A 144179-nucleotide genomic window follows, 5' to 3' on the forward strand; every position below is an offset into this window, starting at 1 on the left:
GACTAGCGGCGGCGCTTGTCATTCACAACGGTGGTGCTTGTCAGACTCAACTACGGCGATTGACATTCTCAACAGCGCCGTGCACGCAAAATTAACTAAATTTGGGGGTGCTGGGGGGATCTTTGCAGCCCGCCGGCACATATGCTAAAGACGGCCTTGCTATGACCGTTGGGTGGCGTCTTGTAAGCCTCCTTCTGGCAACTCTTGCAGCCAAGCTGGTGCCAAACGTATTGCTCTGCTTTCCTTTGAACCACTTCAGTGAGGCCAAGAGGGAGGTCTTGTTGTCTGGGCATCCCAGGACCTCCATACACACAATCGAGGCTTGTCCTCTGGAGAGGTCACTTCAGTGCCGCTAATGCAGCAGAAACAATGTGGGAGGCAGTAGTCATGAGTTACTGGTCTCTGCAGCCACAGCAGGTGCTGTGATTCTCCAGTGGTTTGATTTCACCCCTGGAGACACGCTTCATTGTCTCCCAAGACAGATGCCAACAAGAGTGGTATGATGCTTCTGAATTGAAATTTACAGAGTGGCTGGCGGCGGGAGGTATTTGACTGGTCAGCTAGCTAGTATCTTGTGAAATCATATTTCCGAGGTCCTGGTGTGGCATCCATTTTTCAGTCATATCTCCCTGTAAAAAGGGAAACCCTGTGTTTTGTGTTGCCTCTTCTACATTTTACAAATGTCAGAAACGCTGTTTCCAGGGCCACATTCCCCTTTAGGGAACCTCCCAGGGACTAGGTAGGGATCAGAGGCGGAGGGGAGGGGAGCAGCAAACACGACTCTTACCTTTGTACAGTAGGCTCCATTCCAGCTTTGCGAAAGCCAGAGGTTTCAATCTACTTAAGCAGGAAGAATGATCAAAGTTCAAAGGAATATTCCAACCAGGCAAATGCACTCGAGGGTGTGGAGAGTACAGCTGGTGAGGAGTATGACCTGGAAGGAGACTGGTGGGCCACACTTAACTTGTGGACTGGAATAAGACCCTATATTAGTTGTATTCACAGTAGACCTATTGAACCAATAGATTTAGCTATTTTGATCCATTTATTTCAGTGGGTCTGCTCTGAGTAGGAAGCATTTGAATATCGTTTCGGTGATTTAAAACATCGGCATTCAAAAGTACGATACTAAAAAAAATTAAGCAAAGGAAAAGGCTGAACTACTAGTTTCACATTTGAAAAAGGTGGCCTTTATGTGTTGGGAGATCCCCTCCTCCTTCCACTAAATGGTGTTTCAAAGAAATGGATCAAACACATTATTCAGACTGCAGCCATTGTTTATAGTCTAATGCAAGTCAGAGATGTCACGTAAAGCCCTGCACTTCGTGATTGAGATGAGTTGTGTTTGCTTACAATCTGGTTTTAAATGGAGCTGTGCCAACAGGGATTAGTGTTTATGTAAAACAAGAAACCACTTGTGTGTGTGTGTGTGTGTGAAATAATCCCACAGTCCACCAGTTCTAACATTAGCGACAAAAGTTATGTAACTCGTCTCAGAGTCAGGAAGAAATCTGGTGCTAGGATTTTTTGACATCACAGCTGTTGAAGATGCCTCATGTCACTTGTTTTGCTCAGCATACTTGCATCCTATTTAAAATGGTCACATAGGTGTTTAGAAATATGCCAGCTTGTCATATCAAGACTGTGCACTAGGGTGACGACTATTTTACAACCTCATTTCCCTGGGTCTGCTGGCTGAGTTTTGAGGTCCCCCCCAAAAAGGGGCTTTTACCTTGTGCAGGTGTGGCATTTGCATACCCTATGTTGCTAAGAACACTTCCCATTGTGGAATGTGGTTGTGTGTCCAAATCTGATACAAAATATATATAGAATTGTTAATACAATTTTATGAAATGGTAAAACGGCATAAAAAAAATTAAAACGGTTTGTGCGTAACCTTTTTAAATATTTCAATGGAATATACCTCATTTTAGTCATTAATAGGCAAAAGTTCATCCATTTGTGCTACAGGAAATAATTTTTGAGGGGGGGGGGAAATGAAAAAGCCATCACCCTACTGTGCACAGAAGGACATCATTATGTTCAGGCACTAGATAAGGCAGATAGTTCCCAAAATTCACAAATATCCCTTTGTAAATGTTTTAATCTAGGGACCGAAATCCGATTCCCCCAAAAAAGAACTGGAAATACCTTTTTTTTAAAAATAAAACAGACATGATGAAATTATGCTAACTTGACAATAATTGGTTAAAATAATAAGAACGGGAACTAATAGAGTTCTCTGGGAAGGGAATAGGGCTCTCCTAACAACTCTCAGCACACTTAACAAATGACCTACTGTATCCCAGGATTCTTTGGGGAAATTCATAGTGCTTCACCTGGAGAACTATAATGCCGAGCTCCACCAGCACTTACAGTACCTAACCTGGAATAACAGTGCACCCTTCAGTGCATCAACAGCACCACTCCAAGCCGTGGTTTGACAAGGACTGTGTTAATGCCCAAAAAGTTCTTGCTGCCACTTGCAAGGCTTCGGTATCCAAGACTAAACCAACAGCTGCAATGGAACTCCTCCAGCAGAAGAAAAGAGAAGCCACGAAGAAGACCTGGACATGATCTATCCAAGTAACCAGATCCAATGATTCAGCCACCTTCTGGCATATGGTTGCTACCTGAGCTTCAGATTGAGGAGGCTTTCATAGATGACCTTAAGATACTGGGAGAAACATACAGGAGGAAACTCTATGCTAAGTACCATGGTCCAAATCTGTGGCAGCCCTTTGTAGTTCAAAATCAACACCTTAAATCGGGACACGTATGTAGCAGCGAAGATGAAAATGTTACTTTATTGGACGGTAGTTGATCTCCTGAAGATTGTTGGCAAACAAAAAGCAAGGCCTTTTTGTTGCTTTTCCTGTTCAGAACAGAGAAAGGCATGATTCCAAGTATCTGATAAAGTAGCTTTTCTCTAATCCATTCTTATCAGCTGTTTTGTCTACTGCAGAATGAAGGTCTCTTTGGAGCTTTTTTATCCATTAGAAACAGAGCAAAACATTTGGCCTAATTTAACACACTTAGCTGCTGAAGATCTGACACACACACACAGAGAGAAAACCCCTATCACAATAAGGTACAGTGTAGAGTAAGTTTGTGTTTGTTATTTATATCTATAAAAAAGGATAATTTACAGAGTCATTTTCTCTCTACTTGCCTATGTTTTTATATAAACAATTTTAGAGAGTGGGGGAAGAGAAACAAGCATGTTCCTTAAATTTCCAAAATCTATAAGGCTGTGTAATGTTCTTGTGGCTGAATTTCTTTCTTTCTTTCGTCTGCTTCTTTTATGTACTGAGCTGAATCATAGAACAATAGGATCCAGAATCAGCAGTCTGATTGGTCCGCAGGAGCCACCCAATCAAACTCCAGGTGGAAGTGAATCCGCAACCTGATTGGCCTGCAGGAGCAGCCAATCAGGCGGCTGGCAGAAGTGAATCCGCAAACTGATTGGCCCTGAAGTAGCCAATCACGCAAAGCCCATTGTGTAAATAATGTATATAAGCAGGTGGTTTTGGGAAAAGGGCATTCTTCTCTTCTTCTCCTTAGAATCATAGAATCATAGAGTTGGAAGAGACCACAAGGGCCATCCAGTCCAACCCCCTGCCAAGCAGGAAACACCATCAAAGCATTCCTGACAGATGGCTGTCAAGCCTCTGCTTAAAGACCTCCAAAGAAGGAGACTCCACCACACTCCTTGGCAGCAAATTCCACTGCCGAACAGCTCTTACTGTCAGGAAGTTCTTCCTAATGTTTAGGTGGAATTTTCTTTCTTGTAGTTTGAATCCGTTGCTCCATGTCCGCTTCTCTGGAGCAGCAGAAAACAACCTTTCTCCCTCCTTTATATGACATCCTTTTATATATTTGAACATGGTTATCATATCACCCCTAAACCTTCTCTTCTCCAGGCTAAACATACCCAGCTCCCTAAGCCGTTCCTCATAAGGCATCGTTTCCAGGCCTTTGACCATTTTGGTTGCCCTCTTCTGGACACGTTCCAGCTTATCAGTATCCTTCTTGAACTGTGGTGCCCAGAACTGGACACAATACTCCAGGTGAGGTCTGACCAGAGCAGAATACAGTGGTACTATTACTTCCCTTGATCTAGATGCTATACTCCTATTGATGCAGCCCAGAATTGCATTGGCTTTTTTAGCTGCTGCATCACACTGCTGACTCATGTCAAGTTTGTGGTCAACCAAAACTCCTAGATCCTTTTCACATGTACTGCTCTCAAGCCAGGTGTCTCCCATCCTGTATTTGTGCCTTTCATTTTTTTTGCCCAAGTGTAGTACTTTACATTTCTCCTTGTTAAAATTCATCTTGTTTGCTTTGGCCCAGTTGTCTAATCTGTTAAGGTCATTCTGAAGTGTGATCCTGTCCTCTGGGGTGTTAGCCACCCCTCCCAATTTGGTGTCATCTGCAAACTTGCTCAGGATTCCCTCAAGCCCATCATCCAAGTCATTGATAAAGATGTTGAACAAGACTGAGCCCAAGACAGAACCCTGTGGCACCCCACTAGTCACTACTCTCCAGGATGAGGAGGAGCCATTGATGAGCACCCTTTGGGTTCGGTCAGTAAGCCAGCTACAAATCCACTGAATGGTAGCATTGTCTAGCCCACATTTTACCAGCTTCTTTACAAGAATATCATGGGGCACCTTGTCAAAGGCCTTGCTGAAATCAAGATAGGCTACATCCACAGCATTCCCTTCATCTACCAGGCTTGTAATTCTGTCAAAAAATGAGATCAGATTAGTCTGACATGACTTATTTTTCAGGAACCCATGCTGACTTTTAGTGATCACAGAGTTTCTTTCTAGGTGCTCACAGACTGTTTGCTTAATGATCTGCTCTAGAATCTTTCCTGGTATTGATGTCAGGCTGACTTGATGACTACAAGCTGAATAAAGAGCATGAAATTCACTCTCGACTCTGAGTATATTTCAGCTTCTTTTGGTAATTAATTTTTATTGGTTTCCAAAATAGAACGTAAGAAAAGAAGAAGATAACACAAATAAAATTCAATGAAACACAACCAGGTACTGCCTTGTACAAATGCAAGGCCAATACATATGACTAAATAGAATGTAAAACGAAGGACTTGCAAAATCCATACATTAGAAAACACCTTAGGAACATGTCTGCCATTGTCCAACTTATTTGTAAAAGTAATAAAGGTCCCCCATAGAGCCGAGAATGTGCCTTTGGCTGTGTATATACACTATACCTCTAAAACACATTCTTTCCCTCAAAGAATTCTTGGGACTGTCATTTGTTAAGGGTTGCTAGGCACTGTAACTCTGTGAAGGGTAACTACTTTTTATTTTGATTTTAAATCATTTACTTTAATGCCGGCGGTGTTTAAAACTATGTACTGACATGTAAACCAAATGCTTAAACCTTCTGAAGCCGCTGCAGATCCGGGTGTAGTGGTGATATCCTGCCCTGATGATGTTCTGCTACAATCACGCCTGTCACACTCCACACCAAGGGATTAAAAGTCTTGGGGCTAATGCATTAGCTCTATTGTTCTGATGAATAAGGAATGGTAGGAAAAGGTTGCAACTCTTGTCATAAGGAAACTTGTAAGAACTTGTGATGGGCCTTGTGACAAGCCCTATGTTCAAGTACTTTAATACTTCCTCTCACAATAGTTCTTTCAAAGGCTACATTTATGGACTCAGATACATATGTGGAAACTTAAAACTTGACCCAAACATGGAAATACCTTATCAGACAGATTTTGTTTGACATGTCACATTCACAAGGTCCCCTGTAGGTCTTTTTGGAAAGTATAAGAGATGCAGAATTTACTTGACAGTTTACATATATGTCCTCATGACGGCTTCACTTTGCCAAACTGGCACTCTTACAAGTGCCATATAATATTTGTCCCTTACATGCAAGGAATCAAGCCTTCATTGTGTCAGCATCTATCTACACTTTGGAACTGTCTTCACTGCACTGTTTTCAGCAGCTGCTAAAAAAACCTTTTGTTATAGCAAATCTAGCCAGACATGTAAATTTGAAAAGTATTTTAATATGTAATTAACTTTTATAATGTATTTTTTAAAACAACAACACCTGCTTATTTTATTTTGGAAAATAATTGGGCCAACTTGTTTTTAACATCTGATTTTACTGGTAATTTTAATGTATATTTCATGTTAACCTCTTAGAGCTTTGTATGATTAAGTGGTATATAGTTTTGTTATATAAAACAAACAGAGTGAGAAACTACAGAAGTAAGTAATTTATCTGTTTTAACCATGCTAAACACAGAAAAAGGGAAGAATTGCATATTGGGGATGCAGTGTTTAGCATGGTTAAAACAGATAAATTACTTACTTCTGTAGTGTGCTAACTGCTTCTTCCCTTGTCATCACCACCATTATTTTATTTTATTAATCACCTTCTATACAATTGTCTCTTTAATTACTTCAGCCCTATTAATTTATGACTATTGACTGTTTAATGTAGGATTCTCATGAGATATTGCAGGTTAGAACAATGGCAACTTCTCCCTATTATCCACGACTAGTTATTGCTCCCATGTAGACATTTTTCAGAGACTCCTTTCTTCTCAACAGAAACATGACATGAAGTCGAAATGACACATTAGTTCCAGCTTTGATGCCTCCCTTCTACCTTGACCCAGGGCCAGGATATCTTTTGCATAACTCTTAATGCATCTCACACTGTGCATCAATACCTCGCTAAACAGATGTTGCTTTGTTCAGTAATACAAAGGCACATGTGGTTGGTGGGTGGATAGAAATAGTAGTACAGTGCAAATTGGGATTTCTTTTATGTCTGGTTCAGTTCCTGGTGGAGGAAGAGATGACAAATGCTATTCCCTCTTTCTGGGAACATGAAGAAAGAAAGGAATATCACATAAGAGAGATCTTGCACACAAGTATGCACACAATGGGTTTTTTTTTTAAGAGTTAAGTTTGTGATGTAAAACAACAACTTAATCCCCATACTTGGAGTTGGGATATTTAACTGGCTGAAGGTACCCAGGTCCAAGAATGGAGGATTTTGCCCAATTCTGGACAGTTGCACCCTCTCTGAAGAAGCAGGTAGAAAGCTGAGAGCTACTCTTGGAACCATCTTTGTCCATTGGAGGCCCAAGTAGCCCAAGTGAAGAGTGCCAAGGTGGATTTAGGACAGAGCGACCGGTTGCCCTGCACAGTTTGCAGGGGGCCAAGGGGGCGCCTTCCTGCCTCCTTTCCAAAACCTAGTTAGCGCTTGCCCAACTTTAGGAAGGAGATGGGAGGGCTCTAGGACCCAGGGAGAGCCTCACCTCCTTCCCAAAGCCTGGTGCCTCCCTGGCATGGCTTTGGGAAGGTGGCATTGGGCTCAAGTCAAATTTTGGCCTCGCACAGGGCACCATGGTACCAAGGTCTGCCCCTGAGAAGGTTTATCACCAGATTCAGGTGGTGTGTCAACTGCATCTTTTCCTGGACAGGGGTAGCTGTAACATAATAATAATAATAATAATAATAATAATAATAATAATAATAATATTTCAGCAACATGAAAAAGGGCAACTTATTGTGTTGTCACAACAGCATTGAAATGGGAGTCTGTAGGAAAGAATGTTATTGGAAAGTACATTTACTGCACTTGAAAGCTCAATGAGAAAACCAACCACCCAACTCTGAGCTTCATTTCAGTGTTTTGTTAACTTTCTAACCTTTTTCCAGCGGTAACAATAAAGCAGTGGTGTTTGGCTTTTGACGGACACAAAGTTGTCTGTAAGGATTGGAACTTCAGGAAGAACTGCACGCCTATTTTTGTTTCAAAGACTGTCTGCTAGATGTCTGCCCTCTGGTGGTTAAGAAACACCATCACTCTGCAAAAAATTATAATTCTTTAAAGCAGGACTTCTCATACTGGGGATTGAAAGCTTCATTTGGGAGATCTGTGGTTTCAAACAGAAGTCTTTCACAGCCTGACCCAAGGATTCCAGGACTGAGCCTACAATCCCTCTTGGTAGTTCCACCAACCTCATAAGTTTGGGGTGGTTGTCCAAGAGAAGGCATTCTCTGTGGCAGCTCCTGGGTTGTGGAATTCCCTCATGCGCCTGTCACCTTCATTGTGTAGTGTTCATGGTATGATGAAGAAGCACCTCTTTGTCCTGGCCTTTGACACTGGGCATACAGGTAAGTGTTTTCAGGACCCACCCTATTCCTGTGACTGTGACTTGTTTAAACTGTTTTTTAGGTTGAATTTCAGATTGTTGTAAGCTGTCCTGGGTCCTGGTGGTGAAAGGTAGATAATACATTTAGGGCCAGATTCAACTAAACAGGCCCATCTCAAGGATATCTGGCGCCGTGGTTCAAAGATCCCTCTGGCGCCCCCCCCCAATTCAAATATCCCTCCAGTCACCCACCCAGGAAGAGTGGCACTGGTAACCATGTGAGCTCGTGTGTACATGTGTGTGAGGTACTGCCAGAAGAACAGAGAGAGGGCAGCCGCACTCTCCATACCTGCCACCCATAGAAAGCTGGCGCCACAAGTGCGTCTCTTCCACGCCCCATTCCACATTCCCGCCCAGGGAAAGGCAAGGGCCGGGCAACCTCCGTGCACGCCCTGGGCAAAAACCATGTTGCGCGCGGGCTAGAGCTGCGGAAAAGCCACATGGAGCGCAGCTCTACATGCCAGGCTCCGCAGCCCATACCAGCCCAGCCTGGGGCCGCGTGGCAGGGCTCCTTACGTTTCTCCTTCCTCTCTGGCTGCCCGTTTGGAGCAGTGGGTCAAGGTTGGTCATGCTGGGGGCAGAGTGGGGCCTTCTCCGGCGTGCCCAGTGCACATAAGACAGTGGCGGCAGTGGTGCCCCAGTACCTGCTTGGCTGTGCCAGGCGGGAAGGGTGTTGCAAAGGCCCCGCGGCTGAGCAGCCTGGGGAAGGCACCGGGGGAGGGAGAGGCCTTGCACTGCCTTCTCCGTGAGATCCGGCCAACGCAAATTTGGAATGGTGCCAGAGCTCCAGCAGGCAGGAGGCTCCAGTTACGGCACAGCATGGTGGAGGTGGAGGTGGGCGAGGGCTGCGCTGCTGGCGGGGCTAGAGGGTGGCTCCTCCAGCAGGAGACGCCGTGGAGGAGCCGGACTCGGTAGCCGTTGGAGCTCTTTCCACAGCACACCCCAGCCTCGCCTCCACATGGGCGGCGAGGGGCGCTTGCTCTGCGCAGCTCCCCCACTCGCTGGGGCGCCCCTCAGAGGCCGGTCAGAGGCAACGGGCCAGTCAGCCCAATAGGAAAGACGGCTCTGCAACTAAATATTTGTGCTAGTGGGAGCCACTGCAACAAATCCCGCTAGCGCAACAGGGCATTCTTTAGTAGTTGAGATTCCTGCATTGCAAGGGATTGGACTGGATGGCTCTTGATCCCTTCCAACTCTATAGTTCCATGGTTATATTTTTCCTTCCCTCACATCTACTCATTGCTGCCAGATGGATGTAACTCTGTGGTTTTGTGAGGGCTCCTCAAGCCAGTTTATTTATTGAATATTCATCCTCATTTGCTTGCACAAAGCTTACACAGAGGTGTGATGATATCTGATCTTTAACAAGCATTCAGTCTGAGTGGTTTGTAGGGAGGTTATCAGGCAATGAGCATCCACCCTGATTTGCTTGCAATGTCTTCTTGTTCTTTGTGTCTTCTTGTTGATCATTCAATAATTCCACACTTTTCAATGCATTTTCCTGTCACTTTCCAAACTGCAAAAAGTCTGAATCCAAACTCTCTTATCCCAGAGGATCTTGGGTTTGGATTACAGAAGTACAGTCATACCTCATGTTATGTCCGCTTCAGGATGCGTCTTTTCGGGATACGGACACGCCAAACCTGGAAGTCCCGGAACAGGTTACTTCCTGGTTCAGTGTATCTGTGACCTGCGTGCATGCGCAGAAGTGCTAAATCGCGCTTTGCGCATGCGCAGAAGTGACAAATTACATTATGTACCTGCGCAGACTCGGCGCTCGGGATGCGACTTTTTCAGGTTGTGAACGGGCCTCCGGAATGGATCCTGTTAACAACAAGAGGTACCACTGTACAAAAAACGATAAACAAAAACCTTGAGGGAGAAGGCTCAAAAAAGCAGTCTAATGATGACTTTGGGGTGTCAATAGTGAAAGGGAAAATGGGTGGAGGTGGGGAACAGAATGGGCTGTTTTGAGGAAATGATTGGCTGGATCCCTGAATAGGAACAAGCCTATCAGGAGGGAGGATATAGTGAACATCTTCTTGCAGCTCCCACAATAATTTGAAATACCAAGAGTTATTGAGAAAGGCAGAGGCTAGAAACATTTTGATAAATATCCTATGCTTATTTCTGTTCCACCACTTGATTTTTTTAAAAGAAGTATATTTATGTGAACTATATTTGCATAAAGTATCACTGGGAGAGATCCCAAGTTAAGTTATTAGCCTGAATCCCAAGATAAGGTAACTTCTCTAAGTTCCCATCTGCTTTCCCTCCATCGGGAGTGCCAGCTTGGCCCTGCGACCATGGGTGCCCAGGGTTGTGGGTGCCATGCAGTGTGCATGGCCCTGGCACCAAAATTTGTAGGTGCCTGGCCCCTTCATGGGGAATTTTGTTTGGGCACCCAGGGCCCCAGAGAGTTGGCACCTATGCCCTCCATTTGTTGTTGTTTAGTCGTGTCCGACTCTTCGTGACCCCATGGACCATAGTACGCCAGGCACTCCTGTCTTGCACTGCCTCCTGCAGTTTGGTCAAACTCATGTTCGTAGCTTCAAGAACACTGTCCAACCATCTCGTCCTCTGTCGTCCCCTTCTTCTAGTGCCCTCAGTCTTTCCCAGTATCAGGGTCTTTTCCAAGGATTCTTCTCTTCTCATGAGGTGGCCAAAGTATTGGAGCCTCAGCTTCAGGATCTGTCCTTCCAGTGAGCACTCAGGGATGGTTTCCTTCAGAATGGATAGGTTTGATCTTCTTGCAGTCCATGGGACTCCATATGGGCACCTAAAGCCCTCTTTAAAGCCTCTCCAGGGAGTTATGAGGTCCTGCTGAACAATGTACATTGCAGAGAGTTTGGGGGGGGGCAATGAATGTGGAACTTTCATTCTGTAAGTTAACTTATCTTCAGATCTAGGCCCAATTTGTGGCACATTTTCCCTTCTCCAGCAGCTGTAGATGGGACTCCAGTGGCTCAGATGGGTAATGGTAGACTCTGGACTTATTGGTCTGATTGGGGCTGGGTGCAATCAATTCCTTAGATATTATTGACTTATTGCCAAATGTGTTGAGCCTACCCTGTTGAATCTGGGGATCCGCCTGCTCATTCTGAGCCAAGCCCTGACTTTCTGGTCCCAAAATCCTGTCCTAATGGCATCACTGATGGACTCAGGCACCAGCTGATAGCAAATATGCCAATGCCAGCAGCCACCTTTTTATTAGGAGTGCTTGTCCACAATACATTCCTATGTGGTTGCGGCAGCACGCTATGAGAATTAATAGTTTCTCCTGGAGTACTGATACAGTCACTAGGTTGTTATTTTGGGTGAGATATTTCTGATGGATTCACTGCTATTCTTATTTTTATTTAACTTCTGAAATAGTAATGGTATTGAGTCATAGTTATTTGCAGTCTTGGTCTTACATAGCTATTTCAAGTCTAGACTGGATCAGAAGCCACACAAAAAAGTGCTTCTGTTTTAAGGCAAAATAGGCCTCTCTTAGTGTGCCACTCATATACCTGAGTTTATATTTATCAGTTAATCAAGACTTAAATTTGAAGGCGTTTCTCTGCAGTTGCCTTATTCATTACGGTAGTAGCAAGTAGTTTGATTCAACGTTTTGGGAATTTGATTTCCTTGACCATTTTTAACGGAAAGTTTATTTACAGATCTTGCACAATTCAACAAAGTTTTCATATCTGAAATTGAGATCCTTGTATCAGAGGTACATATGGCTTGCAATGAATCAACTTTTTATTAGTTCACACCTCACAGAGAGGTCTCTACTAGAAACTGGAGTCATCCAAGAAAGCTGAATGTTGTGAGATTCAGGACAGATAAAAGGGAGTCTTTATTTACAAATCACATTGTTAATCTATGGCATTTACTCCCACAAGGGGCAGTAATGGCCACCAACTTGGATGGCTATCAAAGCAGGTTAGGCATATTCATGGAGCATAAAGCTAAGTTCTACCTCTGCTATCAGAGGTAGAATGTCCATTGTGAATGTCCATTGCTGGGAATCACACTGCCATTCTTATGCTTTTGCTCCTTAGATAGAAATGAAGGGCAAAAGAGGGATAAATATCCCATTCGTAGATAAGCTTAGTGCCACCAGATCACCCCTTACCAGACAGAGTGCAAGGGGACCGACCACTGGTACTGCTGTGGCCCAGGCATGTTTCATATGTTGCCTTGGCAATGTAACAATTACAGGGGGGAGGGAGAGATTCTTCTTGGTTGAAGTTCATATGCTAACATATCCCAGAAGTGCAAACATGTGCAAGCATCCATTTCATAAGGTTACAACCCCCACAGCATCAGGGCTAGTCCTAAAGCCACTGCCATAAGATGTAAACATGTGACCTGGACAGGCTATCACCCACCTATCACCTGGTGGTCATAATGATGTCAAGTGACAGACACCTGTCCCTTGCCCCAGTAACTCGGGAAGCTGACCATCCAAGCTGTCCATCCAACTCAGTATTGTCTATACTGGGGGCATCACTCCTGGGTTTTCAGAAAGGAACATCTTCCCTCCTACTTGGAGATGCCAGGGATAGAACCAAGTACCCTATGTATGCAAAGCTTGGTTTGCTTTCAGGGTATTGCTTTCAGGGAACCAGGCAGAGGGCCTTCTCGGTAGTGGCACCCGCCCTGTGGAATGCCCTCCCACCAGATGTCAAAAAGAAAACCAACTACCAGACTTTTAGAGAACATCTGAAGGCAGCCCTGTTTAGGGAAGATTTTAATCTTTAAGAAATCAGTGTATTTTAATATTTCTGTTGGAAGCCTCCCAGAGTGGCTGGGGAAACCCAGTCAGATGGGCGGGGTATAAATAATATATTATTATTATTATTATTATTATTATTATTATTATTATCTTTTTATTCATCATTCATCCCTCCCATGCTTTTCAGTGCATTTCTCTGTTGCTCTCCTAATTGCAAAAAAAGTCTTTTGCTTTTTAAAAAGTGGATTTGTTAAAGCGGCTTTGTTAAAGCGGCTACAGAGCGCTTTAATCCTACTTAATTGTGTGAGCCTAAATTTCTGGCATCACTTGAATTCCTCCCCCAAAATAGTGACAGCCTGGAGGCCCCCAAATATTGCATGTAGCCTTAGTTGTCTCCACCCAAAGACAACTTTGCAGCATCCTGAACAGCCTCTTGAGATTTCAAGGTACCGGTAGGAAAGGGAGTCAGTACACTTCTTTGCTGCCAGAGGGAGCCTGTGTTCCTTCAGTAAATGTGTGACTTAATGAATACACATTCATATCTGCTCCTTTCTGTTTTGGAAACGAGAAAGGGAGAACGAAAAGTGCTGCTTGTGAATCCGTCAAAAACAAACCAGTCCTTTGCATTAGCATCTACATCAGTTAATGAAACTAGTTTCCCTAGGATTGCCTGAAACCGATCTTCAGCTTCTAAGTCTTGGTTACTCCTGCCCCAAAGTGGATCAGTCCAGTATCATGGACATCTGTGCCTTTTGGGTTTGTTTTTTGTTTTTTAAAGGAGAGAGAGAGAAAAGAAGTCAGAAGAAATGGGCAGGAGGGGAGGCATCGCCATAGGGAGGGAGGGAATATTTAACATAAGGTTTGAGAGCAGAGATGGATAAATTTGCTTCCATTTGCATTTTAATGTAAACCTATCTAATTTGCATTTGCAGAGCTGAATGACAAGGCATTTGCCTTTTAGCCACCCCAAATCATTGCCACCCAAGTGGCAAAGGGTGAAGGTATAGGATCCTTGGACAGTTAAGTCCAGTCAAAGGTGACTATGGGGTTGCGGCGCTCATCTCGCTTTCAGGCCAAGGGAGCTGACGTAACACCATGACGGAAACCAGAGCGCATGGAATTGCTGTTTACCTTCCCGCTGCAGCGGTACCTATTTATCTCCTCGCACTGGTGTGCTTTCAAACTGCTAAGTTGGCAGAAGCTGGGAGAGAGCAACGGGAGCTCACCCGGTCGCGGGGATTCAAACCGCCAACCTTCTGATCAGCAAGCCCAAGTGGCTCAGTGGTTTAGACCACAGAGCCACCTGCGTCCCTACCACCAAATGACCAGGATGTGAGAAGGTACACCTGGTCAAACGAGACTGGCAAGAGGCATTCCCACTGCATACCATGGCTACCCAGCTCTGAACCAATATGCAGCAACTGAGCCCCAGCTGGTTATGTGAGCAGTAAGAAATGGCAAAAAATATCCATCTGAGCCTCTCAGCCGATCTAATGTACAGTCATACCTCGGTTTAAGTACGCCTCGGTTTGAGTATTTTCAGTTTAAGTACTCCACGGACCCGTCTGGAGCGGATTAATCCACTTTCCATTACTTTCAATGGGAAGGTTCGCTTTAGGTTAAGTACGGACTTCCGGAACCAATTGTGTTTGTAAACCGAGGTACCACTGTACTGTATATATATATATATATATATATATATATATATATATATATATATATATACCCCATGTTCAACACATTTCTTCCATGAAAAAAGATGTCTTGCTTATCTTCAAATCTGGATTACCCCATAAAGCTAATTCAGCATGAGCATATGGATCAAATTGTAACTGAAGAGCCAATATACACTATTTCTGTGTAGCTGCTAAAACTGAAGTACCATGGGAGCCATCTATGCAGGGCAGTGGGGGGGACGCTGCCCCTCCAATGTTCTATGTTTCCCGTGAAAAGTATGGCTGCAAATTTTCCCTGATTTAATTGCTTTATCTTTCTGCAATCCACTTTGAGGGGTGTTGTTTTTTTTTACAGCCAAGCGATATATAAATTTTATGAAATAAATAAAATAAAGTATTTCCTGAATTTTCTTGCCAATCAGTTTCATGCAAAAAACAACAAACAAACAAACAAAAACACCTAAGAGACATACCGGTATAATAATCTAAATACATTGTTATGCTTCCTCCCACATCCCCGAGTAGTGAAAAGTTTCTTTAAAAGACCCCTCCACACACACACACTTTTAAGAGATGCTATTGCAATTTTCAGAAACGCAGATAGCATTAGAAGTATTTAAATGCTCTGCTCTGCTCAGGAAGCCTTGTAAAACAAATATTCTCTTCCAGGAAACTATAAAAAGGATAAATCAGCCAGCTGTAGACCATTTAGTACACTAACAGCTATCTTCAGATGGAAATCACAGTTTATCAACAACATGGATGCTCATTACATTTTAGAATATCCAGGTTTTTTTTCCTAGTAGTTCTCCTGTGCCTTTTAACAGCTGCATGAGAAGGAACAAATAAGCAGGTAAAGGTGATGGAATAAGCAGGAAAGTGTTATCACTGAGTGAATTTTATTCCAGCTCTGCAGATGTTCAAAGCATAGGAGTGTTGCCAGGGAAAGAAGACTAATATTTTAATATGGCATAATAACATTTTCTGTCTATGCTCCATCCACAAGGCTGCAGAAATCTTAAGACATGCTAAACCAGGCACCCCCAAACTTCGGCCCTCCAGATGTTTTGGACTTCAATTCCCATCTTCCCCGACCGCTGGTCTTGTTAGGTAGGGATCGTGGGAGTTGTAGGCCAAAACATCTGGAGGGCCGCAGTTTGGGGATGTCTGTGCTAAACTAAGGCTGTCATGTTGGAACAGGCCCACAGGCAAGAATCAAGGCAATCCAGAGCAATCCTAGGTTAATAACAGCAGCAAATAAAAATTAGTTAGCTGGTCATAGGCAGGTGGGATTCAGAATGCTGACAGCCTAGGTCTAATGCATATGTCTGCAATGGTGTGGGAACTGCTGCAACAATGGGGCTCCTATATCACTCCACAATGCAGGACACTCTTAGCAGACTCTGTAAGGCTGGAGGAGCCAGGGCAAGAAGGCTTATGGTGTTGTGGGAGGGTAAAGCAACTAGACTGGATCCAAAAAGTGAGTTTCCTCAGAATTATTGACTTGTCAGTGCACCTAGTTAGCCCCTCACCTGGTTTGGACCCAGCCTGCTCAGGTGTCCAAGATACCTGCCTGATATTTAGCAGTTCCTATCTCCATCTGAAGAGACCACATTCACACACAAACAAAAGGCATATGAGACAAAATTGTTGTTGTTGTTTGTTTAAAATGTAAATAAAGAAGGTCTTAGGATGTGCTGCACTATGAACCATATCCAAGAACCTAAAGTGAGCTCAGATTGGAAAGATGTTTGACCTCTGAGTGCACTGATTCAGCACATCCAGCCCCGAGGTGAGCTCTGGGCTGATCATCACCAATCTTCCTAACAGAATGGAGGCTAGTCAGCATCTGCACAGGTGGCAAGTTCAAAAACAAGGGACTGCTTACTGTTGGGCAAAGCTCTTGCAGCTTTATATTGTTTAGTTCCTCCCTTGAGTAAATAGGCTATTCCTGTTCATTTTCTGCTTTCAATGTGTTGAAGTCTCAGAAAGTAAGGCAGCTTTGGAGAAGCAATTAGAAAGCTGGCAAGCAGCCAAATTGGCTGGACTACGTGACTAAAGTTTGCCCAGCAACTGAGAGGCCTAGCAACAGGCTGTGATTGGATGAAAGTTTTCTGATAAGCAGCATGACACTGCAAGGCCCTTGTTGGGGAGTTTTGAGAGAGTCTGGAGATAGTTGGTGTGTGTTAGATGAGAGAGCTGTGTATGGTAACTTGTAAATGCTTTGCTTTTGGTTTTGCTCTGCTGTATATAATAAAAGCAACTGGAACGCAAGTTACTGTTCCTGAAGTTCTGTTCCTGAACCAGTGCACTGGGCTGCACAGTCTTGCAGGGTGTCCGCTGCGGGAGGATCGGCGTAAGATCCACCAATACAATGATCAATTTTTATTTTTTTTTAGCTCAGGAGATGCACTGAAAGTGCTGACAAGCAATTCTGCTTATTACATCAGACTTTGAACCTAGAATGTCTATCTCTGGACATTTGGAATGTTGATCATCAGGTCACTGAGGATCTTTATACACAATGGCAGGAATGTGGGGTTAATTTACACTAAATAAGACCGCAGTGACATCTAGCTTAGTATTATGTAATATAGTTAATAGAATGGCAGTGGCTCTGTAGAATCTCAGGCAGGGTCCCCCCCCCCCAACATGCACTCTGATATCCTTTAACTAGAATGCCAGACACTGAACTAGGGGCTTTCTGCATGTACTGAGCTATGAATTACCTTCTTTGACTAATATCTGGCTAGCAGATTTGATTTGATACTACTGTAGAAGTAGCATTCTTATTTTCCCATTTAAAGCACCACCACAACCTTTCTGGATCCCTTGAATACTGCAATCTTATGTACACTTGTTTGGGAGTAAGCTGGGACATGGGTGGCACTGTGGTCTAAACCACTGAGCCTAGGGCTTGCCAATCAGAAGGTCAGCGGTTCGAATCCCCGCGATGGGGTGAGCTCCCATTGCTCGGTCCCTGTTCCTGCCAATCTAGCAATTCGAAAGCATGTCAAATTGCAAGTAGATAAATAGGTACCGCTCCAAGCGGGAAGGTAAACGGCGTTTCCGTGTGCTGCTCTGGTTCGCCAGAAGTGGCTTAGTCTTGCTGGCCACATGACCTGGAAGCTGTACGCTGGCTCCCTCAGCCAGTAAAGCGAGATAGGCGCCGAAACTCCAGAGTTGTCCACGACTGGGCCTAACAGTCAGGGGTCCCTTTACCTTTACCTTTACCTTTTTAAGTTCCTTCAGGATTTACTTTGGAGTAAAGCTACATAGGATCAAGCAGTGCATCTTAGCAAATGGGTGACAGTGGACAGAATAGGTGGATCTTTGATTACTTTCATTTTTTTTAATTAAAATAATCTTTATTAAGATGAAAACATAAAATACATGCAAATTATTACAACACTATATACACAAATTTGACAAAATCATAATAAACCATTACCATCTTATGATACAATAGTGTCTTTAAAAATAAAGGTTCTTATCTTTAAACTAAATCAAATCATATCAAATCAAATAACTAATACATCTCTCCTTTTTGCTACTTCCACTTATCTACACCTTTGATTACTTTCAGAAACAATTAGCATCAGATGTCTCCAGTTCTACTCTGATCCTTTGAATGTAAGCATGTAATCACAGTGGAACAGAACATATTTTGCAACTGTTTGTCAGAAGAGGATAACCTTGTTTTCTGATCTCTGCAGAAGATGCAGTAGAACTTGCTTCATCCTGCTACCGGTTGCCAGATGGCAATTCTCCCTAAAGGAACAGGCTATGCAAATCATAGGTTTCTGCATATTTTCTCTGATATATACAGTATAAGAAGAATGTTTCTCACAGGCAGGCATGAATGTTGGAGCCAAGAATTTCCTGTAACAGTTTCCTCTTCAGAAAATGATTTCATTCTCCAGTTGAATGAAATCTGGAACTTGTTTAAATCCCTTTCTTTTAGATCTTGTTCAGGTAAAAATGGTGAAGTGTGAGGTATTTAGCGACTTCTCTTTTCGCTGTTCCTCTGTGCCCCCACCCAAACCTACAAAAGGGATTATAGGGGTGCACATACATTTTACACCAGAAGGGTAGGTGTTGAATAAATTTGTGCTAATCCCTTCTCATTCTTTGAGCTGCTGATGGGGCAAGGGGAATGAGGCTGGGAGCCAAGCAGAGAACAGAATTTCGGCAATGGGTGCTGTTTCAGCAATAGAGAATCCCAGTTAGTTAGCAGACCAACTTCAAGGTTTTACTCTTTGTATATAAATAAAGCATTTTAACAGTTTGGGACCAATTTACTTAAGGATCACCTTGCCTGAAACAGGCCTGTTCAACCACTTTGATCTGTGGAACTTGAAGTTTTATATCATGCTTGTTCTGCAACTGCGAGGAGTTGATCTTTTAGTGTGATAGCAACTTTGTTTGGGAACTCCCATCCTACTGGCATTAGGCAAGTGTTTGCATTGTTTTAGATGCCTGCCAAATTTATTTTACTTTATTTCACCAAGCATTTTAACGATAATTATTTCATGTTTTTGATTTGTTTGTGGGTTTTATTTGTGCTGTTGTTTATTTACTGCTTGGAGAGCTCCGTGATTAAGTGATATACACCTTTTTTCTTCTTTAAAAAATTGAAACAAATTGTTAAGGGGTCACTGTCATTGAGGCTGAAGTGTGTGGTAGGGGTGCCATTTTTCTACTATGAGGATCCCCACTGGAGATTAAGATTTCCATTGGATTCCTCTTAGAGGGACTGTGTCACACAGTATTATGAGTAGGTTCTGCATTATGAGTAGATTCTGCTTTTAATGTTTAATAGATTATTGTGTTTTATTCTTCTGTTGGAAGCCGCCCAGAGTGGCTGGGGAGACCCGGCCAGATGGGCGGGGTATAAATAATATATTATTATTATTATTATTATTATTATTATTATTATTATTATTATTACTACTTACAGTTCCTAAATGCACCCGTTTATTTTGCCGCTTTAGGAGTCAATAGCGGCTTTGCACTAGCATGGGAGAAAGTAAAGGGATGTTCTAAGGAACAAAAAGCTGCTGGTGTGGAGAAATTTGGGGGATAAACTTGGTTTCATTGCATTTTAACGAGGAACTACCTAATTCACACCTTCCAAGCCAATATGTGAATTGAAAAACAGCTATTCTTTGAAATCCATGTCTCTCCAGATTTCACAGTGCACTTCTCCAACCAACTAGTGTACTGCATATTCAAATGCTTTCTTCTTCTTCTTTGGCAATCACTCATAGACGAGTAAGATTGTCTTCCATAAACACGGTTTTAACAATGAGTCCACAGTGGGGACATTGGTTTCCGGGCGGGAGTTGATCACAGTGTGAATTTGCCAAGTGTGCCTTCCTCTTAGCATGTTTCATCCTTTTGTCCTGAGTTCAAGTGTCTTCAAAGTCCATGACACCTTTGGTAAAGGCTGTTCTCCAACTGGAGCACTCGCAGGCAAGTGTTTCCCAGTTGTTGGTGTTTATATTACATTTTTAAAAATTTGTCTTGCGACAGTCTTTAAACCTCTTTTGTTTACCACCAGCATTACGCTTTCCATTTTTAATTTTGGAATAGAGTAGTTGCTTTGGAAAACAATCATCAGGCATCTGTACAACATGGCCAGTCCAACAAAGCTGATGTTGAAGAATCATTGCTTCGACACTGGTGATCTTTGCTTCTTCCAGTACACTGGTATTAGTTCACCTGTCTTCCCAAGTGATGTGTACATTTTTTCAGAGACACCATTGTGGAATCTTTTGAGGAGTTGGAGATGGTGTTTATAAGCGGTTCATGTTTCACAAGCATATAGTAGGGGAAAGGATACATAAAAATGCATGCTCTCGTGAAAACAGCATATACTGTTTTAGGGGAAATTGCTTGCAAAAAATGTGAAAGGTAGTCAAAACCTGCACATAAATATGTGCACCTTAGGAGAAATTTGCCTAATAATTCTGATGAATTTTCATGAGGTTTCCCCCCCCCCCACTTTAATTGCAAATTGCTGCTGATATTATGATTGGAGAAAATGAGAAATGGAGAGAAACCTAAATTGCCAGATTCATCCATCCCATGCTATACCTCTAAGCTTTTATCTGCACCTCTTTTCTGTATTTTATGGCTTTGCAAGGCTGTACTTTTAATTGTTCCCACAGTGCTTGGAACTGGCCATATGCAAGCAGAGGCTGCTCTCTCTGGATCCTTCCTGCTTTCTGGATGCTTCAAGGGAGCTGTGTAGCCTCGCTATTCCACCAACCAGCTTCTCTACATCATCCAGTCTGATTTCTCACTGCCTTTTCCTTGCAAGACCTGATGACCAAGAAAACCGTCAGCTCTTCCTTGTAATTGCTGCTTATGTTTCTCATTTTCCCAAGTGTATCTTGACCTGCTAGCCTGAAGGGATCATTAAACTTTGCCCAGAACTCTTACTGTAAAACTGTTGAATAATGCCCTTGGGAAATGAGCATGGTTTTGCATTGTTTTGCTTGTGAAATGAATTCCAGTTAGCAGAGTCTCTCCTACCACCTTCTTCATTGATCTACATCCTGCCACCCTACATTTTCTTCTTCTTCCTTTTAGTAAATCTCACTTACTGTGCCCATCACATACAGTAGTAAATAGGGCAGTATTCCAGTGAAGTATTGTATTGTGTTTTGAGAAATATGCTTTTTTAAAACAGCCTTGCTCTTGTATTCCTCTTGAAGACTTGGAGAGCATTTAGGCTTCCATGCATGTCCATTAACTGGCAAAATGTGGGAGCAAATTAGGAGCCATTTTCTGGTGCGGATTCTGTGAGAAGTAGCTAGCCATCCCCAAGAATTATTTGCGCTGAAGCAGGTTAGCAATTTTTTTCTGAAAGAATTCATCACAATACCTATGAAAAATCCCTTGAAGGAGAGTGTTTGCAGATTGCTGCATTAGCCCCCATCTAAGGACTCAGGCTCAGGAGAATTTGCTCTCATGATGTCCTAGTTAAATACACTGCAAGTACAGTATTTCAGTTTTTTGCCATTTGCTGCAAGCAAGCATGAGAATCTGCAGTGCACTTCCCAGCCACCATTGGCAAGTGATGGTAGTGATGGAGAGAAAGCTGGTTCTCAGTCATCACACACTGGGCAATGGTGGGGACCAGGATTCAGGCTAAAGGTACTGTGCCTGTACAAAGAAGCCTATAGCAATGTAGGGTGATGACATGACATGCTGATTGGGTGTGCCCAATATACCTGAAGGAGTGTCTCCACCCCGATCGTTCAGCCTGGACACTGAGGTCCAGCTCCGAGGGCCTTCTGGCGGTTCCCTCCCTGTGGGAAATGAAGCTACAGGGAACCAGGCAGAGGGCCTTCTCGGTAGTGGCACCTGCCCTGTGGAATGCCCTCCCATCAGATGCCAAGGAAATAAACAACTATCTGACTTTTAGAAGACATCTGAAGGCAGCCCTGTTTAGGGAAGTTTTAATGTTTGATGTTTTGTCGCATTATTATTATTATTATTATTATTATTATTATTATTATTATTATTATTATGCTGGGAGCCTAATAATAATAATAATAATAATGATAATGATAATAATAATAATAATAATAATAATAGACCTTTGCAGAGGCATATAGCTTTGGAACAAATGGAGCCACCATTTGTCAGTAGTTGCTTAGCAGCCTCAGTTCTTATTAGATGGCTAATTTCTTCCAGAATGCTGGAAAACTATACATATGGAACCTGGAGGTTCAAGATGCCCCTTCATAATGATAAATGAAGATCTGCTCACTTCATGTGCTGTATGCCTACCAAAAATGTCCCATCTTTCTTTCCTAAATGCTTGAAGATAGCCAACATATTCTCAGACTTCACACTGGCCTAACTCAGTATTGCTAAGTGGCTGGCAATACTGAGTGGCTGGCAATATTTCTAGGGTCATGAATGTACAATCCAAAAAAACGTTCTGTAAGATCCCTTGCAATGTCACCCCTCTGTTACCGTAGTAATCTTTACATTGAGTTATCACATAGCAGGTGTTCACAGCATTGTAGTCGGTTGCACAGGAAGGACAAAAGAAAATACTCTTTTGCTTTACTGTAAAACCCTATTCTGTAATGCGCCTTGCCACAAAATAAAGGAGAAACAGTGAAGTTCCAATAATTAGTTGCTTGGGTAAGTCATGGTATGTATGTTCACCAAAAGTACTTCCTAATAAGGATAGCCCAGCTACATCAGACCAACTAGTTGTCTCTAGGAAGCCACAGTATGTGTGGCAATCACTGTATCTGGATTATTATGAGCTGAACTACATTGCCGCCGCTGTGAACATGTGCATTTGACCTTTAGATTCCTTCTCCCCTAAAGGTTTTGTCCCATTAAAAATCATTATTGTGCCTAGAATATATTCAGATTGTATGCATTCTAGTGGATAAGAAGTGAAGAATGGAGCAAAACGAGGAAAAGAAACCAGAGACTGACTTTCATTCTGTAGTTATTCTGCTATATTGCTGTACAGAGTCCTTCAGAATTGAAAGTGTATATTTTTTCAGATATGTGCACTTCCATAAATAACAAATTTCCCCTTAAGACCTATATTTGTTCTTGTGCCATTATAAAGCTTAGTAGATAGGTGGTTTTCTGCACTGGAATGTCCTTGAACAATCCTCTCCTATATACTTAGAAGCTCTCCTTTCCTACAAGAGTTTTCCTTGATTATACATTACCCAAACTTTGCTTGCCTGCTGCCATTGAACTATATTACTGAATAGCAGCTCCTTTTGAATTAGGCTCTTCTCCTGTATTTTTCTGACCCCCTTAGAGAAAACTGTGCTGGGCTGTGAATGGCTAGCATGAGTTATCTTTTATTCATTAGGATGCTAAATGTTATTGAAATATATGCTTAATTATTCCCTGCTGAAAACAGTGGTGTTCATGAACAAGTCTTTTGCATTTCACTATGTCCTGCTGCTAGCATAGTTAATAATGCATGTAATAAAAATCAGAAACTATTATTGCAGAAATAATAGAACTTATTAACATGATTCAATTTAGGAAATTGCTACTTCTGTCTTTCAGGAGCCATGAGCAGCCGTCTCTGAATAATGCAGGTGGCTAATCGTTGTATAGAACTTTAGAGCTGAAATGCCAACATTTCCTGTTTGCTTGGAAAGAAAATCACTGCATACTGTGCTACGAGTGTCTTCATCTTGGCATAGTAGTTCAAGAATTCCAGTGCCACCCCAATGATTCTATCCTGGGAAATAAGCTTGCCACCTCCCCACCCCCCTTATGGGCAGAAATTTAATGGGCGAAGCTTTCCTCACTACTGCATTTCCATGGTGGCAAGAGTTGAATTTTTGCCTATCGTTCAAGTTGTTGAATGCACAAAGCCTCTGCAGTTGAGGGTATATGAGATATATATTTTTCAATCTCATGGGGAACACATGCAAAAATGAGCAGAGCAGTGGATGAGGTAGTAGCCTGCATTCCACTCACACACAAGTCAAGGGTATCCCTAGTACACATAGCCCTCTGTCTGCATCCAGGCAAGCCAGAGACACCATCAAAGGATGCATTCCAGCTGAGCAAAAGCCTTTGAGGAAGTTGTAGAACAGGGGCACTGAGGGGCAAGGGCAGTAAGGGAAAGAGTCCTGTGAATCAGGTGGAGAGGACTGTGGGCCATATGCAGCTTTGAGGTTCACCTGAGGCCTGTGTAAACCTTATAAATGTTCATGGGTCCTGGTCATAGAAAATACCTTATGCTGCAGACATAGGGAACTTGTGGCCTTCAAGATGCTGTTGAATTCTAGCTCCAAACATCACTGACCACCAGATCATGCTGGCTGGGTCTGAGGGGAGTTTGAAGATGCAGTCCAACCTCAACCCCTTTGTGCTGGGCTGTGAGGGGTTTGGATTCCTTTTGCTTACTTCTGCTGGCTGCTGAACATGCAAGTAGGTGGAAGGCCTGCTAGCAGCAAGCTCCCAAATGGGGTATTCCAAGAGTGGGGTGGGGATGATCTAGCTCGGATCTGCTAGATTCTGAGCCATTCTCACTGCCAGTCCTGGCTGGCATCTGGCTCAATCGGATTTAAATTGCTGCCCACCCAAATCAACCCACCCTGTAAAACAGAATGAATGAAGCAAGCAGGAACTTTTCACTATGATAGAAGAGAGCAGGAACATTCCTCAAGCAACCTAAACTTGTTTCCAATAACTAAGATTAAACATAAACCTGCACATTATGCTTTTTCACAAATGTGCCTAGATATGCTATTGCAATAATTCTCCATCTTTCTCCAGAAGCTGATTATCACCTGCCTGGCTTTGTACCTCCATAGCCCTCTTTCCAACAATTTTCAATCACCAGTGATTGCTAGGCTCCCACTGAGACCTTTCACAAGATATAGTTAATTTCTTCTTTCAGAGTCTTCTGTTGCAGTCTGGTCCAATAAGTTCCCCATCATTCAAACACACATCCATGGTTGTCCCTGACAACCAGTAGAGCCCAGGATCTGAATTCCTACCTAGATCCTGCTGTATTTTAAACACCTGGAGGCCAGGAAACCAATAACCATCTAGTGATTTCACAGCTACATCCAAAATGGTGAAGAGAAGCTTTAAGGAAGGTAAAGGAACAGCAATTGGCTGGGAGCCACACACTCAGATTATGCCTTTTGCCTCCTCCAGTTGCAAAATCTTTAGGGCAGTGATGGCGAGCCTGTGGCCCTCCAGATGTTGTTGACCATCAGGTCTCACCAGTCCCAGTCAGCATAGCCAATGGTCAGGGATGACAGGAGTTGTAGTCCAACTACATCTGGAAGCCCAATTTTTCCTGATCCTGCTTTAGAGCTGTGATTGGGTGATTGGTGGATTTCGAACTGCTAAGTTGGTAGATCTGAGCTGCTCTTCCTCCCAAAATTATGTCTGGCAGCACAGAAGATTAGTCCCAGAGAGTAAGGCTTAAAGGCTCACAGTCTAGCATCCTGTTCTCATAGTGACCAATGAGTTGCCTATGGGAAGCCTGTAAGCCGCAGGCTTACTCCTAATTGAAGTGCAGAGTGTTTGAGGACTGGGATGTTCACAGGGAAACCAAAAATGTTTGTTCACAAAGCTACTGTACTACCAACATGGACCACTTATAAACGCCATCTCCAACTCCTCAAAAGATTCCATCAATGGTTCCTCTGAAAATTTGTATACATCACTTGGGAAGACAGGCAAGCTAATGCCAATGTACTGGAAGAAGCAAAAAATCACCAGTGTCAAAGCAATGATTCTTCAACATCAACTTTGTTGGTCATGTTATTCAAATGCTTGATTATCGTCTTCCAAAGTACTCTACTCTATTCTGAACTTAAAAATGGAAAGCATAATGCTGGTGGTCAACAAAAGAGGTTTAAAGACTCTCTCAAGGCAAATCTTAAAAAATGTAGCATAAACACCGACAACTGGGAAACACTGGCCTGCGAACGCTCCAATTGGAGAACAGCCTTTACCAAAGGTGTCATGGACTTTGAAGACACTCAAACTCAGGACAAAGGGAAGAAATGTGCTAAGAGGAAGGAACTTTTGGCAAACCCTCTCCATGATCAACTCCCACCCGGAAACCAATGTCCCCACTGTGGAAGGACTTGTGGATCCAGAATTGGCCTCCACAGTCACTTACAGACTCACTGTTAAGATCGTGTTCATGGAAAGCAATCTTACTTGGCTACGAGTGATCACCAAAGAATAAGAATCCATGATTTTGTCTAATCTCCCTTTAAAACCACTTAGGTTGGTGGACATCACCACATCTTGAGGTAGCAAATTCCATAGTTTAACAGCAAATAAGTGCTTCCTTTTGTCTGTCTTGCATCTTCCAATAGTCAGGCACATTGGATGACCATAGGTTCCATCATTTATTTACGTATACCACATCCATCCAAGGAAGCCAATGTAGTATACATAGTTCTCTTCCTCCGTTTTATTCTCACAACAGATCTTTATTTATCACTGAGAGCTACAGTGACTGGCCCAAGGCCATCCAGGGATCTTCATGACTAAGTGGGGATTTGAACCCTGGGCTTGCACGCCCAAGTCTGACACTCTAACCACTACACCATCCAGGTAGGGGGGTGGGCGAGGAAGTCTCGCTAGCCACTATTTCCATACCATGCATCATTTTAATGCATCTCTCTTGTATACACCTCATCTTTTTTCTAAACTAAAAAAGCCCCATACATTGTAACCATTCTCCTCCCAAAGCAGCTTACAATCAGAAGGTTCTCAACAAAAGTTACAAGAACACAACATTACTTTGTAGTCTTTCTGTATCGTGTTAATTTTTGTTGCACTTCTGATTTAATGTCTCTTCTTTTTCTATTTCTATTTCCTACTGGGTTGTCATTTTAACTTCCTAACGAAGGCTTGGATTTTTGTTTTTTAAGCTGATCACTAAAAATCACACGTTACCTAGAAAGTTGGAAAGTGCTAAATCCTTAAAAATCTAAACACCTTAAAGTAAAAACAGAGTAGCATTATAACACTGCATAAAAAATGGTAAGAGGCAGCCAGTTTGCTGGAGTGTCATATACAACAAGAACATGGGAACCGGGGGAGGAAGAGGAAACACTAGCTTTTATTGAAAGTTGGGAAAGCCTCTGTAGACTTCAGAAATGTTGCCTTATGGAAAAAACAAGATAACAGAAAAATCATTATGCAAAAACATTGCCTTAGAGAGATTTATGCCCCCAAGGAAGAGCTTTTGACAGCATCTAAATATTTACTTTTTACCAGAGTTTGGGGACTTCGTGAGTACAATAGTCTTAATCTACAAAAGGTTTTTATTGTGCCAATTTTTTTAAAAAAAAACCTGAAGAATGATTTTAGGGGCTTGCAGCAAAAAGGAAGCATTTAAAACCCAGTTATTCTACAAAGCATCATTAAAGAGCTCATTATTTTGAAAGGAAGACAAAAAGACGTTGAAAGTGCCCCTTTGATTCCCCCTTTGAAGTGTCAAGAGGGATTTTGAGATTCACTTGGCATATTTGAAGCTTCTTGGTGTTTGTTTTTTCTTCTGTTTGCAACCAAACCTGAAATTTAAAAAACATCTCCCTGATATTCCCATCTTCTATCTACTTGTAAATATCCTACCTCAAGAAGTCTGAAAGAAACAATTGTTCCAAGGTTCTGCACACACACAAACATTATTTTTAGACAAACTGTTAACTATAATTACTTAATTGACACTGAAATGGGGAATGCCTGAATGTGTACTACTGAAGGCTTTAACATGAGGGATTTTCACTGGAGTAAACAGCCTCAGTCCTACCGGTATATACCTGAAGGAGCATCTCCACCCCCATTGTTCAGCCCGGACACTGAGATCCAGTGCCGAGGGCCTTCTGGCAGTTCCCTCACTGCGAGAAGCAAAGCTACAGGGAACCAGGCAGAGGGCCTTCTCGGTAGTGGCGCCCATAGCTGCCAAGTTTTCCCTTTTCTCATGAGGAAGCCTATTCAGCATAAGGGAAAATCCCTTTAAAAAAGGGATAACTTGGCAGCTATGGTGGCGCCCGCCCTGTGGAATGGCCTTCCATCGGAGGTCAAGGAGATAAACAACTACCTGACATTTAGAAAACACCTAAAGGCAGCCCTGTTTAGGGAAGTTTTTAATCTGTGATATTTTAATGTATTTTTGTATTTGTTGGAAGTTGCCCAGAGTGGCGGGGGAAACCCAGCCAGATGGGTGGGGTATAAATAAAATAATAATAATAATAATAAGTGGTCTCTAAGCTCCTAGATGGATTGATAATTAAGTATTGTTGTTTTCTGCTAGCTAACGTGAGTGTTTAACCTTAGATCAGGTGAAAAGGGCATTTAGTTGCAAATTCTCTATCTTGGAAGGTGAGTCTTTGTTACCAGGCCCTGTGGGAGTAAAATTTCTCTCCAGGAGCTGAACAACCATAGGGGCTAGAATGCAAACAAATGGAGCCTGACGAAGATGAACCTGTGCTGGACTTGTACAATATATTGTATGGAATTATTTGGATGTATCTTTGATGTTTCGGTCCTGCTTTAAAGAAAATTATGCAAGTAAAGCTTTGAATAATATCTAATTGGTCTGGACAATGCTTCATTCCAGAAGAAGTCAGTTTTTGTGCATCCTGTCACTTCAAGCTGCAGAATATTAATATCTGCAATATAAACACTGATTGATGCAAAATTATTATTATTATTATTAAAAAGAAGTGATTAAAAATATCAAGGAAACAGAGACTTTGAGGGTAGGCAGACGCTTTCTGAGTGGCTCCCTGTCAAAAGCTCGTGTCTGGACATACAGACCAATCTGCTTGACTAAATCACTTCCACCTCATTATGATGTTAAGTAATGAATGCCTTTTGTGTCTGCATAGTATTGACTAGGGGGTCTGATCACAGTGTTTAAGCTGGCATGCCATATGGACTGCTAGAATAACAAGAGCTGCGTTGTGTGCCCATGCTGAACAGTTTGGCTCTTTTGCAATCAGGGGAATAAACTTAATTGTGATTTTCTGTAGGATAGGTTTTGCAGAACGGTTCCAAGTGTGTAATGTAAATCTTCCTGTGACCCTTATCCTAATAGTTCTGCACTGCTAGCAGCTGAACAAATCTTGTGGGCGACGAGATTAAACAGACAGTGCTGTGAGGCTCCACTTCACTCTCTGGAAATTCTGTGGAGATCCTTGTTATGAAGTGGTTCTGTACCATTTGATCTTAGTTTCTTTTTCTTATTGGTATTAGAAAGAAAAAAATCCTCTTTTATGTATGTACAATAAAATGTCTGTGCAATGTTCAGTTACTGGTGTGTTTATTTTATCTACTTGCCATGCTTTTCAGCTTTTGATAAAAAAAACATCTATTCTTTCTATTATTTCTGTTCTTGAGATTGTTTATATCTGTTAAGAAAGTAAGGCTTAAATTATTGATTTTTTAATTTTTTAAAAATTGCATCATTTCCTTCACAGTTGGACAAACTTGTTGTAGAATTGAGTAACAGTAAACTATACCTAGCGACCTGCGAGTAAGCCCAGCTGAACTCAGTGAGACTTACTTCTAAGTAATAGCACTGTCAATTATGTCACTACGTACTGGAAAAGATGTATCTTCATTTTTAAATTTTGCTGATGTTCTGTTTGATCATAACACTTTAAATGCAATTTATGTTCTATACGTTTGCCAGTAGTGTATCCTGAGGCAAAATTCACAAAGAGAACGAGTCGACAGGATGTGGAACTGATTCAAACTCTACAGAATCTGATAGAAATATAAAAAAAGCTTTGATCTAGTCTTAAGAATCAATGAAAATACTGCAAAAAGAGGAAACATGAGCTAATAGAGAATGAAAAATAAAGGGAATAAAAGATACTCAGGCATAAATTTCTGTAAAGAACAAAATCACACACTCCATCTTATATTTGAACTATCTGTATGCATTTGACAACATGGGGAAATTCTACTGAAGTATTCTAAGTGGTATCTGAGCTCCTTGTTGGGTTGATAATTAACTATTGTTGTTTTCTGCTAGCTAACACATGAGTGTTTAACCTTAGATCAGGTGACAAAGGCATTTGGTTGCAAATCTCCATTTTGAAAGGGAGTTGCCTGAAGTCTTTGTTCCCAGGCTCCAGGGACTCAGCAGTCTAATGGAGCCTGTGTGAGAGAGAGCCATCTTTGTCAACGCTGATTATAAGGACTTTTACTTTTAAGAAGATGAACCTGTGCTGGACTTGCACAAGATATTGTATGGAATTATTTGGATGCATTTTTGATACTTTATTACTCTGCAAGTAAAGTTTTGAACAATCTAATAGGTCTGGTCAATGCTTTATTCCAAAATGAGTCAGTTTTTATGCATCCAGTCACTTCAAACTGCCCAATATTAACACCTGCAATATTAACTGTGCTGATAAGCATCTAAAAGAACGAGAGCTGCAGAGACGTGGGTCTCATCCACACTTTCTTTTATGCCATGTTTTTAGGCACAGGTTCGAGATTTGCAGGTCAGTGTCTGAGCACATTGGGTTTTTTGTCCCAGTGATTTCCCCAGGGAAAGTCTGTGTTTTATCTCTGAATCAGAGGAAATGACAATTGGGTTTTCCAGTGACACGCTTTGCTCTGTACTGTGACTAACAGAAAACCAATATCTTTGGGGGCTGATAATGCTGTGAGCCCCTCCATCCTATGCTCAGGGTTTTTTTAAAGTGTGTAAATAAATCCATATATCCTAAAGACACAGCAGTCTCTATTGACCTTTATTCTGAGGAAAACGAACCCTGGGTAAGCGCTCAGATATTGGGGTAGTATGTAACAATATGAATACATCCTCTGTCTTTATAGAAATGCCTTATTCCTTGGCCTTACTTTGGAATTGTAACCTTATTATCATATCATTTGATTCATTGCTGAAGCGCTGGGTTCCATGATGTGTTGTTAATACTCTCCCCCCCCTTTTAAAATGCTATTGTTATATTTTATTTGTGCATTTTATCTTCATAGCTGCCAAGTTTTCCCTTTTCTCACGAGGAAGCCTATTCAGCATAAGGGAAAATCCCTTAAAATAAGGGATAACTTGGCAGCTATGTTTATCTTGCTTTTATAAACTGCCCTGGGAGCTCTGCAGAAGACTGGACTGTTGATCTTTCAAACAAATAAGAGGATATGAAGACTGAGAAACAAGTTTTTTAAAAAATGCTGATTCGTAAAAAGTGGAAAGTTAATGCGTGACAAAAACAATCAAGGCGGTCACCCTGCTGTATGCTTTCAATTTTTGGGCGATAACATTGGGGCAGGGGGGGAGTTGAATTGTGATGGCAGAGTGAGAGCAGCTGAATAAAAGGCTTGATCTTTTTTCTCATTTTTTTAAAAGTTCTCTTTAAAATTGACAAAAATAGCTGGCTTCTTTCCTGGAGTTGTGTCTTCTCCCTTTAATGAATGTCAATGAAGCAGAGGCAAATAGCTCCATTTTCCTCACGCCGGGGCAGCTGCTCTCAACATGTAGTAATGTTTGGTGCTAGGATACAGATCTAAATTTAATCTTTCCTTGGGACAGAAGCGCAGGGGGAGATTGCAAATTAACTTGAATGTGTTTGACAGCCCTGTGAACTCGTGAATAACACATGTGGGATGGTGGGTAAACATCTCTTGACTCTTCCACCCATTTGTTATGCCAGGGGCTCTGTGCATTCTGGATGGTTCCCATGTGTGCAGAAGGAAGAAAGAGACCCTTCTGTGGATCCCTGCAAAGAGGCGAGTTTCTCTCTGGGCTAATGTGCACCCAAATCCCACACCAATTAAGGGGAACTCTGCAGCATCCCATTTAACACAGAGAGATAATTCCTCTTTTAATCATTGCGTTAGATGGAGCCGCAGCCTTCGTTTTGGAGCTGGGCTCTTCTACGCAGCTAGGAACTAGGGCTGAGCTTATGGAGAGGTGTGTTTCACAAACATTTCATTGCCTTCCAAATGGTATCTGCCCTTCTTAGCCATGTTGTGGGAGGCTGTTAAAGCAGGGGAAGTGGAAACTGAATCCCCACTGCTAAATGATCACCTGGTCTTCTGCCTATGACAAACTGAATCATGCAGACATCATGCTAGGGATGTGAAAATCTGTTTCAGTTTCCCATTTTTCCAACCGTAAGCATGGTTTTCCACATTTCTACATCAGTTTGTGATTTTTATTTTTATTTTTAAGTCCTCATGGCATTTTAATTTTGTAGGCACTTTTGTCTCACAGAGACATTTTTGCAAAGCAATTTCCCTGAACACAATGCATTTTGGTATGTTATTTTCACCAAGCTATCCTATTATCTGCATTTTTTGTACACATTACTGGGCTGGAGAACTGCATTGCAAACTTGAAAGGATGTCTTTCAATTCTCATATTGTAGGTTCATATTTAAATGCAAACCTAATAATAATAATAATAATAATAATAATAATAATAATAAATAATTTATTATTTATACCCCGCCCATCTGGCCAGGCTTCCCCAGCCACTCTGTGCGGCTTCCAACAGAAAAATGAAATAAAATAATCTATTAAACATTAAAAGCCTCCCTAAACAGGGCTGCCTTCAGATGTTTTCTAAAAATCTGGTAGCTGTTTTTCTCTTTGACATCTGATGGGAGGGCGTTCCACAGGGCGGGCGCCACTACTGAGAAGGCCCTCTGCCTGGTTCCCTGCAACTTGGCTTCTCGCAATGAGGGAACCACCAGAAGGCCCTCGGTGCTGGACCTCAGTGTCCGGGCAGAATGATGGAGGTGGAGACACTCCTTCAGGTATACTGGACCGAGGCCATTTAGGGCTTTAAAGGTCAGCACCAACACTCATTAGTACGCTGCCCATCTGACTGTGTTGCCCCAGCTGCTTGAATCCGCCACCCCGCCACCCAATTTCTAGCTAAGTCCCAACACATTTCATTCTCAAATCTGGACATCGTCAAATATCTCAAGAGCTGTCTCATGGAAGGATGTTTTCTCCTGCTCTGGAGGGTAGGACTCAAACCAATTGCTTAAAGTTACAAGAAAGGGGATTCTGACTAAACATCAGGAAGACCCTCTGACCATAAGAGCTTTTCAACATTGGAACAGTCTCCCTTGGGAGGTTGTGGACTCACCTTCCTTGGAGGTTTATAAGCAGAGGTTTAATAGCCATCCGCCATGGATGCTTTAGCTGAGATTCCTGCATTGCAGGGGGTTGGACTAGATGACCCTTGCCGTCCCTTCCAGCTCTACGATTCTATTAATGCAATTGGAATGCTTTGGCACCCAAAGCATGGCGGGAAAATGTTCAAAGTTTTTTTGTTTCAGATTGATGTTGTGCTGAAGGAAGCCTAGTAAAAAGCTGTGAAGTGACTGCTCTGTACTGTTAGATGAGTGTAAAAAAGGTTAGGGAATGTGGGGTTTTGGAAATCATCTCTTTTTCCCACTGCCTTCAACATGTGTAGCTGTTAAAGCTGAAGAGCAAAGTGACAAGGTAATTCGAAGCTGTCATGGGAAGCAGCAAAAGTGAGTCACAGGAATACATATACCTTCATTATTCAGGTAAGAGACAGCCAGGGGACAGGGACACAGACACAGACACACACACACACACACTCAAATCAATTCACATATCTAGGTCAAGTAAAATCAGCCTACCAAGGTTCAGGAGAAAACAGTCGTGGTGTCAGCTTCTCCAAGTAAATAAGCCTTATTTATTTATTTATTTATTTATGAGTTAAAACACATTCATTCACACACACTACTGTATTTGGGATTAAAAGAGCAGGTTCCTGAGCAGCCTTCACCAGAAGCAAATTACAAGGTAGGCATGGCTAGTCCAGTATACCTGAAGGAGCGTCTCCACCTCCATCGCTCCGCCCGGACATTGAGGTCCAGCGCCGAGGGCCTTCTGGCAGTTCCCTTGCTGCGAGAAGCCAAATTACAGGGAACCAGGCAGAGGGCCTTCTCGGTGGTGGCGCCTGCCCTGTGGAACGTCCTCCCAACAGATGTCAAAGAGGAAAACAACTACCAGACTTTTAGAGGACATCTGAAGGCAGCCCTGTTTAGGGAAGCTTTTAATCTTTAAGAAATTAGTGTATTTTAATATTTCTGTTGGAAGCCGCCCAGAGTGGCTGGGGAAACCCAGCCAGATGGGCGGGGTATAAATAATATACAGTGGAACCTCGGTTTATGAACACCTCAGTTTATGAATTTTCGGTTTATGAACGCCGCGGACCCATCTGGAACGGATTAATTCATTTTCCATTACTTTCAATGGGAAAGTTCGCTTCAGTTTATGAACGCTTCAGTTTATGAACAGACTTCTGGAACCAATTACACCCATGCTTCAGTTTATGAACGCTTCAGTTTAAGTACTCCGCGGACCCGTCTGGAACGGATTAATCCACTTTCCATTACTTTCAATGGGAAAGTTCGCTTCAGTTTATGAATGCTTCAGTTTAAGTACTCCGCGGACTGTCTGGAACAGATTAATCCACTTTCCATTACTTTCATTGGGAAAGTTCGCTTCAGTTTATGAACGCTTCAGTTTATGAACAGACTTCCGGAACCAATTGTGTTCATAAACTGAGGTACCACTGTATTATTATTATTATTATTATTATTATTATTATTATTATTATTGAAAACACAGTGCCTACCAATGGATATAATGTACCGTATTTATTTCTTAAATTGTTAAGCAGCTTTAAGGTTGCATGCATAGTTCTTCAACTCCTCATTTTACCTTCACGATATTTTACCTTTCCTCAGCCTTTTTAGTTTTTTTTAAAAAACTAGTACCCAGTATCTAGTTTTTTAAACTAGGGTTGTTGTTTTTTTTATTAAAAAAATTGTATCTTAGATTTATCTGTTTAGCTTGTTTAGTGCTTCTGTGCCCTGGTGTTTTTTTGATACCGTAATTGGAGTGATAGCCAAATACTGCATACTCAGACCCATCTAAATCAATGGATTGCAGTTACTATGTCTATTGATTCAGTAGGTTTGCTCTGAACACAGCTAATCATGGAGATAATTGTTGGGTTTTATAACAAGTGCAGCCCTAATCAGCTGTACTCCACACTCTCAAGTGCTTTTTCCTGGCTGGATGAACTTGGACAATGTTTCTTGCTTAAGTGGATTGAAATATGGGTGGGGTGTAGAAATCTCTGGCCTTTGCAGAGCTGGAATGTGCAAAGATAAGAGTCATGTTGGCTTCTCCTCTCCACCTCTGACCCACCCCCACCCCCACCCCCTACTACTGGCAAGCAGGTCCTGTGCTGAAAAGGCCCCCTACAACAGTTTTATGGCATGCCCCTCCCTAGTATCAGTGTCAACTTTTATTCATGTGTTTTGTATAAAATAGTTTAGAAAAATCTCTGCACAGTGTGTACAATGTAAAAGCAATAAATTGTATCATTAAGGCAGAAATGTGACCCAAAGCTAGTAAAAGATTAGTAGAAAAGCAAGTTTAAAAGCAAAACAAAACGGGATATCAAAATTCAAATAAAAAACACGTATGGATGAGGGAAGGTCTGGGCAAGGAAAGAGGAAAAAAATGTATTTTGCATGTAAAGATTCCCAACCGCCTAGAAATAAATTCACACAGGACTCAAATTTTGTTGTGGCATAATTGTGGCCACAACTTTATTGATTACAGGCTGTGATTGGTTTGCTTAGGCATTGGTTCAGACTATCTGAACCTGTCTGGGACTGTCCAAGACAGGAACAGAATGGACAACTGCCAGTGCAGAGGTCAGTGAAGGTAAGCACCCTGGGAGATCGATTGGGATGGGAGCAGATCCCAAGATCATGCCCAGAATGCTCCCAGGGGCTCTTGCCTGGCCCTATCCCCCTTTCAGGGGTTGGACAAAAGCATGGCGAACCCCTGGATTCCTTTAATGGAATACCCACACAGCAACCATTCGAGGGACAGGCCACAGCCACACCTAGTCCCCTCCACCACACATTAACCAATGCCTAACCGCAAACCTTACAAAGTTGTGACGATTTGCTACATGGTAGGGAAAACCCAAATGGCACCAGCCAATCGGCCAAGTGGGAAAAATTCCAGCCGGGCCCCCGCCCCAAGAGCAGATGACCTACAATGGTATAGCAAGGTCAATCAAACCCTAAATATAGGGAAGGGTGACCTGGTGCACGAAGTGAAAGAGAGGAAGCTGAACGCGATCGTGCAGCGGTATATAAAAGACCCTCAGATGCAAATTTAAGCACCCATTGGTCAGAAGCAGTCCCATGCCTCTGAGGTTCCAAACAGGTTGTTGTGGCTATCCAAACATACCCACTCCACCAATCAGCAAGCGGTTGTGGTGATCTCACCGCAACACGTGCTCTCTCTGAGGAGAACCCGATTTACAAGAAGAGCGAGCCCTGGCCCAATGTAGGGATTCTGCATGTGAAGCCCTGGGTTTGAATGTCACCTCTGCTCCTCAACTCAAGAAAATGCCTTGGGTGAGCGGGAAACGTTTTTCCCCTCAGTTCCCCTCCTTCTTCACTGCCTCACATATTTTTAATAACATTTGTTGTTTTTTAGTTTTCTCATACTTTTTTAAAAATGTATTCCATATATTAAGCTTCGAGAACACTGTCCAACCATCTCGTCCTCCGTCGTCCCCTTCTCCTAGTGCCCTCAATCTTTCCCAACATCAGGGTCTGGTCTAAATAAACAAACAGAATAATAAAAGGTATCAGCCAGAAATAATATACTGCTGGGAAAAGTTGAAGAATGAACTTTCCCCTGTATCCGACTGTCATTGATGCAAATGAGAGCCCATGGCTGGTAGGGGTGCAGATGAATTCCAGATATGCAATTAATAGGCGTGCAACAGGTATGAGTGTCTCCCCTGCCCCGGGGCATTCTTACTTGTCTCCAAGCAAAGCCACAGCTCATGCATATTTTTGGAGAACAAGCACTTCTTAGGCACTTCATAGATCAAAGAATGAAACTGCCATTTCTGGGTCCCAACTGTGCTAAAAATAGAAATATTATCTTGTTAAAAATGGGAAAACACAGAAACATCAATGCTGCCGTGGCTGGTTGGGAGAGTGAGTAAAAGCCATGAGGTGACAGCATTTCATCTCCATGCACTGAAATCCTTCCAGAGCACCCAGAAGCAACTCTGTAGTGCCAGCTAGTTTGTCTTTCATTTGCTCATATAATTTTTCAAATCTTGGCCTGGATAAATATCTTATTGACTGAGGTGCAGAATTGGGTTAATGATTCTTTGTGCCTTATGGCACCAATGACTTTGAACAAGGCAACATTCCTCCATGGCGAACGCACCAATCCATTGCTAGGTTCCGATGCTGGCATGAAACTATGCTTTGTGCTAACAGAACCAAACACCATTGTTTGGGCTTTCAGGCACATAACAGACAACCCATGGTGTCTACTTTTTGTTTCCCATCTACTCATAGTACTTGGCCTCGTAAGCTCATAAATGTACTCCTGCTTCCATGGTGCAGTAGTCTTTTGAGGCTGAGCAACGGCACAAGCTGTAGTTCTAGATCCTGGTTTTTCAGCCTCAACCAACCATAGTTTGTGTGAAGCTCAAGTTGTTTGAACCATAACCATAGCTGCCAAGTTATCCCTTTTTTACAGGGATTTTCCCTTATGCTGAATAGGCTTCCTCGCGAGAAAAGCGAAAACTTGGCAGCTATGACCATAACTTATATCTGAACTTATCACACCCATCCAGAATGTGGCAGCTAGACTAGTGACTGGGAGTGGCCACCGAGACCATATAACACCAGTCCTGAAAGACCTACATTGGCTCCCAGTATGTTTTTGAGCACAATTTTAAAAAGTGTTGGTGCTGACCTTTAAAGCCCTAAACAGGCTTGGCCCATTATACCTGAAGGAGCGTCTCCACCCCCCAGCATTCTGCCCAGACTCTGAGGGCCTTCTGGCGGTTCCCTCCCTGAAAGAAGTGAGGTTACAGGGAACCAGGCAGATGACCTTCTCGGTGGTGGCGCCCACTCTGTGGAACTCCCTCCCATCAGATGCCAAGGAAATAAACAACTATCTGACTTTTAGAAGATATCTGAAGGCAACCCTGTTTAGGGAAGTTTTTAATTTTTGAAGTTTTATTGTGTTTTTTAATATTCTGTTGGGAGCCACCCAGAGTGGCTGGGAAAACCCAGCATGATGGGCGGGGTATAAATAAATAATGGTGGATGATGATGGTGATGATGTGTGATAAGTCTAGCCAGGTGAAAGTTGTCTGTGACAGGAACAAGAATAGTAAATTTAGATCTCATAGCTTCAGACCCAACCAAGAGCAAACTCAACAGGGACCCATAACTAATCACCATTTCATTTAATTGCAAACAAATTTGCTGCTTGTACATTTAAGATGTTAGGTGTACACTTAAGGTCCTGCTTATGGGCTTTCCATAGTCATCTGGTTGGCCGCTGCAAGAGCAGGATACTAGATAGGACTTTGGCTTGAACCGGTAGGTTTCTTCTTAATATGTTAAGTTAGGCATACATCTATGTTCTAGACAGATCGTGAAGCTGAGGCTCCAATACTTTGGCCACCTCATGAGAAGAGAAGACTCCCTGGAAAAGACCCTGATGTTGGGAAAGATGGAGGGCACTAGGAGAAGGGTATGACAGAGGACGAGATGGTTGGGCAGTGTTCTCGAAGCTATAAACATGAGTTTGACCAAACTGCAGGAGGCAGTGGAAGACAGGAGTGCCTGGCGTGCTCTGGTCCATGGGGTCACGAAGATTCTGACACGACTAAACGACTAAACAACAACAACAACAACAACTATGTCCTATAAAATGTGATGTGTGTGAACAGCCCAAATAACCTAGTTAACGGTTGTGTATATTTCCTAGTGTTGTATTGGTTAGTAAATCTTGTGGTGGCAGCAATGTTGACATCTGACCTTCATGCGTTTGCAAGGATGTACAACATGCACAGTACTATTGCATAATAAATCCCAGCTCACACGTGTTCGGAATCATGAAATCCTGGATGCCTGGTCTCTTGATAAATGCCAGAAGGTGGGGCAGCGCTGTCCTTCTCACTTTTGCTTAGACTCCAGGAGATCCTGTGTTTCTCCTTAAGCACTTAATTGCTTACAATTAAGTAGTAAATCCTACTTACAATTAAGTACTGTTACAAAGGTACTGCCAGAATGGTTCTTGTCAGGGGGATACATACGATGTGCATACAGAATAAGTACCAAACTTAGGATCATAGAATTGTAGAGTTGGAAGGGGCCATGAGAATCAACTATTCTAGTCCAATGCAAGAATCCTTTACCCAGTGTGGGGCTGGAACCCATGACTCTGCGGTTAACAGTCTTGTGCTCTACTCACTAAGCCATCACAAAAGGCAAATGACAAGGCTGTTAAATGTGCCTTTTCTTTTAATGGCTTTTTTAAAAAAGGCAAATTGCATCAGTTATTGCGGTGGGGTGAAGACCACAACTAGAATCAAAGCCAGCATGGAGGGATATTTAACCCTTTCCTTCTTTATTATTATTATTCCTTGTCGTGATCCTGAGGCAAAGCCCAGCTTTTAAAGGTGCTCTTTGCTTTGGAAGAAAATCGTCCACTGGTGCCAACAGGAGATTTCCCTCCACTCCCTGCTCCAAAGCAAATTCCATCATCTACAAAGAAGATTGTTTAATTTTGTCTGGACTGGGTATCTGTCATCCGAGTCTTTGAATGAAAATGCATTTTCTTCTTTTAAGTATTTTTGGTTGCAGCCTGGGCTAGGCAGGCAAGCTGATGTAATTCCCATAAATATACTCCATATGTCACTTTCTCTGGTGCTTATTCCAGGTTATAAAACCTTGGAAAAATCTGAATAATAATATGTAGAGAGCGGTTGGGTTGGCGAGAAGCATGTTGGCAAAATGTTACCAAATTAAGACATTCACCCTCTCTTTCCCTACCTTATTTATTTAGTCATGAACAGAAGGGAGAATTGTAGTGTCACTTTTGCTGCAAATCCCTTGAAGTGAAATGGGCACAGGGGACTGTCAGGCCAGATAAAGATAATTTACTTGGATACAGACTTTCTTGAGTGACAGGGAAGCAATAGCAATGAAACTTACAATGGAATGCAATGGTCTGACGTGCTTAAATATTAAGGCACCTGCATTTGAATCAGTCATGTGTAATTATTAGTCTCTTGACTCATCACCAGCCTTCAAAACAAGATAAAGGCAGCTATGATAATTTCTTTATACTTTATTAAATGGGACACAGTCAGCGTAGCCACATAAATCATTCAATATTAAGCTGCGAATAGCAGTGCTTTATTAAGAACCCCTACTCAAGCCAGAGGAAACACAAGGAATAACGTTTCGCTACCTCCCAGTGAATGGTGAGCATGGCTTTGCAAGTACAAAGGACGATGGGAAATTCAATCAAGAAACAAATTCTCCTCTCTGTGAGGTCAGGCAATGGTATTATGCACAGATGTGGTTTAGAGACAGCCGAATTGGAAGGTTTTTTTTTATTTATTTCCCTGTTCCATAGCTGGCATTTCCCTCAGCAAGCAGGTGTGCAAGATGCTCGTTTTGCATGTTGTTGTTTAGTCGTTTAGTCGTGTCCGACTCTTCGTGACCCCATGGACCATAGCACGCCAGGCACTCCTGTCTTGCACTGCCTCCCGCAGTTTGGTCAAACTCATGTTGGTAGCTTCGAGAACACTGTCCAACCATCTCGTCCTCTGTCGTCCCCTTCTCCTAGTGCCCTCCATCTTTCCCAACATCAGGGTCTTTTCCAAGGATTCTTCTCTTCTCATGAGGTGGCCAAAGTATTGGAGCCTCAGCTTCACGATCTGTCCTTCCAGGGAGCACTCAGGGCTGATTTCCTTAAGAATGGATAGGTTTGATCTTCTTGCAGTCCATGGGACTCTCAAGAGTCTCCTCCAGCACCATAATTCAAAAGCATCAATTCTTCGGCGATCAGCCTTCTTTATGGTCCAGCTCTCACTTCCATACATCACTACTGGGAAAACCATAGCTTTAACTATACGGACCTTTGTCGGCAAGGTGATGTCTCTGCTTTTTAAGATGCTGTCTAGGTTTGTCATTGCTTTTCTCCCAAGAAGCAGGCGTCTTTTAATTTCGTGACTGCTGTCACCATCTGCAGTGATCAAGGAGCCCAAGAAGGTAAAATCTCTCACTGCCTCCATTTCTTCCCCTTCTATTTGCCAGGAGGTGATTGGACCAGTGGCCATGATCTTGGTTTTTTTGATGTTGAGCTTCAGACCATAATTTGCGCTCTCCTCTTTCACCCTCATTAAAAGGGTCTTTAATTCCTCCTCGCTTTCTGCCATCAAGGTTGTGTCATCTGCATATCTGAGGTTGTTGATATTTCTTCCGGCAATCTTAATTCCGGCTTGGGATTCATCTAGTCCAGGCTTTCGCATGATGAATTCTGCATATAAGTTAAATAAGCAGGGAGACAATATACAACCTTGTCGTACTCCTTTCCCAATTTTGAACCACTCAGTTGTTCCATATCCAGTTCTAACTGTAGCTTCTTGTCCCACATAGAGATTTCTCAGGAGACAGATGAGGTGATCAGGCACTCCCATTTCTTTAAGAACTTGCCATAGTTTGCTGTGGTCGACACAGTCAAAGGCTTTTGCATAGTCAATGAAGCAGAAGTAGACGTTTTTCTGGAACTCTCTAGCTTTCTCCATAATCCAGCACATGTTTGCTATTTGGTCTCTGGTTCCTCTGCCCTTTCGAAATCCAGCTTGCACTTCTGGGAGTTCTCGGTCCACATACTGCCTAAGCCTGCCTTGTAGAATTTTAAGCATAACCTTGCTAGCGTGTGAAATGAGCGCAATTGTGCGGTAGTTGGAGCATTCTTTGGCACTGCCCTTCTTTGGAATTGGGATGTAGACTGATCTTCTCCAATCCTCTGGCCATTGCTGAGTTTTCCAAACTTGCTGGCATATTGGGTGTAGCACCTTAACAGCATCATCTTTTAAAATTTTAAATAGTTCAGCTGGAATATCATCACTTCCACTGGCCTTGTTATTAGCAGTGCTTTCTAAGGCCCATTTGACTTCACTCTCCAAGATGTCTGGCTCAAGGTCAGCAACCACACTACCTGGGGTGTACGAAACCTCCATGTCTTTCTGGTATAATTCCTCTGTGTATTCTTGCCACCTCTTCTTGATGTCTTCTGCTTCTGTTAGGTCCTTACCACTTTTGTCCTTGATTATGGTAATCTTTGTACGAAATGTTCCTTTCATATCTCCAATTTTCTTGAACAGATCTCTGGTTTTCCCCATTCTATTGTTTTCCTCTATTTCTTTGCATTGCTCATTTAAGAAGACCCTCTTGTCTCTCCTTGCTGTTTTTTGGAAATCTGCATTCAGTTTCCTGTATCTTTCCCTATCTCCCTTGCATTTTGCTTGCCTCCTCTCCTCCGCTATTTGTAAGGCCTCGTTGGACAGCCATTTTGCTTTCTTGCATTTCCTTTTCCTTGGGATGGTTTTCGTTGCTGCCTCCTGTATAATGTTACGAGCCTCCATCCATAGTTCTTCAGGCACTCTGTCCACCAAATCTAAATCCTTAAACCTGTTCCTCACTTCCACTGTGTATTCATAAGGGATTTGATTCAGATTGTATCTTACTGGCCCAGTGGTTTTTCCTACTTTCTTCAGTTTAAGCTGGAATTTTGCTATAAGAAGCTGATGATCTGAGTTACAGTCAGCTCCAGGTCTTGTTTTTGCTGATTGTATAGAGCTTCTCCATCTTTGGCTGCAGAGAATATAATCAATCTGATTTCGATGCTGCCCATTTGGTGATATCCATGTGTAGAGTCGTCTCTTGTGTTGTTGGGAGAGAGTGTTTGTGATGACCAGCTTGTTCTCTTGACAGAACTCTATTAGCCTTTGCCCTGCTTCATTTTGAACTCCAAGGCCAAACTTGCCAGTTGTTCCTTTTATCTCTTGATTCCCTACTTTAGCATTCCAATCCCCTGTAATGAGAAGAACATCCTTCTTTGGTGTCATTTCTAGAAGGTGTTGTAGGTCTTCATAGAATTGGTCAATTTCACTTTCTTCAGCTCCGGTAGTTGGTGCATAAACTTGGATTACTGTGATGTTAAAAGGTCTGCCTTGGATTCGTATCGAGATCATTCTGTCATTTTTGAGATTGCATCCCATTACAGCTTTTGCCACTCTTTTGTTGACTATGAGGGCCACTCCATTTCTACTACAGGATTCTTGCCCACAGTAGTAGATACGATAGTCACCCGAACTGAATTCGCCCATTCCCTTCCATTTTAGTTCACTGATGCCCAGGATGTCTATATTTATTCTTGTCATCTCATTTTTGACCACATCCAGCTTACCTCCACTCATGGTTCTTACATTCCAGGTTCCTATGCAATATTTTTCTTTACAGCATCGGACTTTCCTTTCGCTTCCTTTTCCTTTCGTTTTGCATAGTATAAAGCATATTTAAGGTCCTCCCACCGTCATTTGAAGCACTGCGGGCCATTAATTATATTTTTGTGGCGGCATACAAAAACACCTTTTGTAGCCAGGCAGTACATAAGCACGTTTCGAAAAGCCCTGGGCACAAAGAGCTTGCAAGGTAAGCAACAGATAAGAGACAACAGGTGAATGTAAGCTAAGGATGAATCCACGTGAAAAGAGAGGGCTCAGCTCAGCAGCTGAAATATCCTTAGATGTATTTAATAAATGGGACCATTTCCTACAAAACAGCCTATTTGTATTCCTACACTTTTTATAAGGCTCTTTTGTGTTCTTATGAAGGCTTCCTGGGGAAGGTAAATGTGTTATTGGCTGCAAGATGTCAGGGATTAAAAGCAGGTATTCAAATGCCATAGGTTAGTGGAATGAGTTATAGGCATTATTTAAAGCTCCAATAAGCACATGGATACCTTGGGGGGGGGCAGGGCTCCTTTCTTCTGCATGTCAGAAACATTGTGCACTATATTTGCATACAGGGAGTAGGAATGGAGAAGAAATCTGATTCAGGTCACATTAAAAGCAAACATACATAATTCACTCTTTCCAAAATAATGGAGTACCAAAACACAGTCACCTTGGAAATCTGTATTGTACTCTGACTTTTGAAACGCAGTTCTCCAACCAAGTAAGGAGTACGTACAGAAATCCATGTAACATTAAAAAGGCATTATTTTAGGGGGAAATGCTTTGCAAAATTGTGTATGTTGAACAAAACAGTGTACAAACATGTGCATTTGCACTAAAATGCTAATGAATCTCCTAGAGGATAAAAATAAATAAATCACAGTCTCATGTGGGGAATTAAACTTAAGATTGGAAAAAATTGAAATGGAGAGAAAATGAAATGGACAGATTTGCTGATCCCTAACATGGAGCAATCCCTACTTTGCTTTATTGTTCTCTTGGTCCACTTACCTGTCGGAGCTGTTGGTTTGTGGTATAGGTTTTAATACATGGATCAGGAGTGCTCTCACTATACAATTGCATGTCTGTTGATGTTTGAATTATTGAACTCCACAGGCCATAGCTTGGAGGCAGCTCCCATCCTTTGTACACAGGTACAGTTCCCAGCATCTCCAAGTAGGGTTGGGAGGATGCCTGCCTGTGATGAAGTAAAGCTGCTGCCAGTCAGTGCCAACAATGCTGAGCTAGATAGGCCAATAGTCTGACTCAGTATAAGGCAGTTATCTATGTTCCTCATCCCACTGGCTCCTCTCCTCTCAATTTTAGCAAAATTGTGCTCTTCTGCAGCCTTCTCAGAAGAGTTGTTTAGGTGGGTCAACTCAAAATGGAATAGATCCCTTCTGGGCCCTTGTAATCCATAGAATCATAGCTTCTGAGTTGGAAAGGACCACAAGGGTCATCTAGTCCAACCCTTGCAATGCAGGAATCTTTTTGCCCAATGTGGGGCTCGAACCCATGGCCCTGAAATTAAGAGTCTCCCATGCCTTAAAGCCCTATACTGTACCACAAAGAACAGGCACATGAAACCATTTTCCAACAGCCTTATTGTGCACCTGAAGAAGTTAGATGCTTAATGAGAAATGACACTGTCAGGATTAAAATAAAGCAACGTCTAAAATAGCTTGTGAAACAAGTAATGGAACACATGATTATATTATGAGAGTAAATTACAGTAAATCTGGTTCCTTGATTATTGCTGAGCTTGATGAGGCTAATCTTATAAGAGCATTTTGAGAAAGTTAATGCTGGTGAACAAGGAAAGACAATGCAGCATTTGGGAGATATGCAGACTTTTTTTGGCTATGTACTTACTGGACTGTAACAACAGATAAACTGGTATGGAATCCAGCTTTAATATCTAGCAATAGGCTTGAGCAGGGCTCCTGCAAAATCTCTCTCTCTCTCTCTCTCTCTCTCTCTCTCTCTCTCTCTCTGTGTGTGTGTGTGTGTGTGTGAGAGAGAGAGAGAGAGAGAGAGAGAGAGAGAGAGAGAGAAACAGAGAAACAGAGAAACAGAGAAACAGAGAAACAGAGCTTACACTTAATGGTGTGATGAATTGCTTGGGTGAGTCAGGATAACTGCCGAGTCCCATCCAAAGTGGAATAGCAACAGTCCAACAACATAAAACATTATATCTGCCCAACATCAATCTACAAATGGCTGTCATTGAATCTGCTCCCCCAAGGAATAGCCCCACTGATCCTCTGCAACCAGTTCCAGTCAGGCTGGCAGACAGCAGTCCTGAATACCCTTCAGAAACTAGGTTTTGCCCCTCAAGCCCCTGTAAGTCTGGGGTTGAGCCAAGCAAAAGCTATGGTTAGGCAAAGAATCATCCATACCGAGAGACAACAGGATCGCTCAAGGTGCCCTGACTATAAAATTGGAGAACTCAAGAGATATATAGCTGCACTGGCAGCATATCTCTACTTTCTAGTATCCAAAAATGCAAGAAGGGCCTTTACTCTCGCCCTCGCCGGTCCTGGAAGGATCCTTTTAAAAAGTCCCATATGTTCAGAGAATCAGTGCCTGTTCATTGGGGGAGATAGGAAACTCAGAGCACTTACTCTTTAGATGTCCCTTTTATGAAGAAGCATGTAGTGAGATCATTGATCCCCTGCTGGTGAGGCTCTCCGACCTCCCAGAAAAGCAAAAATTTGATCTTCTCCTGTTAGGCAAAGATCAAAAGACAACCCGGATGGTCGCCAGATTCTGCGTTCAGATCTGTAGGTGCAGACCGCCCCCACCCCCCACCCGATCCAAACTAGTTTGTCAAGAAAATCCCCAAACTCGGTCCCTCGGGTGACTCTGGGTCATTTCTCTGCAGTAGCTTATCTCAAAGTTTTTAGTATCTATACCAGGCATCCCCAAACTTCGGCCCTGCAGATGTTTTGGACTACAATTCCTATCATCCCTGACCACTGGTCCTGTTATCTAGGGATCATGGGAGGAGTTGTAGGCCAAAACATCTGGAGGGCCGCAGTTTGGGGGTGCCTGATCTATACGCTTATCGCATTTATAAATTTTAAATTTATTGTTCAATGTTTTAAATGTTTGTGTTCCTTCTGGGATTGTACCCCCAAGTGTGTTTTATATGCTGGTTTCCGACCGTAATAAACTATCTATGATGTGAAGTTTTAGTACAGGTGTTCCCTTGTTGCAATGATGTTGATGTGTGGCCAAGGTTGGATGGAGAAAAAGATGTGATGGAGGGCAGCAGCCAGACATGCTACCCATCATTCCACAACTAAATTAAACAATGTTTTATGCTCTGTAGGGACTTTAGAGCTTCTCAGGTTTGGGGAGAATGTGCAATGAATCCCTGGACCTGTTTCAAATGAAAGGTCCCCTTCATGTACACAGTGTTCAAGCACAACTTCAAAGCGGAGGTGGATAGTCTTTATCAGGACTGAAGGGAAAAAGGTTTGAGTATTATTTTGTAAGCAGATGGTTTGCCTTCTTCCCACACCATATGGTATACACAACAGATGCATCACATTTCCTTCCGATTATAATGGATGGTTAACATTAGCTACATGCCTGTACTTGTATTAGATGTGCAAGAAAAAAGTACTGTATGCAAATATAGGAAAGTACAGGTAGGTTCAGTCTAGCAGCTAGAATGTGAGCATTTGAGTGGGTTTTCAGCATCTGATACCTCAGCTACTGTATGGACTCATTGTGAGAGGGCATGAATCTGTTCAAGTAAAAAGAAAAAAAGCCTAATAAAACTGAAATGAAGCATAAGTGACTGTCTTCACTTAAGGATTGCAAAAAGAGAACTGGAGGACCAGGCATGGTAGGCAATAAGTATTCTAGGAGGATGCCGGGGAAGGGGGGGGTGATGAAAAATGTGTGTTTCCATTTGTGAACGTTTTTAGCATGCACAAAACCTTTAACAACTTGGACCCATTAACCTGTCAAGCTGCCTATTATGGAGCATTTCCACGCCCCCCATTTGATATCTGAGGAATGCAGTTTTTTAATCACACACATACACACTTTCTTCATACATGGCCTCAGGGCTTTTTTTCAGCCAGAATTCGTCAGAACTTACTTCCGGCACCTTTCAGGTGGACGCCGTTGCCATTCTAAGAGAATGAGGGAGGTGTTCATGGTGAGTTCCAGCACATCTTTTCCTAGAAAAATAGCACTTCATGGCCCAGAACTGTGAATGGGCATCATTCTTGCAACTGCAAGATAGGCTCAATTAACATTACAGTACTTCCTGTTCTCTCTAATGCTCAGTCAATGAAGATTCAGGGATACAGGTGAAACTCAGAAAATTAGAGTATCATCAAAAAGTGCATTTATTTCAGTAATGCAACTGATTCTTTTTAATTTTTCCTTTAATTTTTACAAATTCTTTCTTTTGGAAATTCCACAGTAATAAAACAAATCATAGCTGCCAAGTTTTCCCCTTTCTTGCGAGGAAGCCTATTCAGCATAAGGGAATTTCCCTTAAAAAAAGGGATAACTTGGCAGCTCTGAAACAAATAGTTACAATAATACAAAAATAAACAAAAATAAGCATTGCTATTACATTTCATTAATTACATTCCATTTATAATTGACCCGCCTAACGACAAATAATTACAATTAGAACAAATAAAGGCTTGACATATCTTGCTTTGCATGTCATGCATCTATCTCATATATTGGTTTCACCTTTTGAATTGTGTTACTGAAATAAATGCACTTTTCGGCGATATTCTAATTTTCCGATTTTCACCTGTATGGCTATATACTTCCTGGGCAATGGCAGTGCTTCCGTAATTCCACTGTAAAATGACACTCACTAGAAAGAAGGCTATGATACAGATTAATTAAACCAAAGGCAGACAGAACTAATTCAAGTAAAGCTTTGACCAGATGTCTTTCATGGCACTGGATATTCTGTAATAACATGCAGAACTTTTGTATCTGCAAACAAAGGAAGCAAGGCAGAATGTTCCCCATGCCTACATTACATTCCATGCACATTGGCATAAAATGACACAGACTGTTCTGATTATGAAGGGACATTATTCTTTTCAGATTGTAGATTGGTTCTTTAAGTACTCGGATGTGTTGAAAGAGAGAGAAAATGACAAGGCATTCAAGTCTGTAATTAGCAAACTTAAAGCAGCGTTTGCTAGAAATGAGATACTATCAGAAATGGTTAGTGACCTCTTGTTGGAGGAGGACTGAGGGTTTTACAAAGCATTTGGGGAAGCTGTTCAAAGCATTTGAGCACAAATGCAATTTGAACCTTAAAATTATGATGCAAAAGAAGAAGAAGAACAAAAACCACAGGCTCTTTCTCAGATTTCAGAGAGTTTTCCAAATGGCATGCTAAATTTCTCTTCTTAATATTGCACATAGCCATAACTTGCCATTCATTCTACACCCATTTCAGATTTAGCAAAAGAACAGTCCAGTTACTGCATTGGCAACTTGAGTCAGCAAGACAAACAGCCCCCAATCTGCATCATTGCATCACCACCAGGCTCTGAAAAGCCACACCAAACAAATAACAGAATGCCTATGCTATTGAGAAGGGAATTTCAGTAGCTCGCCATCCAGGAGTAAGAAATTCTGTCAAAATGACCTATTCGGCACAACCATTAGAGATACTGGGGACCCCCTTGGCCTTTGTGTGTAGGCATTCTAGCAATATTCCAGCATTTGACCCTAATCTTGCAAAGTTCAGCACAGGTTGTAAAATCACACCCAAAGAGGTTACAGTTCATGGCACATTGGGAGATTCAAGTGTCAGCACTGATAGGAGATAATAGATCTGAAGACAGCAATGAGGCAGGGAGCAAACAGGGATGTAAGGCAGTGCAAGAGAGGTTAAACAGCAGTTTTATGTGACAGTCTGGGAACAAGAGGCAAAAACAGAGCATAGAGAAGAAATATATTTTGGGGTTGGGAGCACATAGGATGGTATCAGAGAAGCATGAACTATTAAATATTTTTGCATGGGTGCATATATAGCATATATATTTTTCCACGGCCTATTTATCAGGCAGTTATAGAATACTACTTTTAGAAGGCAGCCTATATTGCTGCCGACATTTTAATGTTTTTTGGTTCAGCACACAGTGGTCCAGACCAAGTGACAGTCACATATACTAAGGCAGGGATGGGGATCCTGTAGCCCTCCAAATTTTGTTGGGCTAAAACTCTCAACACCCCTGAACATTGGGTTTGCTGGCTGAGGCAAAAGGAAGTTATAGTCCAACAACATCTGGAGTGACCCAGGTTCCCCATCACAGTACTAAGGCTTATTATTAGAAGTGTAGTGACCCTACATAACAGGTGGGCATGTATAGTTGTGAAGTGGATATGAAGGTGCATTCCCATCCACACTATCAATTCTTATGGAAATTAAATTTAATAGATTATATCTGTGAAAGCACATCTAAATCATTTGATGTTCACTTAGTTTTTCATGCAGGCCATGAGTCACTAAAAAGGCTCCCAAAAGGATCTAGTTCTTGGTCCTTGCTGCTTTTAGGCCTGAAATCAATCTATCTGTCATATCTATCTATCTATCTATCTATCTATCTATCTATCTATCTATCTATCTATCTATCTATCTCTATCTACAGTACACACATACATATACGTATACATATATATATATATATATAAAGACTAATTGTTGCTGTGGTGGTGGCATGTATGTTTCTGATTTTCCTGAAGTTTACAGCCAGGAAGGGAAATTTAACTCTCCAAAAAGATCATGATCTTGCTGGTGATTTGCAAGGTGGGGAGAGCAAGTGCGCATGCACATGGCCCTGTGATACATGTGTAAGTTGTAGTGTGTGCAGGATGCTCACAGTTTCTCTGGTTGGAAACATGCCCAGAGAATCCCCAAAAGCTTATAATGCCTGCTCCAGGGGCATGAGTTACATAAGGATCTTTGATTATAGGATGAAGGCATCCAACCAGAAGAAGCTGGTGTATTGTTGAATTGACATGTCCTGACCCAGTCCATGTCTTGATACAGATTTTCTCTGCTATTGGAATGAGATGACTGTCAGGAACACATTTAGTATTCATACAGATTTTAGCAGGACTCCAAACAACTATCACTGCACTAGTACATTTGCCAATTTTAAAAATTGATTGATGTTTGCTGTCCATCAAATCATTTGGCAAATTTGCAAAAAAAACAAGGTCTGTAGTAATGCCACAGTATGTTTCCCTCTTTTTTCCTTTCGTGATACAAAAAGGGTTGTTCAGAATGCATGGGGTTTTCTTTGCATTATTACCTTCAAAAATTAGATTGTTCAATCGTTATGCAAATTATATGAAATGTACTGAAAGTATGGATTCAGACTCTGATATTTTACATTTTTATATGAAATTGATCTTACATTTCTCATTACATGACCATTGGTTATCCTCATGTCTTAAAGAGCAACCCAATACTGCTGGCTGAATGGGGCAGAGTATTTGATAAATGTCCTGATAACTTGAGATATGCTGCTAGTACATAAAATATGTGGAACTGCCATGCTCCAGGGATTGTAGAAAGAAATGAGCAAAGTCCCCTAGTAAGTGCTCAGCCACGATGGAATTACAGGCTCAATTCCAATTGGTCCACATCTGCCATGCCATGCCTCTCTGTCCACCTGGCTCTTGTCTGAATGCTGCCTGGGGTCTGAACACAGGTGAGCCACAGTTGGAATATCAGGCAGATAAATTAGCCCTACAGTCTTGGCAGAAGTCCACTTTTTCATGCTTCTCCCAGCATTGGAGCTAGGCCACAGTGAACTCAGGTTCCTTCATCCTGGCCTAGACCCTCTCCCAAGTCTCTGTGTTGTGGGCCGTGGAGCTACCTATTGGGAAGCTTGCTCAAAGAGAATGTGGCTCCTTGGAAAAAATGTTCCCCACCCTGGTACATAGGATGGTTCAGTTAATGGCTTGAATGTATGCTATATGTCACAGAGTGCCATGTAGGCAGCAATTCTGTTTCTCCTAGGTCACCCGAATGTCCTGGGTGTTTCACAGAAAATAGGAGATTGCACTGAGGAAAATCTTTTCATACACTTCTTATGCTGCAAATGGAGATCCTCAGTGAGCTCTAGTTATCCAAGAAAATTAATGTGGCTTGGGTAAGCTACAAATGCACTAGTATATTTCATCAGAACAAAGGAATTCTGTTAATGAAATTGAACTGACTTAATTGGGACGGAACAGATTGGGAATTTCACAGTGTCAGTTCCATAAACATAGTCTATTTTTTTTAAAAAAATTTAAATGATAACACAAACCTTAACCCAAGAGAAGCAAACAGATGTCATCTTGTATGGAATGCAACTTCAAGTAGTATTCTAGTAAAAATGTTTCAAATACATTGACAGTGAGCCTATGGCCCACCCACACTTCCATTTCTGCTGTGCCTAGAAGGCATGGGCATGATTCCCCCCCTTACCCTGCTCCTTTCCAAGGGAAAAAAAACTGCTCCTTAGCAATAGATCAGAACAAATGAAAATTTGGGGGGGGGGAACCAAATTGCTGTTTGCTCTGATGGAGTGCCAAATAGTAGTTTTCCCCAGGGGAAAGCAGTGGGTAAAGTGGAAGCATGAGCCCTTAACCACTTCTTGGCAGGTGACTGGGCATCAACCAATGAAGCTGAATACTGAAGATTCAGGATTCAGGAAAGACAAAAACTTCATACAATGCACCATAGCTGCCAAGTTTTCCCTTTTCTCGCGAGGAAGCCTATTCAGCATAAGGGAAAATCCCTTTAAAAAAGGGATAACTTGGCAGCTATGCAATGCACAGTTAAACTGGAATTCTGGGAGCAGCTTGTCCACTGGGGTGGAAGGACCTGCAACAAGCAATGGCCTCCACTCTAGGCAGGAGTCTCGCTGGTTCTGCAACTCTAAAGCTGTCGCTTTTGCCGCCTCGCATGGAGCTCCTGGCTGCCGCGCTCAGCGCTGCCTGCGCCCTGGACCATGAAGGCTCCGCGGAGAGCGTGGCCAGAGCCCGCCCACCCGGCAGGTGAGCCAAAGAGGAGGAGAGCCGTTCGCCCTCCAGAGCAGGGGGCTCCCCCTTCGACGTCAACCTCGGCTTGCTGCTGGGCTCTAAAGACTCAGGAGCGGGAAGTTCGCTGGTCTTTGGGCCAAACCGCGTGACTGCCCGCCCCCTGTAGGGAATATGGGGCAAGCTCCTCTCTGGACTCCCCCTTCCTAAAAAAGGTCAACAACTCTGGGTCTGGGAAATGGAGGGGTGTGTGTGCCAGAGGGATCTTCGCACCACGGGGCCGGATATGCTTAAGACGGCCCTGGCTACTACAGCAGCGAGAATTCCGATAGCACAAAAGTGGAAGACCAGAGAAATGCCAACTAAAGAACAATGGCAAGAGAAATTGATGAACTATGCAGAACTGGCAAAATTGATGAACAGACTTCGAGAAAAAGACAACAGTGACTTTGAAAAAGAGTAGGAGCCATTTATAATATATTTGCAGATACGAAAGAAGACTATTGACTCGATGGCAGGATTTAAATGAACACTCACATCTTTATTAACAAAGAACATTTAAAACGATAAAGAAATGATATAGTGGAGTTTTAAGAAACAGCAGTATGAAATAAGGGGAAACAAATGAGAAGTGGAAGTTGGGGGAAGCCCAGGAGGGGAGGGAAGAGGTGTTGTAATATAAATATTATTGATATGAGATGTATGTAATGATAGAAAAAGAAAAGTGAATAAAAATTTAATAAGAATATTAATAATAGTAATAGTAATAATAAAAACCAATGGGAAAGATTGCTCTAAAGATGTAGTGATGTTCGCCAGCTTGGGTGGTTTAAGAGAGTTTCAGTTTAGACATTCTCATGGGCATAGCTGTCAAGTTCTCCCTTTTTAAAAAAATGGAAATTCCCTTATGCTGAATTGGCTTCCTCACCAGAAAAGGGAAAACTCGACAGCTATGCTCATGGGGGATGAGGATATCAGTGGCCACTAGCCATGGTGGCTATATTTTACCTCCAATGTTGGTATTCTGTAAGCCAACTTGAGTCCGGCCAGGGCAGATGGTGGAGTGTACCAACCAACCAATTTATAATTCACCTCTTCTTCACTGGAGGTTTGTTTTTAGCGGAGGTTGGCTAGCCACCAGTCAGGGTGGTACTGGATATTCCTGCACTGCAGGGGGTTGGACTAGATGACCCCCGGGGGTCCCTTCCACCTCTACGATTCTACCATAGCTGTCAAGTTCTCCCTTTTTTAAAAGGGAAATTCCCTTATGCTGAATAGGCTTCTTCGCGAGAAAAGAGGAAACTTGACAGCCATGGATTCTACCACGGCTCCGCTTCGTCAGCGCGAAGACTGCGGGGCAGCCAAGCAAGTCTTTGAGAAGAAAACCCGCCTCTCTTAGGGCGACGCGCCCTTACTCCAGGAACCTTAGCTTAGGGACCTGTGTGCCCGAGCGGAGCAGTCACCGCGTAACACCCGACCGCCAGCCAGAGGTTTTTTTCTTCTCTCGCTCCCAGGAGCGGGCCGGGATGAAAAGGAGGGAGAAAGAGAAAGCCGGACGGGAGAGCGGCAAGGGGGGGCGGGGGCGGGGGCGGGGGCGGGGGAGGAGGATGTGTTCTCACAGCGCAGGCGCGCGCGCCGTCCTCGCAGTTGCGCCGGGCGGGCGGCAGGTGGCGCTGCCGGGGAAGCCTTCCCGGGCGGCCAATGGATGAAAGGAGGGAGGCGGAGCTCCGGCGCGGAGGGAGAGCGAGCGAGAAAGCGAGAGAGAAAGCGAGCTAGTGAGCCGGAGCCACGGTCGGCTCAAGTTGGTTCGCGCGCCGCGACGGCGGCAGCAGAGAGCGAGGAAGGGGCGAAGGAGCGGCTGGGCTGAGAGAGAGAGACGGTTGCGCCGGCTGGGCTGGCTGGGCAGGTAGGAGCTGGAGCCGCTGCTGCTGCTGCATGTTCTCTCCATTCCCACCCCTTGGAGCCCTTTTCGCTCCTCGCAGAGAAAGAAAGGGGAGGGGGTCTTGTCAGTCACCTCCTCCCAATTTCTCCTCCCCAAGGTCTCTTCTGCGCCTCCCCCCCCAGCAGCCCAGAGGCGGAACGGCGCTTCTCCCAGCACCCCCCCCCCCAAAACAACCCACCCCACCCGCGTCCACGCGCACCGTCGCTGCTCCTCTTCGGCTCCGGCGTGGCGGCAGCGCCTCCTCCTCTCGCTCATGAAGCTCGGAGTTCTCGCTGGCTGCTCAGGCTGCTTCCAAACTGATTTACAACCCCCTCCCCAATCCCTCCCCGTCGCTTTCTAGGCAGGGACTCCCGTCCCTGTCTCCCCCCCCGGCCACTTCTCAGGATCCTTTGCTCTCCAAATCTCTCCTGCTCCGTTCCCCTTTAGGATCCTTTCCTACAGGTTGTGGGGCGGGGAGAGAGAGAGAGAGATGGGGGCTACGGCGGCGTTTCTCCGTCGCCTAGCCCCACCAGTTGAAGCCCGTTGCCTGCCCCATGCTGCCCTAACCTTTCCTTAACGCTGCGTGGCGAGATTCCCATGCCTGTCCAAAGTCTCTGCTTCCCCCCCCCCTCTCGCCTCCTCCTCTCCAGTTTTAAACTCTCCCGCAGCCTCCCCGTTGATACTTTCGGTCCTCCTTTTAGCCAACGTGTCCTTTAAAGATGCTCGCTATGAATTGGCTCGGGAGGGTGCTTTCGTTTTCAGTTCATTGTTCGCTTTCCAGTAGTGGGACGATTGTGTTTGGTTTCTTGGCACGGCATCAGTTTGCAGAAGGTGGGCTTCAAACCCGGGGGACCAGTATTTGGCAAGCCTCCTTTGCATCCTTTTATCTTTCTCTCACACACCTTCCTTAGCTCAGCTGAGCTCTGCAGCGCTTTTGTCCCTTTAAAAAAAACCAAAAAACACCCCGGACGATTTGCTTCTTACACCTGGGTTTTGCAGCTCCCTGTTCTCCTGAGCCAGCAGTGTAGTTAGTGAGCAGTTTTTAGGACCATCTGCTGCACATCTTTTGCTGTGTATAGAAAGAAGGAAGCGACTTCATGTAGAGAGCTGGGTGAGGGTTGCTATTGCCCATACCCTTTTGTCAGTTTGATATATAATACGATAATTCAAACGAGTGTATTGTGGTAACTTGGTGATTTAATGCCTCTTTCCCTTCCCTGGGGAAACAGCAAATACAGAACTCAAGTTTCCCCTCTTCCTTTATAAACAACAAATACATCTGAGCCTAACATAATTTTCCTTTGCCAGGGGGTGCTGTACCTATCAATTAAAGCTCCCGCTATTTCATATTTTAATTGTCCCAAGAGCCACTTATGCCATGGCACGGCACTAAAACTGCTAGCACATTTGCAAAGCTAAGCAGGGTCTGGTAATGGTTTCAAATTGGATGGGAGGTTGGACTAGATGACCCTCAGGGTCTCAACTCCACAATTCTTTAATTCTATGAGTGCATCACGTTGACTTGCAAAAGCTTCTGTAAGTGTTAATTTAAGTTCTTCTATAGTTCATTTGAAATGAAGTTATGCAGTACAGCTGTCTTGATCTCTTTTAGGGAAAAAAACTACACAGAGACTGCATGTGCTTTTATCTAACCAGACACCTACTTTAGTTTAAAACTTTGCTTCACCTTTGAAAATACATATTTGTCTTCTGTGGAAGAAATCGATGGACTAAGTGGATGTAGTAATGAAGGACTTTTAAAAAATGAATTAGATATTCATAAAGAATATTGTGCTGGACCCAGGTGGCGCTGTGGTTAAACCACTGAGCCTAGGGCTTGCTGATCAGAAGGTCGGTGGTTCGAATCCCTGTGATGGGGTGAGCTCCCGTTGCTTGGTCCCAGCTCCTGCCAACCTAGCAGTTCGAAAGCACGTCAAAATGCAAGTAGATAAATAGGTACCGCTACAGCGGGAAGGTAAACGGCGTTTCCATGTGCTGCTCTGGTTTGCCAGAAGCGGCTTTGTCATGCTGGCCACATGACCTGGAAGCTATACGCCGGCTCCCTTGGCCAATAATGCGAGATGAGCGCGCAACCCCAGAGTCGGTCACGGGGTTGGTCAGGGGTCCCTTTACCTTTAATATGAGTAGAATACAGTACAGCCAAGAATACTGTACAGCCAAGTGGTGCTTCTGAGAGCCATTCTACACATAGACAGGGACTATGGAGGTAGAATTCTAGAATGTACCACTTCAGACTACATGGGTTTGTGTGTGCATGCTATTTTGAGTATGCGCCATATAAAAAGGTCTTTGAATATAGGGTGCTTGCACCAAGGATTAATGAGAAATTAGATTCAGTTTGCATTTAAAGGCAGAACTATCAAATTGCTCTTTCCAAAACAATATATTAACCAAAACACAGTAATCCCTTGAAATGCATGCTTCTACAAATTTTGCAATGCTGTTAATTCTCCAGCTAAGCAATTGTACAAAAGTGCACCTACTTGGATAAAGTGTGTATAAAAAGGCCTATAAAGGTGAAAATACAAACTGGCATTATATTGGGAGGTGGAATGCTTTGCCAAAATCTGTACACTTCATGACAATGAGTTTAGGAGAACGTTACACTAAAATGCTGATAAATTTTCATGAGGATTTTTTTAAATCTGCAAATTGCTGCAGAAATGTGTAGAACTGAATTTAAGATTGGAAAAATGAAATAACCAAGAAAGCTGAAATTGGGAGATCAGTCTCTAGCTATTACATTGGGGAGAGGGATAAAATTTTCCCATTATATGTTGGATTCCTATGTTCAAAGAGTTCTTAATTTGGGTTGCATTCAACTGTACAGCAGAATGAAGTACTAGAATGGCTGTCCTGCTTGAAAGTTCACTGTACAGTAATACCTCCGCAAATTTCTGCCTCATCTAATGTCCATTCCGGTGAACGTCCACGGCAAACCTGGAAGTACCGGAACGGGTTACTTCTGGGTTTGCAGCATGCGCAGAAGCACAAACTGCACCGCGCGCACAGACGCAACACTTTGCCCTGTGTATTTTTCAGCTAGCGGCTGGGGCTCCGGAACGGATCCCGGTCGCAAAACAAGGTATGACCGTAGATACAAATCTAAGAGGGTAGGAAATGGTCTAGGTTTGAACTTTTCTGCCTGATGGGCTAATTTAGTTTGTGTGGAACTTTAACCATCTTGATCAGCTTTTTATGCTCTTGTTTACCCAGGCATTTAGCTCTAAATTGATGCTGTACATTATGATGATACCCTAGCATGTTCGGAAGGTTATCTTTTAGCAGAGTGGGGTAGTATTTGTCCTTCTTAGGTTATTGCAGGTCAAACATCTTTAGTCAGTGCCTTTATATCTTTTTGATGTTGGCGGCATCTGTCTGTCTTGGGAGACAGTAGAGGAGTGCACCTTAAGGAGTATAGTCAAATTATTGGAGAGTTATAGTGCCTATTGTGGCTGTAGAGACCGATACGGGAGAGACATGTTTTATTTCAGCTGAGGCAGATGAAGGTGTCCAGTTTTGCTGCTACCATGGTGTTTCTTCCCTCTCTGATCTTCCTTTTTGATGTATACTCAGTATTTTATGTATCCTCTGATGTAAGGCACCTTGAGGTATTTCATGTAGTAAGTGACAAATAATTGCAATTAATACTACTACTGCTAAAAATAGCATCACCTAATTTCTCGTCATTCTGCTGCATGTGTTGACACAGACTCAAAAGCAGCTGTAAAACTGATGTCCTGTTTTGACATTTATGAAAGGAGGATTAGAGGAGACAGAATTTGTAGTGGGAGGATGCGAGTAGGATGTCAAGTAAAATCTTGTTAAATTAAATCTTTCAAGCAGGTGGCTGAAACGACTAGCACAGAGCATCAGATCACGTGTATCTTTTATCTAAATGGTCTTTTACAGTAATTATATTGGGTATATTGTGATACTAATTTTGATTCTTTAATGCAGATCTTTACTGGGATGATTCTTTGAGAATTACTAGGCTAACTGGGTTGTCTAAGCAGAATTTTTATTCTTCTGCTGTTCTGAAAAAATAATAGCTAATAGGGTGTCCCCTTGAACTCCATGTGTGTACCTCTGTGTAAACATAGGATGGGATTGCAGGGTGCTTGTTAGAATAGCTGTTTAACTTTAGTGTTTTTCTATTCTGCACAGTCTGAAGAAAATTGTCTCAGATATTTTTTGCCTCTCTTATTATATGTTCTAAATCTAAGTGTATGTCAATTCAAAATAAAAAAATTCCTTCAGTAGCACCTTAAAGACCAGCTAAGTTTTTTATTTTGGTATGAGCTTTTGTGTGCATGCACACTTCGTCAGATACACTGAAACAGAATCCACCAAACCCTTATGTATATTCAGAGGGTGGGGGTGGGGGTGATGGGAATGGGTGATGGGCTGATGGGAGTGGTAAACCTGTAGATGGCTGTTAACGACTGCTGATGACTGCAATTGGTCCTGGGGGGAAAAAGCAAGGGCTGAGGCGCTAAAGAAAGCTTGATCATGCGTAATGAGATAAGAATCCAATGTCTTTATTCATCCCAGGTGGCTCCATGGTTTTAAGCTTGGTAATGAGTTCCAATTCAGCGACTTCTCTTTCCAGTCTGTTCCTGAAAATTTTCTGTAATAAAACAGCTGCTTTGAGATCTTGTATAGAATGTCCTGGGAGACTGAAGTGTTCTCCTACTGGTTTCTCTGTCTTGTGGTTCCTGATGTCAGATTTATGTCCATTTATCCTTTGGCGTAGGGTTTGGCCTGTTTGTCCAATATAAAGAGCTGAAGGGCACTATTGGCATTTGATGGCATACACAATGTTAGAAGATGAGCAATTAAATAGTCCTGAGATGGTATGTTGGATGTTGTTGGGGCCAGTAATGATGTTGTCGGGGTGTATGTGGCAGCAAAGTTGGCATCTGGGTTTATTGCAGGCTCTGGTACCAGTTTCCATGTTAAGTCTGGTGGTTGTATTATTGTGGGTGAGGAGTTGTTTAAGATTGGGTGGCTGTCTGTAGGCAATGAAAGGTCTTCCTCCCAGAAGACCTTTCATTTTTTAAATTTTTTAAAAAAATTTAAAATTTTTAAATTTTGCTTCGACTCAGACCAACACGGCTACCTACCTGTAACTAGAACTATGTGTGTCAATTGTTACACCATAAAATCATTTTGTTCTAAAACAGATTTTTTTTTTACATATTTTATATCTAGTCTATGTGTGATTAAAATTCTTTTTAAAAATGATTTAGTTTAAAGTTGTTTAATACACTTAAGTGTAAATGTGGTACCACAATGTGGGAACTAACCTTGGGGAAACATTCCATCAGTTGGTGGCCACCACTGAAAAAGCCGCCTCTCATGATGTGATCTTACTATCCTTGCATGTCGCATATAGAGCCAAACAGAAACATCTCTTATATCTAAATTTACACTGTGTCAGAGCCTTCCAGTACCCAGAGTGGTTTAAACTGCCTATATTCTTTAATTACCACTCATTGTCCGCTCAGCTAAGAAAAAATGCCATTCCCATGAGATTTGATAGATCTATATATCCCTTTAGATCTCCACTCATTGTAGTTGGATTAACTGATTTCTCATACTCTTATTTCGCATGAGGTCCTCCTAATCTACCATAATTACTTGTAGCAGAAGTTGGGGGAAACTAGTAAGGCAAGCATGTGTGAAGAGTTTAGTTCTGCAATCCTGAGGGTAGGAAGATTTAATTTTATGCAAACCTACATTGTCTGTTGTAAAAGTTTTAGCCTGCAATGGCTGAAAAAGGAAAAAAAAAATCAGAGTTTATTTTTTATGATAGTTTTGTATGGTGCTGCGTTCTACACTTAAGTTTACATGGATGAGTGCCAAAGCACCAGCAAATGAGGACTAGGCAATAATTTCAGCTTCTGGACAGCTTTCAAACATATCTCTGTGTTACAGTTGTCTAGCAGGATCTGCAGTAGTCATGGTTGCTGGAACAAGTTTCAGCAAAAATGCACTGTGTGCTTTAATCATCTTAAAGTTAAAGTTTAGCCCAGGGTTTCCCAGATTCTGAGACATTGAGTCCCTGATGAGCTTATAAAGTGGCTGTTGGCACCAACTCCAGTTCTTAGGAATGTAAATGAAATAAAGTAAAGAAATAGCGCTATATAACCAACATTTATTAATCTGGATTGATGGAAAAAAGGAAGCAAAAAAGAGGAAGGATATTAATAAAGGGTTTTTAACAAACATATGAGTATTGGGCTGCAGGTTTGTGAGGTGCACTCAGTAAATGTTCATGCCTTTTATATTTGAGATCATAGGTATTATTATTATTTTTGCACTGTAGCTTGTGAACTTCTTTTCCTCCCCTAGGCTGTTTCTGACCCCTTTTTGCTCCCTGCAGAGTCTCAGTGACCTTAGGAGGTGAATATTACTGAAGTGTGTAGTCTGTTTAATCAGGAAGGGAAGGGAGCAATGTAACTACCACCACTAGTCCATTCATCACCTTGACTAGAAAGGTAAACTAGATGGTGGCAAGTATATGAGTCTAGCAGACTAAACAAAGCAGGGGTTTCATAATATGATCCTTTAGGAAGGCAGAAATTGCCAGTTCTTAAATGGAGGCTTTGACTAAATCACCTTCCTTACCATAGTAGCATCATCTAGAAAAAGCAAGAGCCAAACACAGATGGTCAGGGGTCCCTTTACCTTTACCTTTTACAGCGGGAAGGTAAATGGCATTTCCGTGTGCTGTTCTGGTTCGCCAGAAGTGGCTTTGTCATGCTGGCCACATGACCCGGAAGCTGTACGCCGGCTCCCTCAGCCAATAAAGCGAGATGAGCGCTGCAACCCCAGAGTCGTCCGCGACTGGACCTAACGGTCAGGGGTCCCTTTACCTTTTATCACAAAGTTAGCAGGCACCTGACTCTTTGTGTAGGATTCAGGAAGAGCTGATAGGTTTTAATGTTCTCTTCCCTCTTCCTCTCAGATGACACCCCTCACTTTTCAGTGTCACATGCCCTTATTGTTGAGAACTTAGTTTTCATGGGCCTCTCCATCCCGTTATGAGATGTTTATATGTAAAATTTACACTCTGCCCTTTCTCATCCCAAAGGTGCCCAGTGTGACTGACAATATAAAATGAAATGAAACCATATCCCATATGCAGTAATTAATGAATATGACAGTTATAAAAATACAGTGGCTAACTGTACCTGCCCCTTTCCAAGTTCATTTACAAATAAAAATGTATTCAATTTTTTATCTGAACAGAGCTAGGGTAGAAATTGTCTGGCCTCTCCTGGGAATTCCAGAGACACCAGAGAAAGCCTTTGTGTTCACATCCTCCTAGACATCCATGGTATTAATGTAAGGAGGGCCTTTGCTTTTGTTGGTGGACATATGGAGAAGCCATGTCTTCAAGCACTTGGGTTCCAGGGAATTTAGGAATTTGTGGTATCAGTGTCTTGAAGATACGGGCAATTTTCAGTCAAACTAAAAGGTAAACATGGAAGAGATTAAAAGGAAAGGAGTAATCATATGCTCAATTTCAATAACCACCTCTTTATTGCGCTAAAAACCTCCCCCCTTAACAGAGAAATGTCTATATTTACTGCCCAAACTCATTACTATAACAAGGTTCAAAACCATCTTAGCCCATTGTAGGGAACTTAACAAGGAATAGTAGATCAGTAACCAATGTTTTCCTCCCATAGGTTGATGCAATAAAACAGCATCTTTTGACACTATCTTTTGGGCTGCGACTCAGCAGTGAGCTGCCCTCCCCCTCCCAGTAAATAAATAATCATCCCCAATGAAGTACTTAGAAGTCATTGTGGGAGGATATCCACCCAGTAAGAAGACTGGTTCAGTATAGAGTTGCATGGTACTCAGCATGAGGTTCGGTTGTAAAACTGTTGCTGTTGAGTTAGTATACCTGCTTTATTTGGGAAATACACGAATTTCAAAGTGGAAAACAAGTTGACAATTCAAATCGACCCACACTGTTAATAATCCACTGAACTTGTATTTGATATAGTTGAGAGAGGAAAAGTCTGATCAGTTGATATGAAGGCCAATTTAAATGAATGTATCATAGTAGATATTGGTCTTGTTAATTTATGCTTGTCTAGAAAATTAAACAATGCAGGATTTTGTTATAGTCTTTTGATAACTTAGATCACTCACCCATAGTCCTGTGCTTTGTGTCTTTCTGCTTGACATTTTCCTCTGCCACCTATGGAAACTGTTGACCTCTAGTCTCTGTTAATGATTGTTTCATAATGACAAACTAGTCAAATACGGCATCACTTTCAAGTTTTTAGGGCTGACTCGCTTCTTCCTCTCCCCACCCCGCCCACATAATCAACCACTATTTTTGGTATGCAGCCAGGGACTTGGGGCAAACAGCGCCAAGAGCACGGCAAAACACACCTGCCTTGTGTGTAGTTCCCCCATCCTCTTCCCCAAGGCCAGGATGGGAGAGAGTGGGGAAGGGGAAAGGCTGCCGGCAATGCAGTGCGCCCCCCCATAAGTATGCAGCTAGGAGCAGTGCGGAATGGAGCGACTTATATTCAGACCCAGGTGGCGCTGTGGGTTAAACCACTGAGCCTCTTGGGCTTGCTGATCAGAAGGTCAGCGGTTCAAATCCCTGCAACAGGGTGAGCTCCCGTTGCTCGGTCCCAGATCCTGCCCACCTAGCAGTTCGAAAGCACATCAAAGTGCAAGTAGATAAAATAGGGACCGCTCTGGCGGGAAGATAAACGGCGTTTCCGTGTGCTGCTCTGGTTCGCCAGAAGCAGCTTTGTCATGCTGGCCACATGACCCAGTAGCTGTCTGCGGACAAACGCTGGCTCCCTCGGCCTATAGAGCGGCTTATAGAGTGCTGCAACCCCAGAGTCGGACACGACTGGACCTGATGGTCAGGGGCCCCTTTACCTTTATATTCAGATACTTTTGCTTTTTTTCTCCCCCCCCCTCCAATTTTAAAGGTGTGGCTTATATTTGGGCCAATACGGTATATGAAATTGTATTATGGAAATTTGTCCCTGCAGTAGTATCTTCACCATACATAGGTCCTAACATTGTCATCCTGACTTAAATATCAAAGCATGGAAAGTCTGACTTGCCAATTTAATTGAAGAGACCTCCTGCAATAGTTATACAAGTGCATTTCTTCTGCAATGATTTAGTTTCTTGGTCTTTGTTGCTATAACCTAAAAATGTACAGAATCATTTGAAGCTTTTAAAAGGATAGTTGTTTGGACAGGTTATTAATGGGCTTTGCATAAAAGTAGCAGTCCCAGTGCAGTACCTTGAAAGACAGCTACAATAAAAAATGAAGTTGTTAACTTGTGCCAGTGAACAGACACTGTTAGATGTTACACAGTATCCTCAGTGATACTTAATTCTTTCCCCCTCACAGATAAAAGTAAAAGAGAAGGTTTATTTTTTCAAATGCAATGGAGAATTGGCAAGCTGGATTATTATTTTTTAAAAAAGCATGTCTTCTACATGCAAATTTCCTAAGAACTATGCAGCTTAATCTTAACATAAGTATGATAAACATTAAAAAGGACATTTTAGCCGGACACATGGTGTGGACTCACTTTGACTGACCAAAGTGTTAGCCCCTAGTTCACTGCTATTTATAAGCATAATCTCTGATTATAACCTGTACTGTCTCGTTTTACAAGATTTCTGTTTGTCATGTATGGATTTTGCCTTGGACCTTCTCAAGAACCATAGAAGAGAGTAAGCAGTAGCGACTTAAGCTGCTTCTCTTCAGGCTTACGGGTATCATTTGAAACAGGAAATTGCACCTGTCCAATTTAGTGACAGAATATTCGCCACCCTTGGGCAAGATACGGACGGTTCGGAAGATAAAAACACATTATGTGCTCTCACTGGGACATGAAGTTGCTTATAAAAGGAATTTTAAAGTACAGTAAAGGGTTTTTGATAAGCAGCACGTACAATCCTGCATGGGTGATGCACTTCATACTACGTATCTCTAATTATACAAGACTGACAAATTAACACCCCAAAGTGACTAGCCATGTATGATACCTGCATGTAGCCAGTGAATAGTTTTACCACAGGGTTGCTGTATCTACTTCTTGGTAGGGTCTGGCCATGTTTCCCATTTTCTGTAATTTGTCAGACTACATGAATCAGTGCTGAAAAGATGACTAGCTTTCCATGGTTATTCCTCTGTGTATGTTGACAACACACACACACACACACACACACACCATTACATTCCATTGCTTTTAATTTGAATTCTAACCCACATATAGGGACCCAGGTGGCACTGTGGTTAAACCACTGAGCCTAGGGCTTGCTGATCAGAAGGTCGGCGGTTCGAATCCCCGTGATGGGGTGAGTTCCCGTTGCTCGGTCCCAGCTCCTGCCCATCTAGCAGTTCGAAAGCACGTCAAAGTGCAAGTAGATAAATAGGGACCGCTACAGCGGGAAGGTAAACGGCGTTTCCATGTGCTGCTCTGGTTCTCCATAAGCAGCTTTGTCATGCTGGCCACATGACCTGGAAGCTATACGCCGGCTCCCTCGGCCAATAATGCGAGATGAGCGTGCAACCCCAGAGTCGGTCACGACTGGACCTAATGGTCAGGGGTTCCTTTACCTTTAACCCACATATAAACATTCTAAACAAATAAGTTATCTATTTGTTCTGAGAAAAAGTTCATTTGTGTGTGAGTGAGCGCGCTAAAAGAAGCAGTTTTGAGTTTTTTGAACAGTGTCAGAGACATGCGAAGAGAAACACATTAAAGGGTTTGTATTCTTCCTATTGCAATGCATGTTGATACTGTGAATTTGTAAATGACAGTTTGTTATAGTGATATTGTAAATCCCTTTCAACAGACTCTGAATTTTCCATGATGTGGGCGAAGAGACCAAGAAACAAAACAATCACCCTTCTTTTTTTCTAGTTCTAGGTCACAACTTTCTTGGGGGATATGACTGATAGCCAGTCTATTGTTATTACTTATTTCATTATCCAGTTTAAAAGTATGGAGTTACAGTTGAGGACTGTGGTTTGGTTTTGGTTCTGTTTTTTGTTCGGTGCTTTCCGAGCCCCAAGTTGGGTGAAATTGCCGGGAGTTGGACTAGAGATGATCCTCATGGTTCCTCTATGATTCTATAAATTCGAATAAGAGATGCTAAGTGGGACATACTCTAGTACAGGCATCCCCAAACTGCGGCCCTCCAGATGTTTTGGCCTACAACTCCCATGATCCCTAGCTAAGAGGACCAGTGGTCGGGGAAGATGGGAATTGTAGTCCAAAACATCTGGAGGGCTGAAGTTTGGGGATGCCTGCTCTAGTACATTCTGATAATTATTTGCAGGATTTCAGCATTGATTCACACCAGCACTTTTCATTGACTACATAACTATCATAGAAGTAAACATGAATAATTTTTGTTCATGTATAGTCTTCCAGTAGGACTACAATAAGTAAATACGTTTAAAATTTATGTAGTAATAAATCACAACAAATAAACAACAACACTTTGATTTGAATCACTTACTTCGCCAAACCTTTATTAGGTATTGCAAATATAGGCCATCATAAAACATCAATATATAAAATTTTAAAATATGTACAAATAAACAGCCATGTAAGAACGAGGATTTTCATTGGAGTTTCTTCCCACTAAATAGTGCCCTTCACCACTCTGAGAGACTCAGCTGATAAAGCTCAGCCACCCTTGCAGTTACTTTGGCATTGAGTTTGCGTTGGCAGATGTTAAAGGAATATAAATTCTGTATTAAGCGTTGATCGATTCCTAACTCTACAAGCTTCTTCCACAATATCACACAATCAACTGAATCAAAGGCACCATGAAAATCTATGAAAGCTGCATATAAATCTTGGATGGGTTTTTAAGTCTATATATTTCAACCAAATTTGTAAGTATGAGACAATGGTCTAAGCTAGAGCAGCCTTTGGAAAAAAACTATTTGTTCTTTCCCTGGTAAGTTTAGATTTTTCATTCAGGTAAGTAATTTAAGTAAAAGGTGCTTAGCATAGATTTTCCCTATCACTGACAGTAGACTTATCGGTCTGTAGTTATTTGGTTCACCCGGATCACCTTTTTGGAAGATTGGAATAATTATTGATCTCAGCCATATTTTTGGAATGATTTCATATTTATCGATAAGAGTAAATAGCTGAGCTAGGGGTTCTGCCCACCAATCTATGAATGTCTTAAATAATTCTATTGGTAGACCACCCGGCCCTGGCATCTTGCCCAGTTTGAAACTATTAATTATCTGTGTAATTTGCTCCTCTTGGCCACTCCTTTAGTTTATCTAATTTGTTATTGTTGGTCTCCTTTCCAATCAATTTACTACGCAGATCGTTAAATATGGAAATGAAATACTGAGATCATTTTGATTCTGCAATTGATGGAATAGCTGATTGGTCACTAGCTTTCAGACCTCCATATACAGGGATACCTCGGTTCTTGAACGCCTCCGTTGTTGTACGTTTTTATTTTCGAACCCCCAAACCCCAGAAGTAAATGCTTCCGTTTTCGAACATTTTTCGGAACCCAAATGTATGACGCAACTTCTGCTGAGTGCAAGAAGCTATTGCAACCAATGGGAAGCTGCACCTCAGTTTCTGAACGTTTTGGAAGCTGAACAGGCTTGCAGAACTGATTCCATTTGAGAACTGAGGTACTACTGTACTATCGACCAAAACACTTTGTTATTTTTGTTTTGGATGGAGTCAAGTAATTGGGACCATTTTGGGGTGGCATATTTTTCTTTTTAGCCAGAACAAGGTGATATTTTCTTTTTTCATCAAAGTAGGAAGGTTCTAGTTTGGTATGGTTATCTTTGACAATTTGGTGTAATTTTCTTTTAAGTTGAAGACATTCATTGTTGAACCAGGGACTAGTTCTGTTTTTAAGTGCCCTGACTTTTGGTGGAGTATTAAGCTCATCAAACGTTTTGAAGATTTCACTATAGACTTCCAGAATGTCACTACGAGAATTGATGTTCTTTAGATTAAAGAGTACCAGGTTTCTAAAATCAACTGTAAGTTTTTGCCCCACTGCTACACTCATTTCCTGGGACCATTTTAGTTGGGTCATATGCTCATGTTGACAAAAAAAATGTATTATTACGATTAGTTATTTATAAATCAAAGTTTAAATTTATAGACATCAACAATGGTTGGTGATCGCTTTTCATACGCGCCCCAACTCTAAGCTCCACTGTCAGATTTACAGAATCGCAAGGGACCAGCATATAGTTGATGGCATTACATCTTTGGGGGACGGGGAATATGTAAATTCCCCATTTCTGTCCCCATCTATTGAACTATTCACAATTTGTAAGCTAAACTTATTACACAGCTCGAGCAAGCATATGCCTTCCCTATTCATAACCTTGTCTCTAGAGAGTCTTCCTATTTTCATTGAATGTGCAATACCGCCGATGGTATTCCAATTGAAAATGCTACTTAATTGTTCGTTGTCAATACCCACCCTAGCATTAAAATCACCCACTATTATTAATGAGGTGATTGGGTATCTATCAATCAGATTTTCAGTGTAAAAGTTAGTGTCTGTCAGTGGAGAGACTTTCCAGAGTCCTGTAGCTTCCACACTTATCTGCAGCCTCTATTTTGTTGGTCCTTTTTCTGTTCTAGATCTTTTGGAATTGGTGGAGAATGTCTACTGTTTTAAATCAAATTTACAGAGGTTTTTTGTTGCTAATTCCAGTACAAGGTTAGTTATTAGCAGCATTCTTTTCAGTTTGATGGATCATATTTTGGTCTTTGGATACCCCCTGTTTTCTTTCATGGAATGATGTATGTGCAGGCAGTAAGGTCTGATTGAAACTGAAAGGTCCTCTAGGCACGTTCCAGCTTGTCAGTATCCTTCTTGAACTGTGGTGCCCAGAACTGGACACAGTACTCCAGGTGAGGTCTGACCAGAGCAGAATACAGTGGTACTATTACTTCCCTTGATCTACATGCTATACTCCTATTGATGCAGCCCAGAATTGCATTGGCTTTTTTAGCTGCTGCATCACATTGTTGACTCATGTTCCTCTGAGGTGCTACAGATATTGAGGTATGCAATATTTAGAATCTTGGGATAAGGAAACAATGGTTTCTTTATCCATTTTTTAAACAAAATGAAGTCGGGCTTGTAATCCAGGTGTGACCAATACCTTAAACAAAACACACAGGCAGAGAGCAGAAGTAAGCAGAAACGGGGTAGTCTGTTATCACGGCAAAGCCAGGAGTTAAACCAGTTAAGTAGTAATTGCTGCTTTATCTCAGAATCCTAGGTGTGCAGCCAAATATGGAAGCACCTCCTTTCACTCTCCATTTGGGAAGTGAGTGTACAAGCTGACCTCATGGATGCAACACCCTACAGTACTTATTTCTTTGTTTTCCCTCATCCCAGTATTCCCTGCTTTGTGTAATATTTGGCCTGCTGAAGAATTCTGGAGAACGTAAAAGCTTACCACGTTTTTGTGTCTTTTTGGTTGGTCCTAATAAAGAGGAACCAGAGACCAAATTGCAAACATGTGCTGGATTATGGAGAAAGCTAGAGAGTTCCAGAAAAACATCTACTTCTGCTTCATTGACTACGCAAAAGCCTTTGACTGTGTCGACCACAGCAAACTATGGCAAGTTCTTAAAGAAATGGGAGTGCTTGATCACCTCATCTGTCTCCTGAGAAATCTCTCTGTGAGACAAGACGCTACAGTTAGAAGTGGATACTTTGACCACCTCATAAGAAGCGAAGACTCCCTGGAAAAGACCCTGATGTTGGGAAAGATTGAGGGCACAAGGAGAAGGGGACAACAGAGGACAATATGGTTGGATAGTGTTCTCAAAGCCACCAACATGAGTCTGACCAAACTGTGGGAGGCAGTGGAAGACAGGAGTGTCTGGTGTGCTCTGGTCCATGGGGTCACGAAGAGTTGGACACGACTAAACCACTAAACAACAACAACAAATAAAGATACTGCTTGGCTGTGGACATTTGGAGTTTTTTCTTATAGACCAGTGTAGCTAACTTGGCTTATACTTATACTAGCATAAAAAGTATACACACTTTCTCACACATTAAAGACCAAACTCAGAAACGCTGATAGCTGTTTGACTGATATTTCCCCTTCCAATTATGCAGTATTTTACTATTCACATTAAACTGTGGCAAAGCAATTGATTGGTAGCAAAATATCTCATGCAGTAGCTGGAGGAATGGATATAATGGGAATGTCATCCCTTGCTATACAGATTGGTCTAGGAAATGCTTTCAGGAGTTTCCTTGACAACTGATTTCTAGTGCAAGAACAATTTTGTATTATTACCTTGAATAAAAGCTGTAGCTTTTATCAACCTGTGCATGCCTTTTTTGTAGATACTGGTACAGTGTCCAAAGAATAGCACAATAGAAAGCAAAGACTGAAAATGGTAGCAGGAGGAAATAATGTAATGTCAGGACAGATTTCCCAGAAATGCAGATTATGTGATCAAGTCATCTAGGCTTGCCACACATCCCTTCTTCATTGTGCATAGAACATGTATTTTAAAGTGTTTGTGTGCGTGGTTTTTTTTAAAAAAAAGCCTGAATAAACTCCTTTACCTCATCATTTTCTCTGCCTCTATAATTTCCTATGCTCCTAAATAGTACCTTGCTATCTAATTGCATATGTTAAGTTATTCCCAAAGGCCATTAATTAGCTGATGGCCTACATTGGAGAGTGCTTTTTGGCCCCTTGGCATTTATGCTGTGAAGTGCCACATGACACTATTTAATCCCCAGTGCAGTTGAATATATGAAACTGTTGGGAGTGTGATATGGAAGTACGGTGCCATACATATGCTGACAACACTCAACAATATTTCTCTGGAACATGTAAAATAGCCGAGATTGCGTGGATCCTAGATCGGTTCCTGAATGTACCGGTAGTGGTGTGCTGGCTGAGGAAGAATAAACTGACCTTGAATCTTGACAAGACGGAGGTGCTGTGGATGAGAAATTGGCTAATTACTTGCAGTCTGGAGATGCTTCTGGATCTTGCTTTACCACCGGAGACCCATATGGCCTTGGTGGCTAGCAGCACCTCTTGTTAGCTTAAGGTGATATGATGGCTATTGCTGTTCTGCACAGAACCTGAAGAGTATCTCAGTCATATCTCCTTGCTGACGGTGTATCTCTGAGGAACTAACTTGCCCTGAGCGGAGGAGAGAGAAGTTTGCATTAAGTTGCCAAACATTCAGCTTGTAGTTGTTTCACGTTGGGTGGTCCAACCTTCCCACATATTGTCACCACAAGGATACTGAAGAACAATCTTGTCTAGAGGAAAGGAGAAACGATACTTGAAGAACTTGACCGAAGAGCAGTCATAAGGCAATGAACACAGAGACCTGAGTGCAGGCAACTGAGAGCAAATATCTAAGGGAGGCCTTCAGTTGCATGCCAATTTGGAGAAAAATGGTTCTTTTTGCTTTGTCCTACCTATTAATGCTCAAACTCAGGATGAAAGGGAGAAACATGCTAAGAGGAAGGCACATTTGGCAAACCCTCACTGTGATCAACTCCCACCCGGAAACCAATGTCCCCACTGTGGAAGGACGTGTGGATCCAGAATTGGCCTCCACACGCATGGACTCACTGTTAAGACTGTGTCCATGGAAGACAATCTTACTCAGCTATGAGTGATCATCAGAGAACTACTATTAATACCTACCTGTTGTGACATAACCAGGGATGAGAGAATTATTCCTTTATTGTAGTTGTTATTCTGTGTTATGACTCTGACCTGTCGTTTCCTTTCTGTTCTGCTATCCTGTGTTTATTGTATCACAACTCGTTATAGATTGTTAGGTTTTTTTTCATAAACATTATGTAAACCGTTTTGAGATGCCTGGTTTGAAAAGTGGCATATAAATACTACAGATAAGGTGTTCCTGATGGTATATAAAGCCCTCAGTAGCTCCAGGCCAGTTTACCTTTTCATATTCATGTCCATTTAACCAATTTGATCTGCATAACTTACACTTCTGCAAGTGCCAAATAGTGTTAATTCCACATCTGCCAGTAATTAATATTTTAGTCTGGCAGGACATATTCTCTGGAACACCCTTCCTATTACAATCAGGCTGGCATCCTCACTATACTTGTTTAATGTCTGCTAAAACTACCCAGACATAGGGTTTTATTAGGTATACTTGTTTTTTTAAAATTTGTTTTTAATTGGTACTTTCCCATAAATATTTTACAATATTTTATGTAAACCACTTGCATTTTGTTCCCTTATTGGCATGCCTGTTCAAAACAGTGTTCAACATGTGGTGTTTGTGTGTGTGTGTGTGTATGTGTGTAAAATTCTATCTACTGTAGGTTGTGCTTTTAAGATGTGTGTGATAAAACAGAAAATGCAAGGCATTAAGAATAACATGACACCACAAGTTTGTAATATTCTTTGAGCTACCCTGGAGTGGAACTGCAGGGAAGCCAAAGCATGTGAACACTATGAAATAAAGGATCTCAGTCCCTCTCTTTGCCTGAGAACATGCAAGGAATTTAACTCCAGTAGATATTGAACATAGCATGTAATCCTTTTTAGTTCAGAACAACATGATTGCATAAAAACTGTCCTGATTGGTCAGTCCAAAGGTCTAGCTAGTCCAGAGTCCTTCTTCCCACAGTGGCTGACTATATGCCTATGAGATTCCCACAAGTGGAACATATACACAATGACTTTAGCGTGTGATTCTCAGGGCAAAATAGTCCTCAAGTACTTTGCATCAGAATCATAACAAACACTATGTCCTAAGCCATTAGAATATTTGCAATCTCACCAAGAGCTTTAAGGTGGTACTTAGAAGTTTGTGAAATATTTTTGATTTAATAAAAATGTTTTCCCCATAACAGGAGATAGTGGGAATTTTTTAAAAAGTGGTCTTTTACAAGGAGTGCAGAGAAAGGATATTTTCTTTAAAATAAAGTTCCATGTTTTGTAATGATGCAGCTGTTATTCTTATCTTTGGGCTTTGTGCAGGTCAAGAACTTCTTGTTTTTCAAAGAAATGCTCAGCACTTTGCTTTTAAGCAGAGGAAAGCAAGGCATAATCTCTGTTCTAAATCTCTCCAACACTTCCCCTGAACACTTTGCTGCTCACTTCCAGCACTGCAATTTGTAATTGAAAAACAAGTGAATGACATGATTAAAGAGTTAATACAAATGATCAATTGTCTTTTTCTTTCGTATGTTTGCATTCTATCTTTTCCCAATACTTGGGACTCCATAAACAAACGATTTTGCCAGAGGTGAAATCTTAATAAATAAATAAAAGTCTTTGCACTAACTTTGTATGACAAGAGTGGTTAACCTCCTTTGGACTGAGAGTCACATTCACCCTTGGCCAACTTTCTGGGACCATATACCAGTGGTGAGTGTGACCACCTCACAATTTCACATTACTGCCCTACCTTTTTTCTTGTTTTGTCTCAGTTACTTGGTCTCGCCATTAAATCATACAAGTAGCATGAAAGTTACAGCTGTAATCTAGGAGGGTCTAAATTAAACACAGCTACGCCTGTGTTTAAATGCAACCTAGACTCAAGCTGGAAGCATTACAGTCAAAGAACAGTGCTACTCTTGGCTCTCTCCTTTTTTTCATAGGGGCAGGATGATTCTTAGTTGTACAATGAAACAATAGTATAATGGCCAAGTGATTTATCTAGTGATGTTGAAGGGAGATAGCAGGAGAATTGAAAGCTTTAGAACAGGCACATCCAGCTCCCAAGACACTGTGATCTACTCACATTATAAAAATACTGGCTGTGATCTACCCATTGTTATTGACAGGCAACGTTGTTGAGCTTTATTTAGGAGAGCCAAAGCTTTTTTCGGGGGGGAGAGGGAGATCTACCGCGATCTATCACAGACATCCAGGGATCTACCAGAAGATCACTATTTACCTGTTTTAGAATAACAATGAAACTTGACGGCCTTGGGTTCAACCATCCATCTTTTGCATTTGCACAGCATGTATGTCAGTAGTTTCTACCCATTCCATTCCTCCTCCTCCGCCATGTACGCACAGTGATTCCCCCCAGAGTTCAGAAACAGCTTTTCAGGCAATATGAGAGGCTGCCTCAGGAAGAGTCAATGGTAATTGTACTGATGTAGAGTGAATGCTGATCTTGAAGCTGGTGTGCAAGAACATTGAAGATTCAGAATATTACGGTAGATGTGGGGATGTAGGGTAAAAGGCCACGTTGACCATAATTCCATGATCATAGGCATGACTAACAAGTATATTCGGTGGCTGACAAAAGAAATAGGGAGGGCTTGGAGAGGGGAAGATTAGAAGCTCTGTATTTGCAAGAATCCAATTACTAAATAATCCTTTCAAGCTATTACATAATCCTCACTGCCTTTTCATTTTAAAAATGGCTGCTAAAGAAAAATTGCAATTTTTATGTTCTACCTCTCTTTATGGATTTGTTTTGGTTTGAATAATTAGGAATATTTCTTTCCATTAGTGTAAAATATTGTGTAATAGTGAGAGGCGCATAACTGATGGCATTTCTGAGAATTATTTCCCAAACTAAATAGCTACAATTATGTCATGCTCCAATCTGTGAAGTTATTCTATGTAAACTTCAGTAGCGATCTATAGATTTGCTTTTTTAATGTTGAAGGTAAAATATTCAGATGTGATTATTGATTAAGACTCATCCTCTTGAAGAATATAATAGCTGTTTCGCACATAATGCTGAACCAGATTATTTCTTAGCAAGAATGAGTATGCATGTAGCCACTCAGTTGGAAAATCATGGCTTCTGTGTTCTTTTTGCTGCTCCTGGTGCTGCCATGCTACCTAGAACTAATGACATGGTTTGGTTTAATGTTAGGTGTTTGTCTTGTGTTTGTCTTACTCCTTGTGTTTGTCTTACGTTTGTCTTACTCCTAACAAGCCACAAGCTGTAACCAAAGTTTGTTGTTTGTTTACTGCATGCAATTTGTTTGGGGAAGAAAAGCATTGAGCCTGGTTTAGCAAATGCTGAAGTTGCCTTAATAAAACTTGGTGTAGGTGTGAAGCAGTACCCACTGTAGTCCTTAATCAGGTGAATGTGTAGAGATGGGGTTTGGAATTTCTTTTTCTGGTAATCCATTACTTGAAACACTTTGCTTAGACGTCTGTAAAACTGGAAGAGGTTGATTCTTAATAAAAAATTCCAGTTGTCTGGAATTCAAGCAGGGGCAGCCAACTGGCAGCCCACAGTCTACATCCGGCTCCCGTGGCAATTTGTCAGCCCCTGGCAATGCTTACAAAGTTGAATCAAAGCAGTTTAAAAATTGCCCATAGTTTCAGTCGTGAGGATCATAACAAAGTTTTCAAGATGTAAGAGAAAAAGAATCCATGGTTCCATTTTGCATCTTGCTGATGCATAAATGTGAAGAGTATTTTAGGATCCAGGCTACTATCTGGTGAATGGCTGCAGTGATACGGGGTTAGCCATTCTGGTGTAATCCTTTCGAATTTAATTCTCCCCCCCTTTGGCCCCTTCTCTTAGTTCGGTGCTGGAGCACTCCTTAAAATGTTTTGCCAAAGCTCAAATTAGCTATCTGTCACACTGACAAGGTGTTGAGTTCAAAGGACTTGCTGCAGCTTGGTTCTTGTAACTGAGCAGAAGCCTTTGGAAGCAATAGAAATTCATTGCACAGTCTAAATAATGAGCTTTACTCAGGGTGGGAAGCAACTCATTTGTGCGGACGTGTGGACCCAGAATTGGCCTCCACAGTCACTTACAGACCCATTGTTAAAATCGTGTTTAGCCTATGGAAGACAATCTTACTTGGCTACGAGTGATCGCCAAAGAAGAAGAAGAAGAAAAAGAAGAAGGATCATTAATATACAGAGACGGGGGCTGCTTTTAGTTGCCATGGCAGACTATGAAGTACAGTCCTGCGATTGTCAGAGATTTCATTTACTGAAGTCCATGACTGGGCTAGTGATATCGTAACTTACAAAACAAAACAGTAAATAGAGCATAAATGTATTGCGGTATGTGTGTGTGTGTGAGGAGTATGCTCTCAGAATAACACAACAGAAATTAGTGGAGTGGTGAGTCTAGGGTATGGGGTCTTTCCTGCTATCTTTCCATACAATAAAAAAAACTATTCCTTCCAGCAGCACCTTAGAGACCAACTAAGCTTATCTGGTATGAGCTTTTGGGTGCATGCACACTTCTTCAAATACACACAATGTTATACACACGAATATCTGAATAAGGCTACAGATTGCACCCCTTGATGCATTTGGATTGCAAACACTTGGCTCTTCTGAACAATATCTTAATATTTTGTGCTGGAAATGGAGATGTTAGCAAGATTTTCTACAGTAATTAGGGAAAATCATAAGAAAACTTGATCCTAATACTCTGTGTGCTTGTTAACTCCAGCTTTGTGTCACAGAGAAACCTAGACTTTCTGGGTTGCACATCAGAATGTTACCTGAACCCCTCAAAAATTGATCCTGAGACTTGGGGGACCTTCATAACAGATTTTGGGGCTATGACAGCAGAGGAATGGGAAGTCCCATTGCACAAGTGGAGCTCTGTTCATGCAGCATTGGATGCAACAAAATTTTTTAAATAAAATAATAACTAAAGCCATAAGATTATTGGAAGAAGCAGCGTTTGGATTTGATATCCCGCTTCATCACTACCCGAAGGAGTCTCAAAGGGGCTAACATTCTCCCTTTCCTTCCTCCCCCACAACAAACACACTGTGAGGTGAGTGGGGCTGAGAGACTTCAATGAAGTGTGACTAGCCCAAGGTCACCCAGCAGCTGCATGTGGAGGAGTGGGGAAGCGAACCCGGTTCACCAGATTACGAGTCTACCGCTCTTAACCACCACACCACGAAACATTAAAGATGTGCAGTCAGTTGATTTTTCTTGAGTTCATTCATCAACACTCTTCAGTGACTAGTTCAAAGATGCAAAGTGAATCAAAGTCCCAATAGGATATTAGTTTCTTAATCAGGAATATTGATTTAGAAAAGATCTGCTAAATCACTTAATTAGTTAATCAAAAATTGCAGAGTGCATGAATTCACTTTGCCGATTGAATAGGAAGGAAAATCAGTGACTGGTGGTAACTCTGTTAAAGTTCGGGTTAGCAGCATTCAGGAAAGGGATCAGCAGATAAGCAGGAGACATGAGAATAGTCAAAGGTAGAGTGAAGATAATGCAGATTAGCCGCCCAGTAGAACTTGGAGAGACTAACAATATTATTTATTTTGAGTACAAAGAACAGGAACAATGTTTTCTTGTGGATGCTCAGTGTCACTCTCTTTCCATTGCGGAGGCACACACAGAAGTGTTCACCACAGCAGCAAACAGATCTTTGCCAGGAGGATTTGTTCAGCCACCCACGGGACTCTTTTCTCCCCCCCCCCCCATCTGCTCCTGCTAGAGCTACAGGGCAGACAGAACTTTCAGGTAGAATGGGAAAGGCAATCTGCCAAGCAGAACTGAGCTGAGCTGATGGCACATTCTCACACTTTCACCTGTATTATTCTGTTTTATGTCTGAGCAAGGAGTTAAGGGTCAGCCGTTTTTCATAGCTATTCATAATAGGTGAACAGAAGCCTAGAGGCCATTAAGAAACAGTCAAATTGTGCTTCAGTGAAAAATTTGCATGCTATTTACAGCAAGTTGCTGAGATTTACACCAGTGGAAAAAGGTAACTCAGTTAAAGAAGTGTGATAACATTCCCCCAAAGATATAGTGCATGTCTTTCCTGATTTTTATGAGAAACTTAAAAAAGTGGAGAATAAGATCCTAGGCCCCCCCCCCAGCTATATTTTAAATTTAACTTCTGGACTTGCTGATAATTTGTGAGGCCCAATAACTTTTGAAGAACTCACTCTGTCAAATAATGATTCCTTATGCTCTAACTAAATCACAGAGAACCTCTGATGCAGGGGTCAGTAAACTTTTTCAGCAGGGGGCCGATCCACTGTCCCTCAGACCTTGTGGGGGGCCGGACTATATTTTTTTTGGGGGGGAGGGGAATGAACAAATTCCTATGCCCCACAAATAACCCAGAGATGCATTTTAAATAAAAGGACACATTCTATTCATGTAAAAACATGCTGGTTTTTGGACCGTACGTGGGCCGGATTTAGAAGGTGATTGGGCCACATCCGGCCCCCGGGCCTTAGGTTCGGGGCCCCTGCTCTGATGGGACACTTCTTGAGGTTCTTCACACCCCTGAGGTTTGGTTGGCAATGGAGACTTGTTTTCCCCAATGCTGCTGTAACCTTCTTGGGGCATGTCTATGTGAGAAGGAACAACTGCTATCTCAGTAGATTGGTCTGTTGTAAAGCTGGAGGAAAGATGTTCTTTTGCCTTTCCTGTAACTTTACTACATTGAGTTACTGTATATTGTATACAGTGGTACCTCGACTTACGAACGACTCGACAACCGAATTTTTCGACTTACGAATGGGGGTAATGGCCACGCACTTACGAATGTCTCGACTTCAGGGAAAAAACCGCAGCGGTTTTAGATAGGGATTTTTCGACTTACGAATTTTTAGATAGGGTTGCTTCGACTTACAAATTTTTCCGTTTTCAATGCATTCCTATGCATTTCCTATGGGAAATCACGTTTCCAATGGCGTTTTTCGACTTACGAATTTTTCGAATTACGAAGGTGCCTTCAGAACGGATTAAATTCGTAAGTTGAGGCACCACTGTATGTTGTTAAATGTTTGTATTGTTTACTTTCTTCCTTACAGTGGTGAGTTTTTTCATTTACTGTTTCTCTTTCTCTCTCTGTGGCAGCTTGCATCGTTTTGATCTCTCACACCAGATAAGTACAGTAATTTCATGGAGGCAGACTTTGAAGAGTGCTATTGATTATTATGGAGACAAGCCATTTTAATCAATTCATTTAAGCTGTCACAGTGATTCAGTGTAATAATGTGTTTACTCTGGGCGAGACAGGAGGCTGCTGCTCTAAAGCAGCAGAACGCTGCGCTGCTTCTGTCTCCCCCATGGAAGTGACCAAATACTGTTTTGTATGGTGGCTGAAGCAAAAACTGCTAAACCTGCAGCTTGACCAAATTCTCTACACAAGTCTACGTTCCACAGTCTAAAAGGGCACCATTATGTCACTTGATATGACTAAGTCAAATCACAGGGTCATACTGCATTACTGAGAATAATTTTTTGGTAGCCTCTATTATAGGAGATCCAGGTTGTAAACTCAAGACTGCTTCATGTTTGTTATTGTATGTGTCTATTAATTTAAACAATCTGGTAGCTTTCTGTAGAAAGGACTCACAAGTGATGGTGATGTGGTTTCTTTTGCTAGGCAGCTTCTGGCTGACAGCAGTATTCGTAGAAAGAAAAGGGAGTGCCAGAAAGATTAGAATTCATAACGGCAGTGTTCATTGTCTCACAGGGGCTTCACATGCAACATTTCTCCTCCTGCTCCATAAAGGGAACCCTTAAGCATCTAGTGTAGTGCTTAGAGAGCCCTGTGTGGTACTGTAATTTTGTAGAACAGCTCAGGTTGGGTAGACAAAGTCTCCTCAAATTAATCGATGGTCATGAACTCCCTGGAAAAATGCAGCCCGTGCATAGTTCTGAGGCAATGTGCTGCTTTTATTTAATAAATAAATAAATAAATAAATAAATAAATAAATAAATAAAAAAAGAGAGTGTATGGCACAGTTATTATTTCTTAAATTTCTATACTGCCTTTCATCTGAAGATCACAGGGTAGTGTACAGTGGAACCTCGGTTTATGAACACCTCGGTTTATGGATTTTCGGTTTACGAACGCTGCGGACCCATCTGGAACGGATTAATTCACTTTCCATTACTTTCAATGGGAAAGTTCGCTTCAGTTTATGAACGCTTCGGTTTAAGAGCAGACTTCTGGAACCAATTACACCCATGCTTCGGGTTAAGTATGCTTCAGGTTGAGTACTCCGCGGACCCGTCTGGAACGGATTAATCCACTTTCCATTACTTTCAATGGGAAAGTTCGCTTCAGTTTATGAATGCTTAAGTTTATGAACAGACTTCCGGTACCAATTGTGTTCATAAACCGAGGTACCACTGTACAGTATGAATACACCAAAATACGTAACATAGTAACAAACAAAACAGTAATCCCCCCCCCAAGTTTAAAAGGCCATAGATTGTTTCATTAGCCCAAGGCCTGGGAGAAAGATTTTTTTCTTTTTGCCTGGCACCTAAAAATATGTAACAAAGTTGCTAGGCAAACCTCCCTGGGGAGAACATTCTGCAAGTGGGGAGCCTAGTTACAGCCTAGCTCCCCACTCTTCCCTTGTTGTCTAAGTGTTTATCTGTAATTTCAACTTTGTTGATATAGCCTCATGCCGTACACATCTTAATATATTAGCTGTATTTCCCTGCTAGCAGTTATATACTTCTGGTGACCTTCAAATATGAATGATAATAATAATAATAATAATAATAATAATAATAATAATAATAATAATAATAATTTATACCCTGTCCTCCCTGGCTAAAACCGGGCTCAGAGCAGCTAACATTAATTGTATAACACATTACCATAAAATCAGGCAATCAATTAAAATACATCCTAAAACCCGACCATAGATGAGGAAAATAAGAAAAAAATGTTTTGCTTTCTTGAATTGTCCTAGGCATAGCAGCCAACTCCTAGAGGCCTAGGTGCCTTTGCCCCCCCCCCCCCAATTAAATATTTGAGGAAGCTTCTTTTGCAAAGGGGGAAAGCTCCATTTTTTTGAGGATCAGCTCAAAGTTGTGCAGCTTTTTTTGCAAATGGGAAAAGCCCCATTGGGGGGGGGGGTCAGCTCAGAGTTGTGCATCTTTTTTGCAAAGGGGGAAAGCTCCATTTTTGAGTTGTTGAGCTTACCTTGCAAAGGGGGGAAATCCTGTTTTTATGGGGTTCAACTCACAGTTCTGCAGCTTCTCTAGGAAAGGAAAGGGACCCATTTCTACAGTTTCCAGACAGATAATCTAATCAGCCAGTCACATGTCGCTGGGGAAACAAGCAGCCTCCCTCTGCAGACAACAATTGGGGCCTGGGTGGGGCTGGAAGGGAGCTAGCTCCCTTATCTCCCTCCTCAATCTCTTGCAGTCAGCTGCTGAGCGGGTCCTTTCAACACTCTCTTTCCCTCTTGTTAGTCTTTAGCTCTTTCTTTAAAAAAAAAAAGGCACGATCTGCCTTTGGCCCCTGGGCAATTCGGCTACAGGGACCAGGCATTCGCTCCATAAGACGCACAGAATCTCCTCTCACTTTTTAGGAGGAAAAAGGTGTGTCTTATGGAGTGAAAAATATGGTATTACATGTCCCCAGAACATCTCCTTTTTACCCTCAGCAGTGGTGAGGGAGTATCAGTAACTGTCCTTACATTTTCTGTGATGGCTGGGATGGAGGTTCTCAGGGTGGACCACCTTCTCTGCCCACAGAGAGGGAGATCCAGACATTTCCTCTGGCCCCTTGGATGACCTCACAGGAATCATAGGATTTAGCCTTTAAACAGTTACTTACGTTACTTAAACCCACTTACTTCAATGGGTCTATTCTGAGTGTAACTACTCTGAATAGTTGGATACCACCCACTGTTTTCCTAACTGCATAGTACAAAGCAAGATTTGGAATTATTTGTATTATTTTTGAAATGCTCAAAATATCCATCCTCAGTTGCATTTTGAAACAAGCTTAGTGAATTTTGCTGAATAGTTATGTATTAAAACCTTTATTTCCCAGTAAAGGGCTACAGGTGAAGAACAAGTTTGGGAATTTGCTTTCAGGGAAAAATAAACTTAAAATGGAAAAGAAAGGCTTAAAGGAGGAGGCAACAGGATGACTTTTTTTTGGTATGCTGGAAACCATTTATTGAATATTGCAAAGGGAACTCATTGCTTCCTCAAGCAAGGCAAAGCCTCTTTATTATTTGAAGGTAGGGATGACAAAGGTGATATCCTCCTGCTGTTCCTGGATGGCATCTCTCATAGGCCATGCCAGCTGAGGCCAATGGGAGATGGAGCCAACAACTGGAGGGGGCACCACATTATTAGCTACCTCTGTTCTAAAGTATCAATTGAAAATGGAATTTAATTTATTAGTTTAATTCAGTAATCAGTAATAAAGTCATAGTAGTAATAAAGTGATTATTAATAGTATAGGGTAGCAAGGTAGGTTCTGGTGAATATTCTTTTGACTTCTGCATAGAATAAATGTTTATATTTTCTGTCTGGTTTTTTTTGTTTTACGGAAATTGTTATTTTAATAATACTTTACTAAAAAGAATTTTTTAAAAAGAAAGAAACCATGTCTTTTTTTCTTAATCTTGGAGCTTCAGTTTTTCTCAAAAGGGTGAGGGTTATCTCTAATGCATAATTTTTTTTTTTGTATTTCTGTTGACAGGAAGTATCTGACTATGGAGGTGAAATCATGAAGAAGTAGCAGAAAGAATAATAATGCTTTTCCGAAATCGTTTTTTGCTCTTGTTGGCCTTGGCAGCCTTGTTAGCCTTTCTGAGCCTTAGCCTACAATTCTGTAAGTATACCTCGTTCACATTATGTGAGAAGTGCAAAGCCTCACAGCATTCACCATGGCGTCTATTAAATTTGGCCTTCTTTCTGTTTGCCCCCAACCTTTCTTCATAAGCCACGTATTTGAGTGTAGCTCAAAGGAAGTTGATGCCAAGCTGTATATGTGAATGGGAAATGAATGCCACCACTTTTTCAATTCTAGAAACATGAGTTCTGCACAGCTTCTGACCAAAGTCATGCTGATTGTGGCGATTTCCTGGTTTGCATGTAACATCAAGTCATTTTAACTTTATGTGCACACAGTAGTGCATACTTCTACAAAGTTCCTGATGTGATCCAGAGGAGAAATAAGTCGGTGGCTGTCTTTCTGTACAGTGGTGCCTCGCTAGACGAATTTAATTCGTTCCACGGGTCTTTTCTTATAACGAAAAATTCGTCTAGCGAATACCATAGGAATGCATTGAATTTTTTTTTAATTTTTTTTTGCCCATAGGAAGGCATTAATTGAATTTCAATGCATTCCTATGGGAAACCGTGATTGGCTAGACGAATTTTTCATAAAATGAATTCGTCTAGTGAGGCAACCTCCACTCGAAAAATCCTTTCGTTAAGCGGAAATTTCGTTAAGCAGGGCATTCGTTAAGCGAGGCACCACTGTATTATGCAAACCAGTGCTTGTGGGTTGTTTATCTCCAACAAACCATGAGCAATTCCCAAAGGTTTCTTGGAGAAACATACCACAGACACTTATTTTCACAGAACACAAAGTTGCTCAGTTGGTTAGAGCATGGTGCTGATGACATGAAGGTTGCAGGTTCAATCCCTGTATGAGACAGCTGCATGTTCCTGCATTGCAGGTGGTTGGACTAGATGATCCTTGGGGTCCCTTCCAACTCTATTATTCTGTTATTCTTTCTGCATGGCAGGGGCACGAAAAGGGCTCATCAGGAACTTTTGAGATGCATGTACCTGTATGCTGCTCATTTGTGTTATGCCATGGTTAGTTTTTAAATGCATTTTAATGCCACATGTGAATTGGACTGATTGAAGGAAAAGCCCTCCCCACCACCCTGTCTTATGGGCTTTCAGATAATTGCTTGATGATTTAAAAAAATACTGTATTAAGAACTCTTGTTTTCTTTAAATAGAAATGCATTAACTGTGACTCTTTCTACAATTTGAGTAATTAAGTAAAGCATAAAATGTCAGGATGATTCTCAAACAAAAGCTTGGTTACAGACTGGGGGAAAAGGAGAAAATGTTATTTATCTTGGAAGCTAGATGTGGAATTAGCAGTAATACGATCAACTCAAACTCTTTTTCCGGGTTGTCATGCTGTAAATACTTATATAGTTTCAAACAGTTAGTTGCTTCGGTGCTGGTCTTGGCTGACTAGATATCTGCTTATGTGATTGTGGAAAAACTTATCTCAAGAAGATTTTCCATTGATTAATTCAAACTGTGGTGACTGTTGCTAGTTTTACAGGTCTCGGCTTTTTTAGACTTCTTTAAATAACTGTAGAAGGAAAGTTCTAGTTACAGGTAGGTAGCCGTGTTGGTCTGAGTCAAAGCAAAATAAAGTACAGTATTTGAAGAAGTGTGCATGCACACGAAAGCTCATACCAAAATAAAAACTTAGTTGGTCTTTAAGGTGCTACCTTAAAGGATTTTTTTTATTTTGTAGAAGGAAAGGATTATAATCTCTTTTCCATGTAATATGTGAACCAGCCCTTGTGTATTGAGACAGCATGCCTTTTTGTGATGGACTCTTACTGATTCTGATTTGGCATGTTTTGCTAAACAAATAGATATTCCTACTGATTGACTGTGATCCATTTATATAGAGACTCTACCTTTTGTACTTTAAACTCTGGTAGTGCAGCAAATTTGCTTTTAGGAATTTAGGCATCTGCTTTTTACTGAGTTTGCCCACTGGCCTATATATCTCAATATTTCTTACACGGATTAGCAATGCCTTCCTAGGGTTTCCGATAGTGGTATTTTACTACCATTCATGGAGATGTCATGAAACTTTAAAACGTTTTTATTCAAATCATGTACCTTTTCACTAAACTTTCCCCTCCGTCCCCCACCTTACGTAACATGTTTTATATGGATTTGTCAACATGAAGCAAAGATTTACATTTCTGTGCTCTGTGGAATGGGGGGTGGGGTGGGATTGCTGTTGAGATTGTTTTATAGATGGCATAGATAAATGCAGTGCTGAAGTGTTTCAACAGAAGGAGCAAGTACAGTGGTACCTCTACTTACGAATTTAATGCGTTCCGAATGCACATTTGTAAGTAAAAAAAAATGTAAGTCGAATCCCATAGGAATGCATTGGGAGAAAAAATTCGTAAGTAGAAGCAACCCTATCTAAAAATTTGTAAGTAGAAAAAATCCTATCTAAACCGCATCCAAGATGGCGGACGGAGCTCCATTCGTAAATAGAAACATTCGTAAGTAGAGTTATTCATAAGTAGAGGTACCACTGTATTAAATCTCTAGTTTAAAATACATTTTCTATGCTCACTTAAGCAATTTGAGTTATGTACCTCATTAAAGAACATATTTCTCATAATAGGAGTTGGTATCTTTGAACCATGATATGAGGCTTCCCTTGTGCGTCATCTGGCACCTGGAGTTAGTGCAGAATGCTGCAACATGATTGCTAACAGGAGTGAGGCCTTGTTAGCATACGACATCAGTATAGCAGAGATCTGCGCTGGTTGCTGATTTGCTACCAGGCTAAATCCAAAGAATTATTACTATTAGTATATACAGTGGTACCTTGGTTCTCGAACTTAATCCATTTCGGGAGTCCGTTCAATTCCCGAAACTATTTGAAAACCAGGGTGTGGTTTCCGATTGGCTGCAGGTGTTTCTTGCACTCAAGCGGAAGCCGCGTCGGACATTAGGCTTCCAAATAAACACTTACTTCTGAGTTTGCGGCATTTGGGAGCCGATTTGTTCGGCAACTAAGCCTTTCGGGAACCAAGGTAGCACTGTAAAGCCCTTAACAACAACTTGGGACCAGTTTACCTATGAGATCACCTTACACCCCCCCCCAGTGCTTTTTGACTGCTTTGATGTTTGCATTGGCAGAATGTCTCTTAATTCATGTTTAGCATGTGCCTTGATACTGTATGTTGAGTGACTTCAGCACCACACCTCTGCTGATGGCTTGTTCTGAATTACAGTAATTACAGTGGTACCTTCAGGTTACAGACGCTTCAGGTTACAGACTCCGCTAACCCAGAAATAGTACCTCGGGTTAAGAACTTTGCTTCAGGATGAGAACAGAAATCGCACGGCGGTGGCGTGGCGGCAGCAGGAGGTCCCATTAGCTTAAATGGTACCTCAGATTAAGAACAGTTTCAGGTTAAGAACGGACCTCTGGAACGAACTAAGTTCTTAACCCGAGGTACCACTGTATTCTCTTGTCTATTTGTATTCATATTCCATATTTTTCTTGGGAGTAGAGTTGCTGAAGATCTTGCTTCCTTTAAACTCCACTTTTGGGATCTCTTGGCAGAACTGTTCACTGGCTAAGTGTACATTATTGGTATGATAAGCTTGTGTTTGTTTTCTCTTGTGCAAGTTCCACAGTATGGGAAAACAAAGCGTCTGTAGCAGATTATTAGGATGAGGTTCGGGGGACTTGACACAGACAACTCAAACAATGTGTTGCTTTCTTGCTTCGTAGCAAGTGCTACAAATTACCGTACAATTCCACCCTAACAATTTGTGACCATGGTTGGGTTCTTGCAAAGATTTCCAGTAAGTAGACATGGGAAAGCAATTCAAAATGAATCATTCACAGACCGTACTCAAAGATGACCTCTGAGCTGCAGCTGTCTATGAATTCAGCTTATGAGATAGTCTGCAAGCAAATTGTATTGATTAACATTTTAGTTCAATATTTTCAGCTGAATGCATCTTGGATGACCATTTATAATTGAAACATATGTGCTCAGGAGTCATACTTACGATGCACATATTATATCAGAACTGCTGCAAGGGAATGTGGAGCGGGGTGGGTGGGTGGTGTAGTGGTTAAGAGCGGTAGGGAACCGGGTTCGTGTCTCCGCTCCTCCACATTCAGCTGCTGGGTGACCATGGGCTAGTCACACTTCTTTGAAGTCTCTCAGCCCCACCCACCTCACAGGGTGTCTGTTGTGGGGGAGGCGGGGAAAGGAGATTGTTAGCCGCTTTGAGACTCCTTCCGGTAGTGATAAAGCGGGATATCAAATCCAAACTCTTCTTCTTCTCTCTTCTCTTATTTATTTAAAACCTATTTCTTTTTCGCAGTACATATCAACAGACAATATATAAGGGTTTTGTTGATGGCTGAAGATCCTGTTGCTGTACTATTTCTGTGAGTGCAGAAATACACATTTCCTCACCAAATACTTCCTATAGGTTAGCCTGGTGTTTGCCAGCCTCCAGTTGTTACGGACTACAATTCCATAAGTCCGAACCAGGTCTGCTGCCTAGGACTCATGGGGGTTGTAGTTCAAAACATCTGGACCAGGTTGGAAGTAGGTGAAGGCTATGTTAATCACTACACTTGTGCCTTCTAATGTTCTCCTGCCGTTGTTTGACCTACATTAATATTAGGATGGGTACTCCATGACTCAGCTGTTATTTATTCATAAAACTATCATGCTGCTACGTCATAAAAATATGCCACAACAGCTTGCAGGAATAAAACAAACAAACAAAGTTAAAAAGTTAAATACAGGCATCGGTTAACCATTGTTAATGGTCATAGTGGCACAGTGGCAATTATGACTGGTTGTTTGTTTGTTTTTGTTCTTTGTGGACGCCACAGCATGTTGGCTATCATTCCACTCTGAGGTTATCTTGTTCTTTCATAAACCTTTATCAAATCATTCCATGCTTTTCCTCCAGCCCCTTTGGTAAAGCAATGAACCTATATTAGTATAGCTGCTTTTATTTATTCATTTGGCTCCTTTGCTAATCTGCTTGATGGAAAGGAGGAAAACCCTTGTTGCAGTGTTACATATACAATTTTTCCTTATTAATGTTTGTTAACTTTCCCCACTCCTCTATTTCTTCACAAATATCTCATGCCTTCCTACTTTCTGTCTTCCTTTTGCTTGACTTTTTCAGTTTCTGTCCTCCTTCCATTATAATATAATAATAATTTATTATTTTTATCCCACCCATCTGACTGGGTTGCCCCAGCCACTGTGGGCAGCTTCCAGCGTACCGTATTGCCCCAAATATAAGTTGCACCCTCAAATAAGCCTTGCCTTTAAAATTCAGCGGCTTGGGAGCCACGGATATGACGGGCGCCGTTGCCCCATGGTCCTGGCCTGCTCTCTGGGAGGAGTGGGAGCCGCACCGCTTTGCCTGCAGCATAAGGTCGTGAATATAAGCCAAACTTTACATTTTCATGATTGGAATTTGAAAAAAAAAAATGCTGCTTATATTCAGGCCAATATGGTATATAAAAACATAGTAAAACATTCTGTCTGCATTAGCAAATGTTTTGCTACAGACTAGAATTAGCAAGATGTCATCTTATAAAGCCATTTCAGTTGTAAATGGTGACACATGTACATTAAAAATAATTGTTGTTGTTGTTGTTTAGTCGTTTAGTCGTGTCCGACTCTTCGTGACCCCCTGGACCATAGCACGCCAGGCACTCCTGTCTTTAGAATCGCTTTTATTTCTCAAATCCGAAAGATTTGAAAGAAGTATTTTTTAAAAAATAATTCTGAATTTGGCACTATGACAGATTCATCTCCGTCAACATGTTGCTTATATATGGAGGAAATACAGTGTGAAAAAAGGATAATTCCAGGGAGAGGCAAGATGGGACGGGGGGGAGGGGAGACTTACTCCCATTCCAAACTTTGTCCAGCTCAATCAAGTGACCTAGCAACCCAATGGCAGTTACGCTGGCAAACAGGGTGCTGTAAGTCAAACTGTCTTTTAATGTTTTGTTTTCTCTCTGCCAGGCTTGGGTAGTCGCAACTGTTCAATTGAGTTTGGATTGGGGGTAAATTCTACTAGCATAATTTGCTCTGGTGGTGATAAAGCATAGTTTGGAATGCTCTCCTGGAAAGCTAGGAATCCTGTGCTCTATTTATGCCTCAGAAAATTCACAGATATTTGGAATTTTGGAAGTCAGTTGTAACAATTGAAGTACCCATAGTTTCCACTCTCAGTTTAGATATGCAAGTAGGCTATGTGAATTTTTCAGAAAGAAAACACAGGAAAAAGAAAATAACCTAGGCTGTACACCTTTTAACGAAAAATTAAGTCTTTTTCATGTAACGGCAGCTGCTTTTTAGCATAGGCTGAAATGGTGTATTTGACAATGTGTGAGCTTAGACTAAAATAAGAGCATTCCTGCCAGAAAAGCATATATGCTTCATTTGAATGCTATTTCAGGAACCATTTTAACATATTCAAAGATTACTCATGGAGAGAGAGATTCATACGGGGGGGGGGGGGTTGAGAAAAGATCTACACCACAGTTGCTGGTTAAAGACACATTGTTTCTGTTTGAACTCTGAAAATAAATACAGGCTCAGTCTAGTCATTACATGAGCAATTACCAGAACCATGATTTGGAGGACTAGGAATGTTCAATGCACAGGATTACATGCTCCTTCCACCTTTCCTCATCTGCCCCTGGTCTGCTTAACAGTTTGTTGTGTTGTGTGAATTTAACAAACTATGATTAGTGCTAACCAAATACTTGGTCACTGCATCCCTTCATAGGGTGAACAGGCTCTTTTGTCTCTCTCTCTGTGTGTATGTGTTCATGCTTGTGTGATGAAAATATATAGACTATGCAGGATTCCTGAGTATTTTCCTGCAGACATTTCCCCAATTAAATGTTGAACGGTTGAAGAGGACAGCCAAAAAAATGAGAACCCTTTGATGCAAATTATTCCATCCTCTGCCTCCTTTCATTTGTTTGTGTCACTTCAGATGCACTTAGAATTTTGATGTTATACATATATAGTTTTTTAATATTAAGGACTGCCAAGTTTTATAGGGGTCATAATTTAATGTAATTAATTTTACTTCTGGTTATTTATAGCCTTTATTTACAGCTCCCCCATGATATACTTAAAAAGGGACCCAGGTGGCGCTGTGGTTAAACCACTGAGCCTAGGGCTTGCTGATCAGAAGGTTGGCGGTTCGAATCCCTGTGACGGGGTGAGCTCCCGTTGCTTGGTCCCAGCTCCTGCCAACCTAGCAGTTCGAAAGCACGTCAAAATGCAAGTAGATAAATAGGAACCGCTACAGCGGGAAGGTAAATGGCGTTTCCATGTGCTGCTCTGGTTTGCCAGAAGCGGCTTTGTCATGCTGGCCACATGACCTGAAAGCTATACGCCGGCTCCCTCGGCCAATAATGCGAGATGAGCGCGCAACCCCAGAGTCGGTCACGACTGGACCTAATGGTCAGGGGTCCCTTTACCTTTACCATGATATACTTGTACAGACACACTTCTTGGCACGTAGTTATGCACATGCATGCACACATGTTTGCAGAGGCACAATTATTTTTCTATAGTTTGTAAGATTGCATATCTTTAGGTTTCCTGAACTATTACAGAGCTAGGTTTTTGTTTTTGCTGTTGCTCCTCTGTCTGGACAGTTTCTGGTTTTCTTTTCTGAAAGAACTATCACAATTTCATCCACGTGGATTTTTATAAATTGGTTAGTCTTGGAGACTAGATACAGTGTGCACATTAAATGGAAGACTGGGCTGCTAACAGGGTACATTTAATTCCAGTATGGATTTTAGGTGATTTCATTGCAAACCTGCTTGATGGTGACTTAATAATTGTGTGTGGCTTAATAATTGTATTTCTGCAACATAGAAAATGGGTGTATTTTAGAGCTTTCATTAGCTAGAATGAATAGTTGATTTACTGTATGTATGTGGGAGATGCAAACGGCAGTTGTATTATTGTTTAGTTAAATGGCTTCAGGCTAATAATGTGGAAAGTAGCTAACAAGACAATGAAATCTCCCTTAGTTTACAATATATTCCTTTGAAGACTCTGAGCTCCCAGGACAGATCCATTATCATGTTGAAATAGTAGAAAGACAAGGATTTTGGTAGTCTAAATCGCTGCAAGTATTTTTTTAAATTTCGGGAATAGTTTTTAATTGACTGTATTTCACCTGGTTTGAGAACAGGAAAGCTGTAACACCTCATTATGTCACTTAGCTGCTGCTTCCTAGAGAAAACAAGTCAACCCAATAAGTTCTGCCACAGTGTGATGTAGAGCTCAAGTGCATTAGATCCTAGACTAAAGAAAGATGTAGTAGTGAATAGAACATCCTACTAAGTGGATAATGTGTGCACTGACCTATTTTGCATGAACACTACAAATCTGTATACATTTGAGTCTTGGGGGGAGTGGGTGATGATGGGGTGATGATATATTTGTGTAGTACATATTAAGTATGTAAGCATTCTCTATATAGGCAATGGGGAGGTTAGGTGAAAAAGAGATGTGGTTTTGAAGAATATAATGGGATCCCATTCAAGACTGATATGAGGTGATAACTGGTAATTCCTTTGCACTAACTACTCTTAAGTGCATTGCATGATTATATGCTGTCCGATATAGGCTTGCTTAAAGCAATGTCAATTTCCTTTTATAACTTGCCATAATACTGTGCCAGCCTAGCTAACTGTTGCTGGGTGGTGAAATCCCAATAAGTATAACTATCATATAAAGTTCACTGATTGGTTGCTATTACTGTATTTGTTGGGCTGTCCAAAGTTTGTCAATAATTCACATTTCCACAGGTAGAATTTAATTTGGAATTCAGGTTTTGCTAGTTTAGTAATAATCTTCACATTTTTTTCTGCTGCACTTTTAGCAAATGCAGGGCATGTTCCTAGCAAGACTGTAAATCCTGCAAAAATGTAAATATAAAAAGCAGAATTACATTTAAGTTACATTGTTTTACTTTATCTATTGGCTTCACATGTCAGTTGCTTTTCAGGCTTCTACCAAGGGGTTATAATTATTGAGCTAAAGTTATATTTTATGTATGATAATTAGGTGGGATTGTCGGTGCTTTGCATTAATTTCAAACAGGAGAAGTGAGTAGGTGTAGGACTACTGTCTGAATTACTTTCTGTAAGAGAATGCAAAGGAAAAAAAATCCTGATAAACTTTTCACATATTTAATTTTCCTCCTGCCGTGTGGAATAATCTCTGCAGAAACTAATGGGAACATGCTTTTAAACTTAATGCTAGTTTAGTGATGCTTGCACAGCAGTCTGGATGTCTGCTGTACATGCAGTCTGAACAGATATGCGTCTCCTGATGGGTACCATCCTCAAGTATATACCTGTAGGGGCCTCCCCAATGATTGAGTGAATGGGAATATGGGAAATGGGAATTTGGCTACTTCTAGCCTGGGTAGTTTCACTGCCATCACCACATTTCCTTGTCAGAACCAGCGGCACATTTTAAATTCTTAAGAATTCTTACTTGGTAAGCAGTTTTGAAAGGGAAGGAGAGCTGTTTCAGAGAGCAATCCCAGCAACTCTGTTGAAGACAGCACAAAATGGGGTTATCTAAGCACTCAATGGGTTTTCTTTATAGACTCAAAGGGAATGGGTTACAGAAGGAAAACAGAAGTTAACCTTATGGAGCAGTTTCACAAAAAAGCAAACCTACTTACTAAACTTTAAATATGCTCAAAACAAAATAAAGAAATCCTCCCAGTAGCACCTTAAAGGTAAAGGGGCCCCTGACCATCAGGTCCAGTCGTGTCCGACTCTGGGGTTGCGGCGCTCATCTTGCTCTATAGGCCAAGGGAGCCGGCGTTTGTCCACAGACAGCTTCCAGGTCATGTGGCCAGCATGACAAAGCTGCTTCTGGCGAACCAGAGCAGCGCATGGAAACGCCGTTTGCCTTCCCGCCGGAGCGGTCCCTATTTATCTACTTGCACTTTGATGTGCTTTCGAACTGCTAGGTGGGCAGGAGCTGGGACCCCGTCGCAGGGATTCGAACTGCCGACCTTCTGATCAGCAAGCCCTAGACTCTGTGGTTTAACCCACAGCGCCACCTGGGTCCCAGTAGCACCTTAGAGACCAACTAAGTAGCACCTTAGAGACCAACTAAGTTTGTCATACTTAAGTGTTTCTACTTCCCTAATGGCCGTTGAAAGAGCAAAACAGCTGTAGAGTACTGTACAGAACGTATACCAGATCAGTTGTCTCATCACTGAATGCTTCTTCTCCTGAGATCTAATGGCCTGAGAGTCAGCCACCAAGGAGTTAATCACCAGAGATGGTTGTGCTATGTTTGCCTTCTACTCCTGGAATCTGTTAAGAAGGAAGGAGCTTCCCCCTTAGACAGACTAGGCAGCTGCTATGGCCAATCTCCCAAGTTGGTAAATTCACTTCGTCACAGTGTCTATTTGTATTGTCTCATTACCTTGAATTCAATGTGTAATAAAAGACCACTCAACTGAAAGGTAAATCTGTTCAGGACATTGTAAAATCCATGTATCCTTGCACTCCAGGTGGCATTGTAGGTTCCCAAACATAGTTGGAATGCTCCATTGGGAACAGTGGAAATTTTAAGATGGGGTCTCAGCTGGTATGTGTGGGAAAGAAAGCAATGAGAAATGTTGGGAAAGTTTGGCAGAGATATGACACATGTCTGGTCTTTCTGAGATTTTAAATAATTCATGGGAAGAGTTTGTTATTTAGCCAATGTGTTTTCTTCTGTACTTCTGTTTGAACTTCCATTGCTTGGTAAGCAAAAGCGATCTGCTGCAATTTCAGTGTAGCCATACTTTGAAATTCATCTTAGCTGGACTAATACTGGGGATAATTACTGCCATTTGTGTTAGAGCTTTCCAGACACCCCAGTTCCCAGTAAATTTATCTTGTTTGGAGTTGTATGCCGCATGACAGTACGATTATTCACCCTTAAGGATCATTTTACTGCACTTTCTTTTCTTTCTAAAAATGTAACTACAAATCTGTTTTCTGTTACTGTATTTTAGATACACAGCAAATAATTTCAGAAGCCATAATTTATGGGTGTTTACTGCGGTGTGTTTGTCTGTCTTGTGTCCTCCAAATGTTTAATGATAGCCCAGAGTTTCTTAGCAAAGTATTGCACGTTGAAAAGCAATCATACTGTTCTGTCTTATCACTGTGTAATCTGCCTCATTGGTACATGTGGATATTGCTAATGTCTTTCAGAAGGAGGATTAAAATGATGGAATCTTGCTATGGCTGGTGATAAATTTTATCTTTAGACCCCTGGGCAAATGTTTATAGAGGTAATTAAAAGAAAATGGTTGGAAAGTGGCTCAGTACTTCCTGTGTTGTGCCTTGAGCATAAGACATGTTTGCGGGATGAAGATTGCTGTTTATATCCATGAACACATATTAGCATGTGAGATAAGAATGCAATTTCTAGTTCATTTTCAGGGCGGGGGGGGGATGCATTGTAAAATGCTGGTGTATGTTTAGTAAAAATTATCAATATTGTCTGGTTTCTCTTAACCGGTAGGAGGCATGTGAAAATGCATAGGGTGTGTTAAGATGTAAGTAACAGTTATTATGCTTTTTTAAAAACCAAAAATATTAGGTGCGGGAGGTAGTTTTAATTGGGACCATAGTACACAAGGAAGGTTCATTCCAATCTATGATTGAAATGAAAACCAGGAACATTTTCCTGCTGTGCACCTTGGGGAGGGGGGACTCCCGTTGACACCAATGAATTGTGGAGCAGAGGCTGTTTCTCTGAGGCTGGCTATTCCACAAGGAACTCTGTAGTGCAGCGAAGTCCATCAGGCTTGAAGTCAGTGCCTCTCAGGTAGTGACTGCAAGCCTCTGTTGCCAGGGAACAATAGGGAGAACATTTTAATAGTTCCTCCTTTTTTATACTACTTGATATATTCAAAATATCTCTTAAGTGGTGTACAGAAAACTGAAGAAGCAACAAACAGCTTAAGCAAAGCATTACACAAATACAGTTACATATAAAAAGGTTACACTAAGACCAAGTTACAAATATATATAAATGAATATAGGTTCATTTTCCTTCTGATACACCCTCCTTCTCAGCCTCTGGGTTCTCTCTCAGGCGCCAACAAAAACAGCGAGAAGAGTTCCTGGAAACAGCAGGCATTCCCCTGGCTTCTCACTCTAGACTTGCTTTTTTATGGGCAGGCCCAAGGTGAATGGTACTTCCTCAGGCTGCCCAAAGCTGTGACCCATTCAGCTGCACTTTTTACAGTCAGTTTCAGGTGCACCAGGTTTGCTGGGTTTCCCAGGGAGTTCAAGGATGGGAAGAGGGGGGGCCCCATCAACTCAAAGCTTTTTCTTCCCGCTTTTTCTTCCTCTCCTACTCCAGCTGCCTGGCCGGCACACGATTTCCGTTCTCATCCTGGGTCAAAGTTCTCAGCTTGAGGTAAATCTTCCAGGTTAGGGGAGTTTGTAACCTGAAGCGTTTGTAACTCGAGGTACCACTGTAATGGAATTTGTTGACTTAACTACTACACAAAAGTCTCTTGTTATAGTGTCACAATATTGTGATATTTGTAACTCTCTTACTGTAAACCGAGAGGCTTCTAAAGCTGCTGGAGCACATTTATTGCCTGATTGACTTGGCAAAAAAATATTTGCTCAGTCTCCTGTCAGGTGTGCAAATGTAGGTATTTCTTTTGCAATTTGTTTACTTTGAAATCTCCTGTATTTCAAAATGTAAACACAGTAAACAGTTTCATTCTCTGTTTGCATTTCTGTTTAAATAAAGTGTACACTTGAACAATGTTACTTTATTTCTGGTTTCATCTGCTTCTGTAAATCCTTTTATTTCCCTGTTTTGCAAGGAGAGTTGAAAGATCTATCTAGTAATCTTTTTTTTGGGGGGGGGTGTCTTCTATTTGTATGAATTATGCAAGGTTATATTAAGCACAGGGACCCAGGTGGCTCTGTGGGTTAAACCGCTGAGCCTAGGGCTTGCTGATCAGAAGGTCAGCGGTTCGAATCCCTGTGACGGGGTGAGCTCCCGTTGCTTGGTCCCAGCTCCTGCCAACCTAGCAGTTCGAAAGCACATCAAAATGCAAGTAGATAAATAGGAACCGCTACAGCGGGAAGGTAAACGGCGTTTCCGTGTGCTGCTCTGGTTCGCCAGAAGCAGCTTTGTCATGCTGGCCACATGACCCGGAAGCTGTCTGTGGACAAACGCTGGCTCCCTCGGCCAATAATGCGAGATGAGCGCGCAACCCCAGAGTTGGTCACGACTGGACCTAATGGTCAGGGGTCCTTTATATTAAGCACAAAATATAAAGATCATTCATTTTGAACATATGACACATTTTGAATTGACATACTTTTCAAAGAAGTTTGGTTTGTGATTTCTCCCTGTTTTCTCTTACTTTGATAGGAAATGGACCTGCAGCTAGACAATGCAGCACAATAAAAATGGGCCAGTCCAAGCATGAATGATTGAATGGAATTGGGAGAGTGGAGATTGGAAATACATGTTAGGGAATAGGAGGAGGATAGTTCATGACTTCTTAAATGTCTGTTAACATTCTCATCCTTTCTTCATATAGCGTAGTGGTGAAAAAACCTTCCCCCTGGAGAGTTGGATTCAAAGTGGAAATGGCCTCTGCCCCTGATCACACTGGGGCCTTATCAGGGCCCTAGTTTAGGGTGGGCACTAGAGGGGGTTTAACTCTTTGCTCCCTGCCGTGGTTCTGATCTGGACTGAGGTTCCTGCACCTTCAATTCATATTGCCAAAGGAGGATTCATTAAATTGAATAGATCCTTCTTTTGACAATGCTGGCAATAAGCCTTGGATCTCTATTGTAATGGAGTAGTACTATGGCATTAATCCTTTGCCCTCCCCTGTGGCCCCAGTCTGGAGTGGGACCTTTAGGCCTGCATTTGCATTGCCAAAAAATAGACCCAGATTGGTTCCGGGGGGGGGGGGGCAGTAGAAAACAACAAATTGGGCTATCCTTGATGATGATGATGATGATGATGATGATTACCACTCAGCAGTGTTTCTGCTTGTTTCTTTTTAATCATTGTGAATATTTTCATACATTCATGGCAGAGAGCAAGAAACCAAACATAATGCTTAGGAAACCATTCCAGCGGATTTGTTTGATTTGGGCACTACTGGTCTAACTTTAAAGTTTTTGTGCTACATTGGGTTCCACAGTGCTAACTTAAATTCCTCATTGGGAGCAACAGTTCTTTGATGTGTGAACGTGCACACACTTTTTACCCACAGAAATATACAGGGTAAGAGAAAGAAAAATGGGGGGGGGATCCTATTTCAGTGCTTGTGAGTCAGTAAAATCACACAAAAACAGAACTTTTGATGCAGGCGAAGTATTTACCTTATTCTCCCTCTCCTGTTTCTCAGATCTGACAGAGTCCAGTTAGTTTCACTTTCCCACTCATTTCAGTAACGGTAAACTGTGATAGTTTGGTAAGCTAAATATCGTTGGATTTTTATTTTTATTTTAAGGCATTAACGAAATGCCACAGAACAACAGACAGTGTATCCAATGGCTAACTTGTTTGGCAATATGAAAGCTGAATTATTTCAAAAAGATAGCAACTAGAAAACATTCACCAGTGGTCTGTATGTACTGACATGCTAACAGGCTGTAATCCTGGCCCCACTTACCTAGAAGTTAGCCCCAATAAATTTGCTTCCAAGCAGACAAATGGATGGAATTGTGGTGTAAGAAAGCTCATACTGCTTCAGAGCTCACCACACCATATGACTAGAATTATGCTACAATCCTAATCATGTTACTCAGAAGTAAGTCCTGTTGAATTAAGTGGGGCTTACTCCCCATTAGTACTAGGCGGAGTGCAGCGTTAGTTGTAAGACTTGAAGTTCTATGAGTCCTTCATTTTTCTCAAGCAATTGACATAAAAGATGTTAAGTAGTCGTAAATATACAACTTTATAATTGATTCTGGCATGATAGTAGTCCTTAAATTGGCATAGCAGATGGTAAGATTTTCTGCAGTGCATTCTCAGGTTTGCTTTGTGTCTGAATTGGCAACATTGGCATTGTACCCATTCAGCTGTCTAATCCATATGCACCTTATCTGTCTCCTCCAGGCTGGTCTTTTTTTTGGGGGGGGGCATAATATCTGCCAGTGGGTTTTCTTAATTAACCATTTATTTCCCCCTCTATTTTAGCATATAAAAGGTAAAGGGACCCCTGACCATTAGGTCCAGTCGTGACCGACTCTGGGGTTGCGCGCTCATCTCGCATTATTGGCCGAGGGAGCCGGCGTATAGCTTCCAGGTCATGTGGCCAGCATGACAAAGCCGCTTCTGGCAAACCAGAGCAGCACATGGAAACGCCGTTTACCTTCCCGCTGTAGCGGTTCCTATTTATCTACTTGCATTTTGACGTGCTTTCGAACTGCTAGGTTGGCAGGAGCTGGGACCAAACAACGGGAGCTCACCCCGTCACAGGGATTCGAACCGCCGACCTTCTGATCAGCAAGCCCTAGGCTCAGTGGTTTAACCACAGCGCCACCACCCTTTAATGTGCTTCTGTGCTAATTGCAGTAGTCTCTTCCTTGTGTTTCACTTTTTTCTGTATTTGTGTATTTTAGTGAAAACTACTTTGCAAAATTTGGAAACCACAAGCCCCTTCTTTAGGGGAGAGGGATAATGAACTTTGAATAGTTCTTATTATGCATATTTTCTCTTCCACGCTGATGAAAAATTGCCACGTAACTTGAAAAAAAATATTTGCTGTGTGACCTACTTCCTACGTCAGTGAAAAAGTTTTAAACAGTTTGGTTGCATGGAACTGAAAGAACAGTCTGTATTTAAGGCTACCACTAAGGAAAAAAATTCCAGACTGAAATGGCTGCTTTCTTTGCATACTCTTTTTGGACCGTTCGTGGTTGCAAGGGAAAAAGAAAATGGGAAACAGATTTCCTTTCTTTAATTCTAATTTTAGGTAAATGGTTTAAAATTGATGATTTTGCTGCAGCTGCTTTCTTCCTTATATGCTTTTTTTGGGTAATGGTTACATTGCTTCCTATTCTGATAACTATGCTTCAAACAAAAAGTAAATATATCTTAATGTCTTAACAGTAAGACATGCAAGTTTGTAATACTAATTTGGCTTATTGCATGGGTCTTTCCTTCTTCAGAAGTAGCTTTTATCGTAACCACTGTAATGCATATAATAAATAGGACCATTTATTATTAATAGTATTTGTATTTTTGTGTAACTATAGAACATATTATGAATTTGTAGCACCTTTTAAAGGTGCTATTGTAGGACTGTGGAGTAGGGTTGGGGAGGATAGCAGATGGGCAGAGATTCCAGGTATACTTTGAAATATATGGTAGATTGTACTTGCACCAGAAATCAGCTAGGTTAATCTAGTGGGGTGGAAAACATTTCAGTGGCAGGGCATCAGTAGCGATGGTTCCACATTTCTTCCTGTTTCCAATCCCCCACCCCTTGTTGTGTGTCACACTTATGGTATGCCTAATGTAATAGGGATATCCTGGAAAACATTTGCATTTATATTTTGAGTCAAATGATAGAGCACTAACGTAATTCAACAATAGCAAAATGACGTGAATGTTGCTTATTTGTATTTTTAGTACACTTGATCCCTGTTAACCCTGTTAAAGAAGATGATCTTGGCTCCAAGAATCGAAAGAGAATAATGCCTGATCCTCTGACAGAGACACCTGCCATAGATCCCATTTTCGAAGCCCAGTTTTATTGTAACATTCCCAACATACCTGAACGCAGTATGGAAGGTAAACCTGTTATAGCATTGGTGTCTGCTGTTCTATTTCTGTGTAATTACTGGTGTTTTAATGTCAAATGCATGTTTTCTTGATAAGAGTGCTCTTAAAAAAATTTCTGGCAGAAGCGAGCTACTATAGTAAATAAAGTAAAAAAACAAAGCTTTGAAAGCCTCACCACCTAATTATGCTTGGTTCAGTTGCAGTCAGTCCTACTGGATCAGACCAAGGGTTCTTCTAATACGCCATTGTGTTTCCTTTTTTTTTTTTAAAAAAGAACATTTTATTGATTTTCCAAAAATAACAATAACAAAACAAAACAGCAATGCAAAAACAAAACAAAACAAATTGACTTCCCTCTAATCACTTCCTTGGTTCTATTATTTATAAAGATAATGCATGTCCATTGTTAAATTTGTAACATATTTAAATCATGTATTATCCATTCATAATAAAATTACAAGTAATCTTAAAACCCTGCTAATGTATTAACCTGTGTACATTGCTTCTGTATATACGCAAGAAACATCTTCCATTCTTCCTGAAATTTATTATCTTCTTCCTCTTAATTTCATCTTCAGTTTTGCCATTTCAGCATATTCCATTAGTTTAACTTGCTAATCTTCTTTAGATGGGACACCTTCTTCTTTCGAATATTGTGCTACTAAAGTCTGTGCGGCCATTGTTGCATACATAAACAAATTCTTTTGTAATTTTGGTAGGTCCACTCCTATAATACCTAATAAGAAAGCTTCTGGGTTTCTTTTTTTAACAAAGGTTTCCAACACTTGGCTGGTTGGGTGGTCTTGGAAACATGAATGCAACACACTCCATTGCAAACGGACATTAAAATATATACCACCTTTTAAGATAGGCTCTAGAGCAGGCATCCCCAAACTTCGGCCCTCCAGATGTTTTGGACTACATTTCCCATCTTCCCCAACCACTGGTCCTGTTAGCTAGGGATCATGGGAGTTGTAGGCCAAAACATCTGGAGGCCCTCTTAGTTTGGGGATGCCTGCTCTAGAGCAATCAGTAATCTGAGGAGGCCCTCTTAGTTGTGCTGAGTCAGATAGGAAGCACCATTAAATTCAATGGCATTTACTTCTGAGTATGCATGTATAGGATTGCACTGTAACTTGCAGAAAAGGTCGAGGAAGAGAAGAAACTCCTCATTTACGTAAATGACACATTAAATTCTGGCATCTTGTAAAGCTGAACAAAATTACGTTTGTGTGTATATTTAAGACAAAGAAGATGGATTGATAAATAAACTGGAGGAATTGGAACATTTAAATAATCTTTTGGAATGTATAAATAATCTTTTGGAATTCTAGATGGACAATTATAACTGATAAATCTTTTCCCATTTTAGTATCCCCCCCACACTGTTCTTGTCTTTTAACAGTTTATAGCATATTAGAATAAGGCATCTTTGTTGTTGTTGTTGTTGTTGTTGTTGTTGTTGTTGTATGTTTGCTTTTGTGTGTCTTTATGTTCTGTTTATTTTTTGACTTGTAAAGATCAGCTTATATGTTTTTTCCTTTATCGCGTATGTAGCTGAATATATGAACTTGATGAATTCTAGACTTCTAAAACTGATTGTTGTTGTTTTGGATCAATTTTAATGTTTCTTTTATAGGTCATGCACCTCACTATTTTAAACTGAATTCTGTTCATGTGCTGATTCGCCACGGGGACCGATATCCTCTTTATGCCATTCCCAAAACGAAAAGGCCAGACATTGATTGTACATTAGTGCCCAACAGGTAAAAGTTTTGGATTTTACCATTTCTCTCTAAGCTTTATTAGTTCAGTGGGATGCAAGTATCCATAAAAAGTCCATGGGCATTCTGCATTGTATTTCCACATGCTCAAGTAGAGACGTACGTACTTTAAAAGAGTCATTTGCATCCGTAGCCACAAGTCTATATGTTCACACAAAATACTAGATTTCATTCTGCTCTCCTCGGTTTCCATCTCTTGCATAAAGATTTCTAAAGGTTCAAGGCATGATGAAAGTACAGATAAATAATGGAGCCTTATTTTATTTACTGAATTTGTTTGTGTGCCCATCAATTTAAACTCTCTGGTCGACTCAGACAACAAAGAATACTAAACTACATTAAAATACAATAATTTAAAGGCAATAAAGACAATGAAATGCAGCCTTAAAAGGTCTCCTTTAGAGCAAAGGAAAAATAAAATCAGTTAGCAGCTCAGATTACAGTGGTATCTTGGTTTAAGTACACATTTGGTTCCTGGAAGCCGTTTGCTCCCCGAAATGTACTTAAATGGAGCGGTGCTTCCGCGTGTGCACGAAGCACCAATAGAGCACTTCTGCGCATGCGCGTGCCACAGAACCTGGAAGTAAACACTTCTGGGGGCGCGGAGTACTCAAACCGAGAGTACTCAAACCGCAGCGGACGTAAACTGGGTTATGACTGTATAAAATAAGTGCACCTTAATTACTAAGAGCCCACACAACTTGCTTTGTTCTACTTCTGTTTTATAATACAAGCTGTTTAAAAAGTCTGAGTAAATAAAAGATTTTCAAAAGGAAGACATCTAGTGAGCATCTTTGGAAGCTATTCCACTACTGGGAAGGCCCTCTCCCTCTTCTCACTTTGTTTGCTAGGGACATGTGGAACTTTGCCTCTGACGATGATCTTACAGAATAAACTAGGCGTATTCAGAATAAGGTGGTCTCTTAGCTAACCTAGGTGAAGGTAAAGGGATCCCTGACAATTAAATCCAGTCGCGAACGACTCTGGGGTTGTGGCTCTCATCTTGTTTTACTGGTCGAGGGAGCCGGCATTTGTCCTTTTCCACAAATAGTTTTGTCTGGGTTGAATCTCAGTTTATTAACCCTTGTCTAGTCCATTAAGCTGCTCGGGCAGAGTCCTTCATCCATAGTCCTTCTGAGCTGGACATATTTTCCCTGCTAGTCAGTGGTCAGCTGGAATTGACCAAGTGCCAACCACATCTGTATTCTCAGGTTCCAATATCTGAAAGACATCTAGAAAGATGGGACCCAGTGATGCTGTACGTTAACCACAAAGGCCAAACAATTTCACCCTCAGTGTGTCCTGCGAATGTCTACCTTGGTCAGATGGTAATTGGCCCTACAGCACTCAGATATGCTCCTCTGGACAATGATTGAGGAGGAAAAAAAATGCTTTTTCCACCTCTATCATTGCCACATCTTAGGCTAGATAATGGGCTGTAATGCAATCAAACTCATTATAAGTTTTTTTCCTCCTATGTCAGGGTGTTTTGAGGCAAGGAGAACCACAGATTCTCCCTGTCTCTTAATACATCCTCTCACATTCTTAAAACAGTTTGATATATTTTCTGTTTGTCAGTTATCTTTCTGTAACATTAGCTGTAGTGCCAGCTCAGTTTGAGCATAGTGTCCCCCCCCCATTTTTTAACACGTTGTGTGCTCCTTCAACAATAGTGAGATCCTTCTGAAATGCAAGTATGTTGACTATGGATTCAGTGTTAATAATTGCATTCAGAGGTGTTAAAAGAAATGACACATTCATGTTATAAATTGCTTATTATGGAGCCTAGTTTTCTTATCCGATGGTTTTGTCAAGATAGCCAGCTAGAAAACAGAAGTTCATTTTTGATGCTACAAAAAGGAACAGAGCTAAATGATTCAGAACACGTGCTTAAAGATTAACTAGAATTGGTAAAGGAGGACAAGTAATATGTCGAATGAAGTTGTATCATAATTATAAATATGATAGTTAAGACCAATCCTGGTTTGTGTTAAATGTATACCAGGCACGTCCAACAGGTAGATCGTGATCTACTGGTAGATCACTGGACGCCTGTGGTAGATCACTGGCTCCCCCCCCCAAAGAAGCTCAAGAACTTTGGCTCCCCTAAAAAATGCTCAACATTTTAGCCCTTCACCTCCCAAAAAGAGGGCTTTCCTCCCACCTCAGAAAAGCTCAACAGCTCTGACCTGAACCCCTAAAAATGGGCCTTCCTCCTTCCTAAAAAATCTCAACAACTTTGACCTGAACCCCTAAAAAACGGGGCTTTCCTCCTCCCTAAAAAAGCTTAACAACTTTGACCTGAACCCCCCAAAAGGGGGTAGATCACTGCCAGTTTTTAACTCTGTGAGTAGATCGCAGTCTCTTCGGAGTTGGCCCCCCCTGATGTATACCATTATGCAAAGATCAGGAATGTGACATGATCTTTTAATGTAAGTGTTCAATATCTGTAGAATTGCATATAATTGAATTTGGAGGAGGGGAGAAACAACCAACAGCGTTATTGCGGTAAACACATTTCCACAGACAAAACTGTAGAATCCTGAAACAAGGAATGTATATTAAATGCTTTTAGGGTTGAACCTACTTGGTGTTACCAAAGTGCAATTAAATTCTATAATAGGATAAGCAGTTAGTAATGTGCTAATTGCAATGATAGGAGATTTTAATGAACTTACTCTAGGGAATGAAACGTTAATTGAAGAGAGATAATTCAAAGCCATTTGGAAAGCCTACAGGGTTTACCAGTCTCGGCTCCAAAATGTCTTGCTGTATAGCATTAAAGAAAATATTTTGCAGAGTTGTCAAGTGCATGTGACAGGGGTAGAAAAAACCTTAGAAACTGTATAAAACTTAGTTGTAATTAAAATAAGCAGATCACACTGTAGAGAGGCCCACCATACATTGAATTTGGAAGGTCAGGTTTTTTTTATTATATCCAGTGAGTTACTTCATCAAAATTTATTCAGGTCTCCTGATTTATGGGTAGTTGTTCTCCTCAATCAATTGAGAACAAACCATAACATTTTCTGAGAAGAGAATAGTGTGATATGTGTGACTTTTGGTAAGGTAAAGGTGAAGGACCCCTGACAGTTAAAGTCACGAACGACTCTGGGGTTGCGGCACTCATCTCGCTTTACTGGCCGAGGGAGCCGTTTTCCCAGGTCATGTGGCCAGCATGACTAAGCCGCTTCCGTGCAGAGCACAGAAAGGCTGTTTGCCTTCCTGCCAGAGCAGTACCTATTTATCTACTTGCACCTTGACGTGCTTTCGAACTGCTAGGTTGGCAGGAGCTGGGACTGAGCAAGGGCAGCTCACCCCATTGCGGGGATTCGAACCGCCAACCCTTTGATCGGCAAACCCAAGAGGCTCAGTGGTTTAGACCACAGCGCCTCCCGTGTCCCGTGACTTTTGGTATGTTAAACTAATTCATTCCTGGCATTCCTTGAACATGGATGCAAAGCACTGTGTTGACTTCTTTCCACTGAGCAGAGAAACTTGGTGGACTCTCAAATGCTCATCCATATGGAATTTTTATAATTGTTTAATGTGGCTTCTGAAACATGATTGGATAGAACCCCCATAGAGGCCCTCTATGCCTGCCCCCTCGCTGAAGTAAGGTTCTTTTGAATTGTCTTTCCACTGAGGCATAGTCTTTTTATTTTCTATAAATGCGTAAAACAGTGATATACCTTGCAACCTTAGGATAACATGCATCAGATGAATTGGACTCTGGTTCATCAAACCAATAATAATTGGTTAGTCTTTAAGATGCACCAAATGTTTTTATTGTTTTTTGCTGCAACAGTCTTAACACAACTATTTCTCTGGAAGTTGTTACTGGGCAAGCATTCAGGTTGCAGATTGTACCTGCCGTGAACAGAACATGCTTTTTGGAGAGCCATTCATATTAGCTCCATATTTCTGCAATATGCTGGCTGCACACGTGGTTCTCTTGCTTTTTTCTAGAAAAAGAGGTAAAGGAACTTCCATTTTGACCCAGAACCCTAAGTGGAGGAGCTTTTTTTAGGGGGAGCAAAAGCTTTTTTTAGGGTGGGGAGAAATGTGCTGCCCCACAACCTCCGACACATGCATACAGCTGCCGGTATGCTACAAAAGGCTGCCAAAACGCACCAAAGAGGTGGCGGAACTCAGTTCTGGTGAGTTACGGCTAAAAAGAGCCCTGTTAAAGGGCTTATCTAAAGCTAGAAGAGAGGGAGATGAACTTCATTGTGCGTGGAGAGGAGATGAAGGGATCAGCAGCTGTAGAGGCAAATTGAGCAAGAGCTATCCCTAAATAATTGCAGGACTATTTTAGGAACTTTCTAGTTAGGCTTGTAGTGTAGCAAAGAAAGTTCTTAATAATGGCATAGTGGCTTTTGTGAAAGTACAGTTGTTTGTAGTGAGAATTAAAGCATGGTAGAACTGCCACACATACATTGATACTGACAGCTGTGTAAGATCAGTTATTTTTTCATTAGAATTTGTATTTGTTTAAGCTCTTTGGACTTTGTCTTGCGTTAAGCATCCCATTTGTATTCCGCCCCATTCTCCATTTCATTTAGTATTCCACAGATGGAGTTCATTAATTACGCAGATTATGCTGCAGCCCTATGGACTTCTAATGGATATGCAGGATAGCTTAAGGGGTCCTGCTTGGGCTTTGTGAATTAAGAAGTGTGGCATATAAACAGTGAAGAATGAATGTAAGAAAATAGACCAAGTCCCTGGGGATTTTTCCTGTCAAATTTCAATTAACATTTTCAAATCAAGGTAGATTTCCACAGAGAAAACTTGTTTTTGTAGCTGTTCACCAGAATAATTAACTTTCTATTTGTGTGTGTGTGTGTGTGTGTGTGTGTGTGTGTGTGTGTGTGTGTGTTAGGATTTAGATATATCACACTTCGGCTTTGTATTAATTTCAGATGTGAAAGATATGCTGCTTTATTAAAATCTGTTCAGAATGCCACCATCTAGTTTTATAAAAAAAAGGGTAAAGGTAAAGGACCCCTGACAGTTAAGTCCAGTCACAGATGACTCTGGGGTTGCGGCGCTCATCTCGCTTTACAGACCAAGGGAGCCGGCGTTTGTCCACAGACAGTTTTTCCAGGTCAGGTGGCCAGCATGACTAAGCCGCTTCTGGCGAAAACAGAGCAGCCACGGAACGCCACCTACCTTCCTGCCAGAGCGGTACCTATTTATCTACTTGCACTTTGACGTGCTTTCGAACTGCTAGACTGGCAGGAGTTGGGACTGAGCAATGGGCGCTCACCCCGTCACGGGGATTTGAACCACTGAGCTTTCGATCGGCAAGCCGAAGAGGCTCAGTGGTTTAGACCACAGCGCCACCCACATCCCTGTCTAGTTTTATAGTCAATAGTAATGAAATGGCAAAAAGAAAAGAAATGTATATACCAGTTAAAAGAGGCAAATACAAGCTCTGTTATCTGATACTTCAGTGGCTATAACAACAACAATGGCAAAACTAACATTATTTTTTTGAAACCTAGTCAGGTAAGTTTTCATTCTGTGGATGTCATTCCGAGGTGCTCATGTATATAGTGTACATATTATTCCAGCAGGATCTTTTTTGTCTGATGTCCTCCCAGCAACTTCTGTAATCAAAGTTCTTGAGCCGTTAGAGATCGGCAAAAGCTAACGCCATGTGTTTCTTCCCCCTTTAATCTCTTGATCGGCAGCTGTTGTGTCAAGGGAGGTTAAAAAGGGAGGTCTGCTTGTCGATGTCTAAGTTTTGTACTGAATATGCATTTCAGAATATCCTCTGATTGGCAGAACATTCTGTTGGAGGGTTTTCTTCAATACATTGGAAGTGCTCTAAACGAAAAAAGAAAATTAGTTCAACTACCGGTAGTAAAAATATGGGATGGATTTCAGTTCGTACCTTTGCACTCATTGAATAACCTTTGAGCTATGGGTGGGGTCTGCAAACAAAAGGGGAGCTGATGCTATTTTTGTCAGCTGTCTTCCCCCTATAGCCCCATCAGCCCAGATAAATTAGTCCCAGAGACTTAGGAGATCCTCAGAGTAGGTTGCAAGGTGTCAGCGGAAGGGGAATCAGCAAACATTGCCTCCCTTCCTCTTACAGTATTTTTATGGCATTTGTGCTGTATCAAATCTATTCTGTGTGTACAAAGGCATAAATTGGATTCTAGCCAATCCAGAGTTACAGGCTTTTCGATAATCATAGCTGCCAAGTTTTCCCTTTTCTCGTGAGGAAGCCTATTCAGCATAAGGGAAAATCCCTGTAAAAAAGGGATAACTTGGCAGCTATGTCGATAATTCACTTCAACATGCTACCAATTTGTTGATAAAAATTTTAAATTTTTTTTTTGGACATATGAAAGCATCAAGTTAAACATTGTTACACCCCAAAGGGCCAAGTTGTGTAATTAATCTCTTGCATTTTTATTATTTCCATGTTTTTATGGAAATTAATTTTTAAGAATCTCTCTGGAGGCTTAAGCTTTCAAACTACACAGACTAATTTCTTTCTGTTCTGCTCAGCCCCAGCAACCTTCACATTGTTGCCTGGATACTCCCTCTCCTGTAGTATTTGTAAATTGGCCAATTCAACAGCAAGATTGCTAATCTGATTTTTTTTATATTAAAAAAAAGCATAGGGAAAGGTAATTGGCCTAGCAGCATCTGAAATACTTTTTCAAAATCTCTTTGCCACCTCTTCCTTCCATCCCTTCTCTTGCAAATTATCACAGTGGGAGACTTGTATGTAGGAACCTTCCTGTATGGCTCCTAGAGGCTAGCTTGCAGTGTTTGATGGTGCACTATTAGACTGGCATGTGACGAGGAAGTTTTCTATTGCTAAAAACGTTGAGATTTCAAAATACACATTCCCACAGTTTCTCGTAAATGCCACCATCTGCAGAGTATCTGCTACATTAATTTGTGGCATGGCTTACAAATATAGATACAGAAGCCCAATTTGAGACAAGTTGTGAAGTGACTACATGCACAACTATTGTGTGCCAAGACTCCTGAGTAAACTTAGCAGTAATGGAGTAAAATGAGAAGTCCTCTTGTGGATCAGTAATTGGTTAAGAAGCAGAGAGCAGGGGGAAATGGGCAGTTCTTACAGTGGAAGGATGTAAAAAGTAAAGTCTGTGAAGGGGTCTGTACTTTTTAAGTTGTTTGTAATCAATTTAGTGTTGGGGGGTGACCAGTGAGGTGCTCAAAATGAAAAGAGATCGTGAAGAGCTTCAGAAGGATCTCTACAGACTGAGTGAATGGGCAGTAAATTAGCAAATGCAACTTGCATTAAAGTGTAAATTGATGCACATTAGGGCAAACAAGTCTTAATTTCATATAAATGCACATGGAGTCTGAACGGCCGTTGACTGATCAGGAATGAGACCATGGGATTGTTGTGCATACCGTAGCTTCATAATTATGTCCACCCAGCAGCAGCAGCTGTGGAAAAAGGTCAATTCTTTTAGGGAAGTTTTTAATGTTTTATGTTTTATTGTGTTTTTAATATTCTGTTGGAAGCTGCCCAGAGTGGCTGGGCAGGCCCGGCCAGATGGGCGGGGCATAAGTAATAAAATTATCATCCTGGTTAGAGGTAATTCACAAAGGAATTGAAAATAAACCCATCAATATCATAATGCCATTATACAAATCTTCATTGTAACCACAATTGGAATACTGTGTGCAGTTTTGGTTGCCTCACCTCAAAAAGGATATTGTAGAGCTAGAAAGGTTTAGAAAAGGGCATCCAAAATGATCAAGAGGATGAAGCAACTCCCCTGTGAGGAAAGGCTACACGTTTGGGGCTTTCGAATTTAGAGAAAAGGGGTAAATGGAGACATGATAGAGTTGTATAAAATTGCATGTGGAGAAAATGGATTTTTCTTCGTCTTCTTCTTCTTCCTCATAACACCAGAGCTTGTGGACATCTAGTGAATGTCCACAAAGTTGAACATTTCAGGACAGCATCACCACTGTTCAAAATTACTTCTCCATTCAAAATTGCAGCCTTGATTCTGCTTTCATAGCCTCGCGTTAGCTTGAATACTATTGTCATTCATTCAAACACTATTAACCATGTGCTATATTCTTATTTCCCAGTTCTCTGGCATTTGACACTTTCTCCTAGAAGAGATATAACTGTCATGATGCCCTACTCTCGAGTAGGACCCTGGTAGAGACACATGCCCGGGTGGCATGTTCTCTCCCTTCTGGTAGATCGTTCAGGAGCTTCACAAGCTTCCTCCAGCCCAAACATCACAGCGACTGATGCTAACTGACATCAGCACATTAGGGATCCGCAGAGTTTGCGCAATTCCATAACAGAACTCAGTAGCACAGCATTTGGCTAATCTACATTTATTTACATATAAACACACACAGAGCACTGCAACATGGTTCCCCCCCTCTCTAGCATCAGGCAGCAAAAAGAGTGAACAAAGGACAATAGACCCACTTCAGGAAACACAGTAACACAAACACCCTGTCTTCGTAACTTCCCACTCTGTGGAATGAAAACATACACCATCATGTGATAGACAACAATCCCATGAATGCAAACATGGGGAATGAATCATCAACAGTAACTTGTTTTTCTCCCTCCTTGTAAATGTTTGTGAGTAATATTAGAGTGTCTCTACAATCCAGGGGAAACAAAGGAAAGTACTGTGGAGTCCAAACAATCACATCATGCCTAGGATTATTATTCTCATTTAAAATGAAAGATAAAATGGAAACTGAAAGGCAAAGATTTTTCTAAAGCGTGAGAAACCAAAGTGACTTAAGTCAGTTGATGCCTATATTCTAATATTATTGATGGATGAAGTGTTAGGTCTTCCTTCAATTCACTGGCAGCACTGTTTATTATTATTATTTATTAAGGATGTTTATATTCCGCCTTTCCGATGGACTATCGCTCAAGGTGGCTAACGGTAAAAGGAAAATGCATCAAACTACGAGTCTCATGCTCAAAAATACATTCCCTATTCATCATAATGGATGATATTTTGTCCAGTTGAAAGCCTTCACACAATATCTGCCTGCTATTTTTCTACACGTGTTCAAAGAAATCTATGAAATGAGGTTCACAAGGACATATAGATGTAACTACCCAGTTGAAATATTAACCTTATTCTTGGTTTATTCTCCAGATGGTTTTGTTCATTCTTCTGAATGGACAGGTCAGGCCCTAGGTAAACTTGTGTTTGTACTAACTCTGCTTTTAGAAAACCTTCATGTATTTGTGGGGTTTTTTTACTTCACAAACAAACATCTACTGTATTTCACCGCATAATGGTCACATTTTTCGGTGCTGAATTTCCCTTTCCAAATATGTTGTATGTGCAACCATTATGTGGTGAATGATGGGACAGAGGTGGAAGAAGGCATAGTGGACGGGTGGTGGAGGTGTGAAATGGTATGTCACATTTGTCTGGAAACCATGGAGGGGGAAGTGGTCCACTGCATCTATCTTGCAAGTAAGAATACTGGTTAGTTATGGAAATATTATTGTTATAGAGGCTGTTTCTAAGTAATAAATTAGTTTACTTTGCTTAGCGTATGATTCAATTATGCATTGATTTTCCTTAATTTTCTGCCTCTTAGTTTGATGGAGAGACAATTAGGACAGAGAAAACACATGGAATTCCCTTGTTTTCAATAGCTTTGGCTGGAGTTTTTGAACCATTTCCTTAAGACTGCACCATAGCGTTTCCCTTGTAGCTGAGACCTGGTTGATTGTTACAGAACTTCTGTTGGTAAATATGTTTGTTTTGCGGTTAGTTAACATGAAGCCTGACAGAATTAGGTTATTCATTACTATATATGCATTTGTCAGTTGTGGGCACATGTAGAAAACACCCTTCATTTTACGCAATCCCTATCTTCTTTCCAACGCAATAGCTGAAGTGATTCTGGGGAACATCTGCAGGTATACTTAGTTTTCTTTGTGTGTGTCATCACATGTGTTTCTTGACAGTTACTACATTATTAAATCATTAGCTCAGTCAAAACAAAGCTATATTGCTGCTGTACAAAAACAGAGGCTATACCCACCTTTTTGTTGATTGAACTGTGATGATGAAGCTGTCTGTAAGTCCCCCAACATTGCAATTCTATGCACGTCCATTTGGGAATTAAGTTCCATTTAACATGGTAGTACTTATTTCCAGGTAAACATGCATAGTTTTCCATTGTAAATGCACATTCAGACTTCTGGTATACCAAATAGGTATTGATATGGCTGCATATGAAGGCTGGGAGTGAACTCTTTGTAGAATTTGCCCATGTCACATTGGTTCTCAGGCACAAAAGGTCTCAAGGTCTTCTATTTCACTTTTCCCTTCCTAAAACAGTATTATATCTACAAATCCAACCATATTTAGAAGTTTTCTCATTTGTATATTCTGTACTTTTCACTATGTGAAAAGTAAGGGTAAGGCGTCATACAATGTGCTTATATTGAAGTGATAGTATGGCACCCCCTTGTGGTTTAAGTTAGTTTTAAAAGTCTGGTATAATGTAGCAATGAGTTGCCATTTAATTGACCAGTTTCTTTTGAGCACTTCTTCAGACACAGAATGCAACTTATGTTAACATTCTTTTTCTTTCTTTTTTAAAAAAACCCACCTGTATTGCCTAGTGCACACATAAAAACTCACATTTTATATTAAAATACGATAAAGTTTTTTTATAAAACTAATCAAGACTTTTTTTAAAAAAAGAAACCTACAATAGCACAAATGTCAATACAGTGAATGGAGTAAAATCTTTGTAGACAGTGCAATGTATTGAGCTTCAGGAACTTTGTATTGTATCGTCTTACATTAGGACATTAACCAAAAGTAATAGGTCACTATTGTAATTCCAAAAATTATTAGTAGGAAAGACTGATGAAAGGTATGTCTGAACTATAGGGGAGATTATTTCATTTTGGGTTCAAGAAACTGTACATCTCTCAGCTTGACTCTTTCTATAATTGGTATCCTCCTCTAAGAAAAGGTTTCGTGCTGGGAATGAGCAGCAGGAGAGGCAACATGGCTTTGACCAAGAAAGTAAATGCCAATAGATGGTTTGGCCATAAGACCACACTTAACTCCCCGCTGCATAATTTAAGAGCTCTTCAGAGTTGTCTGGACGCAAGAGATTCCTATGGTGGTTTGGAAAGTTGTGAAGGCTTAGTAGTTCCTTCAGAAAAAGAAGGGAGAAAAATACTTTTGAAAGAAGCAGTTAAAGAGTAAAAACAACTGATTTGCACTGTGGTTTCATGGGATCTTTTTAGCAAGGGGTAGCTGGCTCTTTCAGTTTTGCAAAATGCCACGTGCATTTATGATATTAATCAAGGTGTCTAGACTGTGCAGTGGTAAAAGCAAACCTGTCTGTCAGTGATGGGAAAGAAGCATATAAGAGCAGATCTGTTAATGAAAACTGCTTGATAGCTTTGGTCTAATTTTCACACCACTGAGTTGCTGTCCTCTGGTTTGTGCAAAAGCACACTATTACCATGTCACTCCTGGATTAAAATGTAGTTTACAGTTTAGTGGGCAGCTGTTTGAAGTGAAAATGAAAAGAAGCACCCAGCTGTGTTTCATTCTTTTTTTTTTTGGTAGATTTCTGGTAGCTGGTTTCTTTAAATTGATTTCCTGTGCTAGGTTTTTAAATAGGCATGTACTGATATTTGGAAATTGAATTGAATTTAACTAGATTTAAATACATCCAGATTTATGAATATTATTATTTTTATCTATCTAGAGACACAAAGCACCATGTAAAATATAATACTCTTTGAAAAGGACTTTACAGCATCAAATAGCCTGTGGGTACCTGTATTGTATTTGAATTGATTTTATGTATGTGCTGCTGCTGTTTTAAATTGTATATATGTAATTGTTTTTTTAATGTTCTTGTAGTTTTTATATATGCAGTTGCTTTAACTGTATTCAGATATGTAACTGCTTATATTTGCTTTTGGTTTTATTATTTTGTATATCGTTTTGGGGTGGCTCATGAGAAGTGATTTGTAACGAAATAAATAATAATACGATATAAGAAGGTGAAAATGCAGCCTAACTTGCATACAGCAATATTAATAGTGATTTAGAGGAAGCATGGATCTCCTGCTCTTCTTGTTCCAAGCTAGACTTTTTCTGCTTATTTCTTATTTGACATTTTCATGGGATGAAACCATGTACTGTACAGACGTGTTCATCACAGTAATTTCCCACCTCTCTTTTAACAAAATAAATCCCCAGAAACCATCCATTGCCTACCACTCCACACACCCGATATGATGTTTTTCTCTTTTATGAGGATAGTAGGTCATTTCACGGAGATCATATAGAAAGCGAACATTGTCCTGACAGCAAAATAGTAGCTCTGAAACAGTGCATCCTGGGTTACAGCAGCACAACTTCTTTGGAGGTTTTCTTGTGTATTTTTAGCTGTCGCGTTTCCTCCCTCTTCCTCCCATCACATGCTGGGTTTTTTCCAGGCATCTGCATGGCTGCATATTGCTTTTCTTTTAAGAGCAGAGTTTTGTTGTCCCTGTCCCCCTCAGCAGTAGGTATGCCTTCATAATGAAATGGTGTGACGTGACATAATTAGAGCACTTTAATCTTTACCGCTTTTCTTCATGCGTTTAAGAGTTTTTGTTTGGTTTTTCTCCTTTAGGAAACCTTCCCATCCTCAGCTTGAAGCTTTTATTAGCCATATGTCTAAAGGATCAGAGACCCAAATGGATGGCACTCTGAGCAGCATGCCTCGTTACCCTAGCCATTCACTGTGTGAAATGGGAGAGCTTACACAGACAGGTGATTTTCTACAGCTGTTTTATTTCCATGTCCAAAAGAAACCAGCATGTCAAGAGGTTCTTTGGTTCTTAATTGGAACTTCCTAGGCGCTTGTTAAGGATTCAAAAATGATTTTTCCGGGGCACGTTGCTGGTACTTTCTAAAGCAGGCACCCCCAAACTTCGGCCCTCCAGATGTTTTGGACTACAATTCCCATCTTCCCCGACCACTGGTCCTGTTAGCTAGGGATCATGGGAGTTGTAGGCCAAAACATCTGAAGGGCCGCAGTTTGGGGATGCCTGTTCTAAAGGATACCATGGTTGTAATAGCAATATCCCAATTGTTTATGGGTTGTTTGAGAAAATTCTCATCTTTCCTTCTTGCCTGTACAACCATTTAAGACTTGTGCAACTACCATTTTTGAAAAATTAATATGTTTTTATATTCTTAGTATGATCTGCCCACCCCACCCATTACCCTTTCACATGGATTGCATGAATGGCTGCATGAGCAGAAGGCAGCTCAGGCACTCAGTATTTTTATACTCCTTCCTGTGCAGCCACATGTACCCCCAAAACCTTCTTGGGGGTGGGGGGTCGGCCAGAGTTTGGTGAACGTTTGGAGCTATGTCACATGGAAGGGAAGATTCTCCTGAAATTGGACAGAGAGATTTTGTGCCATGGTAGCTGCCACTGAAGCAAGATCGTTCTGCTCCATTTCAGACGATTTCCCCCTTGCATCACAGCCCATGTGACACAGCTCCCAAAAGGGTCAACCTTTGACCCTCTTGAGAGGATTTTTGACTGGGTGCTTCAGAGGGGAAGGAGAGAAAGAAAAAGGTAGGTTGCATGCCTTATACCCGGGCAATCGCTGGATACAACACAATTTATCTAACAGTACAGTGGTACCTCTAGTTATGAACTTAATTCATTCCGGAGGTCCGTTCTTAACCTGAAACTGTTCTTAACTAGAGGCGTGCTTTCACTAATGGAGCCTCTTGCTGCTGCTGCGCCGCCGGCACACGATTTCCATTCTCATCCTGGGGCAAAGTTCTCAACTCTAGGTAATTCTTCCAGGTTAGCGGAGTTTGTAACCTGAAGCGTTTGTAACCTGAGGCATTTGTAGCTCGAGGTACCACTGTACAGTCTTCCCAAGATCACTCTCAAATTATTTCGTAGAAGAATGCTTACCTTCTTTTTCTTTTTTGAAGGTATTGTACAGCACTTGCGAAATGGACAACTACTTCGGAATATTTATATAAAGAAGCATAACTTGATACCAAGTGACTGGACAAGTAAACATTTGTATTTGGAGACAACTGGAAAGAGTCGAACCCTACAGAGTGGGCTGGCGCTACTATATTCCTTCTTGCCGGAATTTGATTGGAAGAAGATTAACTTTAGGCACCAGTGGAGCACAATTTTTTGTTCTGGAAGCTGTGATTGTCCGATAAGAAACCATTACCTAGAGGAGGAACAACGGCGTCAGTACAGCCTACGGGTGAAAAACATAGACTTGGAGAAAACGTATGCAGATATGGCAAAGATTGTCGGCATACCCACAAGGCAGTTAAGGGCTTCTAACCCTGTAGATTCTATGCTGTGTCATTTTTGCCATAATGTCAGCTTCCCATGTACCAAGAATGGCTGCATTAACCTTGAGCACTTTAAAACAATCAAGACACATCAACTTGAAGATGAAAAAGAGAGGCAGGAGAAGAAATATTACTACTTGTATGCGCTACTGGCCACTCATCCTCTCCTTAACCAGACAGCCAGTCGTATGCAGCGCATTGCAGAAGGCAAGAGAGAAGAACTATTTGTCCTTTATTCGGCTCATGATGTCACCTTGTCCCCTGTTCTGAGTGCCTTAGGCATCACTGAGGCCAGGTTCCCAAGATTTGCAGCTAGACTAGTCTTTGAGCTGTGGAAAGATGGAAAGAAACATAAAGAACATTTTATCCGCATCCTTTATAACGGTGTTGATGTCACATTCCAGACTTCATTCTGCCGGGATTATAACAAACATTACACCAAACTGATGTGCCCCTTAGAGAAGTTTGTTCGTTTTGTTAAACAAGACATGTTCTCACCTTTTAATAGCACCAATTACTATGATGCATGTCACAGGAGGCCATTCTAAACAAGGGAGGAATAAAATGTTACATTTTGTATTGTCAGAAAAAATGGTCTCCAAGGAAGCTTGACACTGTCAAATCCTAGTGTGCCTAAGTGCAAATGAATATAACTTGAAGAAGTGGTTTCATTGTCCCCTGCATTCTAGATTGTTTTAAAATGTCATCAATTCATAATTCAGCCTTAGCAGCACAGAGCCTATGTTCTTTTGTGATCCAACTTGATTTGTCTCTTAGCTGCTGTAAAATGGATATTGCTTGAAGAACTGAATGAGTGCATTCTGGTTCCTTGTTGTTCCACTGTAAAAGTTGCCACAGTAAACACAAACCATACTTGTCATAATTGAAAGTATCCTTCATTCCACGAATCCATTCATATGATCTAGCTAAAATAGGAATCATTTTTCCCTTAGGGCAAAAGTGTATTATAGGCAGGCTTTGGTTTTGTTTGGGTTTTTTTATTAAAAAAGGTGGGTGGATTCAAATGCTTCTGCAAATGCTTCTGATGTGCTCTCTTGAACACATCACTTCTAGCTACCATACAGGGATTACTTCATACGGTACACGATGTAGATGCTGTAAAGACTTGTTACTTAATGGTAGAGGCTGCCACATTTGACATGGCTTCTTGTTGTGATTGGTTGGAATACATGGGAATCTACATCAGCACAGATGACTTCCTAGGAGGCATTAACATTGTCAGAAATACTTTTTTGAAATTACCTGTACAGGCAATCCAACACAGGAAGCCGAACCCCCAGCATGTAGAAGTGTTTGGGTTTTCTTTAGGTAAGGAGCTATCATATTATATACAAAGCAGCCCCTGGGGTAGATGGAAAGAAAAGTTCCGTTCTTTGCACTTTTAGCACTTTATGTGTACTTCAAAGTACAAGTTGTGTCAGATGCTAGAAAGGATTCATACACAGGAAGTGAAACCTTAGAATTGGGCTTCGGATACATTCTTTAGGAACTGTTTATGTTGTTCAGATCATTTGTGCTGTGATAAGAAGCAAAGTGTTATAGCCGTATGTTGTAATGGCTGCATGTAGCCCAACAAGAACTTGACTTAATGCTTAATTTTGTAGTCCATTTGGTACTTTTATAGACTAGGAAGACATTTTATAAGCCCAGTCTTGTTTTTTACTGTATGGTGATTGTACTATAGTGTACGTACTAGATTTTTTTTCTTCTAACCTTCTTTGTAAAGGGATGCCAAAAGCTGTTTTTCAACACTTTACTTTGGGAATAGTACACAGATTCAGAAATCTATTATCAGTAATTTTATTGGATAAACTAATAATGCATATTAACTCAAATTTTAGATTCTTTACATCGGATTTTTAGACAGCTTGGAAAAGCATTCTATTACTATTGGAATGCTGAGTTTTGTAATGTCAAGAGTTTTTAACACACCCTGAAACCAGACTTTAGTGTAATTTGTATTGAAATGGTGGTAGCAATTAAAAGGAGCTGTAATTTGTGTTCCGACTTTATTGGCATTTCAACCCCCTTTTGAAAACAATGCATTTGAATGTTCTATAAATAAAGTTTTGGAAAAAAAAATATGTGATGTGGTTCCTAAAAGCCGATATTTCTGTTTGTGCTCTTCAAACCAGAGTTTGTAAAATTGATCTTTGCCTAATTGGTTATGTCAAAGGTTTGTTGCCACATTGGTTGTTGAAATTTAATAGATTCTTAATTAGTGGTGCTTGATACATTGCAAGGATACTAAAAGCTTCATAGAAAATATGTAACTGCAAAGAAAGTATGTAATTGCACAAAAGCTTCAAGCTCAAATAAGAAGCTAGGTTACTGCAGTATTTGTGATAGTTGTTCCTATGAAAAAAATCTGCCATTTTATTCTATTCAGTACACGTTCAGGTGGTTTTGCTCAGAATAAATCTGTCAGACTATCTACAGTATTCCTCAAGAGCAAAATCAGTCATAGACAAATGAGAAAAGCAGGCACAGAAAGGAGAATTCTGTGCCTTGCCTCTAAGTTTTGTACCTTGAGTCAAACGAAAGAGGAATTATTCCCTGACCAGTCAAGACCAAAAGAGAGTATAAAAAATGAAGATGAAACCTGCAGTGTTCTAAAAAAATATCCTCATTTACAAAATGTGGCAACATAATAATGAACAAGAGTAAATGCAACCTTAAAAGCCTTATGGTTAGGACCGAAGGAAAGGTTTTTTTTATAAATGATCTTTGCATAGGTACAATGCTACATTACTACCACTCAAGCAGATAGTGTTGGATGTTATAAACAGCAGTATGCAGGAAAAAAAATCATATTCAGAAAGACATTAGACATATACATAGAATATCGTCCTTGTTCTTGCATGCTTTGCATGTAAAAAGTCCCAAGTAAAATCTAGTCTTTAGAGGTAGCGATTGGAAACACAGGAAACGGAGCAGCACTGACTTGGTATAAACTGCTTCCTATGTATCTGCAGACATAGAATCCTAGAGTTGGAAAAAGTTAAAGCATTATCTTGTCCAACTAGCTGTCCTGATGCAGGAAATTCTTTACTGCTTCACCCCTGTAAACCAGTCTCTTGCCTTATACAAGCTTCAATGAAAGAGAGTCCTCCAAGACTTCAAGGCGTCAGAGTGTTTCCTAATGTTTTATCTTATCAGAATTTCCATTCTGAGGATTGCAACAAAAGCTGGCAAAAAGATGTTATTTCTTCTACGCTCTTCTTCTTAGAGCCACTTTTTTTGAAGACGTGTCAATCCTCTTGCAAGATTTTAAACCTCAACGCCACCCTGTGGCAACGTTGATTTGATTTTTCATGTTTTTTCGAAACTGTGTAGGAAAGGCTTAGGCTTCCCTCTTGTGGCCAAATGTAATAGTACATTGGAAAGTAATTGTAATTAAAAGCTTTGCTCCTAAGAGAAAAAACAAGAAAAGTTCTTTCTACAGATTTTTTTCTAAACAAGCGGATTGTCAGCATTCTGACTAGAGAGATCAGTTTAGGGCAATATTTGCATCCCCAAACCTTATACATTTACAGAATCATTATTATGAATGCTTAAACACACATTATATTGCATTGTATTTATGTGAGCAAAATGTAAGAGATGTCAGAATAATTGTGGAAAGTCTGGCCCAGTATATAATGGCAGAATTTTTCCATTGTTCCACTCCTCAGCTGCCGCATGTGAGAGAAATAAAGGACACAATCCCTGAAATATCTGATAGCAATTTATTCAAACCTCTGCCATTGTTTAAAACTGCTACTTTCCTCTCAGTTTCCTCCATCCCTGCTTCACTTAAACTTCTGCCGTTGTTTCAAACCACCAGTCTCCTCTTTCAATCCCATGCCATAGCCCGTGACTTCCAGGCTTGTGATGAGGCACTACAAATCTTCCAATGGGGGCTGCGCCATGACATTCTTACATTTTTATTATAGAGAGAGAGATGTTTTCCCCTAATTCCTTAAGAGCCAATTCACCTGAGACAAAAGTAACTGTCCACCAAACATTCTTTTGGAGCAACTTGCCTTCTTGTGCAATTGAGAAGTGCAACCTTTTAGATCACAGCAGTCTGCACACAACTCATGCAACGGTGCAAGTGTTCAAGTAGTTCGTCCTGAACTATGCCTCGGCAGAAGTGCAAGTAAATGGCAACTGGGCAAATGGCTTGGCTCAAGTGAAGCCACTCTTTGCAGCTATATAGCAGTGTCCTGGTTCCCAGGATGGCGATCACAGTTTTTAACCTGACCCATACAACAGGAATCAGTATGAGTACAAAAAGAAGAACCTAACAGCCCCTAGTATCCGCACGTGGAGAACAGATTTCCAAGACAGTTTGCATGGTTGTCAACAATGCTCCTTGGGGATCAAGTCTCATGGCATGCAAAACTAGCGCTGCCATATGATTTAGTTGACAAAAAGTGGCAATTAGAAATGATGTCAACTCGAAGCAAGAAGAACAATGCGCTGGGTGCATTGGCGCCTTGGGCTAACATCTGTCACACTAAATATTTGCAAATAAACAAACCTATTAAAGTCAAAGTCTCCTTATGGATAATTTGTAAACATGAAAAGCGGATAAACTAATTTGATAAACAGACTGCCTTGAATAGTTGTCCTTGACATAAAAATGTGTTAATCACTTGTTTTTCCATGGAACAGTGGTGCAGGTTTTTTTTTTTAAATAATAATAATAATAATAATTGAAGCTGTAAAGCAAACAAGGCTTGAAGTGTCCTTGCTGTTTTCTGTGAAGACTAGTTAAGACACAGAAACGCAAGCAATCTACCCACTACAGCCCCACAAGACTAACATAAATAGAAAAAGATAATAGGCCAGTTTTCTAAAAGGCCACTCACTATCTCAGCACAGGCTTCCAGGTGTACATCCAAATGTGTACATGAAATACCTTTCAATATGGAAAACAAACCTTGTGTATACAGTGGCCCTATATGCAAATCTATCCCCTCTGTTGAAGTGAATATGGCCTTGAGTATGATTGAGTATGGCCAAGAGAAATATGCTGTCTATACGATCATGTCCACATTAAACATGAGAGTAAATTCTTCACAATTATAAACCCTACATGAGAAACACATAAGACAATTCCAATACATTTCCACGTGTTTCTTTGGATAAATCATGTCAAAGGCGCATCAAACACAACAAATTGGGACCATTTGTAGGAACGGTCCAACCCAAAGCCTGCATTTTTGAGGAAAAGGTAATACTTTTGGAGGAGTTAGATAAATCCTTTGATCCAAAAGGATAGCACAGGCACATAGTTAAGAAACCTACGAAATGCCTGTCTGTAGAGCATTACTTTAAAACATAGGGGGGTTGCTCACCAGTCTACCTTGGTTTACAACCAGGGAGGGGAGCCAGTGGCCCTCCAGTTGCTGTTGGACTACAATTCCCATGATCCCTGGTCACTGGCCTGCTGGATGGAGTCCAACAACATCAGGAGGGCCATAGACTCTCTAGCCCTCATCTACAACCTGGCAGTGATGGTTGGCCTGCTAGGTATTGAGCGACATTAAATATTCCTCATTTCAGGAGCCAATTCTCAATGGCTAGGTTAAGTATTTTGCCACCAGCAGTTATGATTTACATGTCCTCTCTTTTCCACCATGTGAACCTGGCCAGTGAGGATGTCAAAGCTGGATGCTCCAAGCCCAGACTGTATGGCTTTAGCAAGCCATCTTTGTGTTTCCATCCAAATAACTGAGAAACGCTTATCATTTTTGAAACTAAGTTGTCTTTTCTTGCTGTCTATAAGGAGGGAGGGTTATGGTGGTGGGGAGCTCAATGAGGTACAGATGTACCAATGGAGCCAATCCTATGCTCCTAATTGTGTTTGTTCACACAGGGCTGACATCCCTACAGCCTGCCCACCCATCCCAGTATATGGCAGCGGTGCTACTGCTGCTCCATCCAAAAGGGCAAGCGACTTTGGGTTGTTTTGATGACTAGGGTTGCCATATTTCAAAAAGTGAAAATCTGGGCACAAAAGATGTTGACCTTTGTTTCAAAACTGCAAAAAAAAAAAAACCCAGAAAATGTTTTAGAGCTCTATTGTGCTCTTTTTTGCCGGGGGAAATCATAATAATAATAATAATAATTTATTATTTATACCCCGCCCATCTGGCCGGGTTCCCCCAGCCACTCTGGGCGGCTTCCAAAAAAACAGAAATTCTAAAATACAGAAATCCATCAAACATTAAAAGCTTCCCTAAACAGGGCTGCCTTGAGATGCCTTCTAAATGTCTGGTAATTGTTCTCTTTGACCTCTAGTGGGAGGGCATTCCACAGGGTGGGTGCCACTACCGAGAAGGCCCTCTGCCTGGTTCCCTGTAACTTGGCTTCTCGTAATGAGGGAACCGCCAGAAGGCCCTCGGAGCTGGACCTCAGTGTCCGGGCAGAACGATGGGGGTGGAGACGCTCCTTCAGGTATACCGGACCGAGGCCATTTAGGGCTTTAAAGGTCAACACCAACACTTTGAATTGTGCTCGGAAACGTACTGGGAGCCAATGCGTTTCCGAGCACAATTCAAAGTGTTGGTGTTGACCTTTAAAGCCCTAAACGGCCTCGGTCCGGTATACCTGAAGGAGCGTCTCCACCCCCATCGTTCTGCCCAAAAACAACACTGCCGACGTGGCTTGCCCTACACCTGGATTTTCGCGGACATTTTGCCGATTTTCACCCAGACGCTGCTTCTGACTGCAGTATTCTGCGTATGCCCAGGAAATTCTGGACATAGGGCAACCCTATGACTCTCTTTGGCATTTTAACTATCATTGTTAGCTATTTTAGCAAATGTATATTTTATTCGACTTACGAATTTAATCTGTTCCGAATGCACATTCGTAGGTCAAAAAGTTTGTAAGTCGAAAAAAGTGGATTCCCATAAGAATGCATTGGAAATGGAATAATTCGTAAGTTGAGTAAACCACATCTAAAATTCGTAAGTCGAGAAAACCCCATCTAAATCACAACCATTTTCCTTTCGGATGTCGAAAAAAACGTAAGTGTGCGGCCATTTTTTTTCATGCATAACTCGAAATTTTGTAAGTTGAGTACTTCGTAAGTCGAGGTACCACTGTAGTTTCCCTTTGTTGCAACAGATCTTCCTGTAAACGTCTTTGATTGATATATTAATAGACAAACACAATATACAATATCAAATAAGCTCAATTATAAGCTGAACTGTTTATTTTAACAGAAAAATCTGTAAGTATCCTAACAACAAGATTTCTTAATGTTTTGTCGGTTCAGTAAAAAATAAACAATGCAGCTTAAAACAGCTATGATGCCTCTGACAGCCTACCGGCCTTTGTTTGTTTTTCACAAGGGTGTAAACTCTTCAGCCTTTCGAAAATGGAGCCTAGCTCTGTGTGAATATTTCATCTGTCAAACCCAAGGCCCAGAATGTGGCAGCCTTGAGGTTTCTCTCCAGATCTAGTATCCTCAGGAGGGTGCAAGTCTGTATTTCTTCCATGGGCTCCTGCCAGAAATCTCCATTGGGGGGTGAATAGAGGCTGGCTGAAACCTACTATGTTTCATTATTTCCTCTCTCTTTCCCAAAGAGGTTGAGAGAGATTTCCTGTTAAGTTGGTGACAGGCTGCGGTGTGTTAGTAAAATGCTATGCTAGAAGTGCCATTCAGACATGAAAATTAGTTGTCCTTGATACATTCTTCCATGATTGAAACCACGTATTTTTGAAGTGATCTACAGAGAAGCTTAAGGGTCGGGTTTGTTTGTTTTTTTAACAAAGAAAAGAAAACGAATGAAAGGAAAGGGGAGGGGGATTTGTATTTATGAGCCCAGCTTCAAAGCTGCAGTTAGATACATCCACTGACACTTGCCACATATTCACATTCTGAAACAAGCTTAAACTGAAGTCTTCATTCAGTTATTGTTAGCACCTCACTAAGAGAACTTCTTGGACACAGTCCTATTTCAGGAGCTATGGCTTCACAATATTGAAAAAGTCTAAGGTCAAAAGGCATGCGTGCACCTTGCTTATTGGGAGAACAGTATTATAAGCTGAGAAATGACAATGTAGCCCTAGTACCAGACCTCTGTTTTCTAGACTGACTCAGAGAAAGAACCCCTAATTGTGTAGATAGCATCTATCCAGTGGGCTTTGACTGACCCACTTCAGGGGCAAACTAGATGTGATGTGGGGATTCTGTGATTAGGGACCCTCTTGCCCTTTTAAATAAATAAATAAATAAAATTTATTAAAGATTTTAATGAAATACAAAAGAACGTGCAATCTCTCTTTTCTGTTGTTCAGATTATAAAGTTTTGGTTACATTCAGTGTAAGGCACTATGGTATCCAGAGGAAGGGGGAGAGAAGAGAGGGGAGAAGGTGGTTGATAAACATATAATAGCTGCAGCCAGTGCTTCCCCTAAAAATGTTTAGGGGGTACTCTCATTTTCCTACTCACTGCCCCTCAGTGAGGCCTGAGGAATTCTCTCCCTCCCCTCCCAGTGCTTTCAAGGAGCTGGGAAGAAACAATAAAGCTTTTAATTAGGCTTCATTCAGTCACTGTGGTAACAGACAAAGAATTCCAGTCTTCCCTCCATAATGGATTTGCTCACTCTGGCTCCTCCTCCTTCCCCCTTCCCCAACAGCATCGGCCTCTATGGAAGCCTCCCGTTGCCAAACGTCAGAGCATATGTTGCTCTTGTACCCTCAACGACTGCCGTGTCCTAGGGGACGGAGGATCCTCTATGCTGTCTATTAAAATGTTCACTGGCTGCTCTCGCCCTTCCCTTAATTCTCCTAACTCGGCATAGCTTGGCTGCTCGCCCGTCTCTGTCTCATTATCTCCCTCATAGCTTGGCTGCAATTCAATACTGTGTTTCTCTTCCCTGTCAGCTATAGGGGGGGGGAGGTCCCCACCATGCCTCTGCCTCTTCATTCCAGTCCCTGACATAAGCTTCCTCTTCCTCAGTTTTGTATTTGTAAAATTCAGAAAGGAGAAGGAAGAGGACTTTGCCTGTTATTGGCTCTAGCGCCACCTACTGTTGGCTTCCTTGTCTTCTGCCCTTGTTGTTGTTGTTTAGTCGTTTAGTCGTGTCCGACTTCGTGACCCCATGGACCATAGCACGCCAGGCATTCCTGTCTAGCACTGCCTCCCGCAGTTTGGTCAAGCTCATGTTCGTAGCTTCGAGAACACTGTCCAACCATATCGTCCTCTGTCGTCCCCTTCTCCTAGTGCCCTCAATCTTTCCCAACATCAGGGTCTTTTCCAAGGATTCTTCTCTTCTCATGAGGTGGCCAAAGTATTGGAGCCTCAGCTTCACGATCTGTCGTTCCAGTGAGCACTCAGGGCTGATTTCCTTCAGAATGGATAGGTTTGATCTTCTTGCAGTCCATGGGACTCTCAAGAGTCTCCTCCAGCACCATAATTCAAAAGCATCAATTCTTCGGCGAACAGCCTTCTTTATGGTCCAGCTCTCACTTCCATACATCACTACTGGGAAAACCATAGCTTTAACTATACGGACCTTTGTCGGCAAGGTGATGTCTCTGCTTTTTAAGATGCTGTCTAGGTTTGTCATTGCTTTTCTCCCAAGAAGCAGGCGTCTTTTAATTTTGTGACTGCTGTCACCATCTGCAGTGATCACGGAGCCCAAGAAAGTAAAATCTCTCACTGCCTCCATTTCTTCCCCTTCTATTTGCCAGGAGGTGATGGGACCAGTGGCCATGATCTTAGTTTTTTTGATGTTGAGCTTCAGACCATATTTTGCGCTCTCCTCTTTCACCCTCATTAAAAGGTTCTTCTTCTGCCCTACCGATGACCATGTGGAGAACTCTCTTTTCCCATGTGTAAGACCACGGACAAGGGGCCATTTCAGAAGAGGTCATCCACCTTTGTGCTCATACGGCCGTCACCTTAAAACAAACTTTCCCCTTCCTAAGTGTTGTTTTATTAATGCTCAGATTTATGGAGATTTAAGCAATCAATCTCTTAATTGATTAAAATTCATACTGTTTCATCAACTATAGTTTCTTTAATTGTGTGAAAGCCCTGCTTTCTTGCAAATATGAAGAAATGCAGGAATTACAATCCATTAAACCTCCCTCCCCTTCTCCCAGCTACAGCTTGATGAATTTGCACAGATGGCACAACATTGCAAATGTAGTTCATTATTAAAAATTGCCACAGGAGGATGCCCTTAAAAACGCACACACATACACAGACAGACAGACAGAACAAGGACTTCATTTCCTGAAAAGTCTGGGGAAGAAAACTGGGAACAGAAAGTCTTACATGAACATAGCTGTCATTGTTTACAGTCCTGGCAACATCTCTATACCAAACTGGCACCAATAGCAGCTTTCTTCAGATGTTATTAAATTGAAAGCATGCAGAAGGTGTGGGGCTGTGCCCCCGGCGCCTGTTCTCACAGTGTTTAGCCACAAGGTTTAAAGTAGTCTTGTAAGTATGTGCGTAAACACACAAGGTTTCCCACAATCAGGAACCCTCTTGTGACAGGTTCCCAACTGCAGGGAGACATAAACATTTTCAGGTGGCACACCCTTTGCTAGGTCGGGGTCGGTGGGGGGAACTGGTGAGCAGGACCCTGAACTTCCTAAGAATATGAGAAGAGCCTGCTGGATTGGGCCAGTGCCCTAGCTAGTCCAGCATGCTGTTCTCACAGCCAGGAGGGATGCTTCTCCTTGCTTCAGAAGTTGTTGTGTGTTTTTTTTTAAGTTGTTAAGAAAGGAAGGAAAAGAAAGAAAAACAGAGAGGAGATGCCTCTGCTGTCCTGAATTTCAGAACACACTGGTCCCACATTGATATAAGTTCTTTGTTAGCTGCCAAGAAGGATTGCACAATTATCTCCTCCCCTTTCAAATTGACAAAAACATTCTCAAAAGGTACTTTGGCCCAGGACTAGTTTAAACTGACCATACTTCCCAGATTCATCAGGGAACTCTGGTTAGTTTAACAGCGGAAGCAGATCTATCTGATCTTATAGCCACACTAGAGGAGGAAGGGGAAGAGAAAGCACATAAGTGTGAGATTCATACACTCTTGTTTTTATTTTGATCCTGATCTGATTTTAGGATGTATTTTAATTGATTGCCTGATTTTATGTTAATGTGCTATACATTTGATGTTAGCCGCTCTGAATCCAGTTTTGGCCGGGGAGTGCAGGGTGGAGTGGACTGCTGATTTCCAAATTATGGAGCAAGCATCCCTTTGATGGAGTCAAAGACTGTGAGCATTGTGACATCTCAGCATATGCCTTATCACATTCTATACATTTATTTCTTGTAAATTGCTAATACTTAAACATCTTTTCTTACTTATAGGATTTTTATTTTATGCCCTTCTGTTGTCTTGATCTTCTTAAATTCCATTTCAATTCACTTTGGGATGAAGAAAGACCCTCCTCCCTTTCTTCCAGGGACAGATCCACCTTCTAAAATACATTACAGCGTTATCAGAAATTTGCATGGAATCACGATGAGCTGCATCATAAAAAGAACAACTGGGACGAACACCATGCCAAATGTAATGTATTCAATGATTCAGATTCTCTGTTAACGTTTCTTGTACTTCTTTCAAAATTCCTGGGGGGAATGGAAAACAAAAAGAGCAGAGGCAGAGGAAGAATCAATAGCACGAAAATTCACTTCTAATCTAAAATGACAGGTTGACAGCAATTGCATTCAACATGAATTGCAAATTCATTGCAGAAGGAGGATCTTAATCTGATCATTTATATCATAGATCATCCTATAATGCAGTGTCTTATGTGCGCTAATAGCTTTTGTATTGTCTTAAATGCCCTGGTAGACTATTTGGGTTATATGCAACAACCTACATATATTTATTTACGTGGTGGACTAAAGAAGTCATAGGGTGAGGTAGAGAAATATTTCTTGGGCAGATGTCTCCCCGCCCCTTCTTACTTTCTTAGAAAGAGTAGTGAATTAATGCCTATGCTGAAAAAAATCTGGATGTCATTTGGATATGGATATAAATTGGGCATTTCGTGACAGTAAAACCCAGGCATCCCCAAACTGCGGCCCTCCAGATGGTTTGGCCTACAACTCCCATGATCCCTAGCTAACAGGACCAGTGGTCAGGGATGATGGGAATTGTAGTCCAAAACATCTGGAGGGCCGAAGTTTGGGGATGCCTGGTAAAACCTCTTACACAAAAACTGATCATTCCGGGTTCCTGATCACATGCATGGTCCCAGGCTTTGGGTAAGGGCCATTGCTCAGTAGTAAAGCATCAGCTTGGCATGCAGATGCTTCCAGGTTCAATCCCCAGCATCTCCAAATACGGCTTGGAGAGGCTCCTGCCCGGAACCCTAGAGAACTAGGAAAGGTAAGGTAAAGGACCCTTGGATGGTTGGTGCTCTGGTCTGAACCACTGAGCCTCTTGGGCTTGCTGATCAGAAGGCCGGCGGTTCGAATCCCCGCAATGGGGTGAGTTCCCATTGCTCTGTCCCAGCTCCTGCCAACCTAGCAGTTCAAAAGCATGCCTAGAGAACTACTGCCAAGCAGTGTAGACAAGATGGACAAATGGTCTGAATCACATAAGGCAACTTTCTAGACTGTTGTACCTTGGTTTTCAAACAGCTTAGTTGTTGAACGTTTTGGCTCCCGAATGCTGCAAACCCGGAAGTGACTGTTCCGGTTTTTCAAACTATTTTTGGAAGCTGAACATCCAACAGGGCTTCCAATTGGCTGTAGGAGGTTCTTGAAGCCAATCAGAAGCTACATTTTGGTTTCCAAATGTTTTGGAAGTTGAACAGACTTCTGTAAAGGAATCCGTTCAACTTCCAAGGCACGGCTATATTCCTGTAAAAGGTAAAGGGACTCCTGACCATTAGGTCCAGTTGTGACTGACTCTGGGGTTGCGGCACTCATGTCGCATTATTGGCCGAGGGAGCCGGTGTACAGCTTCCAGGTCATGTGGCCAGCATGACAAAGCCGCTTCTGGCAAACCAGAGCAGCACACGGAAATGCCGTTTACCTTCCCGCTGTAGCGGTACCTATTTATCTACTTGCACTTTGATGTGCTTTCGAACTGCTAAGTTGGCAGGAGCAGGGACCGAGCAATGGGAGCTCACCCCGTTGCAGGGATTCGAACCGCCGACCTTCTGATCAGCAAGCCCTAGGCTCTGTGGTTTAACCCACAGCGCCACCTGCGTCCCATACTTTATTAAAGCACACAATTTTCAGCCCAGTTCAGTTAATTCATCTGTGTGTGTCTCCCTCTTTTTGCCCCTCACTCTCTCTCACCACACTCATGCCTTGTTTTCTGGTACACCACTCTAACTTACCTCAGCACACCGTAGCATTAAAAAAAGACTGGGGAGCAGCAAAGTGACTTATCATGTTGTCCAAATCAAGCCATCTACTATTTCTTTCTGTATGTTTATGGGTTTGGATGCCTCTTGAAATATTGTCACTAAACCCAGCATGAGGGTTTGTCAACATGTGAGTGCTGGGCACCATTTTGAATCAAGGTGCCAAAACATGAGTTCACCCAATTTATGATGGATCAAATCCACACCAATCCACACCAATTTGGATGGATCTGAAGATACTGTCACCTTTTGAGGTGGTGTTGCTCAACTCAGCATGAGGATCCCCAAGGCTGAGGTCATGGTCCTCCTCTATGTTTGGCCATCAGGTGCTATTTAAATCCAAGATGGTGGACAAAAACATGGCCTTGGAAGCCAATTTTGCATGATGAGCCACCTGCGTCCCTGTAGTTTGAGGGAAATTTACTCTTTCAGTGCCATAAACGGAGCATAAGAATTGGGTACAAGTTTGTGCAAGATCATGAAGTATAAAAAGATGTTTGGCTAAGGAGACGGTTTGTTGTCCAGCCTCAGCTCTTTTCTAAACCCATCTAAATCTAACATCAAGGAAACCCACTTCTGGCTTCAGCTCAGTGGGTTGCAGTAATGGGGCTTAGCACTGATTTTCCCCCCTGCATGGCTATGAAATCTTGCCTATTACAGTGATTCAGAACTTTATTCCCAGTTAAAATAGGACCATAAATTATAATGTTAGTGCCTTGTAAAAAAAAAGAAAAGAAATCCTGCCTATTCTGGCTGCCCCTGACTGAATCCTTGGATACGGATCACAAGCTCTGGTACTTGGAATAATTTTTGCTTCTGTGGCTGGCAGGTCAGAAGAAAATTCATCAGTCAATTCATTACGGTAGCGGTAATGCTGTCTCTTCCGTAGAAGCGCAAGCACTCACTCTGTGCAGTCTCCTGTCCCTGGAAGCAGCTGTTGTATTATATGGAGGTGTATAGTAATGTTTCTGTCAGAGGCATCAATTGACCTTCAACAATAGTGATTCTTCCATATAAAATTTCCCTGGGATTGCTTTGCTGTTTTCTTTCACACACACTTTATGACACTAATAACACTTGCTCTACGGGAAAGGGTGTACTTTGATTCCCCTCTTTGTTTAAAACGTCGAAAACAAGATGGTGTTGGGAGGCTCGCTGACTTTCAAAATTATGCTGATGACTGTGCCAAGTTAGAGGCACAAGCTTCCAGCCGTTCCACCAACCTTGAAAGGGTAATAAAAGCATTTATGAATGCTGGTGATTTTTAATGGCAACATTTTTCTGACGACCTCCAGTGCCTGGGACAATATAAGGCTGTTTAGCTCATTATGAACTCTCAAAACACATTACATACAAAAGAAATTAAGAAAGCCATAAGCCCATGGATTCAAAGAAGGTTTTCAATATCTAAAAATAAAAGCAGTATAGCTATAAAATTTAATACCCCACCGAGCATGAGAGAGGGGTGCGATCATCTGTGCTGCTCTTTCCTGCACCACAGTTTGTCTTGTAGTTGTAGTTGTGGCTGTTGTTTTCCTTTTAAAGGTGTGTGTGTGTGTGTGTGTGTGTGTGTGTGTGTTTTAATATCCTTATTTGTATTTTTCTTTTCTGTATAAAACATTTATTGGAGCTACTTCTATATACAGGCTCAGCTGGGGTTCCAGATCCAATGAATACGATGGTGTGTCTTGAACTCATGGAATGGCAATGGAACTGCTCCCAAATTTGAAAAAGTAAAACATTTCTATAAAAATAAATAGCATGCAGAGAACCCATATAAATTGTGATACTGTAAATAAGTAACCTGGCACACATACCCTCCTTGCATATGCAAAGTATGACGACGTCCTGGCATTCACATGCCCACTTCCTTTGTTTTGTGATCTCCCTTTCATAGCCTTTTGTTGAGTATGTTTTCTTTGGAACATGCATGTGTCCCAGTTTAAAAAGAAAATACTAGAGAAGACCAAGGATTGTCCCATTGCCTTCTTCATGGATGTGCTATTATGGTTCCAGTGCTGGTGGATTCCTATTGGTTAGGCTGGAAGGCAGGAAGACCAGCAATAGGTGGAGCCAGATCCAATGATAGCCAGATCCAACTAATTCTGGTTTCATCCCAATTTCTGCTCTCTGCTGGATTCTACAAGGGCAACACTGGCACTTAGAAGAAGGAAGCAGACAGACAGACAGTGCCACCTTCTAGACTGGTCGTAAGTAAGAAAGAAAGCAGGTGGGAGGTGTTTCAGGGCAGGCTGAGGTTGGTGGGGTAGTGCCTTTTTTGCCTTAATAGACTAGCCACCATTAAGGGCTGTTATGTAGCTTTCAGAGCTCACACCCAATGATACTCAGCAATAAGTTCTGACAGGCAATGCCAGGAACTGGCTGAACACTGAGGAGCGGTGGCTGGATGCTGATGAGTGGACTCCGGGAGAAGGGAGGTTAGAGACTGACTTGGAAGAAGGAATCGGTGATCTGGGAGAGCCTGGAACAGGCAGGAGACAATAGCCAGAGGCAGGTGAAGCTTCAGGATTGGAGAGTGAGGCTGGTGCAGGCTGGTGCCGAGTCAAGGGCTTCCACACCTCCTCCTCCTGCCCTCACCTCTCCTGCTCTACTGTCTCCCAGGACCAGGCAAGAATTGAAGAGGGAGGAGCAGAAGCAGCTTACATGCAGATATAGTCTTCACTTGCTTGCACAGGTGTGCGGAAGATACGTAAGCTGAAGTCAGGGGTGGGGCTTCTCTGGTGCCACAACTGCCCCATCAGCTGCACACCTAGGAATGGCAGAGAGATATACGCCTGATAGACATGCCTTTTCCTAACTTGTAAGTGTACTTTTGAAAAAAAGAAGAAGTGTCAATTCCTCACTCTGGACATTCCTTGCCTGACAGCCGTGACAGGCAATGGACTATGTATGCAAAGTATCAAGCCCTTGCTCTCCTGGCGAAGTTTTTTTTCCAGCCAGTGTGTGGCTGGGAGGGTTGGCAGGCTTGCCTGAATCATGGAGCAGGGGTGGAGAACCTGTGGCCCTACCAATGTTATTGAACTAGAACTCTGATCTTTCAACTGTGTAGTGGATGCAAGTTGGAGTCCTTCTCCATCTACAGGGCCACAGGTTCACCACTGCTATTGCTCAGCTGCTCTGCCATACTCCTGCTTTGTGCTATCACCACCACCACCACCACCATCATCATCATCACCACCACTCCTGCTTTTTCCCTGATGGGACTCGGTGTGGCTTCATAACATATGCTAGGGACAAACAAGGGTGACAGGCCTCAATGCCTTTCTTATGATCTTCCCGGATGCATCTGGCTGGCCACTGTGTAAAGAAGGATTGCCTATGTTCCACAGTAATAGGTGAATCTACACAAGCATGATTGGCATTAAATTTTCCTCCGTTAAGATTGGCTGTGGACCCATACATTCAAGTAGTTGTCATACCATTCCTGTTGCATATGACTTGATTCACTTGTTTGAATCAGCAAGAGATTATTATATTGTCCCGGATATTATAAAGTCCTGAATTAGATCCCTCTTGATTGGCCTGATATCAGCTACTCCTGTTATTCTTGTACTTCAATAAATAATTGCCTTTCTGAAATGTAAACTTGATTTACAAGGAATTCATTTGAAAGGGCCTATATCATGATAAATAAAGATGTCTCCCTAGCCCACCCAGTCACCCTGCTAGTACAAAAGATATGTGCGGCAAAGACATTTTGAGCTATCCCGGTGATGTGTTCAAATGAAAGCACTGGTCTGTCAACACATAATAGCTCTCTCTTCCTACTTCCTTCCCTCGTAATGACAGGGTCACCTAGCTTAATTGTGTACCCCTATTTCTTTCTAATAAGTAGCCTCTGAAAGGAATTAATGTTCAGACATACTCTCAAGCTAATGGAAATGAAACATTGGATCAAGAGCATGTGGGTGCTTAGATAACTTTTGAAGCAGGCTAGAAAAAGCAAACCACCACATGTAGCTCATTTTGTAAGCCAATTTGCCCACAGATTGTCTTTGTAATGCGTTTCTTGCTTCAGTTGACAAAAATGGTAATTTTGACCCCTTCATGCATCATTACACTTGCTGCAGGTTTCATCCAAAATGGGGATGCAGGGGCAATGCTCTCTTGCCAAGAACAGAATGGCAGTGTTGTTTCTGCATATGCTTTACATGTGGTCAAGTATTATGGTTACACTGGCCAATGGGTTAATTAATATCTTCCTACAGATCCAAAAGACGAGGCTTCCTTCTTTACAATGTGTCTTAAATGCAACTAGAAGTTATTTTCGACAAGCCACAATTTAACACGGGGAAAACAGAAGAAGAACAGAATAGTCCTCTTATTTTTTTTTTTGCAATGGAGCTTTCTTAGAAGGACTTCTAAGGAAGCTCCATTGCAAAAATAATCAGGACTTCCTGAGGTTCTTAGGATTGTATTCCACAACCTTACATGCACCTCCAAACCACACTTATAAAACACATTGAGAAGATAGCAGGATTCTGCCCACTCAAGGTCTGTGCATTCAGCAGATGATGTGCCTGGGACTCTTCAAACCCACAACAGTGTATGGTCACAGGCTCTTTCATATGTTCCTTGACTCTGCAGACATAGCCATGTGTTTACATAGAGCTCTGTTCATACCTTCTATAGCATATGCATCTGTGGTGATGGTATTCCTTCCTCCATGCTTTCAGCGAACATGGTTTGAAGGCAGAAATAGGCTTATGCCTTTATCCCTTTGCCACGGCATCTAATTCCAATTCTGATTCTCCAGCAGGATAGCAGTGAACAAATAGGAGACAGAAGATTAGCTCCCCAATGGAATCAAGCAGCAATTCCTTCTTCATGTCACTCTGACTAGGCTGAAGAAGCCTTGCTAAGTTTCAGGAGTTGGACATGCAGCTTGTTTTGAAGTCTTTCTGATCCCTGCACTCCAGACATATTGAGGGCTTTAGCCCTTGAATTATTTTGTTGATGGTCCGTCTCTGTTTTTGTTGGTGGTAGTAATCTCTGTCTTTGGCCTAGTACAGGAGCACTTGGGGAAAATGTACCTGCCTGTCCCCAGAGTATATCCTGTGCTCCATTTGCACAACAACCAGGAGAACAGACAAATCTGTCATTCAAAATAAGTTGCATGTGTTTACACTTAGAGCGATTTTAACATGGCAAAGGCCATAGAAGGATGGATTGATAGCTGCTGGTGACTGACTGCTCTTCCAGCCTCTGTGCCATTTGCTAAATGATAGGCATGAATTATTACTCATCCTCATTATTCATGCCAAAAGGACCCACTATTATAACTCATCATGAAGTGAACTCAGCATGGGCAACATCATAAATCTGCAGGAGAATAAGATTGATGATCAGTGCACGTTTATTTTGCTCCGTAATTTATGTGTGATGCATTTTGTCAGGGCAAATGATCATTTTCTAATCCCAAAGCCATCCTGTTTGCTTGCTATAAGCCTATAACCAATCAATATTATTAAAAATGAGAGCACTGGAGCCTTTGAGTGATAACTCATAATGCTGCAAGTGACAGACTTTCACTAAAGAAGCTCTCCAGTTGGTACTGCAGCCGTAATGACTGCTTTAATGGTGGCTGTCAAGGTGCCACTAAATTTCTTCCCAGCTATCACCACTGCCTTCTAGTTACAGGAAAATCCTGGAACTGTTGACTTGAGAGACAGTCATTATAAAAGAAATATTACATGCTCTGCTGCTAACCTCATGCTGTGTGTTATAAAGAAGGGTTAATAAATGCCAAGGAATCACCACTTTTTTCCATACTGAAAAGATATGAAGACTCCTTGCATGCTCTAATTATACAGAGCTTTGAAAGAAACAACTGAAAGAGACTATTACCCATCTTTTAGAGGATGCAATGACAAATAGAAACTCAACAAACTTACTCAAGTATCCATAGAAGAAGCGGGTGGGTTGTGGGAGGGGTATCTTTTGCTGCAGGGAATAATCAGCTTTAAGTTGCATGATTGTGTTGCGCTAAGTTTTTAAAGGGCCACAAGTTCTCTCCTCCTAATTGACAGTGAGGATATGAAGGACAATACCCATCTAACATCTCTTTATTCCCAACATTTAGGTTTTTAATTAGCTACCCTCTAGATCTTAAAACATATCCAGTACTTCCCATGAACATAATAAGAAATGTAGACTTGTATCTGTTATGGAAAAACAAGCTCATTGGTTCCTTTCCCCCAGTAGAACCATGTGACACCACACTTTCTGAGAACAGGACTTAAGGTTTCAGCAATTTTGTTGTTGTTTAGTCATTTAGTCATGTCTGACTCTTCGTGACCCCATGGACCATAGCACCCAGGGCACCCCTGTCTTCCACTGCCTCCCGTAGTTTTGGTCAAACTCATGTTCGTAGCTTCGAGAACACTGTCCAACCATCTCGTCCTCTGTCGTCCCCTTCTCCTAGTGCCCTCAATCTTTCCCAACATCAGGGTCTTTTCCAGGGAGTCTTCTCTTCTCATGAGGTGGCCAAAGTATTGGAGCCTCAGCTTCAGCATCTGTCCTTCCAGTGAGCACTCAGAGCTGATTTCCTTCAGAATGGATAGGTTTGAGCTGTTTGACAGTGGAATTTGCTGCCAAGGAGTGTGGTGGAGTCTCCTTCTTTGGAGGTCTTTAAGCGGAGGCTTGAAGCATCTGTCAGGAATGCTTTGATGGTGTTTCCTGCTTGGCAGGGGGTTGGACTGGATGGCCCTTGTGGTCTCTTCCAGCTCTATGATCTTCTTGCAGTCCATGGGACTCTCAAGAATCTCCACCAGCACCATAATTCAAAAGCATCAATTCTTCGGCGATCAGCCTTCTTTATGGTCCAGCTCTCACTTCCATACATCACTACTGGGAAAACCATAGCTTTAACCAAATGGACCTTTGTCGGCAAGGTGATGTCTCTGCTTTTTTAGATGCTGTCTAGGTTTGTCATTGCTTTTCTCCCAAGAAGCAGACGTCTTCTAATTTTGTGACTGCTGTCACCATCTGCAGTGATCAAGGAGCCGAAGAAAGTAAAATCTCTCACTCCCTCCATTTCTTCCCCTTCTATTTGCCAGGAGGTGATGGGACCAGTGGCCATGATCTTAGTTTTTTTTTTTTTTTATGTTGAGCTTCAGATCGTATTTTGCGCTCTCCTCTTTCACCCTCATTAAAAGGTTCTTTAATTCATCCTCGCTTTCTGCCATCAAGGTTGTGTCATCTGCATATCTGAGGTGGTTGATATATCTTCCGGCAATCTTAATTCCAGTTTGGGATTCATCCAGCCCAGCCTTTCACATGATGAATTCTGCATATAAGTTAAATAAGCAGGGAGACAATATACAGCCTTGGCGTACTCCTTTCCCAATTTTGAACCAATCAGTTGTTCCATATCCAGTTCTAACTGTAGCTTCTTGTCCCACACAGAGATTTCTCAGGAGACAGATGACGTGATTAGGCACTCCCATTTCTTTAAGAACTTTCCATAGTTTGTTGTGGTCAACACAATCAAAGGCTTTTGCATAGTCAATGAAGCAGAAGTAGATGTTTTTCTGGAACTCTCTAGCTTTCTCCATAATCCAGCACATGTTTGCAATTTGGTCTCTGGTTCCTCTGCCCCTTCGAAATCCAGCTTGTACTTCTGGGAGTTCTCGGTCCGCATACTGCCTAAGCCTGCTTTGTAGAATTTTAAGCATAAGCTGGCTAGCGTGTGAAATGAGCGCAATTGTGCGGTAGTTGGAGCATTCTTTGGCACTGCCCTTCTTTGGGATTGGGATGTAGACTGATCTTCTCCAATCCTCTGGCCACTGCTGAGTTTTCCAAACTTGCTGGCATATTGAGTGTAGCACCTTAACAGCATCATCTTTTAAAATTTTAAATAGTTCAGCTGGAATATCATCACTTCCATTGGCCTTGTTATTAGCAGTGCTTTCTAAGGCCCATTTGACTTCACTCTCCAAGATGTCTGGCTCAAGGTCAGCAACCACACTACCTGGGGTGTACGAGACCTCCATATCTTTCTGGTATAATTCCTCTGTGTATTCTTGCCACCTCTTCTTGATGTCTTCTGCTTCTGTTAAGTCCTTACCACTTTTGTCCTTGATTATGGTAATCTTTGTACGAAATGTTCCTTTCATATCTCCAATTTTCTTGAACAGATCTCTGGTTTTCCCCATTCTATTGTTTTCCTCTATTTCTTTGCATTGCTTTTTAAAGAAGGCCCTCTTGTCTCTCCTTGCTATTTTTCGGAAATCTGCATTCAATTTCCTGTATCTTTCAGCAATTTATATATTCATTTATTATATTTCTACCCTACTTTTTATTATGAATGATCCCAGGGCATGTTACAGTATCATATAATCAACTGGATAATACAGTAATAATAATTGAATACAATTCACAAAACAACCAGAGCAGATAAAATACAGACAGTATTAAAAAGAGACCATAAAACTGCAGGACAACTCTTCCCAGAACCCCCAGATACCTAAGTAAATAAATATATTTAAGTTGCACTGAAACTAAAAAGAGTTGGCACCAACTGACCCTCAGAGGGGAGGGCATTCTATTGTTAGCCTAATGGATAGTCTTCTCATCTGAAAGAAATTGCAAGTCTTTTTTTTGCAAAGGTCTGTAAAACAGTTAGAAGGCTATCAATATCAATCAGTCATTATTGCTAATGGATGAAGAAGCAAGCTGTGAACTGCCTTCCCTTAGAGAAGCAGAAATCTATAAGTTGCTGATAATTACAAGAGAGGCCAGTGGAAATGAAGACATTAATATATTTGGCAAGGCTCCCAGTTCCCAAGTTCACTTTTTAATCCAAAACGTTGACTGACTCACACACCTTAAGTATAAGTTTGTTTCAACTTTTGAGTTCAACTTGAGTGTGAAATGGTAAAAATGACCCAAAATGCAAAGTTCACTGTCTTGCTAAGAATTTTTTAAGGTCCTGTGTGGTATATCGTCAAAAGAAAAGTTAACGGAGTGAACCACTGAATGCATATTGTACAGCAATCTGCATATTGTACACTGTAATAATAATAATAATAATAATAATAATAATAATAATGTGTTATTGTCATATAGTCGCCATGAGAACAACAGTGTAATGCAAATTTGGCTCAGTGACTAGCTTGATCAGGGACTTAACAGCCTAGGCCCAGGCTATGTCATGGAGCATCTTCTCAAGAACCTCCTTCTTGAGGTTTTACAAGTTTTGCAGGAGGCCTTGCTCAGCTCAAAACAGCATGCACATATTTTTCTTTTTTTAATGGTGGCATGAGAGCTGTCTTAAGCCATCGAAAAGGGTGGTCTAACTCCAACACTATTTTAAAGGCTTGTTTTTCCTCTGCCAGACTTGCTGCCAAACAGAGTTTGGATCTGGTGTAACTTGACACCAGGTTAACTTAGACCAGCTTGCCTTGCACCCGCCATCTTCCCACATGAGTTGTTGTTGTTTAATTGTTTAGTTGTGTCTGACTCTTCATGACCCCATGGACCAGAGCATGCCCGGCACATGAGTACAGGGTGGCAATCTGTATATTACTAAGACAGGCTTACAACAACATACAAAATGCTACATGGCAATGAATAACAGGGTCAATGAAAAGCCCTCCCAATTAACCTCCCAATGGATAGGTGCTCCAAGTCGTTGGGGAAATTGCTCCATGCAGCAGTCATCACAGCCCTGCTGGAACCAGCTTGCCAGAGCCCATTCAAACCTGGCTTTGGCCATTGACTCTACTAGCTTCAGGCACACTCAAACACTGTCTTAAGCGAATGCATGTGTTAGAAAGGAGAGTCAGTGTCACTCGTTGTACACAATGCTGAGCTACTAGATGGAGCAATGGCCTGACTTGGGATGGAACAGCTTTCTATGTTGGTATGGGATGAGTGTCAGCAAGCACAAACCCTTTTCTGCGCTTTCTCTGAATGTGTCAAGAAGCGATTTGAAGAAGCAAACATAGAATCCTTGCAAGACACAGTGAAAGTCTGCTGGGAAATGTCACCAGCATCTCAGCTGAAGCCCAGTACAAAGTGCACTGTCAGAAAGCTGGCAAACCTAATCTGTAATAATATAACAATAAATATTAAAGTTCCCCAGTCCTTGCTGGTGTTGCTTCAGGATGCAAAACTCTCTTGCGGCTGCTAGATTTACATATAATGACAAGCTGGAGCTCATGCTGATGACTGAGTTGCACAGCAAGCTGGGCCCGGTATTTATCTACACACCTGCAAAACTCTTTGGTTAAAAAAAACCACATGCACACAAAAAAAACTCAAGGGCAACAGTCAGTAGCTTAAAAAAATTATGATGGATAGCAGTAATTATAAACCAATAATATACGGGAAGCAGAAAAGACTGCAAAGAATTTCCTGCCATGTGCATTTGAGGAGGCATCTGGACTACATCTGGTTAAGCACGGATTTAAAGGACTGCAGGCATTCAAAGAGACATGATTGTGCTATCACAGATAATGATATAAAGCCATAATTTATAATAACGAAAGAAATTTGTGTGGGGTGGGGAAGAAGCATCGCTTAGGTTTATTTTTGCAGAGCCAGGATCCAGTGTATAAATTGACAGAACAATGCTGGATATATCACCTCGTGACCTCACATTCACTTAAAAAAAGAGTTATGTTCAAGAAGATTGATAACAGTCCTGAAAGAATGTGATGCTGGGACTACTATTAGCATTACATGGTGACATGGAAATAGGACTGGCCTGAGCTTTCACATTTTTGGTTGGGGAAATGAAAATGATGTTATTGCAACTGAGTCTTTTAAATAATTCTGTTGATCTTCCCCAGCGAATGATGGCTATGAACGTGGCAGACTATTCGAAAAACCAAAACAACAACAACACACCAAAGCACATAAAAGATATTGCTGCTTAAATTTTGTCATAAAATAAGCATTATCTATTGCATCTTGCTCTATCTAACATGATTTAAGTATGCTTTGCCACTTGTGAAAAAGTTGAATAAACCAACTCTGTTAGTTAAAGGAATGAGTGCCAAGTTACTGTACCAAACTTTTTCACTTGGGTTAAACTTTTAAACTAGATAGCAAACTACAGTATGTGGGGGGGGGAAGTATCTTTGGGGTGGGGTTGTTTTTAAATATTATGCATTAAATAAAAATGATAAGGACTTTGGGCTTGGTTTAGGAAATATGCTAAAATCCCATAGGATATTAAGGTAGAGGATGATGCAATGGGAATTGTGCCCTGTTAAGAACAAACAGTGTAAAGTGTTATATGAGTTATAAATAATGTCTAGGTCCTACCACACACATAGTATGAATAGCCATATTCTAAAATGGTCTATATAAAAGCAGGAGTTGGGGGCATAGTTTCCCCAGAGGGCTGGATCCTAAAGTGGCCAACCCTCCAGGGAGCACATCCACCTCATTGCCACCAAATTCTCACTGCAGCTTGAATTCAACTCCCCTCCCCCCCGAACTCAAGTTCAGGGACAGTTCAGAGGCTCCAGCTTCTGAATAAGATTGAGGGGGCCTGATGTGATCTCCTGACATCAGGTAAGCGACATCATGAGGAGCCTGGGGATGGAGCTGAATGTGGTGGTGGCATGGTCCCAGCAGCTGGTGGCCCCTGTCCTCCCTTTCCCCCAGCAGCAGCAGCAGGAGGAGAAGGAGCCACCGACCACTGAACTGTACCACCTTTGGCTCTGCATTCACCCTCCTATGCCCTCTGAACATTGGGGGCCCCTATACAAACAATGGGGGAGGCAAAGATGCTTGGTTCCTAGGAGTTGGTGCCTATGGAACGTTCCTTGGCAGCCATGACTTCAATTCAGTGCTCTTTGCAGTGGCAGATTTACCTGCCCTGTGGCCTCATGGGCCAAATTAGGAGCCCTGCTGGGCCAAAGCAGGCCCACAGGTGAGAGGTTCTTCACTGCTGCAACAGATCAAAAGAAGAAGAACCTACAAAAACAAAGGCACTGGGCAGTGCTAAGCTTGGAGGAGAAGTGAAGCAACAATTCACTTCTTCCTTTCTGACTCACTCATTTTTTGAAGTAATGGATTTTGAACATTTTGACATATCCCTTATGAAAGCTGCACTGAAGCCCTTCAAATCCTTGAGCAAAATGCTGCCTGATAAAAGAAGACAATTCTGATGTGCCACAAAGCTGAACGTAGCCAAAATGCACTACAGAGGGTTGGGATGGGCCAATCTGTCAATTTCGGTTTCTCCCAGCTTCTTCTTCTTCAAGCCTTAAGTTTACTTCTCCATATTTCTGTATCAGTTTATTAAAGAAAATCCTCAAATAAGTATTTCAGTGCACAACTTTTCTAATATGTACATTTTGCATGTGATTTTATCAATACTTTTGTATGATTTCCCCCCCATTAGTATACATTTTTATACATGCCTCCCCTAATATACACATTACTTGGTTCGGAAACTCCTTAGCAAAATTCTGAGAAGTGTGAAAGTTGATAGATAGCTGGACTTCAGTTTGCATATTGTTTCAGAAACTGCAAATTAGGTAGTTTCACATTAGAATGCATCCTAAACCAAAACCTCCTCATGTCTAATACAAAGTTAGAAATAAATGTCATACTTTCCAAAGAACATGTGGCTATTTCTGTTCAGTATTCCTTTTATAAACTAGCAGTTAGTTTCATCTCGTGGGTAACCAGTTATTTTTCATTCATAGATTTACAGCACAATCCTATGCATGTCTACTCAGATATAAGTCAATGGGGTTTACTCTCAGGTAAGAGCTTGACTGAACAATCTTATGCACAAGAAACGGTTGTAAAGCACACCAGTGTCAAGTTACACCAGATCATATTCTGTTCAGGCACCAGATCATATCCTGGTCAGGGCTGCTGTTGCCACTGCTCTGCCAAAGCCTGGCAGAGGGGAAACAAGCCTATAAAATAGTATTGTATGCCAGGGTGCCAGGTCAAATTACCAAGTTGAATGGCCTTAGGAGCCAGTCAACACTTTCTGGTCACCCCACCCCGGAACAGCCTTTTGGGTGGACTTGGTTCAAACCTTGGTTCAGTAGGCTAAGTCACGGCCGAGGTGGGATAAGCAAGCTACGCTAGTGTATCTTTCACTAGGATCTGCTGTATCCTAAATTGCTCACCCAGGCAGATCTTGCCATAGATTGTCTTATAATTTTGTGCTGCCATTTTGAAAAGGCACCATTTTCAAGTGCCTAGCTACCATGCTTGATAAGATGAATCTGAAACATCGGACCATGTCACAATGGAACCTTCTTTGGTGTTAAATATGGAACAGGTCAAATGGCATCCCCACATTCCGACCATTCATTGAAATATGATGGCAAACAGCAGCAAGGAGAGAAAAAAGAACCAACACCATCAAGAATAGATAGAAGGCAAGGCAAACCCCCTAAATTTGTTCCAGCAGTATGTAGCAAAGGAAGTAAAAAAATTGCAAATCTCATTTTTATTCCAGAGCATTTTTCCCCTCAGAATAAACACAAGCAATTTATGGGAGATTGCAGCTTGTAAAACATTTTGCAATTCTTGGCAAAGCGTAGGAGGACTACATCATCCTTGTAGTCTTCTTCCTCTTCCTCTTTCTCCTTCTGCTGAAAGTGTGCTTTAGTTCAGAGGTTCTGCTTTTTCCTTAAGTAAAATGGAAGCAGATCAAGGTCATCTACGATTCTACTGACTCTCGATATTCCCTTAGCATCTGTAAGTATGCCAAGGATTAAACTGAGTTATGCGGGTGTTTTCAAAACAATTTAAAATCAATTTGGGTGAATTATTACCAGATCACTGGAACCGTGGGAAGCAAGGTCAAAAGATCTATAAACCACGGGTGTCTATTTTGAACCTCCACAGCTGGAAGATGCACTTCCCAGGTAACAGGAGCCATCCGATGTAGATGGACTTTACCATCACCATGTCCAGTTTGAGGACTATTCTTAAGGCATCGCTTCAGCCACTATTAGAAGAAAGAATGTTCAGTAAGCACTGGCTCGAAAGAATAGGTGAATACATACAGTATATTTTAATACTGGCATTTCTATACTCCTTTCTGGGCTAATAAACAGCAAACACTGAATGATCCCACTTAAATAAGGCTAGATATAACAAGTGAAGCAAACTTCTTTTCTTTTCTTGATCCTGAAGTGCCCTGCTAGTTAGAGTAGAGTAGAAAAAAAAGTCTGACAACTTCATATGTTCTTTTTGCTTTGGGAAAACAAAATGAATGGTCTTTGCCTGTTTTAGGTAGCAATCCTGTACGCATGGTATAAACCAATGCCACTTTGTTCTGAGTAGAGAAGAATAGGATCAGTCCTGTTTAAATTAATTTGCTTTCATTACCATTTTAGCCCAATTGCTGAAATAGTTGCTGTTATGATGCAACAGTACTCTGGGGTATAGTGTGGTGTGCAATTAATTTTCATGTAAACTAGATACCCAAATTGTGCTATTGAGCAGAGTTTGGTCCATATAAGTCTCCATGACCTGAACTGTTGCTGTTACAACTTGATACACCATTATAACCCCTTTCCCTCCTCCCTGCTATGAAACAATTTGAAGACACCTAATTTCAAATTATATCTCACATGTTCACAGGCTTTAATCCACAGATGACAAGTTGAAGCAACATTTGCATTCAAATTTCACCATTGGATTAATCACATTGTATTTGCTGCAAATAATTAATTTGGCTCTGGTCTGAAAGTAAAATTAATTGAGTACTAGAAGCACAAAGAGATTTCCTTATTACTTAACATGTGCAGGGGAGGGAAAAGTACCACACAATATTAGAGTCTTATTTTCTTAAAATATGCTTTTCTTTCATCAGATGGTACTTCTATTTTTTTCTATTTTAAAGTTCCAAATGTGAACACTGAGGAAATTTAGATCCCTGCATGTTTCTTGTCATTAGAAATTGCTGCGAGAGTATGAAAAAGCTTGGCTTCCTGTTTCCTGTGCGCCAGGGGATGGGTGCCTCTCCCAACACTGCGGAGAGAGATAGATGGAGATAACTTGATGTGAAGGAGGGGTAGCAATGTTGCACCCTCAAGATATTGTTGCAATCTATCTCCCATCAGCCCCAAGCCAGCATGGCCAATGGTCAAGGACAACAGGAGTTATTGGCCAACACACCACTTTGGCTACCCCTGAAATGAACTTATCTTTCTCCAGAAATGATGCAATAAACAGGAGGGTTGGGCATGTCGGGGGAACATTGATCTGCTTTCCCTTTCCCTGTGACTACTGCCACATTGTTTTCCAGAAGCCTCTTCATTTAGTGGAGAAATTGCCCATCTGATATGCTGACCGAGCTGGGTGAAACCCTGTCAGTTTCTTCACCATCAAAAGGAATTACACTGCAGGGCTCTCCATGTTTATAGAATCGTAGTCCTTGGGAAATTGCTGACTGAATTGCTCCTTCAGCTGGTTTATACTTGTGAATGTCACTTTGGGACATACTGCCTGAATTAGAAGTTTCAGGTTCAAAATGGTTTTTTTTTGTTTTTTTATATATATATATATATAAAAATCAATTTAAAATACAAACATAGTTTCAGGAAATCATCCATCGGATTGCTCTCTAACTCAGTCGGCACCTGATAGATTATACCTCTCTGGAGAAGCCTACACGTTGCATTGGTCAATTCCAGCATATGCCAAAGTCTATATCCTGCCATTTCATTTCTGTTTCCATTTTCTTGTCGTTTGGAAGATAGCACTTTGTGAGTGCTT

General features: G+C 41.5%; 1 protein-coding gene across 3 annotated transcripts; it reads left to right on the top strand.

Moving 5' to 3' along the window:
• The first annotated feature begins 54214 nt into the window (after positions 1 to 54214).
• Positions 54215 to 117181, top strand: PXYLP1 (2-phosphoxylose phosphatase 1). 3 transcript variants are annotated; one of them, XM_088670822.1, is made up of 7 exons: positions 54312 to 54477; positions 81975 to 82106; positions 97746 to 98098; positions 98758 to 98919; positions 100550 to 100676; positions 113364 to 113503; positions 114693 to 117181. In XM_088670822.1, exons 3-7 carry the CDS (start codon positions 98002 to 98004, stop codon positions 115622 to 115624), a joined length of 1458 nt encoding a protein of 485 aa, XP_088526948.1. In that variant the 5' UTR covers positions 54312 to 54477; positions 81975 to 82106; positions 97746 to 98001; the 3' UTR covers positions 115625 to 117181. The 3 variants fall into 3 exon arrangements, with proteins under 3 accessions (XP_034989065.3, XP_088526948.1, XP_088526949.1); XM_035133174.3 differs by lacking the exon at positions 97746 to 98098 and having other exon boundaries at positions 54215 to 54477; XM_088670823.1 differs by lacking the exons at positions 54312 to 54477; positions 97746 to 98098 and adding an exon at positions 57550 to 57598.
• Positions 117182 to 144179: the final 26998 nt, after the last annotated feature.

Source organism: Zootoca vivipara, chromosome 5 (assembly GCF_965207765.1).
Source record: "Zootoca vivipara chromosome 5, rZooViv2.hap1.1, whole genome shotgun sequence".
In the NCBI taxonomy this organism is placed as follows: domain Eukaryota; kingdom Metazoa; phylum Chordata; class Lepidosauria; order Squamata; family Lacertidae; genus Zootoca; species Zootoca vivipara.

What these genes read in the sequence shown, in the direction of transcription:
- PXYLP1 (XM_088670822.1), top strand. Translation starts at nt 98,002, where the DNA reads ATGGCTGCTTTCTTTGCATACTCTTTTTGGACCGTTCGTGGTTGCAAG. An exon ending in TTCTTTAATTCTAATTTTAG is followed by an intron (nt 98,099 to 98,757) that starts GTAAATGGTTTA and finishes TTGTATTTTTAG; the next exon opens with TACACTTGATCCCTGTTAAC. An exon ending in ACCTGAACGCAGTATGGAAG is followed by an intron (nt 98,920 to 100,549) that starts GTAAACCTGTTA and finishes TTTCTTTTATAG; the next exon opens with GTCATGCACCTCACTATTTT.